This window comes from Cynocephalus volans, chromosome 1 (genome assembly GCF_027409185.1).
Source record: "Cynocephalus volans isolate mCynVol1 chromosome 1, mCynVol1.pri, whole genome shotgun sequence".
NCBI classification, from domain to species: domain Eukaryota; kingdom Metazoa; phylum Chordata; class Mammalia; order Dermoptera; family Cynocephalidae; genus Cynocephalus; species Cynocephalus volans.
This window is the reverse complement of record NC_084460.1, coordinates 84,365,173-84,509,351: the sequence shown is the minus strand read 5'-3', so window position 1 is coordinate 84,509,351 and position 144,179 is coordinate 84,365,173. Positions and strand designations below refer to the sequence as shown.

The window sequence follows — 144,179 nt, the reverse complement described above, 5'->3', positions numbered from 1 at the left end:
ATCCACACTCCCTCTCAGCGGCCATGCTGCCACCAGCCCCAGCCCTGCCCTGAGCTCTCCCACCCTCCCACAGACCCCTCTCCCTGGCCTATCTTCAGTTTCCTGGGTTCCTCCCGTGCAGCTCCTGCAGACCTGCACACAGGCCCACCCGGGTTGTGTGGGAAAATCCCCAGGCCCTTCCTGATACCACCCCGAGGGTCTTGGGCAGGTGGGGCGCTGTGTGCTACAGTCCAGTCATGCCCCCACCTTTCGTCCTCACTCACTTCTCTCCTTTTTCCTTCAGTCCCCACATGCACCGCCACGAAATTACCAGATATGGAAGACTCTCACGCAGGTTTTGGGGTATCACAGAGGGAAGAGAGCAAAACCCCAACGAGAGGACAACCTGAAACTGAAAACCGTAATAATTGTTCTTAAAAGGTCCTCGGCCACTCCTGCCCTGGGACTTCCCGCTGGCAGGGCAGTCCTCCCCCCCTGGGCTGGGTCCTCCCCATCTCTGCCCACATGACCACTGTCTCTCCTTTCACAGGCTCCTCACCCTTCTCCAGAGTGGCCCTGAAATTCTGAATTCATCTTACCTGCTGTGTGGAGTAATTCAGCAGTCTGGGTGTCCCGGTCTCCCACTCACCCTCACCTTTCGCCAAAAACAACAACAACAAAAGATGATTTAGGCCCTTCAAGATAGTCCCCAAACTTAAGAAAAACATTTTAAAAGCTATATCATATACCCACAGATAAATTATGCCCATCTCCTAAAAGACAAAAGCAGGAATTCTGATTTTAAATAGCGGTGTTCTCTTCCACGATGTGCATCAGGGAGAGGAGAGCTCCCCCTGGAAAAGGCGCTGTCTGGTCTGTCGCGCTGCTGTGCTCCTTGACCTGCCTCACTCAGAGTTACCAGCTGCTCGTTCCCGGGGACCCTGACTACTCCTCATTCATACAGTTCCAGAGCCATGTGAGAGACGCCCTTGGATGGGCAGAACTGGGATTTGTTTATGAGCGTGGAGCATTTCTGAGAAATGAACACATCGATGTTGAGATCTGACTTATTTCCTTGATGATTACAGGAAGAAATCTTGTTATAAACAAGAATATTCTTTGGCATATGCATGGGTATCTCAACTCAGACAATAAAAACCAAAGGATTTTGAGCATTTTGGAAAAAAATAATTTGTGCAATTAATTGACAGATTTCATGGTGATCTAGAAAACGAAAAGGAAAAGCAAATACACCAGAAAAACGGAAAGGGGGGGCGCGTCACATTATTGCTTTACAGTTAATTAGGAGAACTTTTACCGAAACACATAACTGCGTAATAAATATCATGTAATTTTCTTTGAATAAAGGAAAATATTTTCCTGTGAAGTGAAAAAATAATTTTTAAAAACAGGGAATAACATTTTATGAGTATGAGTATTCTCTTCAAAGGGTCTGGGTCAGCAGCTCATTTTCAGTGCCTAGAGGATACTTGTGATTTATCACCCTCTGGTGGTTTAAGAGCAAGAGTATGTGTGTTAAAAATCATGTTCTGCTTGAATCCAACAAGCACGTGTCACACCTTTTAAAAAAGAGCATGGTAAAAATCAATGGATAATAGACAGAGCACAAAGAGGACAAAGAGCTCACATGGCATGTCCTAATGCTTGTGAATAATAACATTAAGTAACAAAGCATCGTTTCTGTTAAAGCTGACCTTCAGCCACTCCCTTACGAGGTAGAAAGAAATCATTTTAATTTCCCTTAATTCTGTTGCTTCCGGGAGGGTAAACTGACGGGTAAGCTGACTTCACCCAGCGTCAATGCAAAGAGCATGACACGGCGTTCATGCCCACAGTATTGCAGCCAGGAAAATGTTCAATCCAAAGGTTCCATTCTCAAGCTCCCGGTGACTCAGCCTTACATTCTCGCCTTGTGGGGCTCATCTCCACTCAGGCAGTGTATGAGTATGTGAGTGTATAGCATGAGAGGCCAGGATCGTCCCTGCCCCCACTGCCAACCTGTAGAAACAGCACCTGCCAGGCTGGAACAGAATGCTACAAAGATCACCTTGAAAAGATCAATGGTTCTCAAGCTATGAAAACTTGAATGCATTTGTATTAGTCCATTTTCTGTTGTCTATAACAGGACACCTAAAACTAGGTAATTTATAAGAAAATGAAATTTACTTTTTACATTTTGGGAGGTTGGTAAGTCTGCGGTTCAGGGGGTGCATCTGGTAAGGGCCTTCTTCTGGGTGGGAACTGTACAGGGTTCTGTGGCGACCAGGGTATCACATGGCGAGAATGGCAAGAGTTCTCTCATGCGCTCCTTATAAAGCCATCAGTCCACACCCATGACAACTCATTACTCCATGAATGGATTAACCCATCCGCAAGGACACAATCCTCACAATCCAATCACCTCTTGAAGGTCCCACCTTCCAAATATCATGATCAGATTTCCCACTCTCTTAACACTGCTACAGTAGGGATCAAGTTTCCAACACATGAACACTGGGTCCATAGCAGCATTGAACCCCCTAGAAAGAATGTGTCACCTAGGAGAGCAGTTGGACAGTCATTGAAACATGGAAAGAAGGAAAAGGAAGACAACAGGGGACAGTGTCCATGAGAAAGAGACCTAGGATGCTTTTTAGGAAAATTGGGTATGAAAGGAAAACACAGACAATATCTAGAAAGGAACTTTGGGTTAATGGATAGAAGTGGGTTAAAATAGCAGTGGTTTGCTCTTAATTCTATTCTAAGGGGAAGGAACCAAAAGAGAGAGAGCAGTTGACATTGTAAGGAAAAGAGGGAAGAACGGCTGTGGGAGGGGGTGCATGGCTAGAGCAAGGCTGGGAAGGGTCTGCTGTTGGGGTCACAGCACTAACAAACAGGCAAGGACTCAGGGCTTTAGGATCTGGGTCCAAATCTTGGTCTTTCCACTTTCTTTTTTTTTTCTGAGGGACCGATGGTTAAAAACAAGCATATAATGGAAGAAAGGAAAACTAGAATTAGGAGGTTGTGATAGGAGAGCTACATATATCAGCAGTGAGCAAATCCAGGTGCTGACATGGCTCATGCTGGCAGAGAGCAGAGGAAAATGTCTTCAGCCTCTGAAACATCAGGGTTTCTTCCCTGGGCAGCTAGATGATGCAGGGGCCAGAATGGCCACCGCTGGCCTTTGGCGGGGGAGAATGTTATATGTGGTCCCAGAGCCTTATGAATGACTGTTCATTCTTTCATCTATCCACAAACATCACTGAGGCCTCTCACTTTGTTGGACACTTAGGGAACGGAGATCAAAATTACAGGCCCTACTCTCAAGGAGCTCATGGCCCAGTACAAGAGATGGACAAGGGACCAGACTATTACAATTTAGAACAATAGCCCAGTGAGAGAAGTGCATCCAGGACACTGCGGGACCCCTGAAGGGAGCACTTTATGCAAAAAGTAGAAGGGTGGAAATGAACGAGGGGCAGCAGATGACAGAAATGAACATGCAGAGAGACGGATGGGTCTCAGAAAAGAGAGCTTCCACGTGGGGGTGTGAGGCTTACTGTCCAGAAGTCAGTGAGGCCAAGATGGGAAATGCTGACGATGAGGGACGTGCAGTCTTTGTGTCAGGGCACTACACTGGGGTGTCTCCCTGGCCTGCTCTGCCCTCAAAATGTTTCCAATCCAGCATCTTCTAACCCTGTTCAAAAACCACCCCTTCCCTTCTGCTAGCCATTAGAATTGAAACTAATTCACACTACCATGTGAAAGTCTGATTGTCTTATTGTTCCCAAGGCACCAGCATTTAAAAGGATGATGCTTGCTGTCGTAGATTGCGTTTTCCAAAAATGGCTGCAAAATATTTCTGATTTCACATGCTCATTCAGAAACTTGATGCTCCCTCACTAAGAGGCAGAGTCTGTTTCCCTTCCTCTTGAAATTGGGCTGGCCTTTGCAACTTCAATAAAAAAAGCTGCTCAGGCCTCCCACCCACACCCTTCCCTCCTCCCATCCTCCCGGGCTGTCCCCTCTCCATTGCTTCCCTGACATGGGGCTTTGGCACTGGAGTCCACCTCCGACCCCAGAAAAATAACCCCACTCCTGCTCTTCTTTACTCGGTGTTCTGCCACCTCTGCTTCTGTGCTGCTGGTGGAGATCCTCATGATCTGCCTGCAGGGGTTCGGGGAGTAAACCCAGCTCTCCTGCTCAGGGCAGGGCTGGGCTGGAGGCAACAATGGGCAGGTTGTTGTTAATATGTGTGGCAAGATTTTATCTTGACCTATCCTGTAAGGTTTTTTTTTTTTTTGCTCATTTCCTTGTGCAGTGACCGAGTGGCCTCACGGAAGAGTAAGCTGAGAGAGAGGGATTGAAAAGAGCCAAAAACCATCGATGCTGAGATTTGTGACTCCAAAACAGCTTTTGAGAATCAGAAAGTGAGGCTTGGGGCACAAAGCACACAGAGAAACATGAACGGAGTATAGAAACTAGAGGAATTACCAGACAGCCCCACGCCAGTGCCTTCAGGGAGACCAGAGCAATGTCCTCTGGACTGGGCCAGAGGAGGAGCAGGTCCAGGTCTGCACTGGGAATATTCCCCCTCAGACTCCAGGAGGCCCTCAGCTGGCTGCATATTCCCAGCTGATCCCCCATCTGCGTGTCCATTCTCCCCACTTCAGCATCTCAGGACTCCCATGAGCCCCACAAATCTTTCAGGAATGCTTTCAGCTGCAAGCAACAAGAAATATGATTAACAACATCTCAAACATCACAGGTTTATTTTTCTCACATAACAAAAAGGTTAGAAATGGGTAGTTGCTTGGGACCCAACTCCTGAGACTAGGATTCAGTTAGTTCTGGAATGATTTTCAGGAATCTGTCATTCTGGAATCTTCCTAGGTGATCTTAATTTGCAACCAGATGTGGAAGCCACTGCCCCCAAGTTTACCTAGCCTGTTGTACTCTCCCCTCTTCTGAGGAGTTTTCTGAGTCCTTTAGCCTGCAGAGCGGTCAACAGCACTACTTGTGAACACCTGATTCATTTATTCATTCAAATGGTCAACAAACACCTTTTACATGGTGGGCACGAGCTTGGTGAGGGTTATGAGGTGGGCCTGCAGACATGAAGATTCAGCAACATTCCTAAATTGGGTTGGATTTCCACAGAATTTATTTCAAGTACTTTTTTTTCCATTGAGGAAAGATGAGGTAACCACCCAAGTCAATAAGGTGGATTGAACATCCTCTTTCCTGCCATTCCCACCCCAAGACTCACTGCTATATAGAAATTTTGTTGAAGATATTTAAAACGAAACAAAACCCTCAAGGACAAAGCTAAAAGAAAAAGCAACAAGTGTGGAGCCTCTCAGGAGGTGGGGTGTTGGTTAAAAGGCTGTACTAAATGCAGGGTGATCTCTAGATCACTTCATCCCACCAGCCAGGCACCTCCTTCATCCAACAGAAGACGTCCTGAAGACAGGCCGAGGGGCAGGTCATCATGCTGAATGGTGAGAGTCACCAGCACCCTGTGATTGCGGCATCTGAGAATCCTGGTGACCCAGCTGCGACTCCCGGGGTGTCAGGCTGGATGTTTTCTCTCTAGGGCAACTGAGCTCATCAAAGACTTACAACAACAGCTACTGGGGATTGTCATCAAACATAGAAATCCAGAGGAAATCAAGATGGCACAAAGAACAGAATAAACTTTCAGGAAAACCACAATTAATATCTTCAGAGAGAGAATATAACTGCACCTATGAAAAAGAACAGACCAAAGAACAAAAATGAGCTCTCAGCTTTAAAAAACATAAAAACAGGAAAAAAATCCAATAGAATCCAAGCATGCTTTATCGGGAAGGTATTGAAGGATATACTCCACCAAAATCATTGAGTAAACCAGGAAAAAGGAGGACATAGGATTTAAGAAACAGGGATCCAACAAAGAAGAGTTGAAGGGCACGACGGAGCAGGAGGCCAGTGGGCTTCAAAGGGGATGCACTAAAGTAAAAAATCACTAGATTAACTGATATGTTTGAACTGTGAAGAAGAGATCAACAGTTCTGGCAAAGAGTAGGAGGAGAATTAGGGGTACGTATAAATAAAATTTAAGATCATTTTGAACTCTAGGGAGAGAAAAAAGTCACAAGACCATGACAGAGAAAATATTATCAGTGTACACTGCATGCCTTAGCTGGGAAAAAACATTTACAGTAATTGCAACAGTGTTAACTTTGAATATTGGTTTAACAAAAAATTATGTCATAATTATATTGGAAGAATGGGGTAACAAAAACGCTGTATTCTCATCCTTCATAGGAGGAAGTCAACAGTTTATATCTAAATCCGAAAAATCAATACAGAAGGATATTATTTAGACACACAGAGGAAACATGCAGAAGAAACAGCTGAGCCTATTGAAAGTGAGATTTTCGTTTCTCTAAAGACGGCCGCGTGGGAAATGATCTGTCAGACCCCAGGGTATTTTTCTGGTCAACAAACCCCACATGTTGTGACTTTCCCCCTAGTTCACCGGGTTCAGCCAAAGTCCTCCCTTGAGGATTGGCAAATGTAAGTTCTAAGGAAACACACAAACACGATGAACTTCATTTGAACTCCGTTTCATCCTTATATCCCTAAGGGAAAGTGTCATAACAACTAGGAAGGAGACAGAGCAGACGCGGGCGGGCGGCGGCATCAGTGCCCAGGGTCCGCGCATCAGCCCCGAGAGCCGGGGCCACTTCCCCCCCGGCCCCGCGCAGGGCCGCGTGTGCGGGATGAACGAGAGACCCAACGCAGCGCAGAGCCGCCCGCTCGGCATGGCGCTTCTTTCCGATTCACTCGGAGATTTCACGACCTACTGTGCATTTTGTTATATATGAAGTGGGCACCTCTAATGCGCAAGGGACACTCTCTGCCCTCAAAGAAATTACGATCCGTTTGAGGAGGCGAAGTGGACGAAGGCACATGCAGACTCGCGGCCGCGGACGGGCGAGCCGGGGGGCGGCGCAGGGAGCTCTCGCGGGCCTCGAGCCCACCGCCCGGCGCGGAGGGGCGCGGCTTTCCCGGCTCTGGCTGCAAAGCCCTAGAGTCGTTCCCACGTGTTGTGTTCATCGTGTTCGCGCTGAGGATGGGAAGATGAGAAGACAGCGTCACTCTTGCTGACAAAAGTCAACAAAGCTCAAGTTTGGTTGGCTTCCTGCAGCGTTCTCATGGTGACCTCGGTGCTTTAACTCTAAGACGGAAAAATAGTCTTTCTCTTTCCTTCCCTGCCAGGGACGGGATGGGAGGGGCATCGGGGGCAGGGGCGGGCTTGTCGCCTGCCTGCCCTGCTCAATCACTCGGTGGCTGCGTATGTCGATTGATTCTGTCCTGTGGGTCCCACTGGATCGACGATTAGACCAGGATCCAGGAGTAGCTAAGAGAACCTGCCCTGGTCTGGGTCCCTGCTTTTGGTGTTTTCTGGTTCTGGAATTCTTTGTCTCCACTCCTGTATCCTCAGGAATCCACCAGATCCAGTGCTGACCCCACCAATTCACATCAGAGCAGCCCCTTCCTCGTTCTAGGAGGATACTCTATGGGAGAATTCTTGGTTTCACTCTGTGCTTGTTCAGACTTCAAAGTGTGGAGACTTCACTAAATGCATTTCTTTAGCTCTGACTACTTTGCTTTTATTTATTGTTGTAAAAAAATCAGGTGGTGCAATACTCTTCCAATTTGGTAAATATTCCTCTTTAGCAAAATGCACGTCCGTTTTAAACCTCCCTGACTTTGGGAAATAAGATAACTACAAGAGAAGCACAGACCTTAAAACGCTCTTGCACTCTACCAGATGGTAACTTCTGTGGACTCGGTTGCTTGTGTGCATGTTGGAGTGCTCAGTTCTAATTACCTGCATCCAGAATGAAGATCCTGTCACATAGTAGACCCTCAATAAATACTTTTAGATGAATAAAAAATAAAAATCTTGCATCTGATGGTTGTAAGCTTATCCTATCGCCATATGAGAGAGTTGGAGAATTCTGTGTTCAAATACACTTGTCCATCTCTAAATTTACATGGACTCTGCCCACTTTGTTTGAGGCTGTCCTGGGAACGCATGCTGATTATCCTTGTGGCTCCATGTCCCAGGTATAAGGGGAAAGGCCTCTCCTCCCGCTCTGTCCAAACAGTCTTTTTTGTGAGGACAGTACAAAGAGAACAAGGCTCCAGCTGCCATTTTCCACTGACCACACAGGCTCTCTGGCATGATTTGATATGTAGGAAAATCTCTGAGTGGGCAGAAGGCAACTGGAGAAGTCACGAGAAGAAGACCCCCATATCCCTGCCCCAGCCATGCTCCCTTTAAGGATTCTGTTGTGGGGGCTGAGCACCACTATGTGTCAGCAGTAAACAAGACAGACACAAGCTCTGCTTTCAGGGAACTTACAGTCTTATAGAGGAGATGGATGTTGCAGGGTCCTGTAGGGGCACATAGAAAGGCATGTGGCCCAGACAGCCACAGAGAAAGTGACCTCTAAAAGCTGACACTTGAAAGATGACTGAGGATCATCAAGCCAAAGCAGGTGGGCAAAGAGAGGGCTCCCAGCAGGGGAGCAGCAGATGTCAAATGGTGAGAGGTGCTGTGATACATTTGAGGTAATCCTGGAACAGAGAATGCAAGGAGAGGAAGCAGCTGCGGATAAGGAAGGATGAGGGAAGCAGGGGGCAGATCACAGAGGGGTCACGTTAACAGGTTTGAGCTTTATCCTGAGAGAAATGGGAAGTCACTGAAGTATTTCAGGCAGGGGAGGGACGTGATCAGATTTTCATTTAAGAAACATCAGAGCAGTTTGAACCAGCAGAGGGGCAGTGGGATGAGGAGAAGTAGCAGAAGTTATAGGTCATAGGAAATGAATGGATATGGTGGATGAAGAGGGGGAAGTCAAGATCAAGCCACAGGCTTACAGAATGAGCAAGTGAGAGAATGGAGGTGCCATTCCCTGAGCTAGAGCTCATGGAGGTTTGGAGAAGGTGGGAAGACTGATTCAGTCTGAACTTGTTGAATTTGACTTAAGCTGTAGGACATCCAACTATACATTAGATGGTTGTGTATGTGGGTCTGGAGCTCAACAGAGAATCTGGGCTGCAGAGGGGTATTTGGAAGGTGTCAGCAAAGAGATGGTCATGAAAGGGGAGAGTCAACAGAGGGTGGTGACTGGTTAGCTGGGGAATTAATTGGCTGGTTTAAAAGTTAATATCAGCTCTCTAGCTGAAGAATCAGAGCACATTTCAAGATCAATTTACCATTCTGAGACAAAACTAACTCTGGTCGAGGCCCTGGGGCAGCACTGTCCAATGCAGTAGCCAGTAGCTGCATGTGGTTATTTTATAAATTAATTTAAAACTTAAAATTCAGTTCCATAGTCACACTTGCCACCTCTCAGGTGCTCAATAGCCTCATACAGCTAGAGGCTGTATTGGGCAGCACAGATATTGTAGAACATTCCCATCATCACAGAAAAGTCAATGGGACAATGCTGCCCCAGCATTATGTATTTATGTTGTTGTCAAGTGAAGGGCTGGTGCAAACACCACAAGCATCACATGGTGTAGCCTAAATTAGCAGGCAAAGGTCAGCAAAACAATGCATGTGGTTCCCCATCACTTGTCTCCCAAGAAAGATACGCTTAGGCCAGCCAGTGCTGGATGCAGCCTGAACTGTGCTCCAGGACAGAGAGAGCCCCTGCAACCCCCCCTCACTGTGGACTTTGAGGTTCCAGAGCAGGCAGTAGAACCTGACCAAGGTGTGACTGGAGGTTTTCGTGACCAAGAAGCCTCTTAAAGGAGATGGACCTTCTGCCAACTGACCAGGAGTCCCTCTCCTGTGCTCTTAGAGGAAAGCTGAGCTGTGGAAGTCCCTTAGGCAGTGTAGTGGCCCTGTGCCCAGCAGCTCGTTGCCAGGATCCCAGAGAGATTTGGGTCATCTAGGGGACAGTACTACCTGGGTCTCCTCAATAATAAAGTACATTCTCTGCTTCTTTTCTAAATTAAGCTTTACTGAGAATGTTGTATTAATGATAAAACAGACTCACAGGACATCAGGAGCCATCTGGTTTAGTTAACGTTTTAAAGCAGGATTCTTCTGACACATCTGAGAGAGGTGACTCCCCTTCTGCTGCTGTTTATCCAGTGACCTCCCCAGTAGGACATTATATATACATACACACACACACACACACACACACACACACACACACATAAAATCTCCTTTTGGTTCTGTTTCTCTGAAGAACCCTGACTATATACACAGAGATAATATCCAGCTCAACCACATTCTATTTAACAGCTACATGGCAGTCCAATCCTATACTGATGGATGTTATCCAGTTTTTGTGCTGTTTGCTACAATGCCACAGTGAACATCCTTGTCTCTGTGTGCAAATGCACCTCTAGGATTCGTTCATAGAAGTGGATTTGCTGGGTCCAAGGACACGGACATTTAAATTCTCTTAGGTGTTCGCCCCCCCCGACACCCACAACCAGCCCAAAGACAACCACCAAGACACCACCAGAAACACCCCAGCCTCCGGAACTGGGGTGCTGGGGGCCAAGGGCTTCGGCCACAGCCCCCTGACATCTGCACCCAGCCCGGCAATGACTGAGCCACCGCTGGAAGCCCCTGGTCTCCCCTGCAGGAATGAGGGGGTGCCACAGGCCTCAGCCCCACCCCACCTCCTTCCTCCTTCTTCCCCCCCATTTCCCTCCCCTTTCTCCTCTTCCCCACCCCACAACTGCTCCACAACGACATCTTAGAATGTAAAAAAAAAAAAATTTTAATAAACAAACTTTATTAAATAAATAAATAAATAAAATTTGTTAGGTATTGCCAAGTTGCCTTCCAAAAAGCTGCCCCAGTTTACACTCCACTAAGAGGGAACGAGAATGCCTGTTTTCCTCACAAGAGGTGGCTGGTGGGTGGGTTGAAGACGGGCAACTTCAGCGTGCTGCAAATGACAGGCCCCCAGGATGGGGTGGGGGTGAGTGTATGAGAAACAAGACCGCAGAGAGGAAGAGACTAGGAATCCCGAGGAGAGAAGCTGCAGAGCCCATGCCCAGGGGCTGGCCCGGTGAGGAGGGATGCCTGCCCATCACGACAGCAGGAGGAGGAGAAGGTTGGGCTGGTCAACGGGGAAGTTTGGTGGCAGGGAGAGGTTTCTGTGTTTTTTCTGAAATGTAGAAGGAGAGAGTGGTTGCTCAAAATGAAGGCAGAGGAGTTAGGTTGGGAGGCTGATAAAGAATGAACATTTAGGTAACTACCTTGAGGAATAGAAGGGAGAGGTGACAAGGGAAACAAAGAAGGATTTCCAAGCAGCATTTAAGTCCAATAAATTATTTTTAGCCCAATACACAAGTTTTCAACAGCACTCGTCAGTCTTCACTAATGTGTCCCTCCTTCCAACAGAGAGCAGTAGAGGAGCCACTTTCGGGCAGACCACCATCTGAAAATCCCTTGAGAAAGGGGAGGCAGTTGGGGACCTTCTGAGGCTGGAAGTTAAGCTAAGCCCCAGCCCCAGGATTGCTTGTGTACCAGGGTCATCCACGTTCCCCAAACTCCATGAGGGTCACTTGATTACTGAGGTGCCAATGGTGTGATTTCAGGACGTTCCCGAAACACCTCCCCCATCACTCCTGATAATCACCTCTGAGAGCCGAGAGCTGGTTTTGTTGAGGTACACAGCAGGAGCTCACTGAAGTCTGTCTTCCTGGTGGGGACGACAGAGACTCCTTAGTGCAATCTGATCGCCCAGCCCTCTCCCCCTACAACTCTCCCATACTAATCCTTCCTAGGCCTAAAACAGATCAAGCCTACCTTTTCAGGGGAATAGATGATCCCTGTTCTTCTAATGATCCTTCACAGAACTCAGGACCTACTCTCACTGTCCTGATCTCAAGCTGCTCAGCATTTTCTTCTGATTTGTTTTCTTTCCAAGGATGGCTCTTACCTCTGCGGGAACATCACCTTAGAAAGGACACCCATGAGCCCTATGAAAGGTCCCATGGGGCATGCAGAGCAGCCCATCAGTGACCCTTGGGGCACTGGAGCAGGCAGCCAGTGGCAGGGCCTTCCAGACAGGTAGCCTACATGACTCCAAGGGCAGGTCAAAAAGGAGGACCTAACATGCTGTCCTCACCTCAAAACTCCACATTCCATTGTTAGGCCTTCCGACATATAGGAATTTGGTATCGGGGGGGGGGGGTTGTTTTTTTTTCCAAGGGAACAAATGCACAATTTTATTTATTTACATTCAATGAATTTAAATCCTTGAGGGGTACAGCATCACATAGATTCTGTGCCCAACGGCCTTAGAAGGAAGGTTGCTTTGGAATTTGGCACAAGCCATGCCACTCTTTCCAATGTAACTTTCCCAGATTACTCCGGTTTTGTTTGGTTTGCCTCCAGGAGTCACTGTGTTATTCTTTGTGCATATAAGTACGTCTTTCACCCAAAGATAATTCAGTTTCACCTTGGACATAAACACCTTCAGTTTCAAGAAGAGCTGTGTGCTCCACTCAGTTCCAGAGATCCCGCTAATAGTCTGTACACACAGCCTTCAACCACAGTCTTCCAGACATATTTGCCGTGTTAGGAGTCCTGCTCTCAGCAGAACTCTACAAGCTCTGAGATGGCAGAAAAAGTGGATTTGATATCTTTTGACAGGATAAGAATCTTTTTCTATTTAGAGAATAAAGGACTTCATACAATTTATTCCAAAATAAACTGTTTTGATTGCTGAATTCAAGATGTAGTAATACATGTAATCCTAAATCTTACTTAAATTCTTAAAACTAGTTTTAATTTCCATTTTTTGTGTGAAAAATTAACACTACAAAAAAAAATAGTTCCACTAATAATTCTTCCCAAGAAAAATCACTTCACTTCTCGCTATTAAGTTTTGAAAGATAGCATATCAATTTACCTGGACATCTCCCAAAATTCATAATTAATCCCCAAGTGATGTAAGTAAAAGTTCTGCTGGCCAGTAAAGAAGAAAATGGAAATGAATTTCATAATGTATTAAGATTGCTCAAGATATGGCCCAAAGCCATATCCCCTGGGCTCTGCAGGATCATGTTCTCAGGCAAAGTAGAGTTATTTGGAGAGAACTCGAGCTCTGCCAAGAAGCACATGGGGTATAACAGGATGTGGTAGCTGTGGTTTGACTTAGAAGGCAACATCCCCTTCAAATCAGTAATAATAACAATATTTAGCACCCCTGGGGCGCTTTTGAAACCTTAGAAGCCCTTCAAAGCCCTACCATGGGTTAAGCACACCAAGTTGCTGAGAAAGGTCATTTTACAAATATCGTGTACGCCCATGTCTTCTACACTGGTAGACAGCACGAGGGTGGAAGAAACCCATAGGACTGAGTGCCAAGTCGCAGGGTCATAGTCTCTTCACTGAGCTTCCAGTGCCCACTCGCCTGTTCTCATATATCCACAGAAGGGCACCCAGTGTGGACCTTTCAAGACACAGTCTCATCTCATCATGCCTCTGCTCAAACGTTTGAACAGTCTCACAACATTCTCATAAGACAGGCCAAATCCTTACAGGGTCTTTGGGACTTGCTATTCATCTTAGTCCATTTGGGCTGATATAACAAAATACCTTAGACTGGGTAACTACCACAGCAATTTATCACTCACAGTTCTGGAAGCTGGGAAGTCCAAGATCAAGGCACAGGCACATTCGGTGTCTAGTGAGGGCCCCTTGCTCATAGACGAAGTCTTTTCCCTGCAATTGCACATGGCAGAAGGGGCAAACAAGTTCCCTTGGGCCTCTTTTATAAGGGCACTAATTCCATTTATGAGGGCTCCACCCTCACGACCTAATCACTTCCTAAAAGTCCTACCTCTTAATACTATTGCATTGGGGGTTAAGTTTTGACATATGAATTTTGCGAAGACATACAAACACTCAGAACATAGTGGTGTCTGACTCCTGCTCATTTGCTCACTTCATTTTCCACTTTCTGCTGCTGCCACATTGGCCTATGAGCTCCTCAGACACTCCAGGCAGGCACCTTCCCACCACAGAGCTCCGTACAGACTGTTTCTTCCACCCAGAGTGCTGTCCCCCCTTTGTCTTATCTCACACTCTGGCTTCAGATGTCAGCTTAAAGGTCTATTCTTCAACAAATTTCCTGCCCCCTACTAGTTTACCTCTCCCAGAACTAAGGGTCTTTCCCTCAACAATTTATCACAATGTACAATAATGCAGTTATGTGGATGATTATTTGATTAACATCTCCCTCCCCCACTACGCTATGGTCTCCATAAAGGCAAGGCCCATGTCTGTTTTGCTCACCATTTTATTTCCTAATGCCTAGCGTAGGTGCATACTAGGCTCTCAATGAATGCTTGACACATGAACAAATAGTTAGCGCTTCACCATCCTTTAAAAACGTAATATTTGGGTTCACTCCCCACCACCCCAGCACAAGGTATAACTAGCATGCAAGTTTCTATCCCTAATACAGTTAAGGTTTACTCTTGCATCTTATTCTCTAGAGTGCCACAGTATTTTGATTACTTTAATTCATGCATTTTTGTCCTCCAGAAAGAAAGAAAATAGTCATAGACTCACAGTACTAAAGGGGACTCAGTGATCTCAACTGGACAGTTTAAATATGAGACGAATGTTAAGCAACCTGGTCAAGAAAACTGAGCTTCTTAAAGTTTTCTACTGTTAAAGATTCTCTCCCTGCTCCAGAAACTTAGTCAAATTCCACTTCAATCCTTATTCATTCTGATAAGCAAAGAAAACTCCTCCTCCTCACTTTCCTGTCATTTCTCTCTGCCTGTTGGGAAATGAAGATGAGCCAGCTGAGCTTGTAGGACTTCCTCATTCTTCACAAAGCTCTCTACATAGGTGATGCATGCTATGCCCCTTTTCTCTTCAATAAACCACCCCATTTCTCTTTCAATTGCTTTATTTGAGGTGTTTCTTCTTCTCAACTTCTGTGGAGTTGTCATGGAAAAGTAGGGACAAATTTGCTCTGCCAGACAGTAAACACATTATAAGGCTGTAATTGAGGCAGCTAGTGCCAGGACTTCCCTATCAGTAGCCTTGGTCCTTTGGGCTCCAGAGCCACTAAAAGAATGTGAAGTCCCTATAACATAAATCTTGGGCCTGCCTGGCCAGGGCTGTAATCCATCATAGCTGTTGGGAAGCAGTTCTCCACTGGACCCACTTGAGGCTGCCTCTAGGTCAAGGCCCCCATCCAAGGGTCATTCTTTCAGCCTGAGGATTCCTGCCTTCTCCTGGCCTCCCTGGCCTCTCTTGGCTTCTTCCCACTACACCTTTCGGATAAGAAAAATTAATTAATTAAATAATTCATTAATTCCTGACCATAACTCCTTTAATACATATATCTGCAACACGGACAAACACACACATGAAGGTGATTATATTTGTTATGTTTAAGGAACTCCCCATAGAAAAGAACACTCATTGCTGTTTGTATTTTATGTAATGCTGCATTTACTAAACCTACAAGCTTAATTTTAAAAACTTAAAAAATCAAATTTTTTTATACATTCAAGCAATGATCATAAACTTAAATTACTATAATAATTTAAACTACAATTTAAAATTTATTTTAAACTTTGAACACTCCAAACACAAACACAATGATTACAAAACCCTTAAAACTATTCTGAAATATCAACTGAATTCATTTCCTAACTCTTTCTTTACTCGTTATGCCTTCCTAAGGTTATGTTAAAATGTAGTGCTTATTTTGAAACCTTCCCAGGATGATATAAACATTCCAGGCCAAAAGGAGAGGGGGCAGTATCACTAGACGTCTAATCAGGAAAACCAAACCCACTTGGGGTATTCCAGACATAGGGAATTTAACACAGTGACTTGGTTTCCAAAATGCTGGAGGGAGGTGATTCTACCCAGAGATTGACAGTAGCAGGAAGACACCACCCCGTTCTGGCAGGAACAGCAAGTGTTACCAGAGAGCACAACCACTGTATAGGCAAGGCTGCCAGAGCACCTGCTGCTCTCCCCACCATCCTTGTGGAAAGCCCAAAGCCCACCCCCGTCAGTGCCAGAGCCAAACTCACTCATGCTCACCTCCATCTCTCCTCGCACAAACAGAAACAAGTGTTCATTCACATCCAATGTTTGTAAGTAGACACAACCTGACAGAAGAAATAAAAAGCCCACATGTATTACTGTTCTACTGTAGGAATGCTAGTCAGACCTCACTCCATCCCTGTGGTCCTCAGAGCACTGGCTTTAATAGTTACAATCTCTCCCCTGTACAGGTTGCTTAGCAACTGAGGAAGGGAAAGTAACAGAATGCTATGCTTGCATTAGATAAGGGAATGATGCCAGCAACGCCAAGAATAAGCAACAGGAGGCTGTGAGGTGCCTGGGAATCTTCCACTTCCACAGCTTTTCTATCTTTGGCATAGCTCTTTTGTCCTTAAGTCCCTTAAAAGCTTCAACTCCTCCCCCCAAGGTTGCAGAGAAAGCAGCTGTGCAGCACTGGGATCAATAGTCCTCCCCATCCATTCCTTTTAAGTCAACAATGATAATAATAATAATTTCCTCATAAACCATAAGGAGTTGCCTGCTTCTTTCTTTGGCCTCAGAAAACCTTCTCAGTTTGGTGGCCATTATACTGTTAGTTCATACTCAACATCTACCTGCTGCAATCAACACAAAATTAAACACCATCAGTGCATTAACTCTTATAACTTCCTTTTTGTTCCCTTTATATTAATGTTCATCTTTTAAATATCATTATGAACTTTTTACAACTTCAACTATTCTGGTGAACTATAGTGATCACTTTCCTTGTGATTTTCATACTGACAAAGGCAGGCAGGAACCTGTCTTAACTGCCTATGTCCTTTCATCACAGCTCCTCGAGTCCTTGAAGTCATTCTTGTTTTGCTCCAGATCAATCCTGAAGATTTCTCTGACCAAAACTTTCTTGGAGGGAATCATCTTTCCTCCAAGGGGTCCTGGTTCCTTATAGAGACAAAATTCTGGGCAGTGCGTGTGCAGAAGAGAGCAAGTGATGGGCAAAGCGCCCCTGCTACTCTTCTCTGTTGTTAGCAGTGAGAATGAAGGTACTGTCCTTGAAGACTTGGATTCTCAATAACACTCTGATTTAACACATGGTGTTGTTGGAACCCACATTTCTTATAGAACGAGATTTCATTGGCCACCTTAATTTTTTATTTTTCTTCTCTTTCTTTCCTCAGGAAAACTGAGGCAAAGAGAGCTTATGAAATGTGTCCAGGATGACATTGTCAGTAAGCAGCAGGATACTATTTTAAACCTGATCTAATCCCAAAGCTCACATTCTCTCCATTACACAGCATTTTGTGAAACAGCAGCTATAATCCTACTCATTTGTTCATTTATCCCATGAAACAGTTTTCCTTCATAGCTTAAGACTTGCTTTCTTTCCGTCTCCATCTCTGTCATGTGGTTATAAGGTGATCTAAGTATGTCCTTCCCTTTCTGGAAATGCTGCCGATGATGAGAAGAAAATCCTCCTGTAATTGCATCAAAATGAGAAAGAGTGCTTTTTAAAATTATTTGTATACCTGTGAGAACTTATCAAATACTCCTTCAAGGCAATCAAACTGGCTTACACTTCGAGTTCAAGATCGGGATGAGTACAGCAAAAGAAGTCATCTGCAGAGTGCAAGCCAGCAGAGCAACAGCTAATGAGGATTCAAGCCTTGCCGAGCTCCAAATTTTGCAATAAATGACCCCTCCCTCCTCATGGAACTGGCCTGAGAATCAAGTCAGAGCCCATTTAAAGCTCTTAACACAGCACCTGGCACAGATCAAATGCTTTTAAAATGTTAGCCACCCTTGGGAGGATTACTTCTTTCTGAAGCAGACGGTTTCCTGAGCACCTATTCTGTGCACACTATTATGACTGGAGGTGGGGTTTAGTATAAGCAGGCAATTCACCCTGTCAAATAATAAAAATAATAATTTCAAAAATTAATTTTAACCATGGAAACAATGTTTTAAAAAGTCACAAGGTGCTGTTTTGTGTTAGAGGAAGATGAGCTGGCAGAGGATGGGCGTGAGCCAGCTCGGGGGAATGGAGCATCCTCGGCCTGCTTTGTGGAGCTGCCAGACACCCTCTTTCAGGTCCTAAGAGAAAGAAATGAGTCAAAATAATTGAGCTCAGGCCTATGGTGGAGTAAAGTAAATTAAATCTATGTCTTTACTAAGGATTAAGTCAAAGTGTTTAAGCATTTAAGATGATTCACCTTCATCAAGAAGTCAAAGGGGGCCGAGCCCGTGGCGCACTCGGTAGAGTGCTGCGCTGGGAGCGCGGCGACGCTCCCGCCGCGGGTTCGGATCCTATATAAGAATGACCAGTGCACTCACTGGCTGAGTGCCGGTCACGAAAAAACGACAAACAAAATTAAAAAAAATAAAATAAAAATTAAAAAAAAAAAAAAAAAAAAAAAGAAGTCAAAGGGAGATCTTGTTTTTAGCACGTAAAACAAAAAGACTTTACTCCACCCCAATCCTACCTCTCCCATTACAGCATACTTTATTTACTCTGATTTCTTCATTCACAGTGATTATATTCCTAAACTGGAGCCTACTAAACTCTTCAGTGGCCTTCCATCTGTAATGATGGCAGATTAAATAAATTGCACTTGGCTTAGCAGGATGTGGTAATGCCTCTGGAGAGAAAAGTGGAGTCTTTGTCCCATGTATTATAAAAATCTACTTTTTTGATAAGGCATAAGGAAAACCCTTAAGCCACTCGTGTGTAGCCAAGGTGTCTCAGTCAAAGTTGATCTCAGTTTCTGTAGACAGTGGCACAAATTGACAACAAACAATTCCTGTCAGTTCCTAATTTCTCAGCATAGAATAAGTTAGCTAAGACAGCTCTTAGTAACCTAATTAGTGACTGCAGCCAATTGGATAGAATTTTAAAAATATAATTAATGTCTTTCTATCAAGTTCAAAAGAGGTGTTGTAAATAGGTTCTAGGTTACACACTGCAGTGAAAACCTAAGCTTATACCACGGCATATATACAGTATGTATTTCTTATAACTGGTATGTCTCTATCATCCAACCAAGTGTTCATGGAGGGATTAGCCTGTCAAATTTCTAATAAATGCAGCACAAGTTTTGGAACCCCCGTGAATACCCTCCATGAAAAGGAAGCTAGAAAAACTATACACATAAATGTACACATTTCCCCCAACACTGTGGGTGTCAAGGGAGTTTGTCACCTGACTGCTCCTGTGGATAAAGCAAGAGTAAGTTTTTCATGTGAAATCAAACCCCCAAGCCTACTCCACTTATGAAAATGGAATTCAGACAACCAACAGAGTGGGAGAAAATATTTGCAAAATATACATCTGACAAAGGATTAATATCCAGAATATATAAGGAACTCAAACAACTTTACAAGAAAAAAACAAGCAACCCAATTAAAAAATGGGCAAAAGAGCTAAGTAGGCATTTCTCTAAGGAAGATATACAAATGGCCAACAGACATATGAAAAAATGCTCAACATCACTCAGCATCCGGGAAATGCAAATCAAAACCACACTGAGATACCATCTAACCCCAGTTAGGTTGGCTAAAATCCAAAAGACTCTGAACGATAAATGCTGGCGAGGTTGCGGAGAAAGAGGAACTCTCATACATTGTTGGTGGGACTGCAAAATGGTGCAGCCTCTATGGAAAATGGTATGGAGGTTCCTCAAACAATTGCAGATAGATCTACCATACGACCTAGCTATCCCACTGCTGGGAACATACCCAGAGGAATGGAAATCATCAAGTCGAAGGTATACCTGTTCCCCAATGTTCATCGCAGCACTCTTTACAATAGCTAAGAGTTGGAACCAGCCCAAATGTCCATCATCAGATGAGTGGATACAGAAAATGTGGTACATCTACACAATGGAATACTACTCAGCTATAAAAACGAATGAAATACTGCCATTTGCAACAACATGGATGGACCTTGAGAGAATTATATTAAGTGAAACGAGTCAGGCACAGAAAGAGAAATACCACATGTTCTCACTTATTGGTAGGAGCTAAAAATTAATATACAAATTCACACACACACACACACACACACACACACAAAAAAAAAAAAAAACCGGGGGGGGGGAAGAAGATATGACAACCACAATTACTTGAAGCTGATAGGACAAGCAAACAGAAAGGACATTGTTGGGGGGGAGGGAGGAGAGGGAGGAGGGAGGGAGGTTTTGGTAAGGGGCAACAATAATCAACCACAATGTGTATTGACAAAATAAAATTTAAAAAATAAATAAATAAAAATAAAAGAAAATAGAATTCACATTACATTATCCTTGGAGCACAAAAATCCTGATCCAAAAAATTAAACTGAAAGCTAGTCTGGGACCCAAAAGGCCCTGTGATCTACTAAAAGAGAAACTACCCTGTAAGGACACCATGAAGGAATTAAGACCTCAAAAATTTGAGCTAATCGGACCATGTACCCAACATTAGGGACATTTTTTTTTCTGTCACACTTGAATATTGACAAAAATTGAACATTTACAAAACTTGACTACTGATGGAGCAACAAAAGGAATCTCGTAAATTCCAAAAACTTAGTATCATTCAGATCAAGTTCTAACCACAATAAAAAGCAATTAAAAAGTAAAAACAAATTAAAAATGAACCAATGTATTTGGAAAACAAGAAACACTTTCCTAAATATTTCATGAGTTAAAGAATAAGTCATTTTAAAAATCACAAAATATTAAGAAATGAATACCAAAGAAAATCTTGCAGGTCATATGGAATTCAGCTAATGTAAAACTTAGAGAGAAAAAATTAGATATGTTAGAAAAGAAGTAAAATTTTAAAAAACTAATAATCTAAGCATTCAGTTCAAGAAACTTTAAAACTAATAACCAAAATAAAGTAGAAGGAAGGAAACTATAAATGCAAGAATAGAAACAAATGAAATAAAGAAACAAAGATAACTAAATAGATTTAATAAAATCAAAAGCTGACTCTTTACAAAGACTTGTAAAAAAGATAAAACTCTCACAAAACTGGGCAGTAATAAATGAGAAAAAGCACAAATCAAAATAATAAACACGAAAGTTAAGTATAAATGGTGGTATAGAAAATTTTTAGAATTTCATGAAAGAATACTATGAAAATATTACAATAAATAATTAGATGAACTGAACAATTTTCTAGAAAAATATAAAAAATCAAACTTGAATCAAAAAGAAAACCTGAAAAGATCTGCAAGCATTTAAAAGCAATCAGTAATAAAAAAAAAATTGAATCATTAATTTTAAAAAAATCAGCCACTAACAAAAACAACCCTTCAAAATGGTACAGCCACTTTGGAACACAGTTTGGCAGTTTCTTGTAAAACTAAACATACTCTTATCATACGATTCAGTACTTGCCCTCCTTGGTGTTTACCCAAATGAGCTGAAAAATTATGTCCACACAAAAACCTGCACATGGATGTTTATACCAACTTTATTCGTCATAATTGCCAAACTTGGAAGCAACCAAGATGCCCTTCAACAGATGAATGAATAGATAAACTGTGGCACATCCAGACAGAGGAATGCTATTCGGCACTATATAGAAATGAGCTATCAAGCCATGAAAAGACATGGAGAAAACAAATGCATATTACTCAGTGAAAAAAGCCAGTCTGAAAGGGCTATGTACTGTATGAGTCCAACTTTATGACATTCTGGAAAAGACAAAACTATGGAGACAATAAAAGGATCAGTGTCACCAGGGTTTGTGGGGAAGAAGGGTTAAGTCAGTAAAACACAAGGAATTTTTAGGGCAGTGAAACTGCTCTATATGATACCACAATGGTGGATACATGTTGTTGTACATTTGTCCAAACCCATAGAATGTACAGCACCATGAGTGAACCCCAGTGTAAACTGCACACTTTGCTTGATAATGATGTGCCGGTGTAGGTTCATTAGTTGTAATAAGTGCACCACCAGGTGCAGAATGCTGACAGTGGGAGAGGCTGTACACATGTGGGGGCAGGGGAAACACAGGAACTCTCTGTCTTCTGCTCTTTTTTGCTGTGAACCTAAAACTGTCTAAAACTAAAGTCTATTTAAAAGGGGGCGGGGAAAGCAACAATCCCTGATGGTTTTACAATTGTAGTATCAAACCTTTGAAGAAAGATAAAAATCTTAAATAAAACATTAGTAAACTAAATCCAGCAATGAATGGAAATATTAAAAAAAAAAAAAGCAAGGTTTATTTCCAGAATGAAATGATGGTTTAACTTCAGAAAAATTTATCAATGTAGGAATCAGATTAAGATGTTAAAAAATATACACAAGGGTACTTTGAAAAATTTCTGAATTTATTGAAGTATCCTCATATATATAATTATTTCAATAGATCTAGAAAATGCATTTAACAACATTAAAGCCCATTCATAATTAGAAAATAAGCTCTTAGCAAAATAGTAAGAAAAGGTAAAGCTAATGACTTCATAAAATGTGTCCTCTAAAAGATTACAAAAACATTATAACTAATAATGAAACATTAAAAGCATTACCTCACAATCAAGAAAAACTCAGGGATTTTCAATATCATCTCTTCTATTTAGCCCAGTGTTTTAACCAGCAGGATAAGGTTACAAATAAATGTAATATGTTAGAAGGATTGGAAAGGAAGAAACAAGCTTGCCATTAATTGCAGGCAATATGACTGTTTACATATGTATTTGATTTCTGTTGTTGGGTAGCAAAGTCAGCAGCTTAAAACAACACATTTACTATCTCAGTGCTGGAGGTCAGAAGTCTGTTACCTATGTAGGGTCTCATGAGGCTGAAATCAAGGTGAGTCTGGGCTTCTGTTCACAGCAGAAACTCAGGGTCCTCTTCCAAGCTCATGGGATTGTTGGCAGAATTCAGTTCCTTGTCGTTTTGGAACTCAGATTTCCATTTTCTTGATGGCTGTGGCCTGGGGGCTGCTCTCACCCCCTGGAAGCTGCCTGCAGTCCCTTGCCACATGGCCATGCTGTGACAGCTTACCTATTCAAAGCCACCAAGAGAATTTCTCCCTTCAGCCGTCTAGGACTGAGTCTTATATAATATAATAACAGGAGTAATTACCCCATCATAGTCACAGGTCCTTTCTACACTCAAGGGAAGGGGATTATACAAGACATGTACAACAGGAGGTGAAAATACTGGGGGCCTTCTTAGAGTTTTGCCCACCACAACATAGAAAAACCAAGACAGTTTTAAAAACTATTAATAATTAATACGATAATTTAGCAAGGTTACCAAATATAAGATCAACAGACAAAAAGCAAAAGTATTTAGACCAGAATCAACTAATAAAAAGTGAAAAAGACGATGTTAATCTTAAAACAAAATAAAGCAAAACCACCAAGTACCTAACAAGGAAAGATTGACAAAAACAGTACAAGATCCATAAAACCGTAATTTAATGAAGAACATGAAAGAAAACCTAAACAAGTGGAGATAATTATTACGGTCACAACTGTTAAAACTTAATATCTTAAATATGTCAATTCCCTCCAAGTTAATCAATAAATGCGATTCCCATCAAAATCCCAACCGATTTTTTTCCCATGGAACTTGTCAAGTTCATCTTCAAATTAGTAACGAGGAATAAAAGGAAAAGAACAGCTAAGAAAAAGACTGAAGAAGGAGGGATAGGAGGAGGACGGGGTGGCAGGAGGAGACGGACTCATCCTTCCAGATAGCGTCACTCATGAAGGCTAGAGGTAGTGAAGGGACGCAGGACCACGGATGGGCCCAGACAGACCACAGACCAAGGAACACATCTAGATGCAGTTTCTCCTGCAGGCGGGAGCTCCATTACGGCAGAGGCGGCACCACAATGCAGACCGCTAAATGGTGCTGGGACAGCTGGCTACTGATTCGGGGCAAAAAAATAACTCTTCCCACAAACATACAAAATTATTGATGATCAAGACCTAGTGTGGAAAAGAACATTTTAACACCGTTAGAAGAAAATAAGAGGCTATTTTTATGACAATGGAGTAGGAAAGGAATTTTCTAAATAAGATATGAAAGTACAAACCATGAAAGAAAAGATACATTTGATTACATTAAAATTTGAAACATATGTAGAACAAAAGTCAGTACGAATGAAGTGAGAGAAACAAGCCAGCCACAGAGAAGAAATTCTCGAAGCATATGGTCGACTGCGTCAACAGGGCTCCCGTGCCTTCTTGCTTCCGCCAGGTTTATCAATGAGGAGCCCCAGTGGAGAGAGGCCTACTATGTGAGGTAAGGGCATCTAGTCCCCCACTTTCCACAGATGTCCCCACAGCCAGCCGTGACTTTCAACCACAGCTCCTGAAAGAGGCCCTCTCCACATAGCCTCACTGTCCCCAGGTTCTGCTTCTGCCCCATCCACCTAGGGGTGCCACGGCCCCCACTGTGATCGTCCCCCAGAGTTTTCCTAAACCCTGCCCACACCTTTATTACACCACCTCCAACTGCCCAACTTAAATATGCCATCTGTTTTCTCCTGGGACACTGACTGGTATAACTGGTACAAATTCTGCTTTTAACATGGTTTGCCCATTTTAGGCAAGTTACCTTACCCGTCTGACTTCAATTGCTTCACCTATAAATGGTGCTGCTGTGGGAATTAATTGTGATGATCTATAAAAGCTCCTCAGCCCAGCATCCAGCATGGTGGGCCATCAGTAAATGGATACTATTATCATCATGGTGGTTGTTATTATTTTTTTTACTACTACTATTTCTTCATTGCTACCCAGTGACCTGAGTAGCATCTAACCATATTTGGGCAAAACACTGTATTAGTCAGTGTTCTCCAGAAATAAAGGACCAGTAAGATATATAGAAAGAGATTTATTAGGGCTTGGCTTACAGATTACAGAGGCTGAGAAGTCCTAAAACCTACTGTCTGTAAGCTGGAGATCTAGAAAAGCCTGTGGTATATTTCTAGTCCAGGCCCAAAGGCCTGAGAACCAGGGGGGCTGATGATGTAAGTCTCAGTCCAAGACGAAAGGCTTGAAAATCAGGAGCACCAATATCTGAGAGCAGAAGATGGATGTCCTAGCTCAAGCAGAGAGCAAATTTGTCCTTCCTTTGCCTTTTTGTTCTATTTGGGCTCTCATCAGAGTGGATGATGACCACCCATGTTGGTGAGGACAGATCTTCTTTTCTCAGTCCAATTCAAATGCTCATCTCTTCCAGAAGCATCCTCACAGACACACCCAGAAGTAATGTTTTACCAGCAATCTGGGCATCCCTTAGCCCAGTCAAGTTGACACATAAAACTAACCTCACAAACACCAAAACTGAACTTAAGACACAGTAACTAAAACATAATTTGCTATCAAACTTAAAGAACTTCCCAGAGGTTTTTTTAAGGTTGCTATCATATTAAATGTTGAACACTCTTTAGAAAGTGGAAATGTAGAGTTGTCTTCTGTCTACCTATGATAAATGGGCCAGTCCAGTCTACCTCCTGAAACAGGAGAAGCCTTTATTATTTGCAAGGCCAGGCAACACTAATTACTTACATTCCACAGACACCTGCAGGTGTGTTTGCCACAGGGATGCTCTTGCAAATGCAGGTTTCCACAAACAGTAGCCAACACAAACCATCAGGTGAAGTGCCGCCAGAGCCCACTCCTGCACCTGTGTGCACCTTTGCAATCAACAATTAGGACAAGGGCACAGACGTGTTTACCAAATATTCAGAAGCACATGCCAGGACAAGACCCCCAATAAGATAGGCCCCAGGCTCACAGTTACATCATCTGAGCAGGGATGATGACTAGGCCCAAGCCAATAACGTTAAACTAAAATAAATCAAAAAATAAATGGCCATTAGGTCAAAAAGGCCAATTGTCAAATACAATTGTGAGGGTCATCAGGAAACCCAACTTGACAAAGTTTTGGGGGAAAAGTCCTGTGGTTTTAATTGATGACACATGCAATTATGAGCCAGTGGTGTGGTACAGTTGGTTAAAAATCGGATACACTGACAGGTCCACCAAACTTAACACTGAGTTTCTCCTTCAGTTCTAGATGCCACGTGATAAGAATGACAATGACAAACTGAGATGTGAGCTACAGAGGGATGTCAGGATGACAGGGTGTGGACACCTCATCCTACTACAAGCATTTTAGGAAACTGCGTTGTTTAGCCAGAGAAAGAGCAGACAGTTACAGGTCGGGTGACCAGCTATCTGGTTTGCCCAGGACTGAGGGGGCTGCCAGACCCAGAACTTTCAGTTTTAAAACCGGGATAGTCCCTGGCAAACCAGGACAAGCTGGTCACCCTAGGTTAAGGTGAGAATGGGTAAGAGATGCCAGAACACATTGAAACAGGACAGACTCTGATTTCCAAATGTCTGAGAGGCCTACTCCCAGTCACACTACAGTGGACCAGGGCAACTCCAGAAATTACCCAGAAGAAGAGCTGGACTTGGGGTGACGGTGGGTCTGAGTTCCCAGGGAGCTTTCTCAGGTGAATGAGCAGCACATGGTCAGTCTGCGTGAGGAGGAGCTCATGACTCCTTGGGTATGGAGACCCTTTAAACACCCCACCCCCCCAAATTCATCATGGTAAAACCATTTAAGTTCCATAAAGTGTTTAAAGGAATCCATATTATATTAATCACAACAGTGTCTTGATACATTTGGAAAAGGGCTGAGCATGTATGTGGGAGACATGTGACAATCTTTCTGTAGAGAATGCAAGCTCTGCAACCCCCAGCCCACCCTGAGTTTGCAGTCCTCATGGGAAAGGGGGAAAGGGGGAGTCTGGATGATGTCCAAGATTCCTTTCAGCTCCAAGGTTCTGTAACTTATAGATGCTGTACATATTCTTCCTTGTATATTGTTTCCCTCTGGTACTTAGGCTTGCATAAGAGTGTCTTAGGTGTCCTAGAAACTGACATCAAATAAAATGAGGAAGAAACAAAGTGAAGAGGAGATGTGTTTACAACTCTGAAAAGTCAGAACTCTAAGAAGAGGTGCCATGCCCACTCTTGTTCCCATGAGGAAGGCAGAGGAAGAGAAGGCAGGGACGAGAGCCAGTGAGCGCCACCCTGCAGGAGCGACCAGAGAGCAGAGGGTGGGGCATGGGACCAGACGAGGGGACGCCATCCCAGCCCAGCCCTGGAGGAGCAGCTGCATCTGCCAGGGAAGGGGTGGGGGAGGTTGGTAGGGAGAGGACCCGCCTCAGGACGGGGGATAGAAGCCGTGGGAGCCCAGGGCTATGAACTTGGACAGGAGCCTTGAGACTTAGGGACCAGAGCTGGAGAGGTCAGGAGTCCTGATGAGGGGTGGGGAGATGGGACAGACCCTGGTGTGAATCCCAGCTCTGCCCTTCCTGGCTGTGTGACCTGGGCATGTTACTCAAACCCCATCAACCTTAGATTCCTCATTTGTGAAAGGATGTGTGGAGGGCTTGGCATTGTGCCTGACCTGGAGTCAATCAATGCTCAGGATATGTTACTGTTGCTGCTCTTCTGCTGATTCTCACCACCATCAGCAGTGGCGGGGACACTCACCTGTCACTCCCCAATCACTTCTCTTCTTTCTCAGACTTCACGCTACCTGAGGCAGAGCCCCTGCAAGTAACAAACAATCTGACAAAGAGAGGCTGACTCACATAAGAGGGCGGCAGGAGCTCAGCCGCTGCTGGGGTGTCACCAGCGGGGCAGGCTCCTCCTTTCTGCTTCCTCAGCCGCAGCTCTCCTCGCAGCAGAGGGGCCACTGCCCTTCCAAGCCCAGCGTCTGCATTCCAGGGAGGAAGATGGGGAGGGCGAAGGGCAGGGGACGGTAAGAGCAGCCCGCTTGAGCCAGACCCCTCTGAAAAGCTGTTCCCCGAAGCCCCAGGCAGAAACTCTTGCATGTCTTAGCCAGTGTCAGGTCATGCAGCTGTCCCTAGCTACAAGGGTACTGGCACAATTTTTATCTGGACACATCAACACCATAACAGCACTGGGGTCTGGTCATTAATGTCTTAATCCATTCAGGTGGCTGTAACAAAATACCATAGACTGGGTGGCTTATAAGCAACAGAAATTTATTTCACACCGTTCTGGAGGTTGGAAGTCCAAGATCAAGATACCAATAGATTCAGTGTCTGGTGAGGACCTGCTTCCTGGTTCACAGGTGGTGCCTCCTGGCTGTGTCCTCACTCGTGGAAGGGACAGGATGTCACTCTTAGGTCTCTTGTTTAAGGGCACTAGTCTCATTCAAAAAGGCTCTAGCCTCATGACCTAATCACCTCCCAAAGGCCCCACCTTGTAGTACCATTGCCTTGGGGGTTAGGATTTCAACTTACGAATTTTGATGGAACACAGAATTTCAGAATGGATATTGGGTAAGCAGAGAGCAGTGTCTGCCTCAGCCACCTTCTCTAGTTATATCCACTTGCCACTTCCCGAGCTCTCACTGTTCTTTGGGGGATTAAAAACCTGCCAATCTTCACGGCATGGCTTGCATGCAGTCCCAAGCAGGAGGCCAAGGACGTCAGGAAGAGATGTGAGTGCAGGCTGTGGCGCTGTGCCCCAGCAAGGAGCTCCAGGACTCCTGCATCAGAAGTGGTCACAGTCAGCACCGGGCTCAGAAACTTCTGCTTATGAAAAGCAGCACAGTTGGAAATAGAAAAAGGATTGAGCGTATCTTTTCTCCTAAGACTTTGGTGGAATTGGTATAACTGTTAAGAATTCTGACAATGCCCTCTGTTCTAAAAACAAAAACAAAACAACTGAAGAGTCGGCCAAGAGGAAGCAGGCCTTGCACAGAGAGGGAAACATTATGTGCTTTGTGTAGGGCTTAACAAATACAAAAGAGCCAGTCCTGAAGAGACAATGTCTCATTGACAATTCTCACTCTCTTCCTTGCTTGCTGTCTCCCTGGGACTGGAAGGTGCTAATGATGTACCTACATTAACCTGGTTGCCTTCTGGCACCTTCCACACAGGCACCCAGAGATAAGGAAACACAGGAAGATGGCTTTCCCATTACCCTGCCTGCAACTTCCTAAACCAATGACTCTTGAAGTCTGATCCATGGACCGGCCCAGCAGGATCAGCAGCAGCTGGGAGCTTGTCAGAAATGCAGAATCTCATGCCCACAGATCTACTGAATCAGCATCTCTGGGGTGGAGCTCAGCAGTCTGTGTTAACAAGCCTTCCAGGGGATGCTGAGGCCTATTTGAGTCTGAGAGCCACTAACCTCGATCAATGTCTAATAGCAGGGAAACAATCAATAAAAGTAACAATTCTATCGTTTCCTCATACATATCACAGGAGAAATATTAAATCCAGTAAAAAGTTAAATCAGTCTTCTGGATTCTGTAGTATCTAATACGTTTAGAGAGAGTTGAGGGTATGAGATAAATTAGGAAAACCCTCTACAAGCCTGCAATTAAATTTTTAATTTTTTAAAATTCTAATCATATCATCTCTTCATATCTGTCCTGAAGTTTATAGCAAGAAATAACTTATTTGCAAAAAATAGATCTTGCTAGAGTTTTTGGCACAAAGTATAAGATGTATCAAAAAGTTTTGCTTATTAGTACCATTCTTATAGCTCCAATTAATGAGACAAGGCTCTATTTTTAACACGATATCCATTATGGGCTGAATTGTGTCCCTCCCACAATTCCTGTGTTGAAATCCTAACCCCCAGCTTCTTAGAATGTGACTGCATTTGATGATAGGATCTTCAAAGAAGTATTAGGGTAGGCCCTAATTTGATATGACTGGTTTCCTTATCAGGGGAAGATGTTAGGACATAGACACACACAGACAGAACACCACCTGAAGACGCGGGGAGAAGGTGGCCGTCTGCAAGCCGAGGAGAGAGGCAGCAGAAGGAACCAGCCCTGCCGCCACCTTGATATGGGACTTCTAGCCTCCAGAACTGTGAAAAACTAAATTTCTGCTTTTTGATCCACCCAGTCTGTTGTATTTTGTTATGGCAGCCCAGCAAATTAATACAATGCACAAAAGACTCTGCTCTTGACGAGGGAAGACTCTCCTGGCAATCCCCGTTGGGGCAGGCATTTGTGCTGTTCCAAATATTTCCAGCTCTCCACCTCCTGGAGAACGTAATGATATTGTACCTTCCCATCCCCTCAGGAAGTTAGGTATGGCCATATGACATGCTTTGGTCAATAAAAGGTGAGCAGAAGTGACATGTATCATTCTTGGATGGGAACTTTAAGAGCCTACCCATAATTTACCATGTTCTCTTTTTTCCGTGGTCATAGTGATGAGCAACATTCCAGAAAAGACTGTTCCATCAGCCTTCTCTGTGGGATAAGGACGATGAGAATACGGAGGAGCCCCAGCCAAGCCAGAAGGGACTTGTAGTGAGAGCAACACGTAAACCTTTGCTATTTTAAATCCTGAGATGTAGGCGGTGTTTAGGTACTGTAAGTAATACAGAGATGATTTAAGGTGTGCAGGAGGATGTGTGTAGGTTATACACAAATACTACACCCTTTTATTTAAGGGACTTGAGCATCGGCAGATTTTGATATGGGGGGGTCCAATCCCCCATGGATACAAAGGAACGACTGTATCTCCTTATCCCAAAGCCTGATTATAATTCTGTCATTTACCAATGAAGAGAAAACTATCTTTGCACTAGTATTTGTTCAAGAAATAATAATGTTCATACAGTCCAAGTCACCCTGTGCTCTGCAAGCTCTTTGCAGCCTAGGTGTTCGGAACTTTTGAGAAACCTCTAAGTACAAATGCTCATTACTGGGCTTCTTTCCTTTACCTTGGGTAGCCCCTGGTGCCATCCCAGCCAGCCAACTGCTGTCCTGTCTCCCCTTCAATCTGTTCACTTGGGCCACCCCTTATGCCTGCAACAGACTGCACCTTGCTGTCCTCACAGCTTGCTGCCTCTTCTGAAACCCCACAAATCCAGCTTTTCTTGAATAGCTTCCCATCTTGAAGATCCACTTACTGCATCATTACATTCCAAGGAACTCCACCAACCTCTGTCTATATTATGTATTCTAAGTCGTCTAGGTGATTATGTCGTCTCTTTATTAGTCAGGTTATTTAATCAGTACTCCTATTTGTTTTCACAATGATACACATGCCCTGTCATGCACCCCATGGAAAAATGGCAGGAGGGGGAAAAGCAGAATGTGGGCTTCTAACACACTGTCGTGTTATCTAGGCTTCCATACGTGGGCAGATGCCTTCCTCCCTGGTATGAGGAGCTGGTTTCGGTTTGCTCAGATAACACACTCTACGGAGGTTTGACTGATAAACACTGGTGTGATAAACATAGTTTCATAAATCAGTCACTCCAGGAAGTTTATAGCATGCAAATACTAACAACTGTTGTGAATTTTTCTTTGAAGAACATAAAATTCAAAGTATTATTGCCAGGGGGAAAAAAAGAACTTTAAAATCCCTTATTTCACTCTGTAACGAATATAGCATCTTCTCAAGCAGGAAAGAGTAAAGTTTATGATTTCAATCTTTATTAAACACCCGTTGCTTGGAAAATTAAGAGTCCTGATTTGTAATTTTTTTACTGCTCAGTTTATAGATCTCCAAGGAGATTATTAATTCATTCCTAGAATGTAAAACGTCCTGTCTTAAGTGACTGGTGAAAAAACAAAATGCCATGCCAAATGCACCAAAAATGTTTAATTGAGCTATAAAGACATCATATTTTTAACTAGTGTGGCATGCCAAAAATGAGGGTTTACTTTGGAAATTGCAAAGTCCAACACATGGGGTACCGACCATTTTCACCTCATTACATTTAAAAAACCATCTGTTGGCAATTATGGGACAAAAATGGGCTTGTCAAAACTCTGCAAGAGAAGAATTTTTTCTCCAATCCGTATAATCTAAATTACTTTTAGTTTTAAATGTGAACACATGGTGAATTTTAAAAGAATTGCCTGATGCCCACAGGTAAGTGGAGCAGAGAACCGAGGAACAGTCTCATTCATCTGCTCGAGCTTGTGACATTTCTGTATCAAGGTCATTTGAGCAAATAGGCTGGCTCCACTGCATGCTTTTGCCAACCTGATCACCAAATAATTCAAACATGGGAAACTTGATGCTTTTTATCTTCTTTAGAAGCCATCCATTTCTGGTGAGCCCAAATGCTACTTACACAGTGTCCAAAGGCCCAGGCCATGGAGTTCCTCCCGCACTACGGAGTCCCCTCGCGGGGGCCTAAAGTCCAGCCAGGCTCACTGGGATAGGAAGAGAACTGCCCCCAGAGTCAGAACCTAGGCTTTGTTACATTCTTCCATGTCCCCATGTTAACCAGAATAAAATGAAGCTTTCATTAAAAGTGCCAGCCATTCTCCTCCAAAAAATGATCTTTTAGTTTAGTGCTAAAGATGGAACGGCTCCTTCAGTATTCATCTCTTGAAATGAAATAACCCCAACTTCCCTAGCCACAAAGTCATATTTTCAGGCCCTTCATTTTTGTGCTGTCATCTAACCCCCTCAAGCCCATCTTGAGTCTCCCCAGTTGTGGAATGTACAAGACAGTACCAGTCTGGTGTCTGGGGGCACCAGACCTGAGTTTGAATCCCTTTGCTGTTCCCTTGCTAGTGATGCAAATTTGGGCAAGTTACCCAGCCTCCTTCTGCCTGCCCAGTTTATTCGTCTAAATTGTGGAGATTAAATGAGATCATGCTGTAAGAGAAAGTATCTAGCATCGTATCTGAAACAGCTCCCCCAAATATTACTTTCCCTTTCTTCCTCCAAATGAAATGCTGTAATGAAAGTCAGTTGTCTATAACTGTGCTGTCTAATATACTAATCGCCAGCCACACGTGATTATGTATATTTAAGTCAATCTAAATTAAGTAAAATTAGAAATTTAGTTCTTCAACTGCACTAGTCATATTGCAAGTACTTGGTAGCCACAGGTAGCTAGTGCAGATACAGAGCATTTCATCATAAAATGCTATTGTACAGATCTAGTTACCTATCCACTTGGATTTTGAGGCTTCCAAACATACCCATGTCAGTCTCTCCTACACTGCAGTGTATGAAATCTTTTCTTGGTGACAGGAATAAATACAACCATTCTGTTTCTTGTGGCATCTCTTTTAGAAAGAACCCATTCACTACTCTGCATCCCCAAAGAATTGTTTCACTGGATTCAAGCTGAAAAGGCTTGCTCCTGTACTTCATGTATTCAGAGAACCCTAGCTGACTGTTGCCCGGCAGCCTGCATCTTCAGATTCTGGCGTCTTTGCTCTGCAGCCTTCGCCCTCCCATTGAGAGTCTGGTGGGGTATGGGCATGATGCGGAAAGCTCCAAGCCCTGGGACTTGCTCCCAAAGCAAAATACCACCTCTGGGGACTTACTGCAGCCAGCATGAATCAGAGCTAGGTTTTGGGCACAGTATTTAGGACACTGTGAGTTCCCCCATGACCCCAAGCACATTCACGGGAGAGACCAGGAAGCCAAACACTCTAGTACAGCAGCTGCCTCCATTGAGTAGGGCCTCTGTTCTTTCTGTGGACAGCTAAATGTCTTCCTACAGGGGTTTCAGGACAGATATTATGGGCCTGGGAATGCAGCATGGAAGATGTGTAGGTTTACAAAAGCTGAGGTCACCTTAGAGCTGGCAAGACACAGGCTCAAGGAACTAGGGGAGCTGCATTTTCTCCATGAGTGTTCCTGGTTCCAAGGCTCTGAGATAAGGATCATCGCAGTCACACTCAAGCTTTGGTTAATCAGCTTTCAATATTCAAAGCTGGGTTATCCATATTCTGCCAGCCCCACCTATCTTCATCTCTGCCAAAGAGAAGAATCCAAAAAGGAATACAGATTCATAGTTTCTTGATTGCTAATAGTTCTGATAAAAAATTAGGTTAAGGGGACTAAAAGTAATAGCTCAGATTTTATTTAATGGCCCAGCAGTTTTTAGCCCTGCTAGTCCTTCTCATTTCTGAGAAAAAATCCACAACTGACTGCATTCTTTTCAAAATTATATCCAATTTTTTTGTTAATAGCGATAATAGTAGTAATAGCAATCACACACATAGCCATTATTTTGTCCCAGGAACTGTCCTAAATAATTTACATGTACATACACAACAGTGCCCTTGAACCTCACAAACACTACTACCATCAGGGGAGGCACCACAAAAGCACGGAGAGGTGAAATCACACACCTCAGTCACACAGGTGCAGCCTGGCTCCGGGTCCACGCTCCGAGCCTCTGTATTATCTGCAAATGATAATGTAACATAACCAACAGACTGACAGGTAGAGTAAGCCCCCTCCGACCTCCAAACTCCCTCTCTGTTTCCCTATCCAGAGACAACCACCGTTAGCTGTTTCTGATTTGTCCTTCCAGAAATGTTCTGTGTACAGAGAAAAAGGAGCTTGCAGTATTACACTGGGCGTCTCACTCAGGTATAAAGAGGAGATATTCTCATCTTTTCTAATAACTAATATTAACTTTGTTTTCTGAGCCCCCATGTGGGCGCTTAGACCAGTGAGGCCAGGGACAAAAAGAGATGAGAAAACTTATAGCTGTCAACTAAGGGTGCTTAGCCCCTTGCAAAACACTCCATCCAGCCCAGTGATTCTGTCATCTTCTCTGGATGTGACTCCCAGCTGTGGCCTAGGTTGAAGTGTCTGTCTTAGGGACTCCTCCCTTCCCCAGGGTTGTCTTTTCCCTTTCTCTCCCTCTGACCTTGCTCTTCTGCACAGCCTCAGAGAGGGCAGCAGAATCTGTGGAGCTGAGAGATGGTGCTCAAGTGGGATCAGAGAGTTGTCCAGGCTGGAATCGGTCACTTCTCATCTGGGGTCATGGCCTGGCCTGGCTGCTGTGGCTGTCATGACTAGAAGTCATTAGGGAGGGGAATGTCTCTTCTCTGGCTGGGTTAAACCCAAGTTGGTGGAAGCCAAGTTGGTGGTCCCAATGTAGGAGGCAGCCATGGTGTGCCCGAACTGTGTTTGGCTTCCCAGCCCCCGGCACAAGCAGCCCCCCGACAAGGCAGCCTCTATCTCTGTGGTTCCCACCAGTAATGACTGCCTAAGCAATCCATTAGGAATTTTCAATCAACATCACAAAATCACACTCTAGTTGACTTAAAACAACAAAATTGGTTCTTATAACTAAAAAGTCTAGAGACAGGGCAGGTTTCAGGTGAGTCCTGATCCAGTGGGCCAGTGATATCCCCAAGGACCTGGTGTCTTTCTGTGCCTCACCTCTTTCTTCCACAGGGTCACTTCTTCCTGAGGCCCACTTTCCTGAGAAAGGCGAGGTGGCACCAGCAGCTCCCGGGCTCACTCTCACAGGTGTGGCCGGAGAGGGGAGAGCACGTGCTCTCAGGAGAGCAAGGGGCTTCCTTCCAAGACCTCACCAATGACTCCTCGTGACTCACTCACCCAAACAGGGTCCTGAGCCTTTTCCTGAACTCACTGCAATGACCCAGGATGAGGGGAGCAAGGAGTGAAGTGAGATCCCAGGTAGGGCCCCCAAGCGAGGTGTGTTCCACCCCATTGGAGAGATGTGGGCAAAGGGAACAATCAGAGCAGCACCTAGGAGGAAGGGGGACAGCAGCTGGGAGACCCCAAATACCTGTGTCCAATACTCAACCTCACTTGTTCTTAGTGCATTCTCAATGCTTGGCTAAGGGAACGTGAGGCCTGAGGCTTGCAGGCACTGGCTCCTGGGTCCCTTTAGATACTCTCCATGAGCCGGGGGTAGCTGGGGGTAATCAGGATGGCAATGTCACCATACCCTTCTCTTTCTGCACACTGCTGCCAGGTCCCCCATGCCCAGTCCTCTCAGGTCCCCTGGAAAGGGTACTTAGCCGAATACCTAGGTATTCAGCTACCTGCCGGGAGGAGCATCCCAGCCCCTCTGGAGAGGAAGGCAGGTGCTATGAACTGAATTGTGCCCCCCACCCCCAGTTCATACATTGAAGCCCTAACCCCCAGTGTGATGGTATTTGTAGTTGGGGCCTTTGGGAGGTAGTTAGGGTGAGTGAGGCCACTGAGGAAGGGATTAGTGCCCCTGTAAGAAGAGACACCAGAGAGCTTGCTTCCTTGCTCTGCCATGTGAGGATACAGCACGAAGGCAAGCCAGGAGGAGGGGCCTCCCCGGAACCGGGTCAGCCTGTGCCTCGAGCTCGCACTTCCCAGCTTCCTATCTGTGAGAAGACAAATTTCTGTGGCTTAAGCCGTCCAGTCTGTGGGATTTTGTTATGGCAGCTTGAGCTGATAAGACAAGGTGAATAAACAGCTAGCACCTCTTAAAGTCTCCCTCTGGCCTTTCTTACACAAAGGGGTAGGAAGGGGCAGGTATGGACCCTCGGGGGCTGTTGATGATGCCACTACTTTGCACACGGCACAGGTGTCAGTGCCTGCAACCTGTTCAGTCAGAACGCAGGTCTCTTGGTTCAAGATCTTGTCCCTATTTAAATGACAATACTTCTGGGAGGAGCAGTGCAGTGAGCCCCAGCAACCATTTACACCACAGTATGAATTAGCTCATCAACTCCTTTCTTGGAAGTTTCAATGTGGGGTACACAACTGGGCGTGAGGCAAAAGAAGAGTGTGGAAAGGCGAGGCTCAGAGAGAGGAAGACATGCCTGAACTGTATGGCAAGTAAGTGAGGGCCGGCTTGCTCCGGCTACGCGGGATGAGAGAGATGACAAGCCCTGCAGACGTGGCGGGCCTTCCTGCCACAGCAGAAACTGATGGGAAGTGCATTTAAAAACAGCACTTCATCCACCTACTCATCTAGAATAGGAACACACGATACACAAGAAAATTAAAAACAGCATTTCATTTATTTATTTATTTAGAATAGGTAACACACATTACCAAAAAATAAAAACCACTGCAAAAAGGTATATGGAGAAAAGCTGCTCTCCCGCTCTTGTCCTCTGTCCTATGTTGCCAATTTCTTATAAGCATTTTCAGAGACAGTCTTTGCATATTTCCCTATTTATGCATGTGTGCATGTCTGCATATTGTTTCCTTTTAAACAAACAGCAACATACCATTTGCCCTATTCTACACCTTGCCGTATTCACATTATACCTTAGACCCGATTCAGTATCAACACACCTGGGTTTGCCTCCTTCTTAAATGGCTACACAACATTCCGCTAGATGGAGCTAACATATTTATTCAACTGTGGAACCTAGATTTTGTTCCAGTCCTTTGCTCTGCATTTCTTCAAAAAATAAGTGTTGGTGCTATTGTGTGCCAGGCACTGTTTCATGGCACCTAGGGCAGAGAACAAGGTATTCCGCGCCTCTGCCCTTGAGGAGTTTACAATCCATGTGCAGAGATGAACACTTTCCTACATACTTCTTTGTGTACATGTGTGAACTTAGCTACAATAAACTCTGAAGATGGGATTTCCGAGTCCAAGGGTATGAGCATTTCTGATTTTGATAGATATTGCAAATAGCCCACCAAACAGGTCATACTGATTTACCCTCTCACTCTGAGTGCTGAGTATCTTTTCGTACAATTAAAAGTCATTATAGCTTTATATACCACTACATTTCCTAAACACAAACCAAGTTCTCCAGGTAAAAATGCTCATGATTACTTGAGCAATGACTAAGGAACTAGGGAAACACAACTTATCAGGATGCTCTCGTGGGAGATACATCTATCTACTGCATGAAGGCTGTGGGCCAGAACCTGCTGGCTAAGACTTTCCTCCTCTCCCATAGGGGGCAGGCTTCAGACAACCCCATGGAAGAGAGACCAGGGTGGGAGGTGGTACATGGACCTAAGACAACATGCCTCTTGGAGAACATGGTACGCAGTTAGCAATACCCCCCACACACACATGGTATTTGGCAAGGAAGAACAATCTGTGTCCATGCAAATGCTGTAGATGAACAGAGAAAAAAATATCAGTGATACACGTGACAGACCATGGTCTGATTTCCCTAGGATTAAAAGAGCATCTACAAAGCAATCAGAAATCCAGCAGTCCAGCAGATAAACGGACAAAGAACGTGAACAGTTTTCAGCAAAGGAAATATTCTGTGTTTCAGATAATCCCTGTATATAACATGAATGCTACAATTAAAAAATTTAAAACCGTACATTCCTGATTAACATCAATCTGGCTCAACGGGAATATTGCTATTAAAAATAACTCAGCTTGGAAGAGTCCTCTGAGCTCAGGCAGCAGCACTTGCCCTCCTGGTCTTTTCTGTGTCTGTCTTCCCTCTTGTCTATGGCTTTCCAGGGCTCTCACCATCTCGTGAGCAGTAACTGAAGGCACACTGCACAGACACTGCTGTTGGCCACCATCGGCCATTCCCTCCTCTGTTCCCACTATCCATTATCCCCGCAGGGACTCCACTGGGGCTCTGCATAGATCCCTGGATCCCTTTCCCCAAGTCTGTCCCCACCATTTGGCATGCTTTTGCCTCCAACCTGAGGTTCCTGAAACTTTTCTCAGGGGGGCTGTTCTTGTGCTATTGCCCCTTTGTACCCACCTGAAGTACCTGGGCTGTATCACCCAGGGTGGCCCAGTGACTGACAGGCATGAAGTATGGAGGTCCAGATCCCCTGCCTGAAGTGGGGACAACCTAAGGGGTAATTTACGGTCTTGAGCTCTCCCGCGGAGCAGGCTGAAGCCACCCTTCGTGTAACTCTGTCTGAGATCCTTGCTTGGCTGCCATCCTTCTAAGTCTTTACTGGCTTCTCCTGGGAGCATTTCCTTCATAAATCACTTGCACACAATCCTTGTCTCAGAGCGTACTTCTAGGACACCCAACGTAAAGACACAATCTTCTTCCTTTGCAACAAAATCCTGATTTTTATTCTGGCACATGGCCACCAAAAATAAAGACTACATTTCCCAGCCTTCTTTGCCACTGTGAATCTGACTAAGTTCATGTCAATGAGATATAAGCTGAAGTGCCCTGTGGGGCTTCTAGGAAGTCCATAAAAGGGAGCTCTTGCCGATGGCTAGAGCTCATCTTGGACTCTGAGGACAAGGGGCACACCGTCAGGATGTGGGAGCAGAGATCTGGAAAGGCCTGTAACCCTAACAGCTTCCTGGACTTGCCAATACCAACCACAGATTGCCTACCACCGGCACCCCTACCCCCAACTTCTTTTATGCGAGCAATGAGTTTCTATCATGTTTAAGGCAATGTCATTTGGGTTTTTGTTCTATGACGTTAAACTTAATCCTAATTTATAGACAGCTAAAAGCAGTCTAATACACCCCCTGGGGAAAAAGCACTAAAGTAAAATAAGGAAAATTTAATCTTTATAAAACCTGGAGGTGATAAATTCTCAAGAAGCCTACTACTATGACCCCAGGTAGGGTGCTACGGTTTGAGAGTTTCTGTCCACCCCAAACTCATGTTGAAACTTAATCCCAATGCAACAGTGTCAGGAGGTGGGGCCGAATGGCAGGTGTTTATGTCATGAGGGCTCCACCCTCATGAATGGATTCATGCTGTTGTATAAAGGGCTTGAGGGAGCGGGATCTTCCGCACACCCGCCACGTGAGGAACAGCATTCCTCCCTCCTGAGGATGCAGCGACAGGGCTCGCACTAGACACCAAACCTACTTAGTGCCACCAAACCTTAGACTTCCGGCCTCCAGAACTTCAGAAACAAATCTTTGTTGTTTATAAATCCCCCAGTCTCAGGTGTTCTGTTCTAGCACAGAATGAACTAGGACAGAGGGGGAGTGGAACTGGGTTCTGGGAGACAATTATGTGTGTCAGGCTGCCTCTGAGAGCAAGTAGCAGAAACTCCAGCTTCAACAAAGTTAAAGGAGAAGAAATGAGCTCCAGGGTCAGCTGATTCAGGTGCTCAACAATGTCATCAGGAACTGAGGGTCCTCCCCTCTCTTAGCTCTGCCGTTCTTGAAATGGGCTTCATTCCCAGACTGCTAGCAAGATGTGGGTGCACTTCCTGTGGCGCGTCCAGTCGCTTAAGGCCTACACTCTCCCCCTTGTCTTCTCCCTCCAGCTGCGCTTTCTTGCTCTTCACAATGCTCCCAGCCCCTGCACTTGCTGCTTCCTCCACCTACAGCGCTCTTCCTGCCCGTGACCACCTGTGTCCCTTGCCTCCTTCAGGCCCTCACTCAAATATCACCTGCCCAGTGAGGCCTGCCCTGGCCACAACATTTACTTTGATGACCACCTCCCAACTCCCCATCCGCTTTCTGGCTGTAACTGCATCCAACGCAGGGCACATTCCCTTGGCCTCGTGGATTGTCTGGGACCCACCTGCCTAGGTGTGCTGCAGGAGGGCAGAACTGTCTATCTGAATGCTCACCTTCTTTTCCCCAGGGTGTAACAGAGTGGGTGTTCCACAAGTACCTGCAGAAGGAAGGAAAGCCAGACAAAGGATGGACAACGTCCAGGAGGAAGAGCGCGGGAAGGGAGGATGTTTCCAGAAGTGGCGCCCACCCGCCCATCGCCCCCCAGGCTTCACCCAGCATCTCGTCTAGAATCGGCGCACGACTGGCCTCAACCAGCCACTGGCAAGAAGGAGTTTCCTTTAGCCTTGGGTCCTGATTCGTGGGGTCCGCGGGGGTTGGGCAGGAGTGGACCCCTGGACAGAGTGAAGGGTGGAGACACGGATGCCCGGAGCGCCTGGCGGTACCGGTTCTCCCTTCCGATCCCTGGTGTTCCTGGGCTTTCTCTTGTCTGTGGTTTTAAAGCAATGGCGATCTTGTACCGTCACTGCCACGTGTCTAAAAAGAGCTGTCAACACTCGCCGCCTCCCTTCGCTAAGGACCATCCACGCCTCAGCCCGCTGGAACCCGCCTTCCACCCCGCCTCGCATCAGGGTTGTCATGACCTGCGTGTCCCTAAGTCCACGCCCGCTCGTCCCTGCTCAACGGCCCCCTCCCCCGGAGCCCTCCCCCACTTCCTCTGCTGTGCCCCAGTGTCCCCATCGACGCCCGCCGCGGCCCCCCCCTTCTCCACCGTGCCCCGTGCCCCTGCCTGAGGTCGCGGCCCTAAGCCTTGGAGACCCGAAGCGGGTTCGCTCTAAAGCCCGAGGGCTGCGGAACCGCAGCGACCGCAGGGACAAGTCCGGTCCCGGGCGGCGCTAGGGGCGCGGGGTGGCGCCGGGCGGCCTGCACTCCCTCGGGGAAGGTGTCCCTGCCGCTCCCCGCGTGGCCCGGGCCAGACACCCCCGGCCTCGGGCCGCGGAGGCGCCGTCGCGTCCCGGCACTGAGCCGGGGCCGCGGGGAGCGCGAAGAGGGCGCGGCCGAGCGGGGACCCCGGGGGCGGGGGGAGGAGCCCGCCGCCGCCTTATCTCCGCGGGGCCAGCACCGCCCGCTCCAAGCCTGGCCCGTCGAGCGAGCGCCGCGCCAGCCCGCCCGCGTCCATGCAGCCCCGCCGGCCACCGCCGCCCGCGCCCCGGCCCGGGGGCCCGTGCCCCGCCGCCTGGCCGCTCGCGCTGCTGCTCCTGCTCGCCCTGCAGGGGGCGGCGGCGGCGCCCACGGGTCCCCCGCACGGGCTGCTGCAGCAGGCGGCGCGCGCGGCGCTGCACTTCTTCAACTTCCGCGCCGCCTCGCCCAGCGCCCTGCGAGTGCTGGCCGCCGTGCAGGGAGGCCGCGCGCGGGTGAGTGCCGGGGACACGCGGGCGGCGACACCTGCGCGCCCGCCCAGCGGCGCATCCGCCCGGGAGGCTGCAGTGCGCCGGGACGCCGGGGGATGGGGCAGCCGCCGCGGCGCCACCGAGTGTCCCGAGCGTGGAACGGGCCCATTGGTGCGCAGTCTGCAGAACGCGGGCTCCTCTTTCCGGCATTTACGAGGCCCTAGATTTTCACGGCCCGGCGATATTGACAGCTCCCATACCCGGGAGAGAGATGCATGGGGAAATTAAGGAACAGGCTCAAAGGGCGACTCTTAATCTTGTCTGCGGGTACCCAGAGTTGGTTGCTACGCGGGATGCTCACTACAGGCCCGACCCACCAGTGGCCCCAGTAGAAGTCTTTTTTTTTTTTTTTTTTTTTATGACAGGTAAGGGGATCGCAACCCTTGGTGTGGTGTCGCCCGCACCGCGCTCAGCCAGTGAGCGCACCGGCCATCCCTATATAGGATCCGAACCCGCGGCCTCGGCGCTCCCAGCACCGCACTCTCCCGAGTGAGCCACAGGGTCGGCCCCCCAGTAGAAGTCTTGGGTGGTATTTCCAAAATCTAAGCTAGTTCCCACACAGGACCGCCGACAACTGTGTCTTGTTAATTGCAGGCCACCATGCAAGGGCTTTAGGATAATGTGGTTGGAATTTACACTTAGGCCTGGGCAGGAATAGATTGGCCTTATAATGCTGGCGTCTGCTTTACTTTATGGGAATGAGAGAATGGGACTCAATTTTTTATGTGGACTGAATGAATGAGAACTTTACAACCCGTTCTTTGGTTACTGATTCCAAGGCACTAGCTATAGGTATTTTTGTGTGTGTGTGAAGCTACATTGCTTTTACAGAACTACACTAAGTCAGTCCCAATAGCAACATTGCTCCTTCAAGCAACCCCCAAATATTCCACAAAGCCTGCAAACATATAGCCTCAAAGAATCTAGAACTGAGTACAGAATATAAAAAGGTGGAGTTTTAAAGAGTAGTAATAGTAGGATTTTCATTTAAGATTGTCCTAGGCCTGCCTGGTATCAGACACGAGTGCGAAAGGCCTTTTGGAAGCTCAGCCTTGGTTTTTCAAAGACTTATTCCTTTAACTAGTGTGGCTAAACTGATTGAATGATTAAATTAAATTGTTCCTAGAAAAAGCCAACCTATTCTTGTCACCTGTTTTAAAAATCCTTGCTGTCTCAGGGACAAAAAAGTTCAGTTTTACTAGTTCAACAGACAAATGAGGGAACAGAGCTTGATAGCTACTTTCTATCAAAGTAGGAGAGTAGCCACCTCCCAGAGCCTAAAAAGGGGGTCCCTGAAGGATTGCTCCCTGGTTATCATGGAGAGGATTCCCTACAGAAAACCAAGCTCAAATTTCTAAAGTACACCAGTTTTCAATCTCCAGGAATTTTTTTCTTCCTTCCAAGACCATAAAAAAAAAAAAAGGAATAATAAAATACTTTGCATTTTCATGCATTTAGTCACCCCCTTGAAAAAAATATACTTGGCATCTTTCACAAAATAATCAGTAACCTGAGTTAGGTAACATTTCCCTTTCTCCTTCACAAAGAGCTCCATTACTGTTTAGCATCTGTGATAGTATAATGTTCCTAAATTTAAAAAAGATCCTCCCTTTTAGCAAAAAAAAAGAAATCAATCAATCAATCAATCAATCAATCAATAAATTAGAGGCAGGTATGCATAAGAGGGAAGAAGAGTTAATAAGTAGAAGAACTCAGAGCATTGACCCAGAAACGATAACTTCCTATTGTCATCTGGTTTACCTTTGCATTTCCTCCCTGATTTTAAAACATTTATAATAAATATTTTGGTTATAAATGTTTTAAAATCGGGGAGCCAAGGAAAAGATCTCAGTGTCTTTTTCAGAGCCAAGAATCTTTGTGGACCATGAATTTTCTCCCAGGAATTCAGTGAAACTGTTTTTCTCTATTCCTCTGCCTCCTCCAAACATCACCACTAAAGGAAGGCCCACCTCCAAGGGTGATCGAGTCAGCCTGGTGCAGAGTGTGTCTTAAACTTGTGACAACAACATTCTAGGGTCCTTGGGGGTGGCAGAGGCAAGAGGGAGTGGGGTGGCTGGGAGCGCTGGTTCCTGCTGGGGATCTGTCCTGGGCTGCCTTTATGGAATGTGGGGGAACCATAAATGGTGGGGTGTTGTAGGGAGTCTCACCACCAGCCCCTGCTTTGCCTCTAGTGAGCCACACAACCTACAGAAGGTCATATAAGTCTTCTCTGACTATTTCCCCATTTGGAAAGAAAAGAATTTATGTTCTGCCCACAATGCCAGGTGGTTTTAAGAATCATGTAAGACGATATATGCACCAATTGTAAAATATAAAAATGTGTTACCATTATACCATCTAAGGGGCAGTCCATTCATCCATTAGCTATTTCGTGAGCACTTATTGTGTGCCAGGCACTGGGCTAGAAATTGTAGTCCTAATTCAGATTTGGGGTAGGGTCAGTTGGGAGGCCTCAGAGATTCATTCAGTTTTGAAGCTCTCGGCTACCTGAGAGAGCAGCTCAGATATGGCCAGCACGGAGCTTTCAGAGTAGTGACTTAAGGAATTTCTGCTTCAGTTATAAGAGCAGTCACAGCACTGGCCAGAAGTAAAAACTGGCAGATCCCCAAACTTGGGTTTGCATTCTTTATCCAATCACTGCATTGTCAGAGTGAGCACTCAATTGCTGCACCATGTCTATCACTCACCCAGGACCGACCCAGGGTGGGCGAGAGAAGTGTAGCTGTTGGGGATCCCTCCCCATTCTAGGGGTCAGCACCCTCCTTTGTAAGAAGAGAGGCTGGGACTAAATTAGGGTTCCTGCAAATTAAGTTCCCACTAATGGGTAATGAAATCAATTTAGTAGAGTCCATTTGTCTCATTATCTTTTAATGAAGTAGTTTGGAACACAAACTATTAGAGTGCATTGCAAAAGCAAGGATAAGTACTGTCTCAAAATGCATTTTGAATATATATGTATGAACTAAGGAATTCAATTCTTGTTGTGGTTGTAGCTAAAAAAGTTCTGAAAGCCAGTGGACCAATGATTTTTAAGAGCTCTTCCAGCGCTGAAATTCCTTGATTTCTGTGATTTCTAGGCTCTGCAAGAACCCCTCATTTTGAAACACTGTTGCCCTCTAGTGGTGCCATGCAGTAATGGCTGTGGTTAGAAAGTGCGAGTAAAGAAAGTGCTAGCTGGAGTGGAGTGTGGGGAGCATTCTGTTCTGTGTGTTTTCTAGTTTTAGGGAGAGATTACAGAGTATGGCTTGTGTTCCCTCACTGCCCCTCTTGATGCCATCTCTTTCCTGGCCTTACACTACCCTTCCATGACCAGCGAGGGTTCTACTTTTCTGATATCACATGGCACAGCCTCAGGACCCACAGTTGGAGTGGTGGGAGATTTTGGATGGTGTTGAGAGGTCTTATGCTACCCAGGGTATCCTGGATCAACCCCACAAAGATCAGACTACTTGAGGCTGCCCTTTCTGCTGAGCCAAATCTCCTCTTGCCACTCAGCAAGTTCTGGGACCACTGGTCCCTGCCTGGAGCAGTCGGTGAGAAGCCAGCCCTTTCCTGACGTTTGGAGAGACTGGCTGAAATCTAGTGTGCACACACTTCGTGAGAAAGTCCACTCATTTGGGAATCAGCTGTTGTTTGGGATTACTCACTTAAGGGGAATGCTCCCTGACCAGGCCAGGACCATAGCTGAAAACATAGTTGAAACAGTTGACCACAGTGTTTGTGTGAGGGGGAGGAAGGGAGGTTATGCCCATACCTTAGTTGTTTCAATTTAAATTAGAATCTATAAATGTAAATTTATCACCTATCTTTTGATAGAGGGCCAAGGCCATTTAACTGGAAGGTCCTTACAGTCTTTTAGCAAGAAAACACACTCATAGGGGATCATTTGCTGTTTCTGTTTTGGTTTGCTTACAGTGGAGTGAGCCGTTGCAAAGAATACAGTGCATAATCCTCTACTTGGACTTTTTTTTTTTCTTTTTCTTGCCCGATCTTGACTTATCCAAACCCAATTTAAAAGCAAGAGTTTTAGGGACTTGACGTTATCAATTCTTTCTGAAGAAAGAATTTAACTTGTATTTTGTGGACATGACATCTTTGTACCCCTCTTCATATAAGTCTTCTCTGGCTATTTCCCCATTTGGAAAGGAAAGAATTTATGTTCTGCCAACAATGCCAAGTGGTTTTAAGAATCATGTAAGATGATATATGTTTATATAACATTTAATTATGTAATTAAGTAATAAGTACAGCTGGTATAAGCAAATGTGGGAGCAAATCAGCTGACTTTTGGTAGCATCAGGCCACCCCTGGTGCAGGCCACTAGGCAGGAGCCTGGGCACTTCCAGGGTTCAGGCTGTCGTGGGTCCGACGGCAGGAACAGAGCCTGTCCCTGGGCCAAAGCCAGTGAGAGGGATACCTCCTCTACAAAGAAAAGCTTTATTCCTTTATCACTTTTCACTCTATACAGCACTTTAATACAATATAATTCATTTAATTACTGCTCTTCTTGAAGTCTTCTCTCCATTAACGTCAATTCTGAGGTGGTTGTTGAGAAGAATAGGAGAGCAATACTTAAGTAGGTCACAGAAACAGAAATTAGAGAATTTAAAAGGCTGCAATGGATACGAAGGGAGAAAGTAAGTGAAATGATCTTTATTTTTTTACGTAGGGAAAGTTCCTAAGTGCTTTTATAGCCATCGTGAAGGGGGGCGGGGTGGTATTTGAGAAATGAACACAGCTCTGCTCACACTGCCCTGGCGGTGAAACAGAACCATCCTGAAAGCACAGAAAGAGAGGCACGCACCCTCTTTCCCAGGCCCTGCTGGCGCTAGAGCACACAGGCACACCCACGATCTCCGTCCTGCCACCATCACAGCACTCACCTGCTCTGCAGGCTCTGATTGCAGAGTTGGGTCCAGCATGGGGTGGGAAAGGCCACCAGGTCTGGGGGGTAAAACTTGGCTTGGGCCTCCTTCGTACTTTGCCCCAATCACCCAAGCTAACTGAACCCGGATGAGCTAGCAAGTCAGAATGTTTTTTTTACCATCTTGTAATAAATTGTTTTTAAACCACAAACATTTTTTTTTTTTTTTTACCAGCCCACAATGTTTTCCACTTGACTTTCCTCATGTGGAGTCACAGCCAAGGATGCGTGTAATCACAGAGCATTAGTAGTGACCCAAATAAAGACCCCGGTGGGTCATGATTATTAACCACAAGGAGCCTGCCTTGGCTGCAGACTCTTTTAAGGACCTAGGTGGTTCTGCTGGAGCCTGAATGCAAATAATCAGCCCCCAAATGATTGATATCAATGAGGCACAGAATGTTATATATACACGCACACACGCTCGCTCAAATCCAGCCTGACCCTTGATCTCAATTGCCATCAGGCAGCGAATCCCCCCGGGGGTGTATTCACACTAATGCAGCGTTTATTTGCCTTTGCGTTCGTTCTTCAGTTGACGAGAGTCTTACAGAGCTAATCCTGCAGGGTTTGGGGATAGTAGCCATTACAAGTCTCCACTCTGAGTTACTTGTTATGGTTGTTTAGGATGTCTCTAGCCAATAAAGTCAAGTTGTGGGAGGGAGTCTTGTACCATAGCTGAGTGCAAGATGTATGTGAACCATGATCATCCCAAGGGCACATGGCCACACCGAACGTGACATTGAGGATCATGAGTTGTTCTATATCTGTATTGCGGCCTATCGTTGCTGTAATAAATTACCACAAACAGTGGGTTAAAAACAACACAAATTTATCCACTTACAGTTCTGGAGGTCAGAAGTCCGAAATGATGAGACTAAAATGAAGGCGTCAGCTGGGCTCTGCTCCTCCTGGAGGTTCCAGGGGGGAGCCCATTTCTTTGCCTTTTCCAGCTTCCAGAGGCCTCCTGCCCTCCTTGCCTCATGGCTGCACTCTCCATCTCCAAAGCCAGCAGTGTAGCATATTTTGATTATGACACTGCCATTTCCTTCTCATAAGGACACTTGTGATGACATCGGACCCACCAGGATAATCCAGGATAATCTCCCCATCTCAAGATCTTTAACTTAACCACATTGGCAAAATCCCTTTTGCCATGTAAGGTAAGATATTCACATATTCCAGGGATGAGGATGTGGACGTCTTTGGGGGGCTAGTATTCAGCCTCCCACGCCCAGCTTCCAGGGTGGCCGTGAGCTCATGCAAGTACTCCCCACACGCCTGACATGTGCCGGTCCCCAGGAAGTGGCAGCTCCTGCTCCCTCCTCTTGTCTCGCTGATCTCTGCAGCCTCGGCAGTCTCACATCTGAACCTACCTGTCCTCTACACCCGTCTTGGTACTTGACCATAGGCTGCTTTGTCCTAGCTCTCGAGCAGCCAACTTTAGTTCTGCTCTGCACGTGTGTCTGCCTGTCCCAGATTAGACAGTAAGCTTCCACAGGGCACAAGGCATCGTGTCTCTTTATCTCCTCCATTGCACTAGCATAGGGCTGGCTAGAGACAAATATTAAGTACTTGTAAATGAAATAAGATAGCTGGAAGGGTGCTGGTACCACTGGGGCATCGGGCACAGATGGCCGGGCACAGGTGGCCGGGCCCAGCCCCAACCCATTCCCAGCTCTTCTAGCAGGAGGAAGGGAGACCCGACACCTCACGCCCCTCTTACAACCAGCCTTTCCTGATTATCCCCACCCTGAGCCCAGAGGGGGACCAGAGGGGCAGCTGCCTCTGGCTAGTTCCATTCTGGCTTCCTACTCCAGGTCAAGAGCATGTACCCAGAATTGGCTGAACAGAGAATAACTCGCCGTATTTCATCTCTTTCTCTCCACTGCCACTTAGCCCGATAAAGCAAAGTGTCCACATGCAAAGATCTCCTTGAACCCCGCTGGATGGGGCCTGATCTGAAGGCAACTGACTTTCTTCCCGTAAAGAGTATTTGCTTTATCTGGCCTTGACCGAGAAAAGGAAAATGCAATAACTCCAGGGTATAATGTAATATACTGATGCTCTCTGGCCAGAACCTAAGAACATCACGGCAATTTTTATTCACAAATGAGTTGTTTACTTGTCTCCAACTAAGCCTGACTCATAAAAGTAACCTTATAAAATGAAGAAGTTCACTTTTACTAGAATAGCATGACATTTGGAGGAGACATTTAGAAGCCGAGTCTGTTAGACCAGTGAGTCTCAGTGTGCGCAGGAGGGAAGGTTAGACTCACGGGGAGCACTGGACAACGCAGACTTGTCAACAGCCTGCAAACATGAAGCTGAAAGTTGTCACACCTGGCTCTAAGGCACAGAAAGGGACCAGTGCTTAGCAACTGAGGAGGAAAAGCAAGGAGTGTCTTCTCCGGCACACAGGGTTTCCTTTCTGTAGCTTAGCTTTCAGCAGAATCGTGTCTTTGGAGACTCCCAGTGACAATGGCATTTTTGTGGCCTCCTGTGGCAGCCACAGCAAGACTTCTCTAGGTGCCAGCATCACGTGGAACTTGTTAAAATGCAAGTTCTCAGGCCCCACTCCAGATCTCCTGAATCGAATCTCTGGGGATGGGCTCAGCATGCTGTGTTTTAACAAGCCCTCTGGGGATTCTATTGCACGCTCAGGTTTGAGAACCACTGCTCTAGAATAAAGTCTCTGCAAGAAACCCTCTCCATTCTGGCCCCCATCCACCACTGTAACCTCAACCTCAAGTCTGCCCCCACGTTAGTCTGCTGATCTCCCCAAGCTGGGCTGTTCACCTCCATGTCCTGACTGTCACTCCACCTTTTCCTGAGGATCCTCTCCCTCTCTCTTGGCTTGTCTCAGTCCTCATCCTCCTGGGGGTTTCCCCATCTGCACTGGGTTGTCCTTCCACTTCTACTCTGCCCAAAAGGGTCTGAATCCAGGGGTCCTTCTACAGTCTAAGATCATCTTTACTTCCATGCTCTTATGGGTTGAGTTGTGTCATCCAAAAAGATACGTTGAAGTCCTAACTCTCAGTGCCTGTGAATGTGGCCTTATTTAGAAATAGTCCTTGCAGATGCAGTCAAGTTAAGAGAAGGTCATAGTTGGGGCTGGCCAGTTGGCTCACTCGGTTAGAACTTGGCACTGATAACACCAAGGTCAAGGGTTCAGATTCCTGTATCGGCCAGCTGCCAAATAAATAAATACTTTGAAAAAAAAATAAGGAGGTCATAGTGGCTTAGCATGGGCCCTAAATTCAATGACTGATATCATTAGAGGAAGGACCATCTAAAGACAGAGGCAGAGACTGGACTGATGCAGTTGCAAGCCAAGGAACTCCAAAAATTGTCAGGTGCCACCTGGAAAGAGGCGAGGAAGGATTCCACTCAGAGTCTCAGAGGATGGCCCTGCTGACACCTTGAAACTGGACCTCTAGCCTTTAGAACTGTGAGATAATAAATATCTGTTGTTTTAAGCCACCTAGTTTGTGGTACTTTTTTATGATAGTCTCAGCAAACTAATATGCATGCCCTTCCTAGCCGTCTCCCTCCCAGAAGAAGGCTTGGTGTGATTCTTGTCTGCAGGAGCCCTGGTTGCAAACACAGTGCAAGACCCATCCAGGCTAACAGTCTCTCTCTTGCACGCACCAGCAGCCAGCTTGCTTTCTGCCTTTTCTCATAGAGAGGCTGCTGGGCTCTGGTTTTGCAGCCTCTGCACAGCATCAGGGAAGAACGGCGGCTGTGGAGGCAGGCTTCGCTGCTTATGAGCTCCGTGACTTTGGGCAATTCCATAACTTTGGGCAAATGCCTCACTTTCTTTATCCTGAAAACGAGGATAACAATAATACCTACCTCAAGAGGCTTTTGTGATGTAATAAGTTAATACGTGGGCAATGGGTCGAGTCAGGTAAAGCATGCAGTGAGAGTGTTGTATATGTAACATAGCTTTTGTCATGATCCCCTCCCACAGGTAGCAGATCGCCTTTTACATAAGCACTGAATAAATGCTTGATATTGATTTGATAAGGATATGAGAAGCATTTCTCTTACCAAAAAAAAAGAAAAAAAAAATCTAGTGTGATGAGCTCAGTTCTTTGAAGGCATTCCTTTGCATATTTTTTAAGACAAGACTTGAAAGTGGCCTGTTTCCCTCCCAACTGATTGCAAGTCAGACCAAAAATCAAAGGGCTCGTCAGTCCCCTAAAAAGACAATTATGAGGTAGGGAATGTGGAAGGTGTATAGGGGCCAAAAATCCAGAAACCTGTGGGATAAACAAGATTAGAACATTTACCACGTCATTAGTTGTGCATGATTATAAAGCATTTAGTTCCAGGCTATACTGCATAAAAGCTTCTATACATAATTTAAAAGCAATCTGCAGCACAGAGCTACTAATTCATTCCTTCAGGTTTTGTAGTCACATGACCATTTGCTTTGTTTGCTGACTTTTTCTTTATTAAAGATCCTTAATCTGAAAAATATTAGAGCAGTGTGCTCTGCCTGTGGCCGTGTTTTAAGACAGACGTGTCAAGTTTCCTCATCTGTTTCTCAGGTGGATCATTTTGGCAGTGTTGGGAATAGGGAGCAAAGCGCTGTGATCTGCATTCGTGGGATCCGCCCTACCTCAGAAAAGCCAGACTGTTTGTCACCTGGCCCAGTGTCAGATTCAGCTCTTTCAAAACGTCTATTTAGCTTTTTTTTTTTTTTTTTTTTAATGGCTTTGAATTTAATGGATCAGCTTTGTGCCACGTGGCTGTAGCAACGTGTTGTGGGAGGACCACTGAGCAAGACAAGAGCAGGGTCCAGCTGACCTTGAGAGGTTGGCTCTGGAGTCTGGAGCTGAGCTTCTAGATTCAAAACCATCTGTAGTGAGCAGCTTGCCACACTCCTCGAACCTAACAGCACTAACAATGTGAAAAACAAATGCAGACTTTTGTCCGAGATGTGGGGCGGGGCATCCACAGTGAGTTATTCTGGGCTGGATCGACATTTCAAACATGACCTTATATCTTTCTACAAGCCTGTTTGTGTGCTTGTTAGCCTCAGCTGCCAGGGGCTCACGGAATTACACCCCTTGATTCAGGGCTCATCACTTCTTTGGTCTGGGCGAGGCTCCTCTCCTGTGTGTCTGTCTGTCTGTCTATTCCCTTTCATTCCCACCTAAGCCCACCCCTGCCGCTGGCAACCACTGTACAATGTGTGATGTGTGTTCTCCTGTTCATAAGGGTTCTTATGAAAGATAGTTGGTTTGTGTGCAAATTTTTAAAAATTTTTTCAAGAAAATTATCTTTTATTATTTATTTGTTCACAGGTTACTCTCTGCCATTTTTTTAATTTTTAAAATTCATTTCTGATGTATTTATTTTATTTTGATTTCTCTGTTTTACAGAGAAATGGAGCAGGAAGTGCAGCCAGTTCCCACGCCCTTCCCTTCTTGCGCACGGTTTCTCTTGTTCTTCCACCTCACATTAGTGTGCTGCATTTGTTACAGTCATGAGCCAATACTGATACGTTATCATTAGCTTAATTTTACATTAGCGTTCTTTCTTTGCATGTACAGTTCTATGGGTTTTGCCAAATGCATAATGTCATGTATTCACCATTACAGTGTCATACAGAACAGTTTTGCTGCCCTAAAAATCCTCTGTGCTCCACTATTCATCCCCCCTCCCTCTCTCCCTCACCCCCTGAGACTGTGGCAATCACTGATTTTTTTCCCATTACCTCAAACATTTGTCATTTCTTTGCATTGTACACATTCAAAATCCTCTCTTCTAGCTAATCGAAACTATACGATAAGTTGTTCATTATAGTCACCCTTCAGTGCTATGGAACACTAGAAATTATTCCTTCTATCTGCCTGTACTTTTGTACCCATTGAGCAACCTCTCACTGTCCCTCCTCCTCCCTACTCTTTCGAGCCTCTGATAACTTCCATTCTACTCTCTACTTCTATGAGATCAACTTTCTCAGCTTCCACAGGAGTGAGAACGTGGTATTTCTCTTTCTATTCCTGACTTACTTCACTTAACATAATATCCACCAAGCTCGTCCATGTTGCTGCAAATGACAGGATTTCATTCTTTTTTACGGCTGCATAGTATTCTATTATGTATATAAGCCACATTTTCTTTATCCATTCATCTGCTGATGGACACTTGGGTTGATTCCACATGTTGGCTATTGTGAATAGTGCTGCTGTAAATCTGGCAGTGCAAATATCTTCGATTTACTGATTTCCTTTCCTTTGGACATATACTTGGTAGTGGGATTGCTGGATCATATGGCAGTTCTATTTGTGGTGTTTTGAGAAACCTCCAGACTGTTTTCCACAATGGTTGTACTAATTTACATTCCCACCAACACTGCATAAGAATTTCCCTATCTCTGCATCCTCACCAGCATTTGCTATTTTCTGTGTTTTTGATAATAGCCAGTCTAACTGGAGTGAGATGATAGCTCACTGTGGTTTTGATTTGCATTTCCCTGATGATTAGTGATGTTGAGCATTTTTTCATATACCTATTGGCCATTTGTATGTCTTCTTTTGAGAAATGTCTACTCAGCTTATTTGCCCTTTTTTTGATTGGATTATTTGTTTTCTTGCTATTGAGTTGCTTGAGTTCCTTGTATATTCTGGATATTAATCCCTTGTCAGATGCATATTTCCTCCCACTTTACAGGTTGTCCCTTCACTCTGTTGATTGCTTTCTTTGCAGAAGCTTTTTAGTTTGATATAATCCTATTTTTCTATTCTTGCTTTTGTTCTCAGTGCTTTTGAGGTCCTCTTCCTAAAGTCTTTGCCTAGTCTGATGTCCTGAAGTGTTTCCCCTATGTTTTCTTCTAGTAGTTTCATGGTTTCAGGACATTTAAGTCTTTAATGAATACTCTTGGTGCCTTTATTGAAAATAAATTGGCTGTAAATACATGGATTTATTTCTGGGTTCTCTATTCTGTTCCATTGGTCTGTGTGTCTGTTTTTATGCCTGTACCATGCTGTTTTGGTTACTATAGCTTTTAATTTGAAGTCAGGTAGTGTAATGCCTCCAGCTTTGTTCTTTTTGCTCAGAATTGCTTTGGCCATTTGGGGTCTTTTGTGGTTCCATACAAATTTTAGGATTGTTTTTTCTTTTTCTGTGAAGAATGTCATTGGTATTTATATAGGGACTGCATTAAATCTGCAGATTGCTCTTGGTAGTATGATCATTTTCACAACATTAATTTTTCCAACCCATGAATTTGTAATATCTTTCCATTTCTTTGTGTCTTCTTTAATTTTCATCAACTTTCATCAGTGTTTCAGTTTTCCTTGTAGAGATCTTTCACCTCTTTGGTTAAATTAATTCCTAGGTGTTTTTTGTTTGTTTGTTTATTTGTTTTGCAGCTATTGTAAATGGGATCGCTTTCTTGGTTTCTTTTTCATCTGCTTGTTATTGGTGTATAGAAATACTACTGATTTTTGTAAGTTGATTTTATATCCTGCAACTTTGCTGAATTTATCAGTTCTAAGAGTTTTTTGGTAGAGCTTTTAGGTTTTTCTGTATATAAAATTATGTCATCTGCAAACAGGGACAATTTGACTTCCTCTTTTCTAATTTGGATGCCATTTATTTCTTTCTCTTGCCTAATTGCTCTGGCTAGAACTTCTAGTACTATGCTGAATAAGAGTAGAGAGAGTGGGCATCCTTGTCTTGCTCCAGTTCTTAGAAGAAGAGCTTTCAGCTTTTCCTCATTCGTATTAGCTGTCGGTTTGTCATATATGACCTATATTGTGTTGAGGTATGTTCCTTCTGTGCCTAATTTGTTGAGCGTTTTTATCATGAACGGAGGTTGAATTTTGTCAAATGCTTTTTCTGCATCAATTGAGATGGGATTTTGTCCTTCATTGTGTTGATGTGATATATCACATTTACTGATTTCCATATGTTGTACCAACCTTGTATCCCTGGGATAAATCCCACTTGATCATGGTGAATAATCTTTTTAATACACTGCTGGATTTGGTTTGCCAGTATTTTGTTAAAGATTTTTGCATGAATGTTCATCAGGGATATTGGACTATAGTTTTCTTTTTTTGTTGTGTCCTTGCCTTGTTTTGGTGTCACGGTAACGCTGGCCTCATCGAATGAGCTTGGAAGAGTGCACACCTCTTCAATTTTGGAAGAGTTTGAAAAGAATTGGTATTGATTCTTTTCTAAATGTTTGGTAGAATTCAAACAGTGAAGCCATCTGGTCCTGGGCTTTTCTTAATGGGAGACTTTTTAATATTGATTCAATCTCATTACTCATAATCAGTCTGCTCAGGTTCTCTGTTTCTTCTTGGTTGGCCTCAGCTGCCAAGGGCTGAGGGAATGACACCCCTCGGTTTGGGGTTCATTGTCATCTCCAGACTGGGCTAGGCTCCTTTCCTGCATGTGTTCGTGTGTCTCTTTATTCCCTTTCATGCTCATTCCTACCCCAACCCCCAACCCCACCACTGGCAACCACTGTAAAATGTGTGATGAGTATTCTCCTGTTTGTAAGTGTTCTTATAAAAGATAGTTGGTTTATGCGCAAATTTTTATTTTTAGAATTTTTGTAAATGGTATTGTCTATAAATTTTGTTGTTTCTGTTTTCACTCACAGTGGCTTTCAGATCTGTCCGTCTTGCTGTCGGTAGGCTAATTTGTTATTTCTGACTGCTGCATAGTACTCCATGGCATGCACACCGATTTTACCTGCCCCTTGTCAGGGATGAACACCCGACTGCCTCCAACACCCCATCACCACACACGATGGATGTCCTCATAGGAGTCAGTGCCTGGTAGACCTACATCACACTGCAGAGCGTTTTTAGCATACTCAATACATGTGAAGTGTTTAGAACAGTAGCAGGCATCAGCCCAGTAGGATTTCTGTTGTTGTTATGCTATAAATATGAGCATCTTTTAAATGACAGTTGCTGTTAATAAGGTTGTCTTAATACAGAGTGTTGAATTCCAGTGGTTATTTCTGATCTTGAATTACATAACTGTTCGTTTCTTCCCTTCTGACAGGACTTACATCTGTCCACCACAAACTTCTCTGTCCATTTCTGCTGTTGCCGCCTTGGCTCAATGCCCCAGCCATCCTTATCTGCCCTCTTCAGCTGGCCTCCTACCCTCTCTACACTCACTCTGGACTAAAAGTCCATTCACTCCAGCTAGAGGGATCTTTTCAACATCCTTCCTTCTAGCCCATGGCTTCCCACTTCTCTCATGGTAAAATCCTTACCGTAGCCTGCAGGTGCGGCCCTGCCTACCTGCTCAGCCTCTCCTGCCCTCTGGCTCCAGTCTTTCTGCCCTGTGGTCCCACTGGATGCTCCTCGGGGCCTTCAGCCCCCAGTTCCTTCTGTGTGGAATGAGTTGCCAGCTCCTCTCCCCACCTCCATAGTCAATTCTTTCTTAGTCTACAGAGTTCAGCTCAAATGTTACTTCCCTGATCCCTAGACCAGCTCAATTCTCCAGTTATCCTTTCATGGCTCTTAAGTCAACCATAATCAGATAATCAATTCCACAATGATCTATTTAAAGTCCTCTCCCCGAGCAGACTGCCCTGAGGGCTGAAGTTGCTGTTTTGCTGGCCGTATTTCCTGCAAAGTGCTTGGGATATCGTAGACGCTCACATTTAAATCAAGGACAACTTGAGTTACACACAATCCTAAAACCGCCAGAGCCTGAGCCACTGCGTGCAGCTGAGGCGGGCGCTGCCCGGTGCTGAGTCCCCCGCAGGCCCCGTGGCTGGGCTGCTTATCTCACAAGAGCACAGAGGAGCAGCTCAGAGGAGCCTGTGACTCATAGGAAGGGAGAAGGGAGCGAGGCCTTCGTGGGAGATGAAAGGGCTGGGGCTTGATCCGTGGTAAAGTCCAACAAAAATCTAAAGATCTTAAAATCTTGTTTTGGATGAAATGTTGATGCTTTTATGATTGCCTGTTTCAAACAAAACAAGGCAATCAGACCAGCAAAGGACATCAGTCTTCGGAAGGGCAGCCTCCATGCTGGCCGAGCCACAGCCTTTGTTTATCGAGTTCTGTTTCTTTTCGTACCTCCCGTGGCCTTCGTGCGCTTCAAAACACCTGCCGAGTCCAACCGTATCTTGAGTCGCAATTTCAACCATGCACCGTTGTATGACGGATGAGGTGGACGTGGTGGATCCGTCGGTGTCGCAGGACTCACGACTGACGCGAAGGCGGGTGTTGCTCGGGACCGTCCTCATTCTCCGGCCTTCCCTGCGGGGTGCACCTGCTTCCGTGGCGCCGCTGCCGGCCCTACTTATGTGACACTCGGCACCCCCCGGGCGTCTCGGGTACCTCCACGCACCGCAGATCGAGCCCGTCCCCTCTGGCTCCCTCCTCCCCGACCCCCGGCCCAGCTCCCCGCTGGAAACGCGGGGTTCGGCTGCCTCCTGTGCGGGAGGCTGCCCTGGGGGGCCCCCCGCGTGTGTGGGAAGCGCAGACCCCCGGGCGCGGCGCCTCTGACCTGGCAGGCGCTGAGGACACTGGACGTCGGGAGTCTCTGGGACAGAGGCGTGGGACTCTTGTTCAGCCTCTGTCAGGCATAGAGTCTCTGGGACAGAGGCGTGGGACTCTTGTTCAGCCTCTGTCACGCATAGAGTCTCTGGGACAGAGGCGTGGGACTCTTGTTCAGCCTCTGTCACGCATAGAGTCTCTGGGACAGAGGCGTGGGACTCTTGTTCAGCCTCTGTCACGCATAGAGTCTCTGGGACAGAGGCGTGGGACTCTTGTTCAGCCTCTGTCACGCATAGAGTCTCTGGGACAGAGGCGTGGGACTCTTGTTCAGCCTCTGTCACGCATAGAGTCTCTGGGACAGAGGCGTGGGACTCTTGTTCAGCCTCTGTCACGCATAGCTCACGTACGGCCTTTCACTGCTTGATGGCTGTCTCAGGAGCAAACCAAAGTGAAAGCAAACGTGGTGGGAGTCCACGTTGTCGTTCTTGCCTGTCCTCAGACTTGGGCCACACTGGTTTCCAGCACCGTTCTTCCTCTCCCTCATGTCTGCGGATTTTAATAACGGTGAAAACAGTGAACATGCGTTGAACTTTCACCCTGATCCCGGCACTGTTCTAAGCCCTTTTATCTTACTCTGAACAACAACCTGTGTACTGTAGATATGTTTGATGTGGCTCCCACAGACTTTGGGATCGAGTTCCAAGTCTTCTTCATAAAAAACGAGGCTCTCCATGACCTCACACCAGCCTTCCCAGGCCACCTTTTCTCCAGCTTTGCTTTCTCCTGGAGTGCCAGCCCCTACACTCCTTTCCTTTGCCTGGCTGTCACTGGCTCCCCGAAGAGCTAGTGCAGGCCTCACCCACTCTAGAAAGCATCCTACACAGGCAGCGTCCAGCTGTACCGTCAGCCACACTGCAAACCCGCTCACCTGCCTGTTTCTACACTAGACGTAGGTTTCTGGGAAGACTGGACTGGATGTCACATCTCTTTGTATCTCCCTAGTACCCGCCTTAGTAGTAGGTGGAGAACAGTGAATGAGTGAATAGACAGACTTGTGTGTGTCCCTTTTGTAAACTGAAATCAGTGCCTCCACTTACACCAGATTGTTTGCAGACTGAAAATGAGCCCAAAGCAAACTGCTGTGTGTGCAGTTCTCTTGGGTACTCGCCCTGCACCAGCGACATCCATACATATATATGTTTAAATACGAGTCTTCTCCACATAAATAACTGCCACAGAAGCCTATCCTTCCCTTCTCCAGTTTCACAGCATTTTAAAAGAATCTGTAATAGGAATAGATAATATCTGGTCTATTTAAAATAAGATAACCCTGTTTGGTGGTTGTGTTCCCAGGTGAAGATTCAAAGGAAATTGATGTTTCCAGAATCTAACTTAATCAAGATCATATGAAGTAACTTCATCTCCATACAGCAGAAAGTTCCTTTTCTTATCTAGAAAATATTCCTTCTACTAAATGATCATTTTGCTCTCTTTAAAAAAAATGATAGCAAACGATATAAAGTTTTTGTAAACAGTTTAAATTGCTTCAATGATATGGGTATACATACTTAAAAAATATGCATTGGAATCAATTCAACAGTTTAAAAAGGTTAAACATGCATTTCAAAGGTTTAGAAGTATGCCCGCCTGTGAAAACTGTAAAGGAAAGGAAGACCATAACTCTGAGGACTTCTTCAATGTTGGTAATTCATCCTGTCACAGACTAATGACCTGTCTGCAAATTCCACCTCATTCCTACAACCTGGGTCCCCTCGGCCTGTATGGCACGTCCCCAACCCCAGATCTGGGTGTGGCTGCTTCCTCACTGTCCCTTAGATCTCAGCTTAGAGAGGACTCTCTCTTCACTTATCACTGCGTGAAACCTCATGGTTTATGATCTATGACACGTTTGTTGCCCCTATCCCCTGTTGGACTGTGAGTGGCATTCTGCAGAGCCCTCGTCTGTCTTGCTCACTCATGTAGCCCCCGCACCCAGAGCAGGGCGTGCAGAAGGCCCTGAGTAGGCGGGGACTGAAGGAATTCGGTCCAGGTCCCGCCATACACGTGTCTGTTTTTCACTTAGCTGCTCTCACAAAGTCAGTGTCCAGCCATAATACAACCATTTCCCTTTTTCAACCTCCCTCTTTATGAGTAGGTGTCAAACTACCAAGCAAAATGACAAATTAGACCAAAATTTGAGATCTTTTCTCCTAAAAAATCACCAATGTTATTCAGGTACAAACATAACAGCTACCATTTGCATGTCATGTTATCCCAAGAGTATGATTCTTAGATATGAAGATGTTAATGCAGCTTCCACTATACCAAGATTCAGTTTCTGTATTTCAGATTAATCCAAAAAAGGGATGTGAAGTTGACCTGGTGTTTAGCACAGAGCGCTACCACCCAGAGGTAAGCCCCCACCACGAGTGAAGTATCCTAGTGGCAACTCCTACAAATATGGTTTAGAAAAGAAAAAAATGAGAATCTTAATATGTAGTGACCTGGAGGTTTTGTTTTCTCCTGCTTTGTTTTGTTTGTTCTCAAGATTGAGGAACAGAACTAGGCAGCTCAAGGTTTAACTACTTCAACTTCATGGCCTTATGCAGGGTTTCATTTAAAACAATCCACAAAGCCATCATCTCCCCCTTCCTCAGGCCTGGGAGAGAATTTCACAGCTCCCTTTGGTATCTGTCCTAGCACCTTAAAGTCCTTTGAATGAGTCACTCTCAAATGCCAACGCGTTCCTTTTCCTGTCAGCTGGTGACATTTCAGGTGGGCAGGCCGGCACAGCCTGAGGCCAGTTCTACGAGCTTGTAAACATAGAGGTTCTGTAAAACACAGAGCACTCCCAGTGTATGCTTCCGGCGTTGTTAGCCTCACCACAGTTATGACCAAGCAGACCACATTTTGCCAAGTTCCCTTTTCTCTGTTTTCAAGAAGAAAGCAAATAGAAAACATATAGGAATTAGAGCCAGATGAGCTTCCATTTGCTGGGCAAGCTGGGAGGTGGCAACCAGAACATGGGTGGAGAGACCAGCCCAAATTGTCTCTGTGTTGTGCTGAGTCAAAGCAGCCCGGGATGAACAGGAAGCCCCAACACTAATGTGTCTCTGGGTGGCAGAGCTTTGGGGGTGAAGGCAGGACTCCCCCAACCCGATGCTACTGAAAGAATGCTCTGATATTTAGAAACAAGATCTAACATGACAACAATATACTCTGACTTTGTTTATTTAACCAGAAAATTAAAATTTTCTTAAAGCCTAAGGAAGATGACTTTGATTTCTTGTGTTGCAAACTCAAAGGGTTAGATTAAAGCTAAAGCGAAAACAATTACTAGATTATTTTGACCAGCAGTATATTTCTCTGGATTTGATCCTGTAGATACATTAAGAGCACAGCTAGCCAATTGAAATTCCATTTTAGGGGGTGAAGGAGAGTTCTTTTACCTTCAGGCAACTGCTTTGATTCTGTGGAGGTGTTTAGGGGAGAAAAAGGAGTGAAAAACGTAAGGGAGCAACACCTGGTTCTTTTTCTCTTCCCTGGAAATGGCTTCAGCATCAAGAAGAACATGCACAAGTTGTCTCTGCCATTGGGTATGCCTCTCCCTGAATGCTCCCTTCATCTTTTTTCTATGTTGCACCAAAAATTAACATCTTAATGCACCACTAAAATCCACTCTCACTCACAACTAGCACCTGAGGAGGAAAAGTTACCCATGGGAAAGTTGTGAGCTACAAAACTATGCCAGTTGTCTGGCAAATTTACCTGCCAGTAATCCTGTACCGACTGGGCCAATTGTCAAGCTAGGGCTGGGTCTGGAGCTCACAGATCCCTCAAGCCCATTCATATACTGGGTCACAAACCCTTCACATGCCAGCCTGGGTTGCCAGACTCCTCACATGCCAGGCTGGGTCACCAGACCCTTTACACACAGGTCTATGAGCTAGGTAACCAGCAGACAGGCTCTTGGAAGCCATAAGTTGGAAAGCATGGCCACTTGTGCAGCAGCGGCTGCCCAAGGCAGTAAAATTCCAGCTGAGGTGGTGGCGCCGTGCAGGCACACTAACTCCACCCACACTCAACCTGTTCACAGCAAATGCTCGACAAGATTCTGAACATCTGAGGGGCCCTGACCATTTTCCTATATGTTCCCAACAATCCATTGCATCAGGGTTCCTCACCTAATAATCAACACATTCAGAATCTTCCATGACGTTCCCTCAGTTAGGATAAATTACCCTTATGTTCACACATTACACATTCCATCTCAGTCCCAAAAGTCTTTAGCTTGTTGCAGCACCAACTCAAAAGTCCAAAGTCCAAAGTCTCCTCTGAGACCAAAAGCAAAAGTCCTTTTAGCTGCGAACCTGTAAAGAGTCAAAAACAAGTTTATCTACTTCCAAGATACAGTGGGACAGACACTGTGTACACATTCCCATTCCAGGAGGGAGGAATAGAAAGGAAAAACAGGCCCCAAACAAATCCAAAACCCAAACAGGGCAAACGTTAAGCACACTGGGGCACCTGCACCCCTAAAGCATTGGGCAACCTTGCTCCTACAGCTCTGCCAAGTGCAGCCCATTGAGCTGCCCTGGTGCCTGTGGCTTTTCCAGGCTGGCACTGCACCCTGCCATCAGTTCCACGGTTCTGGGCTCCTGGTGGCTGTCCTGCCATCCTGGCTCCACTAGACATTTCCTCAGTGGGGGTTTCTGCTCCACGTTGCTCTGTAGATGACCTCTGCAGTGGCTCCACCCCTGCAGCAGGTCTCCGCCTGAGTCCCCCAGCTTTTTTCATACATCTTCTGAAATCTAGGTGGAGGCTGCTGTGCGTCCACTGCTCTCACATACTGCTCGCCTGAAAACTTAACACAACGTGAACAACACCAATGTTTTTGGCTTTTGCTCTTTGGAGGTGCTGAGGCAGGATAGCTCCAGCCAGAGCGGCTGGGATGAAGGGAGCGGGTTGCCAAGGGCAATGACACCTCAGGTCTGTCCTCTGGGACAACTCAGTCCTTCTAGGATGGGAGCGGTGCTCTCTGAAACTTCTCAAACACCCTGTGGGCCTGTGATGCACCCATCCAGACTTCTCAAATGCCTTTAGGGCATTTTCCCCATTGTCCTGGTTCTTAGCATCTGGCTGCCTCACTGCCAAGATAATGTCTTTAGCAAACAGTTTAACTGCTTCACCCTTGTTTTTCTCCAGCTTTTGAATTACTTCAATCAGCTTGGCTTTCACTGGCTACTCACTCAGTCTCAGGCAGTTTTTGCAGCATTCGCCCACAGTTCAAGCAGCTGCATTCACCCAGTCCATTGAGGAGCAGGAGCCCTGCCTCTGTGCATATCTGTGTCTTTTCTGTAACTGCTGCCTCCAAGACAGGCATGTAGTAATGGAGACTAACTTTTCCACCTTTTCACCAGGTGAAAACATACTTGAAATTCTGCAGGGGCACCCATCCTCAGGTCATCTGCCCATCTGCATGTGGCACTCTTTTCTAGGGTTTTTATAGCACCTGTCCAGCCATCAGGTTTAAGTGGCACCCTTTGAGCCATTTGCCTTCAGACAAACACAACATGCGTTTACTATATCATCTCTAGAGCACATTAGACCATCCACCCCTAGGCCCCATAGCTGTAGCAGCCAGGGGCTCTCCCTATTTCTGCTGCTTTACTGTCTCAATTTCTTGTGTGCAACAGGTCGTGTCTGGAGATGCATGGTTCCTCCCAACTCCCCACTGGGTTGGCCATCTTTCCTGGTGTGAGGGGCAGGAGTGGCCAGTCACTGCATATCATCCTCCAGGACATTTATCCATGCTTACAACAACTCTGCTTTCTGCTGCAAATCTTGATGAGTTTGCAGCCTAGTTAACAGTAGTCAGGCTCCAGTCAGCAGAAAAGTGGCCACCAGGCACCACATGCTCAAGGACAGCCACATTTCCTCCCCCTCCCAAGGGGTTTTGCATTGTAGTACCTGGTCTATGTTGCCTTGAAGTACAGTGTGCAGCAACCAGATTCCAGTCAACAGGAAAGTTGCCATAGGGCAGAGCATATTCAAAAGTAGCCACATTTCCTCCTTCTTCGAAGGGCTTTCTGCTCCTGTAACTGCTCAGAATCCTGTCACAGACTATGCCAATTGTGGCGCTCTGCTATGGCTAGGCTAATGTCGGAATCCTGCCAACTACACCAATTGTAGAGCTACACAACTACACCAGTTATCTGGCTCTTTTACCTGCCGGTAATCCTGCACCAACTGGGCCAATTGTCGAGCTAGGGCTGGGTCTGGAGCTCACAGACCCCTCAAGCTCATTCACATACTGGGTCACAAGTCTTTCACATGCCAGCTTGGGTCACCAGACCCTTTATATGCAGGAATATGAGCTAGGTAAACAGTAAACAGGTCCTTGGAAGCCATAAGTTGGAAAGCATGGCCACTTGTGCAGTGGCGGCTGCCCAAGGCAGTAAAATTCCAGCCACACAGGCGCACTAATTCTGCCCACACACAACCTATTCATAGCAAATGCATGGCAAGAGATTCTGAACATCTGAGGGGCCCTGACCATTTTCCTATATTTTCCCAACAAAAGTCAATTTCAGTTTTTTGAGTTAGTTCTGGAGATAGGCTTATTAAGCAGATCCCATTTTTGTTATGATTTGTTTCCTTGTGGGCTTTTTCTTTTTAAGTTTATTTTTGGTTGTTGTTTTAACTGGGATGCCCCTCAGGATGCAAAATGGAAAGATTATTGCCTCAATTGCTTGACCAGCCCTATTGTGACAGAAGTTCTTGACTAGGGGCCCTTGGATGGTTTTGGGTGGGTGGTATATAGTGGCCCATGAACTTCAAATTCAAATTCTAGGCCCATGCTGATAGTATGAGCATATGTACATTTTTCTTGGAATAGGTTCCCTGGCTTTTATGGTCAGGATAAGGAATCTGTGACCCCAAAGGGTGAAATGAGCCATACATCTAATGTCTAGTTGAAGTTCCAGATGTCTCTGGATTTGAGAATAAGTGAGGGTGATCTCAGAATACCCGTTACACCCACATTTAAATATGAATGCAAACAAAGGTGAGACGTGGGGTAGGTTTCTCTTTAAACTCCAGTATCTTAACCTTTAAAATTGGAATAAGAGGATCTAATTCATAAGGCAGCATGAAGATGTTGTTATTTTTGTTAACAGGAGCCGGTGTCATCTTTTTGTTCAAGTTAGTAACCTTGAGGTCTAGCTAAGCCCTATGTTGGTCCACAGTAGAGGGTGAAGGATCCACTGTCCTAGAGGTTTGAGCCAAGCAGTGCTCAATGAACATTGATGAAATTTTTTGGAACAGGCCCAGCATTATTTTATAAGGGCGCAGTCACAAAGCAAGAGTTAAAGTAGTAGCAAGGAGTGAAGGACTGTTATATTCAGCTGTGAGCACAAAACTTGCTTTCTAAAGCAAAGCCTGCGACATCTACTGATGCAGATCATACCTGCCGTGTACAACGAACTCTTCTCAATCTTGTGTGTTTATGTTCACTGCAATGGGTGGGGGGTGAAAAGGAATCATCCTTTTTAATTCCAAAATCTTTACTTCAGGAAGGTGAGGAACATTTGGGGAAATGTTCTGCTCAAGTGTTTTTCAAGAATCAGAAACCCAGACCAGCTGTTAATGTAACTTGTACACGGTTCCTCGAGAAAAAGAGAAGACTACAAGAGGATTACCTGCTTTTCAAGCAAATGAAGCGACTTAAAAACCCCTTGGATATAGTCAGCATACCTGGTATGAATTCATATGTGGAATTTCTATATTCAGAAGTATATGTAATCGCTAAAATTTAAAAAGAATGATCACTTAAATTTTACCCCTAAAGTGGCACTTTAATTCAACTATAGATGGCGGTGTGCCTAATTATTTAAACAAAACTCAGAGGTTTCATCTTCCTGTTCTTCATCTTTAGTGCAATAGAGTAACTCCACCAAAAGCTATGTATGCTCCGTTAATCTCCGCACGTCCCATCCTAGAACGAAGGGCACAGCAAGAGCTGAGCCTCCAAGTAAGAGGTCGAGAGTTCTTCGCAATGGAACATGCACACAGTCGTGCAGTTTTCAGGGTTCAGTCAGAAACCTGAGTGACATTTCTTGAGATTTGTGTGGTGGCTTTGGATATTTGACATGACCACTTCCAGTGCCTTCACTCTGCCCATCACAGCCTTTTGCGCCAGGGCTGAGTGAGCCAACCGTCTCAGGCCCTTTCTGGGATGCTGCGGTGGAGTCATGTTTATCTCATTTCGGGGCAGTGGCTAATGGGCAGTGGTGCCATCTCTAATACATGAGCTGCCCTCTGAAGTGACTCAGCGGAAGTGAAGCAGAGCTCCTTTGTGCTGGCACTCAGCAGAGTACGTGGGCAGCAGTTGAGACTCAGAACATTTACTGGCAAATCCAATTTTCAAACCCACAAAAGACATCTCTGGAGTTGCACTTGGGTATGAAGCTTGACCACTACAGCACTCCCCATCCCACACGCTCTCATACTTCACTCATTTGCCCTGATGCCACGACAAACCCATTTCAACACCAGGGGACCTGCAGTCTCCATTCCTGAGTGTACCTTGACCCCCATCAGCTTAATGAGACTAAGTGTTCTTAAAAACCTGGAAGTGGAATACTTCTCCTTGCAATGCTAAAATTCAAAGCCTTGGATTCTCACATAATAATTCTCTGACAACTCGGATCAAATCCTGTGTAAAGAATTATGAAGAGCAATTCAAAATTTTATGTTGTAGTAGAATTTGTTTATACTTAATACTGCTGGAAATAAATGAGCTAATGACTAATACTTAAAAATATATAGTTACTGAGGGATTTTTTTTTTTCCATATAGTTGGGAAAATAGGGTTTATTTATTCTCCTTAAGACACAAATTTTAGAAATTGTATAGGACCTTTTCTTTGAATATTTATCACAGGATCACTAGACTTTGGACACTTTTTAACAGCACAGGTTAACTAGATTATGTTCAGTTAAAAAGTCCTATATACCCATAAGGGTCATTCTATAACAATCTAACTTAATGTGGCTACTATGAAACTTCAAAAAAATTTCTTTTTACCAAGGGGCACCTTTTTGTTAACAAAACTTACAAATTCTGCTGTCACTGGAAATTCAGCAGAGACATTTAATGGTGCTACTTATAGCTTGTCTGTATATGTAAAATGATTTACTTAAAACCAAAAAGATTGGGTTTTAGATAAAGTTAATTTTAGCCAGTTCAAACCTCAGCAGGTTCTATACCGTATTTAATCGGTCCAAGGTATTGGACTATTGCATAATTAATAAGTGAGAAGATCTAATCCATTTCAGAATGTCCTTGTTCCACATTATTTTTCCCCTACAAAAGTAGTTGTCTGGTTTCTATTATGAGTAAAAGTTTTACTTTTTCTAATAAATTCATAAACTTTCTGTATATAAACTCAAGTGTACTACTTACAGAGGAAGAGACTGAGGACCCGTGAATAATCAGCTAAAATCCTGTCTGTCCAAGTGATTCTGCAGCAGTGCTGCTAACACCCATCTTTCAAATGTCCTCACTGTATTTAGTGTGACTCATTTGTCTTCTAGGGTAATGAGTTTTGACTTCCCAAATCTGAACGCTTAGAGGCACTGTAAGATGAAATACGTGAGGATGAGTTGGATAAAGAAAGTTTTCAATCAATGAAAACAGGCATGATGGGAAACCTCTTAACAGTAAAGCAAGGAAAAAATGTTCATATCAAGATACTGAATTCAGAGTCCTGCATCCATAATGTTCTGAAATCTTTATGGTTAAGCTGCTCATACCAGGGAGAAATGACAAATTCTTTCACAAAATGCTGTTATTCTTATCAGAAAGTAGGAGTCTGAAACATACTTCCTACAATAACATCTATAAAAATAGCATAAAATGACATTACCGAGTTAAAGAAATTACATAGAAAAGACAATGAAGTATTCTAAAAGTGCTCAATTCTAAGTTTGAAGGCACTTGGATATTGATTAACAGGAATTAATTAACAGGAAAGCATTAGGGAACTAGATGAACCATGCTACAGTGAATGGTGACAGTGCAGGAAAAGAGATGCATTTTTGCTTTATTCTCAGCCGCTTTTTCCTTCTAAAAAAGTTCTCCAAGTGCTGGGCCCTCAGTGCTGCTCGTTGTTTATTTCTGATTTCTTATTTTACTCTACATGATGGTTGTGTTGCAGCTTTGCCATTTCTTCAAAGCCCAGAGCACACCCTGGCCTCACCCACTTTCAGAAGACAGCCTTACCTTCTGCTTTACTGACATTGAGATATTTGATGCTGCAGCTTTTTTCTGCTTCAAAGTCTCTATACCTTCCCCATCTCTCTCTGTATTCTAAGGCTCCTTTTATTTATACCCTTGACTCTAGTTTCTCTGGCTTCTTCGATAATTTTGCCCCATTAGTATCTTTTCCATCTCTGAAATCTGTCATCTGGTTCCTTCTCTAGCCCTACAAAGATAGTCAAGATCTGTTGACCACTTCCTTCCTAGAACCATCAACCCATCTCCCTCCTTATTCTTCTGTTCTTGAAAACTTGATTCTGTACACACTGCCTTAGCCTCAACTTCTTCCCCGTTAGTTTCTACTCTATGTACAAGAAGTAAAACTTCTATATCTGGACCACCCGGATCACCAAACTTAATGGTCTCTCTTGCTCCTTATCCTTCTTGATTTGTCTGTAGCATTTTACATCACCTACTCCATGGCTTTCTTGACACTGTACTTAATGCACCTAATACAAAACTCAACTTGTTTTTCACTCAAAAGGCTTCCACATTCTGGCTTTCATTTATTTAATTGTGATACGATCCTCCCACAGTTTGGCTAGAAACTTTGATCAGTTTCAACTTGTCTCTTAACAGTTAATAATTTGCCTTTTCCTATGAAGCCTACCTCCACGAAGTATCTAGAACCCATCTTGTCTCTCCAAGCCCACTATCACCATCCTTCATACCTGTGCTACTTCCCCCTAAAACTACTTGAATAGCCTGCTATCAGGTCTGTCAGATTTAAGTCTCCTCCTTCCATCTGTCCCGAACTCCGCCTGCCAAGTCATCTCCCCATACGTACTCCTGAATCAAAGTCCACAGCCACCCTGGCACTGCGTACAAAGCCGTGCACAGTCTGGTGCCAATATATTTCATACTCTATCAAGAGCAGTCACTGAGCCTGAACCTGCCCAGTGTTTTCTTCCCTTAGTGCGTGTGCTGTCTCGCTAGTGCCCAACTCCCACCCCTACGTACACGACAGGAATTCAAGTCTCAGCAAAAATATCATCTCTGTGAAGCTTTCCCCAAGCACCTCCAGACCAAAGAAACCTCCCTCTTCCTTTTCTCCACCAGCTCTCTGATCCTCCCTCTCTTAAAGACTGTATCTGCTATATTTTTGTCATCATGCGGAGGGTAGGGACCCATCTTTATTATGTCTTCCACAGCTCCCAAGCAATGAATGAATGTCCTACTAGTATCAACCAGCCAAGTCAAGTGCTACCAATACAGAACAGAATTCTGTACAGAATACTAAAGATTATTTTACCAAAAAGGATTAGTTTCCTAATAAGCTTATTAGTATTCCTCATGTTCTATACTATTATCAGGCCTTAATATAGACAAAGAATATCTCTGCAAAGGTATATAAAATGATGGTCCATGAACAGTTATCTCATAAATTAATTACTTGCTAAAATTTGAGTTCCTAAAAGTCACAAAAGGTAATTTATTAATCAATGTATCCCTACCTCTAGCAGTGTCTGGTATTTATTAAGTAGGTTTTTAAAAAATGTTTGCTGAATTTTAAAGAGTTTATGTCCAAGAACAATGCCATAGGAAGAACCCACCTGATTTCTTCATGTGTTCAAAAAAAGTGACAGAGATGCTGTCAACACATTGACTAGCTTTAAAGCCAATGATAGAGGACAAAGACATTTTGGCAGATTAGGAAGCAAAGACCATCACATTGACTGTAGACGCAAGCCAGAAGGTAATTAGAAGTTCACTGATAGACTTTTCAACCTAGTTAAAAATGCTTCTCAACTGACAAGATTTTAGATTAACTTTGAGTGTCATTATAGCTCTTACTTTGCATGTGTACAGGATAGCAAGTAGCCATTAAATTGTTTTATAATAGATTTGCTCGGCATGGCTAATTGAAGAATATAAATCTCCACAGTAATGTAAAAACAGATGCAAACAAATCACCGTCCAGCTCAAGGTCTTGCTGTGAGAGATGACTAACATGACTAAGTTTAAATCCTATTTTATTACTGAAACTTCTGAAATTTTGTCTCAAAAAATGCCTTAATACAAATGTGCTTTTTTCCTCCCTCTCAGATAGTCATGGACATATTGATCCTTCTCTGAGACCCATCTGGGATTTGGCTTTTCTCGGCAGCTCTTATGTGATGTGGGAAAAGACAAGCCAGTTTTTACACTACTACTTGGCACAGCTCAGCAGTGTGAAGCAGTGGGTAAGAAAAACTGAAAACTAACTTGCACCACAAGAGGTAAACCAATGCAGTGTTCTTAGACTGAATTAATGCGAATTTCTAATTTAACGGGAAGAGTTTTAATTGCATTTCATTCATTCAACAAATATTTAAGTGCCTGCAATGGACCAGGTATTGTTTTAGGGACTGAGGACGTAGCAGTGAACAAAAACCACAATGTTGCTGCCCTCATTGAGATTAATTCTAGTGAGAGAAGATGAGAAAGATGGTGAACTCATAATGAATGAATACATATCAAGTGGTGGTAAGTGTTATGGAGAAAAATAAAGTGGGAAAAGGGCATGCAGGGTATTGACGGAATTACTACTCATCTAGTCTAAAGTAAAGCTAATGTGAGCAGAGGGGACATCGGAGCAGAGGCTGAAGGGAAGTGAGAGTGAACCTTCCTCCCATGAGGGAAGAGACCTTCAGGCAGAAGGGACTGAGGCAGCCGTGTGGCTGACGGGTTGGAGAAGCAGCAGCAGGAACAGTGTGGCTGGAACAGAGTGAGCAAGAGGAGTGTGTGCAGAGATGAGACCAACTGGAGGGCAAGTGGCGGGCGTCCCTTCATGTAAGGCTTGGAGACCACTAGAAGGTTCTTGTCCTTTACCCTCTTACCCATTAGAGAGTTTTTAGCAGAGGAGTGATATGATCTGACTTACAATAGGATCATTCTGGCTGCTGTGTTGAGTAGGGAGACAGGGAGGAAGCAGGAAGACCAGGAAAGTGCTGCAATAATCCAGGAGAGGCTGAGCCGTGGCTCGGACCGGAGTGGTAGCAGTGGCGGTGGTAGAAGTGTCTGGATGCTGGTGGACTGACGTATTTGCTCATGGGTTGGATATGGACGTCAGAGAATAAGAAGAGTTAAGAATGCTTCTTAGGATTTTGACCTGAGTAACTAGAAGGATAGAGTTTTCATTTACTGATTGGGGAAGAGTATAGGAGAAACAGATTTGAGAGAAAATTATCTTGATTTGGGGCATGCTAAATTTTGTAAGCAAACAGAGAATGTGTATAGTAATCTGGACATAACAGTCTGAAGTTCAGGGGAGAGGTCCGGGCTACAGTCATCAACATACAGATGGTATTTAATGCCTCAAGACTGAATGATTTCACAGGTAATGAGTGCAGACAAAGAAAATAAGTTATGTAAATATTGAATCTTGGAACACTTCTAACTTTAGAAGTTGGAGATATGGGGAAAGAAAGTGTTTCAAGGATCAGGATTGACTGATAGTATCAAATGATGCTGGGAAGACAAGTAAGAGGAGGACTGAGAATTGACCATTTGATTTAGGAATTGGCACAGAAGGAGCAAGAGCCTGACTGAAGGAGGTTCAGAAGAAGGTGGCAGGAGAGGAAGTGGACACTTCATCTCTTTCAAGAAATTTAGCTATAAAAAAGAGAAAAGAAAGGGAGGGGCCCGTAGCTGGGGGATGGGTGGGAATGGGGTTGAAAGAGCGTTTTTTCCTGTAGTATTCTTAATTTGGGCAATGTAACAGCACATTTATATGTTGATGAGAAAAATCCAGTAGAGAGGGGCAAAGTACAAATTGGAAAGAGAAGGAAAAGTTGTTGGAGTTACTATATTTGAGAAGGCAAGAGAGGTAAGATCAATCCAGATGATCTCGGACAGGAACATGGAGAGTTTGCCCGTAGGGAAAGCAGGGAACAGTGGCCCAGATGTTGGTAGGAGGGTAGATTTCAAGGTGGGAGCTTGTGGAAGTTCTTTTAACTGCTTCTGTCTTCTCAGTGAAGGAGGAAGCAAAGTCATCAGCAGAGAGCGAGGCTGAGCAGAGCTGTGGGGAGCGTGGGGGGCCCCGTGCAGCACTGCAGGCCCCTAGAAGGGTGTGGGTGGGCATAACTCAGAGGACCAGTCATGCTCTGCTGTGTTGGTGTGGGTGTGGGTGTGGGCACGCAGTAGGTGAACAGCTGGATTTAGCCAGGGTTGGGGTTTTTGTCAGGCAAGTGTGATGTACGGAGAGAGGGGCATTTTCAGAATAAACAAAATCATCTTCTCTGAGAGAGGCAAGCTGAACCAATCATAAGTACCAATTTTTAAAATTCATTTTCTTCAGGTATTCACCCATGGATGGATCATTGGTGAATATCTTCTGAGTACATGGATTTGCCCAGCATTAAGTCAGCATTTTTAATGCCTATAATATTTGGTGTGCCTTCCAAAGGCTACTTGTAAAATGGACATCAACTAGAAACCTAAGTTTTTTCTTTATTCATCAAAATGAACATATTTCTTTCCTCTTATGGAGTGCATTTTAATAAAAATTACCATCTAATTAAAAAGTTTCTTTCTCTCTTTCTGACTTTCTCTCTCATCTACCAATAAGAGGCTTTTAACTTAACTGAGAAGTTAGGGGGAAAAGGTTTGTTTAAAGTGTAGAAAATGGTGTCAAGACAATTTAGAACTGATTGTAATGAATGGGAGAGGAAAACTCAATAGGAATAGAGCAACACACTGAGATAACAGAAAAAAAATTAGGGTTGTTTTAATGTCAGTCTTTCCCTTTCTTTTGCAGTTTTATATGACACATTACCTAACTTACCACCAGGATATTCTAGGATACAAAAACAGCAGCTGTATTTCTCTCTCTAGTTCTAGCCAGTCTTTGATGTCCATCATGTGTGCATTAATAGCCCTCAACCAACCTGCAAGTGGGAAAGTGGGGACATACATGTAACTGTACAGCTAAAAAACTGCAGCTAAAAAACTGCAGAGGGAGAACAGTCCTTGAGTAAGAGTTTTAGATTTTTTATACCCTGTGGGATTTGGAATAATAATTGAATATGCAACTGACTTGCTGGGTCACCCTAGGCAAATCACTCATCGGCCTATTAAATGAAAACTAACAAACTGATTGAAATTAACATAAACTTAAATCACTGAGAAATTGGGAAGTTTGGTTTCAAGGCTGATATGTATTTCAGCTTAGAGTTCTCTTAAAGAAAAGTATGCACATATTCACATAGATTTTCAAATTCTGCTATTTGGTGGCCACTAAGGAATCCTGTAATCTTTCAGTAAAAGAAGTAACACAAGCAACAAGAAAAACAAACAATGATTTTTAAAAAGTCACTGAGAGCAGAAGGGAGACTAGCAACAGGGTGACAGGGCTGATAAGGCCAAGATAACACAGAGGCAGGAAGTGACTAGAGGTGCTCTGTGGCCCAGGGTAGCCCAGAAAAGTATGGGATTACAGTTTTTCAAAAAATTTTTGGGTGGGAATTATTATCTTTACATTCAGGGTTAAATTCACCTTTTAATGCAATTGTGGAAGGAAATGCAGGCTAATAAACTCACAGTCCCAGATGAACAAGGCCTGAGAGGAGTGGCAAAGAAAGGAAGGACTGAAATACAAATATAAAATAAGACCCATCTTACTGGCACAGTTATTTCTTTAGAACTGAAGAATAGACATCACTCACAATACCATTAGGACTATGCCAAGGACAGGAGATATGCTGGCTAGGAAAAAATAAAATGGATAAAGACTTTCTCTATACCTAGCCTTTAATATGAATTGAGAAAAGTAAAACAGTATTGTTCCAACTCTTATCAATCAGTACCAGATTTCATAAGCACCCCAAACCATCTAACCTGCAGCACATCACTATCAGTCAGCTCAAATCTTTAGTCTAAGTGGAGGTCTCCATTAGCCAAAAGAATGTTACAGAATACCATCTTATCCACCCTATTCTGCTAAGAAGTTGGCTTTCAATAGCTTATATTAATAACATAAGCCTACTTACTCTCAACAGCTGGAGATCATTCTCTTTTTGGGGGGGCGCCATGGTGTGAGGTGGGTCATGAGTAAGTAAAAGGGAGCAAACAAAACACTTCAAGTCTGTCTCCAGAAGAGTAAAGTGCTGAGTTATCAGAAAATGTAACAATAAATCATCATCAATTTGGACTACAAGAATTTGGTATTTGTGATGATTTGAATAGAAGCCAAAGGTATTATTTCTGAATAATATTAAAAATAATGACTTCTTGGTAGAGCTTGAGTAGGTGTGTTACAGAAACGGACTTGGCAAGGAAGCGACCAGCCCTCAGAGGGTTGGACAGTCATGTATTTATTATGCCAGCGGCCCAGATGAGCTAATGCTCCAAAAATCTGGACCCCAAGCTCAGGTTTTACAGGGCTAAACTATTAATAGGCAGACTATTCCAGGTTTCTATGTTTCAGTTTCTCAACACACATCTGAAACAGGCAGCCAGGCAGCTGCAAGTTTTGGCTTCTCAGTATTTACGTGGTCTAAGCAGATGAGCAAGCATGGTTACAGAGGTGAGGAATGCAAGTGGTTAACAGCTAGGCTGAATTCATGTGGCCTTGTAAATAACCAAACTTGGTTACAGAGGCATTACAAAGGCAAGGCAAATTTTTAATTTTGTGTTTTCCCAACAGGTGAAAGCAGTCCAATCCTGGAATACTTCACCAGGCTGGGATTTACAGTGTCTTCTTCTGCCATTCTTTAATAAGCCATGCTTCTTGGTTTGGTTTAAGGGTGCTTCCTCCTAGAGGAGGAAGAATCCATAAAAACAGAAATGTGAGGGTAAATTTCAATAACCTTATGAGGGAGATCTTAGTCAAATGTTTCAGGGTTTCCAAACATTATAACGATTCCAAGTTTTGTATTAAAAAATGGATAACACTTTCTTTGTGTTTTTAGCAGAATAGTTTGTCATGTAAAGTTGTTTGTTTCAAGCCCTGCCTTTTTTTTTTGCCTAAAATCTGGAGACTGCCATGATTTCCCTTGGAAATGCTGTTTTCAAAAGCAGAGTAAGAAGACACTGTCCTGAAAAAGATGCTTTAAGTTTATAAGTAAAACCAATTTTCTAATTATAAAAATACATGGTAAATAGGCCTTTGGAAATAGTGCAGACAGCACAAAAGTCTGAGACAATAATCACACAGCACAGCAGCCAGCTGCTGGTGTGGAATATCTTAGGATAGATAACCATTTCCTTCCAAGTTCAAGATAGTTACCAAATGAGCGTCAAACAAGGTTAAATACACTCCCAAAACCAATAATGCCAGACTGACCACTGGAACCTCCAGTAACTGTTCTCTTATGAAAGATATACTGATTTTTCTGATTTGCAGCTTGTACCTCAGAAGTGTACTTTGAACATTCATGGGTATAATGCCAGGAAAGAGAGAAATCTAATGCAAAGAAGACACCATAGGAGAAGCAGCCAATTTCTGATTTATCCAGGTCCTCTCTTGTATCTTCTCCCTCTAGCCCCCTCCTCACCTACTGAAAATTTTATGGCTTGTAAAATCTCCATCAAGGTAGGCAAAGGGAAGACAAAACTTAAGATCAAGCCTATTTTTTTGTTTTTCCTTTTTCATATTCTCTAGTAGTCTCAATGAAAACCTGGTAGGAGGCTAAAATTATAATCCAGATTAAACTAAAAAAAAAATTTCCTGTCTTCCATTTTTCACTAGTAAATAGATAAGCACCCTTGCCAAAAAAAAAAAAAAAAAAAAAAGGAAATGAAAAGAAAAACAGGGAATTGGTTTGGTCATGTATTATGGGAGCCCCAGATCCTAAAGGGCACTCGTGTAGTGTTTGCCTAGTTCAAAGAACTCACCTGGGCCAATAGGTAGAGACATCGGTTTATTAGACTCATGCGAGGTGCTGATGGCAGCTGATCAGCTGGAAATCTGCACCATCACAGGATACATACAAGTTATACAGTGAACAGATCAAAGTAGAGGTGTAAATCATTTGCATGCATATGCGTAGACCCTCAACCAGCTCATGCAACTCAGAACTTGGGAGATCTGGCTGAGTAGCTAAGTTAACCTACTTGCTACCCTCCTGGCACCAGAATAGTTTAACACTAGTGTGCTAACTCATTTACATGCTAATTCATTACTCAGGGCTCCTGCTTCCTCCAGTCTTCCAGTCTTCCATTTGTTTTAAAGGAGATGTTTGTCTTAAAGGAGAAGTGCCTTTCCTTGGGTAACTACTTTGGCCAGGGATAGTTTCCCAGCGAGGAGAGGTGGGGGGAAATCTGGTATGCATGGGGAGGGGGAATAGGTCTATGTGCAGCATTTACACTACAGGTCACTAGTAAAATTTATAGAAATCAAGTGAATAAAAGAGGTAAGGACAACTGCCTGTCTACAAAAAATATCCATTATGCTGGTTTTAGAAACAGTGTGATATAGCTTTATATAGCATATATGAAGAATGTGGGTGTTGGAGTCAGTAGATCTGGGTTTGAATCCCCATGTGTCACATACTAGCTGTAACTTCAAGTTACCTCTCACGTAAAACCAGTCTCATAATACATGCTATTGTAAGATAGAATTACAGGAGTATGTATAGACAGCCTAGTACAGAACCTGGCCCATGGTAGGCATTCTAGATATACCAGATGCCCTTCCCCTTTTCTTATCGCCTGGTATATCAGGGATAACATAGCAGCTTGAGGTGCACATGCAAGGTGTATTAGTCTATTTCTGTTGCTTATAACAGAAATATCTGAAACTGGGTAACTTATAAAGAAACAATATTTATTGCTTATAGTTTCAGAGGCTGGGAAGTCTAAAGCCCAGGGAACACATTTGTTGAGTTGACTCTACAGCAGTGCAGGGTGTCACATGGTGAGAATTACAGAGCAAAGAGAGACACTAACCTCACTCCTCTCCTTTGAAAGCCCTCAGAACCACGCCCACGACCACCATTAAGCCATCAACTTATTAATCCATTTACAAGGGCATGTTCCTCACAATCTAATCACCTCTTCAAGGCCTCCCCTTTCAAAGATAACAATAGGATTTCCCAACTTCTTAACACTGTCAGGTGGGGGTTAAGTTTCTAATACATGGACTTTGGGGGAACATGAGTCAATCCAAAGCACAAGGGTACTTCAAAAAGTCCATGGAAAGATTCATATTATCTTGTAATTCTGTTTTTCCATAAACTTTTTGAAGGACCCTCACACTGTATCTCGATCTCTAAGGTTGTTAAAATATTCACCCTATCCCCACAGACCTCAGCCTCCATCAAGAGCCATAAATATGACAGAAAAAGTGATAGGAAGATGTCCAACCAGGTTTTCATAAAACTCAGTGTCAAAACAAAAGTAAGAATCCATGACTTCTTGATTCAGGATACTACCAAAAAAATTGAGGCTAAAATCTAAACAGCAGCAGAAGATTCAAGGCACCCATCCAAAACAAGAATGTATATGACATAAACCTTCCAAATTCCAAGGGACTATAACTGTATTTATTACACTAATTCTTTTTTTCCCCCTCTAGAAAACTGATGATGATGCAATTGATTTTGATTATACTGTTCTACTTCATGAATTCTCAACGCAGGTAAAATATAAAATTGTATGTAGAATTGTTTTGGCCAGAAGTTTTTGCAGATTATAATATTTTATAACTCATTTCCTAGGAAATCATTCCCTGTCGTATTCACTTGGTCTGGTACCCTGGCAAACCACTAAAAGTGAAATACCACTGTCAAGAGCCACCAACACCAGAAGAAGCCTCTGGAACCGAAGAAGGATCAGCTGTGGCACCAACAGAGCTTAGTAATTTCTAAAGAGAAAAAAATAATCTGTTTATACCAAATTCTAGACAAAATGACTGTGCTAGCCTAAATCATTATTCTAGTAAAATAGTTAATGTATAGGCATTCTAATAATTTGGGAACGCCTGTGATTACAATACTCAAAAATTAAAAGATGTTAGGGTTTTTGTTTGTTTTGCAATTGGTCTACGTTAATTTTAACTCTGGAAGCATGTGCGTACTGAACTCTGCTTAGTGCTAAACAGTAACCAGCAGGTTCCTTAAAGTTTCAGCCCTAAAATGTAAAACCCGGTCAGTTACAATGTGCTGCAACTTGATCAATAAGTATTTAAAAAAATAAAATAGAGAAAACAATTATGGTCTCATCTCTGAATCTGCATTTCTTTTTATTTTGAACATATTGTAGCTAACTATTTTATGTGGCTAAATTGCTACTTCCTAGTATGTAAACAAAGATAATATATTTTCAACAAATGCAAATTGAAGGGAAAATATTAACTGGTTAAAAGAAATTTTACTATATTGTGTGATTTCAAGCAAGTATGCCTTTTTAACTAGATATCTACTTTTAAACACATTTATGTTTCTAAATAATAAAATGTGTTACATTTGTTCACAGAGATTTGTATATATAGGCAAAATTTGTGCCAAAATTTAGTATTGCTTAATTCAAACTTTACAAATGATATAGTGTTTCACCAGATAAAGCTGTCTGCAAACATAAATTAAAAGGAACACTCAATAAAATATATTAAATATTGTAATTTTCATTTATAAGGACAACCTGGAACCAGTGTTGGCCCAAGTAATGTATAAAAGCAAACACAATATGTATCATAATCAAATTCAACAGAATACCTCCTCAAGACAGAAAGAATTGATCCAGGAAATGTTGCCATCATTTCCCTTTCAAAATTAGTTTCATTTAATAGAATGCTTATTATCAGTCTCTAAAAACCTTGCCCCAGGTTTCTTGGCCAGTAACTGATTAGAAATCAGTAGCCTTAAAATAAGACAAAATATTACTTTTAAAGTCTGCCACATATGACCATTAACTCGATGGATTAAAGACATAAATGTAAGAGCTGAAACTATAAACTCCTAAAAGAAAACATAGGAGAAACACTTCAGGATGTAGGACTGGGCAAAGACTTTATGAATAAGACCCCAAAAGCACAGGCAACAAAAGAAAAACAAGTGGGATTACATCAAAGTAAAAAGCTTCTGCACAGCAAAAGAAACAATTAACAGAGAGAAAAGACAACCTACAGAATGGAAAAAATATTTGCAAACTATGGATCTGACAAGGGATTAGTATCCAAAATATAAAATGAACTCAACAGTAAGAAAACAAATAACCCAATTTAAAAATGGGCAAAGTTGCTGAATAGGCATTTCTCAAAGAAAGATGTACAAATAGTCAACAGACACATGAAAAAATGCTCAACATCACTAAGCATCAGGGAAATGCAAATCAAAACCACACTGAGATATTATCTCATCCCAGTTAGACTGGCTATTATGAAAAATAACAAATGTTGGTGAGTGTTTTAGTCCGTTTTGTGTTGCTATAACAGAATTACCTGAGACTGGGTAATTTATAAGGAAAAGAGGTTTATTTGGCTAACAATTCTGGGACAGCTGCATGTGGCACGGGCCTCAGGCTGCTTCTACTCATGGTGGAAAGTGGCAGGCAGCCGGCGGGTACAAGCAGATCACATGGTGAGAGGAGGCAAGAGAGACAGAGAGGAGGCGCCAGGGTCCTATAAACAAGCTCTCGCGGGAACTAATAGAGCAAGAACTCACTCATTAACTCCCGCTCCCCCAGGGACAGCATTAATCCATTCATGAGGGATCCACCCCCATGACTCAATCAGTTTCCAACACTGCCACATTGGGGATCAAATTTCCACATGAGTTTTGGAGGGGACAACACATCCAAACTCCATCAGCGAGGATGTGGAGAAAGGGGAGCCCTCCTACACTGTTGGTGGGACTGTAAACTACTGCAGCCACTATGGAAAATGGTATGGAGTTTCTTCAAATAACTACAGATAGAACTACTGTACAATCCAGCAATCCCATTGCTGAGGATATACCCAAAGGAGTGGAAATCATCATGTGAAAGGGATATCTGCACTCCCATGTTTATTGCAGCTCTATTTACAGTAGCCAAGAGTGGGAAACAACCTAAAGGCCCATTGACAGATCACTGGATAAAGAAAATGTGGTATATAATACTACTTGGCCTTCAAAAAGAATGAAATTCTACTATTTTTTGCAACATGGAAGAACTTAGAGAAAATCATGGTAAGTGAAATAAACCAGGCACAGAAAGAGAAATACCATATGTCCTCACTCATAAGTAGGAGCTAATAAATAAATAAACACATAAAAAAAGAAAAACCATCACAATAATACATTGAACTTAAAAAAAAAAAGAACTGTGGTTATTAGAGGTAGGAATCAGGGAGGGGAGTTAGCAAAAAATTGGTTAAGAATCACAAAAATTGATTACGTTTTGTAAACATGAGTATACTAATTATCCTGACCACCATGTATTGTATATAGGTATTGATATTCAATTCTGTACCCCCAAAATATGTACAATTGTTTCAATAAAAAAACTGTCAAAAAAATAAAAAGAAAAATTTCTGCACTGTTAGATAATTGAAAAAGTTTATACTAAAGAAAAAAAAGCATGAATTCTTTGAAAATAAAAATAAACAGATCCAGTTCATATATTTTTCTATTTAAAACTCCAACCCTTTGCATTTATCTTCCCAATATCCACTTGACTTAGAGTTCTAAGTATTCTGAAGCATTGCAAACAATCATTTAAAGGAAACATCAGCTCTCCCACCTATGCGATAACAAAAATATCAATGAAACAGTCTACAATGATTAAATCAGGCCAAAACCAAGTAATAATTTCCTCTGACTGAAGTTCCCTCAATGATCTCAAAACAAGATCCCAAGAGCATTATAATAGCATATTCTATGTCCTATGATTGTTAATCTTTTTGTATCACATTGGGGACCAGAAAGGGTCCTTTGCTTGGTGTTTTAGCTTTCTAGAGTCTCAGCTTTCTCGAAGTCCTTATCCTTGTGGACCGGAATTAAGGCTGTTGAGGAAGAAATAATTTTATGGTGTAGTAAGAGCCAAATGTGAGGATGGGCCCAGGAAACAAACCAACAAAGTTGCGAAGTACTTTGAATTCTACAAGAAGTTGAAAAATTTTATGGAATAGTTTGGAAAAGGGCAGGAGATTCCCCATACCACAGTTGTCCCGTTTTCACTGGTGAGTAAAATATGTAAGTTACAACTATCAGTACAGATTATAGCACATAAGCAGAAACAAACAAACAAAAAGCCTACAGGCGGGAGAGCATCTAAGCTAATCTTAAAGATAACTTGGAACTTACATGAATTCCTTAAACAGGATGTCTCACCCAAGTCATGAGGCTCCCCTTCAAGTCAACTGATATTTTTTAGAGAACTGCTTGTGTAGCTGAGTCAGCTAAAAGTCATCATCCTCATACCAGCATTTTTCATTAGTGAGATTAGGCTCGCATATGTGACCATAACTCACCCAGGAAAGGATTCTAAGGTAAGCCTTTAACGGATTTATTTCAGTATAATAGATTATGAAGGGAATTCTACACATACAACATGCAAACATTATCACCTAATTTATAAATTTGCAAAACCCACACATGTTAAACCGAATAAAAATTTCTCAGTATTACCATTAGAACATCTTTCTAATTTTTTATCGTATTTGTCAAGTTTATCTCTAATGTCTAATAAACTGCTAAATGTGTATATAAAAAAGAACATCTTTTCAAGCACAAGCTCTAAAATTGCTGACTTGGTTTTACTAACCTTGATTCCATTAGCTAACAGAGAAAAATTACTTCCTCTGCCTTGGCATAAAATGAAAAAAACTCTAAATTCCCTAAGCCCCCTTTTCATTCAGAGTCTAAATTCTTCTGAATCATTCTGAGCCCATGACAGTTACACACAGCATCACAGTCATTTTCCTAATCTCTTTAGAACTTTAAGACACAAAAAACAGTACCAGGATTTTGTTTGCATTCCATTTTGCTCTACTCATAGTTTCATTTTTTTTCCTACACGAATTATGAATTGTTAATAAGTTAAATAATTTCTTTTGAAAGTCAGGTGGAAGCTTCTATATTTGCACTTGAATGTTAGTCCTTCATGACATCTTAGTTTATTACACTGATTTCTCTCAGCTTAGAAAATTCTGACCCATTCTGTGACTTTTCCTAGCTTTCAAAGTACTACAATCACATAACATGCTGCCTGGCATTTATTTAAATGAATACTCACAATAAATTTTCTGTGAATACAATAAACTTGTTTTGATGATGCTTCATAATGTTATTTATCTAAAGAGACCCTTTAAGCTGCATTTAAAGCTCCAATTCAACAATTTATCATTTTAGCAATGAAAACAGTTATCTTCTATAAAGGGATGCCTTCCAACATGTCACAATTTTCTACTTGGTGACTGCCAATTTTAAGATTCATCCAGGTTTCAAAACATTAAAATATGAAAAATTCTAAACTTCAGAACTGATGAAATTTTAGTGATTTCACAAACTACCTGTCTAAATGAACAGAGAGGAAAGGAACTTTACAGGTAAAATTCTCAACCAAAAAACCAACAGTCCAAACTCTACTACCACACAAAACAATATTAAATGACACATCTAAATTCCACAAATCTTTCATTTCATGTCTCGGGCCTAAGTGCAGACCATATGCAGTGGTCTTTAACTTTGATTGCATATTATAATCACCTGAAAGAAAACTTTTTATATATACATATTTTTTAAAAAGGTGACCGGTAACGGGATCTTAACCCTTCACTTGGTGTTGTCAGCACCATGCTCTCCCAAGTGAGCCGTGGGCTGGCCCTAAACTTTTTATCTTGATACAGCCAAAGAATCTTGAGTATCTGGGGGTGTACCTGGGTATTTCTTTTTAAACTTCCACAGGTGATTTTTAAAGTGCAGCCAGGGCTGGGAATCAGTGCAATACTGCCTAGTGCTATTATCCAACATAAGTAATACTATCTTTCTTTAAATTAGCCAACAATTACCTTCACAATAGTAGTATGAAAAATCCTCATTTGTGAATATTCTCATTAATTTTTTCCATGCTACAGTCTTTGATTAGTATGTGGCACTTACCAACTATAACTAAACTAATGAGTTAGCAAGTAATGTGAGTTCTGGTCCTGGATCTCTCTATGTGATTGTAGTCTAGTTAATCCCACCAGCTAGGCCTCTGTCATTGACTATGAAATGCTGGTGTTGGATTAGGTATCTAGGATCTATCTTACATTATAACTTTATAACCAGAATGTTTAACAAGTTAAAAACACGTCCAAATTTATCCATCTTAATTCCAATATTTCTGACTATTTTCAATAGCCGGAGGAACTGTGCAAAATTCTGAGAAAGTATTTCCTCGCAAGGAAAAATATTCAAAGTTATTGTGAATGGCATGAGATGCAGATGAAATGCCAAAGCAACCATATTTTTCAGGCTTGATACTACTGTAGCAACAGACATATTCATGGGGCAAATGCAATTGGTGAGTAATCATAACTAAAGTATCAATTTGAAAACTTAATGAGCTGTGTGGTCTTTGAAAAGTTATTTATCTTCTCTGTGCCTTTGCTTCCTGTATTACGAAATGGACATAATAGTACTTACCCTCATAAGGTTGTGAGAACTAACTTAGATAATGCATTTAATGTATTTAGCAAATGTCTTTAAAATATGTGCTCAATACTTTTTAAAAGTCTTTTTCTTCCTAGAAACCTTAAATTATAAAGCCAAATCTATAAATCAGGAAAACCAAAAGAATTTAAAATCAGTTATTTCTATTATCCAGTAAGAGAAAGGACCAGGATATGTTTATAGCATCATATGATTTTTTGAATGAAGCAATTCTGAACAGTATGGCAGAACTGCCTGGGAAAGCACAATTTATTCTGGAAACAAAAGCTTAACATTTATTCTTTTGTAATCTCAATGAATACAATTTATGATAAATTCCAACAGATTCAAATTCAACTAGCATTTACTAGGTGAATGAAACTGGACAGCAATTTTATAAATTATATTTTATTATTTAGGGCTGCAGAAACATTAACACAAATAAAAGCATATGCAATGATCTGTTACTTACTTCATATAGGACCACAACAAAGTAACATTTATACTCCTAAAACAGAGGCAGTTACAAATTTGCAGAAACCACAAATTGAAGCAATCAGCCATATACAAAACAATTAGAAATTTAGCTAGTATTTTAATATCCCAATGAAGAATATGAAAAACATTCTCTATTAAAATCATACGAAATCCACTCTTAAACAGAAAAGCCTGCCCATTAATGATCCTCCAAGAAGTGTCATGATATATGCAATTCGCTTTCAAGTCTTCATCAAAACAATAACAAAAAAAACCAACAAAACCCTTTTAAATACAGAGACAATGGACAAACAGATAAGGCAAATAAGACAAAATAATTATATGATAAACAAATGTTAAAACTATTCATTACTGAATCTAGATGGAAGGTATGGCTGTTCTTTGTACTGTTTTTTCAGTTTTTCTGTATGTTGAAAATTCTTATGATAAAAAATTTGGAAAGGAAGTTTACTTACATTCTAAGCTTAAAAGTATAACTGAAATTAGTGTCTTCCCCCCTTAAATAAATATCAAATACATTTTAGTAATAATCATTTTATTTGCGGTTTTTCAATGAACTATAAAAGTAATCCACAGAGTTGAGATATACATATAATTATGTTTGAATATAATAGAAGTTCCTGAATGTGAAATAGGAAGGACTTCTAAAACTTCTTGTTTCAGCAGTGGGCATTCATTCCACTGGAATCCATCAAAGTATCTAAACCCTGCAGACTCAGTTAAAGCTAATCAACTCAAAGTGAGGAAAACTAGTTCTTGGCTTTTCCTTTTTTTGCAGGAAGTTGACCTGTAGCTTCCAAATACTTATTAATGAGGTCTTCTTGTGTGGATGGTGAACATGGCTGATATCTGCAGTACTCCATTGTATATTCTCCCTTTCCCTAGGAGTTACAAAAAAAAGATAAATAAATAAAATAAAATTTTTATGACTATCAATAAAGTCATAAAGTGATGCAAAGTCAGGAATTCACAAATTTGACCATTTTGTAGGGTGGTCTTTTGAAAAGCACTGTAACAAAGTTTAAACACTTGCTTACCTCTGTGCATGACCTAAGTTCAGTGGAATAACCAAACATATCATTTAGAGGGACCTGAAAACAGACACAATAGATATTAGCATTGCTAACTGAAAAATATTTGAGAAAAATACAGAGATGCCTTAACCATTTAATTTCTTTAGACTCAGGTTCTGACTCGCTACTTCTTGGTTTAAAATAATTAAAAGCCAAAGAGAAAGATTTTTGTTTTATTCCAAGTGGAAACCCTATTTAAAAATTATTTCATTTGACAGTCACAACTAGAAACCAAATTTTTCAGTTTCACAGAGTGGACACCATTCATAGCCTTTCCTCCTTATCCCCACTCCACTCTCTGGCCCTGACTCTAGCATTTGCAAGTGTTTCTCTTGTGAAAATGTTAATATAACTCTCCTTTGGACACCTTAATGTAGTGTCTTCCAGGAGGCCTTACGTAAATAATGTGATGAACACTTTCTCCCATGGGATTTAAGTCAGGGAAGATACAGGAAATGGAATTAAATATTATCCCAATAAATTAGTGATAACAGAATAAAATAGCTATGCAAATAAAGCTAAAATGAGGAAGATAACTATACATCTAAGAAAATGACATATTCACAAAAGGCCAAAATGAAATGAATCTTATTTCTAGCTTTTGTACTTAAGAGTTGCTCTAACAGCAAATTATAGAAATTGCCACATATGCAACTATATAAGCCACAAATTCAACAAGGAAACATCAATTTGCTCTACAGTCTCCAAAAAACAAAAGCTAACTCTGATTTCCTTCTGTGGTTAAGAAAAGCAAGACTGCCAATGACCAAAGGTACTCACATCTGCATACAGTGTGAAATAGTCCTCAATTCCATCTTGTCCTGTGATTACCCCATGGCGCCGGTTAATTCCTGCAATTACTGCTCCCTGAAATTCACTTGGGGCTGTAACTTCCACAGACATAATAGGTTCAAGAATACATAATGTTGCATTTGACAAGGCTAGGTTTAAAAAAAAAGTTGATTAGTCTTTAAAAAACTTGAATCTTTTCTATTTAGATTTAGGAAAGGGAGACAGACAGTGATCCCCCAAAGGTACACATGCAGATGATGAGGTTAAAACATTTGATCTAGACTCACTTTTCTAGTAGCAGTAATAGTCACGCTTCTGAATGGAAATTTCAGTAAGACTACATTTAATTCTAGCATTAGGAATTCCATAACCATATTTTTATCCTTACAACTCATTAAACTGTAGAAAATATATAACACAAAGTGGTCTTAAAATAACATTCGATCAAATTCTTTTTTTTTTTTTTTTTAAAGATGACCGGTTAAGGAGACCTTAACCCTTGATTTGGTGTTGTCAGCACCACACTTTCCAAGTGAGCCAACCGACCATCCCTATATAGGGATCCGAACCCGAGGCCTTGGTGTTATCAGCACCACACTCTCCCAAGTGAGTCATGGGCCAGTCCTTCAATCAAATTCTTTACCATCTGAATTATCCAGCTAAGTTATTTATTCCCTCTGAAAATCTTCAGGGGTAAAGACACTAACAGCTAAGTCTTTGACCAAAGTAAACTCATTTTTTCCTGTTGGTTCCTGGCAGACAGGTATGTTTAACTATAAGAAAATACCTTTTACCAAACGGCAGGAGTGAGGGCACCCTTTGTACACTTGGAGACAAGAATCGAGTCATGCCTGAACTAGGCTGAACAATTTCCACACCTGATGAGAATTAGAAGACCAAGTTTCTAGTTTCTGTTCTATCTCTAACAAGTTACATGCCTTTTGGAAAAATACAGTCTGTCAGGTCTCAAATTTCTTCACCTACAAAATAAAGATGTTGGACTAGATGCTGAAGGCCATTTAAACATTAAAACTCAATGTGCATATCTGCATTTATTTTTTATCCTACTTTACACATAATCAGAACACTTCTTACTGTTACAAATGCTGACTGTTTACATGTGACAATATGAAGAGAGTATAATAAAACTCCAAATGTTCATACTTAATTTGCAAGTTGTGATAGTGCAGAATACCCCAACCTTAGATTGGCTGAATTTTCTCAAAATAAAGGCTTTAAGCAAAACACATCAAAAATGAGAGAGAAAATATATTTTCTTAAAATAATCATAACATCAATCTGTTTATAATAAACTAATTAGCAATCATTCTTGTACATTCACTAAGGTACTTCTTCTAAAGACACTATTAATTTAAGTGCAATAATTATAAGAATAGCAATGTAATATACTCTCATTTCTTAGAAATATTTTTAATTCAAATCATATCCTAGCTTACACCTATCTTTGACTAATAAATCCTAAATAATAAATTCTGTTCCGAACAGAGGAATAATTGAATTTACAGAAATCTGCAGACTCCTAAGCTTCACTGGCTAAGCCCTGCAGAATCCTATAGACATCTGAATCAGACTAACAATTCTAGTGTAGAAAGTCTTACTTCTTGTAACTTCTTGAGTTACCACAACTACAGAGCCTTCCTGGCTCTAAAAACATGTAATTAATACAGAAAAAGGCCTCCAGAATAGACATATCCAGATTTGGTTACACATTACCTAATGTTTTCAATAGGTTAGTAATGCAAAAGAGAGAGATTGTGAAAGGGTCATATTTAAATGGAAGGAAAGGGCCAAGTGTATAGTGCCCATCACTTAATTGTTGAGGATAGGCTGTCTAGTTCTGTTTCACATTCCTTCACCCTGCTCCATTCTTTTTAACTTCCTCTTTCTGCCTAAATCCACCTCCTGATTCATTTCCAAATGAACCCTGCCCTTATACATGCCTTCCTCTAACCCTATCCCATGTGATAAGACTCCAGAGCTAACACACCCTGCCATTTTTCAACAGCCACATGGCAGCCAAGTCCTAAAAGCAATTTTTCCCTCAAGGAGATCCATGTGGTCTGTAGCTCCTGAAGGAAGGATGTGAAAATACTATTATCATCATAGGATCTTTTAGGCCAAAGTAGTGGGTAGAGATAGTAACGTTTCTATTTCAGCCCACTAGGAATAACACTGATATCACCAGGTCAGATGCTAAAGTGGCTATGTGAAGTGGTCAAGGGCTGTGACTCTGGTCTGTGTTTAACTCTCAGCTCCATCACTATCATTTAACCCTGTGTCATTCAATTAACTGCTCTGACCCTCAACTTACTTAACTGTAAGGTCACTGTGAAGATAATTCAAGTAATTAATATAATACACAGCACATAAGCAATCAACAAATGTTATGACCACTCGGCAATAAACTAGCTAGTGAAAGGATGGCATGACACAGTGAAGGGTCAAAGGTAATACAACAGGAAGAGGGATTAGCACTCACTATGCCCCAAAATGTATGTGCAAGTGTTTTCAAGTACACTGTCATTTAATATTTGTGGAATTACTATTATTTTTTTTTTGGTGGCTGGCCAAAACAGAGACCCGAACTTGTGAACTTGGTGTTATAAAGCTGTATAAGGCTGTGCTCTAACTAACTGAGCTAACCAGCCAGCCTAATTGTGGAATTATTATCACCAGCTGCCTGAAGAAAGTTCAGATGACTTGTCCATTTCTACACAGTAAATAAGGAACAGAGCCAGGTTTCAAACTCAAAGCCCAGCACATAATATAACAGGAGATTTTAAAAAGCATACTGTTAAGTTAAATGAGCTAACAATATAACTGTGGCTAGGCCTTTATTTAACCTGCAGAGTTGCTACAAGTTTAGTGTTTCTGGGGAGACCAAGCATGGCACTCTCTCTAAAAACTATTGACAGAAAATGATGGCAATGGTCACATCCACAGGGTGAAAATACGCCCAAACAGAATATTCAATTTCACATTTCAATTTTGGGGTGCATCACTGATTAATCTCATGGACAAAGTTTAAAATTGGTTCAAAATGGCTCGAGTTTTCATTTTTTTAATGAAGAATACATGAAAATGTGAACTATTTTTCTTCCAATTTTTATAATACATAACATATAATGATAATATATTATAACTATGATAGCTTATAAGCTATCTTATACTAAGCTCATTTACCAACATTTTCACCCTGAAACTCTCATATGACATTCAATGGAGATATATGTATAAAAGTTGATTTCTCACTGAGTTTGGCAAGAATTTCCTTTCACCTGACTTTTACGTTTTTGTCTTTTTCTTCTCATTGTTTTTTAGGACTGCAAAAGCTGATTTTTATTTTTACTCCAAATCTTATGATTTTCAAAATTTTTACCTTATGTTTAATTGACAAATAATAACTGTATATATTTATGGGGTACACTGTGATTTTAAACATTTTTGTATTTCAATCATGGAGAAATAAGAATCAGATGAAGAAATAGCAAAGTAATTAATTTTTCATACTAACACTCTGCTTGTCAGCACATATATATCTGGCAAAAAATAAAACTTCTCAATTCAATTATAATCTAGTATTTTTCTTTTGCACAGCTACCAGGCAATTAATCACATTTAATGTTTATATACCTAAATAATAAAAAACTAAATGGTACATATTCAACTATTTAGTTAATATTCATAGATACACTGACATTTTTTCGTGGATATATATGCATACTAGCGGCATATACATCTATATTTATTTATATTTAAATATAGGAACAGTTTTTTTTTTTTTTTTTTTTTTTAAAAGATGACCGGTAAGGGGATCTTAACCCTTGACTTGGTGTGGTCAGCACCACGCTCACCCAGTGAGCGAACCGGCCATCCGTATATGGGATCCGAACCCGGGGCCGTGGTGTTATTAGCACCGCACTCTCCCGAGTGAGCCACGGGCCGGCCCAGTATAGGAACAGTTTAAAAGGATGAGGCTTTTAGTTAATTGATAACCATATCAATTATCTGGGTTTATGTAACTTCTATTTCCAGGAAAGCTACCAGTATCCAGCAAAGAACAACTGGTGCTTTCTAATTTGTTTTAACTATACTTCTAAAAAGTATATAAAATGATTATAAGTACTGTGTCAGTTTAAGATTTAAGATCAAGATGCCGAATAAAGTCTTATTTTCTTTGTGGTTTTATTTTCCTGTTTCCTATCAATACAATCTTCAGACTGTGATAAGATTTCTGCGTCATACTGCATTTTTAATATAATAGAGAGCTGATATAAAAGAAAGAAAATGGAGGATTCCCTATCCTTTTCACAGCTGAGAAACTGAAACATAAGTTGCTAAAGGCTCCAAATAGTTTGAGTAAAATAAGGAATTAGCAACCTGGTCAAGAAAACTTCTCCAGCCATTGACCCACATCTGATCACAAATGCAAACTGAGACCAAAAGCAACATAAAGTCCAAAATTCATAGAGAATCAATAAAATCCTAATCTACCGAATGCTTTGGAAATATTACAATTAACTTTCTATTGTTGATTTTAAGCCTCTTTGATGAAAATATTTCTGAAATGTTTTATGAATCATAATATAATTCTCCTGTGTAAAGACACTTATGGACATTACTAGTGAATTATCACATAATGACTATGGAAGAGATGGCAAAAAGAATAAATTTTCTGGCTTCAGGACACAACTTTGAGGCTCCTTTGTTAAAAAACACTGATCTCAAACTGCTTCAAAATACTTTGCCATCCTCAAAATGCCTAAAAACTTACAATGTCATACACTTACAAAAAAATTACAAATTTATGGATTTCTTGACATTTGAAAAAGTCACTAAAAACAGCATGACTGTAGTTAACATATCTTTAAAATATTTCTTAGAATTCTGAGCATTTCAGTTTTCTCTATGAAAAACAGAACTTACAGATTATCTATGAATTTAAACATACAAAAAAAAAATCAGATAATTCAGGAGAATAGGACAGGCTTTAATTTTGTGAGAGAGAACAGTAATCTATCTTCACTTCAATTCTATAAATATTTGCCCACTACCTACCATATTTCCTGGTGTGGTGTCTAGTGATGTGGGTGGAGAAGACTAATAACAGTGCTGCCTTCTGAGATTCTTATGGTCTATCGGGAAAAATAGACACACCAAGGCAGAGGTGCTAGGACATAGCATACCTTGTTTAAGAGCACCTTCTCCTGCTCTGATGAAAGAGATTTCATTGGAATCAACCATGTGGTGTGCTCCATCTTGCAAAACAAATCGGAGCCCAGAGATCTTGTGACCAGAAAGAGGGCCCTTCTCGCAGGCATCCAAAAACCCCTGTTAACGAATTAACACAAATTATGGAGTGAGTGGATTTTACTCGCAGATGCATTACCAAGAACTCCTAAACTTTATGTTCAGAAGTATAATGTTTTCATGTATGCTATATATCACCCCTTAAAAAAGAATTTTTTAAAAAGTTTAACATATTTACTATTTAAGTTTTATAACTGTGGCATCTAGAGCAATCCCTTGGAAAAGCACACTACTCAGGTGAGCTGGTTTGAAAGCAGTGCTAAGAGTGCTAACAATCACTTTCTCATAAACTCATCTTCAGGAAGTAATACATAATAGAGACAGCATGACCTTAATTTTACAATGAGGAAACAGAGGAAACACAAAACTAAGGAACTCCTTAAAAGAAAACCCCCATTAAAATTGCTGTTTATTCACTATCTGTGTCTTGAGCCCCTACTACATGCCTATCACTGCTTTGCCTCATTAGCAGAACACCACATTATAGCTTCAGTATTATACTACCAGTAAGAATTAGAATTAAATTCTTTTTTAAAAAAACAGCTTCACTGAGGTATAACTGATATCAAATTTTATACTTTAAATATGGGCACTTTACTGTATAAGTCTGTAATCCTTTTTCATTCAGTTATTTAACAAATATTTGTAGAGCACCTACAATTCAGGTTAGTTTTTCCTGGCAGCACAGTCACATGGCTTCAGACAGTTCAATGTATTTCTGACATTTCAAAAACTGCAAGTTATGCATGCTGAAGCTCTCCTTCACCTACATTAATCTTGGAGAATATAACATATTTAAATGTGTGTGAATGATAAAATATTGTCTTGAAATAAGAGTATAAATGAATGAAATATATTTATCACAAAAAAATGCTATGGCCACTGAAACAAAAATTAATATTAATAATTACTACTATTATTCATATTATTAATACTAATATTAATATTAATAAGTATTTCTAAAGTTAAAAGGTTAAAAAAAACCCAAAACCTGATATATAAGAATAAATAATTGCTAAAGGTTAACAGGAGCCTTATAACAAGTGACCCAGAAAGCAAACAAAACACTTATTCCTTATATGTGCAAAGCACTTCACAATTCCCAAAGAAATGTAACACAGTCTTATCTGATCCTCAATTTTGTAAGGGGTGGAGGTTTAAGTACTTTATTGTCAGTTCACAAATGAAGAAATTGGTTCTGAACACTGGTTTTCCAAGGAGTACATTAATCAGTAGCAGAGAGGACAGTAGCACCAAGTGTTGGGAATCTTAATGAATGATCATTCTACCATGATAGTATACATAAAACTTTCATAAATCCCTAAGTACTACTACAAATTTTAATTGCTGATTACAATCAATGCAGTAGTTTCAATTTATCAATATTTCTCTGTGATTTTTCTATGATAACTATGATTAAGAAACAGAATGACTTCCCATCATTGTCATAGTATTCATTTATAGTTCTTAAACTTAATGAACTGAAGAGTCTATACCAGATGGAAAGCTTAACAATCAGATAAAGAAGCAGGACTGTAACTAAAAAAGATCCATAGTAGACAATGTGGTAAAAGATAAAGTATGACTGTGTTTAATAAGTAAAAATGCAAAAAAGCTTTTAATACATTTACCTTTTCTACAGCAGGCACAAACGACTTTGGAACATTGGCTCCATATGTTTCATCTGAAAACTCCAGCTTAGTGTAGTTCTCTGGGTCCAGAGGTTCCAGTACACCTACCACTTTTCCAAACTGGCCTGCGCCACCTGACTGTTTTTTATGTGTAAAATCAAACCTGAAAGTATTTAAGAGGGAAAAAAAATCCCCCCAAAACATTGCATTATGTAATTACCAAAATGAAATAGCCTCTACTAATTTAATGCAAAAACCACATTTAACAATTTTTCTTTGAATATGATGGCCCTGCTATAAAATTTTATTGTAGAATTTACTTAAAAAAGAATCCTCTTTCCTGTTGTTACTTGGGGGTGAGGATGTGGTACACCACCAAGGTAATCTACAGTTTTTAATTCTGCCAATTCTGAATTTCACAAATAAAAAAGAAAAAGTCAAGTAATTAAAATATGAAGGTCAGTTTAAGGTTCTTGTTCTAATAACCTATATTCCAAAGAGCTTACCCACTTCTTTGGGAATGCTTCCTTTCCCTGGAACATAATGTTCTCTCCTTAAATCTCTGTAACCAAGGACAGTTACTTGAAAAATAGGAACTCTGATAGCTAATTTATTCAGATAGCTCCTATTTGATTTTACTACTTGGACATTATAGACTCAGGCAATACAAGAAAAGGGAGTTCCAATAATTAACACTTGAAAATGATTGGCAAAATGATAGTGACTAAGTAAGCCACTCAAAAAGACATATATAGACACAAGTCGGTTTACTTCAAGGCACCTCTGCACCTCGCCCTATGCAGGATACTGTGCGCTGCGTATGAGGAAAGTGTCCTCCAGTTTGCAAATGAAGCAACTGATTTATCTTTCTCTGGGGAGGAAACTGGAGGTCTCAAAGGAGACGCCCAGAGAACACTCAAAGGCCAGAAAGGCCCTCCCTGCATTTCCGTGAAGGTTAATAAAAGGAAAGATAAAATTCCTGCCAACCTAGCCCACCAACACCCTCCCCACAGTACCCCTGGCGCCTGCCAAGGCCCAGCCTCTCCGCCAGCGGGAACCGCCTGGTAAGGCAGGCGGTGGTGGGCGGGGCCGCAGAGCACCCGCCCAGAGCGCCTGGACGCAGCCTGCCAGAGCCCCAAACAGCAGTTCCTGAGTAGGGAGGAGCTCCTGATCCCACCCAGGCCCAGCCCGAGGCAGCCGTGCCGACTTTTCCGTCTTGGCGACCCGGCCGCAAGCCGGACGGGCAGCCCCGCGGTCACCGCTCGCCAAGAATGGAAATCCCGCCGACCCACTACCCAGCCTCCAGGGCAGCCTCGGTGGCGGAAAACTGCATCAACTACCAGCAGGGGACCCCCCACAAGGTGTTCCTGGTGCAGACGGTCAAACAAGCCAGCATGGAGGTGAGTCCGGCAGGGGCTGAGCACGGGTCCCAGCCTTGCTCTGCGTGCAACCTCCCCCACCCCCCGCCTGTTTTGGGACACACCGCTGTCGTCTGGTCTAGAGAAATTAAGATTTCTGGGGGATAGTCTACACTCCAATCTCTGGAGACAGCCCAGGACGGTTTTTTGTTTTCACCGTAAGGCACAAACATGGATAGTTTTTATGTGCACTATTACAAGGAAGTGGGAAAATGCTCTAAGTAAGGGGTGGCATTTTTCAAAAGAATCTTAAAACTGTTTCTTTTTCTCACTTGTGACTCTATTCTGGACCAACAAAAGTTCCTGTCTTCCAAACGACTCTCCGTTGCCTAAATTTTAAGATCAATCCCCTTGACAAATTGATAGGGGAGACAAACAGCAAGAAAAACTGTCACCTGGGCCGGCCCGTGGCTCACTCGGGACAGTGGCTCACTCGGGACAGTAGGGTGCTGATAACACCAAGGCCATGGGTTTGGATCCCATATAGGGATGGCCGGTTAGCTCACTGGGTGAGCATGGTGCTAACAACACCAAGTCAAGGGTTAAGATCCCCTTACCTGTCATCTTAAAAAAAAAAAAAAAAAGAGAGAGAGAGAGAAACTGACAACCAGAGAACGAAAGCATTATGGGCTGACATTTCACTCTAACCACACAAACCCCACTGCCACATGACTGCTTTGAAGGATGCACTCCCTCTGGCTAAAGAGTTGAATTAAATGTTTAAGGCCTCAGCAATCACTAACTTGTTTCCATTTACCAAAGTCTACTGGATTTGAGATTGTCCTTTATTTATTTCATAGTTTTAACTGCTAACAGTTAACAGGAGCTGACGGAGCAGATTTCAAAACTGTACCAGACAACTTAATTAGGTATAAATTTTCAATCTGTATCTTGACTTATAACTGAAATACCTAAACATTTCCCTTACTCTTATAAAATGTGTTAAAGTATTTTGCAGGTCTACTAATATACAAGTAAAAACAGTACTTAGGTACATTAAGTCTCCAACCACTTTGCAGTAATCTGCCTTAAAATGGAATTCACATTCATTGAACACTGTTTGGAGGATACACTGGACTTTTATGAAAAATCTTGTCAAAGGTGTATCCTATTTGTCATCTTTAGAATTAAGAGCTGTTTCATAATACCTTATGTAGAGAATTTAGGATCGCACATCCAGAGGCTGATGTCTTCTGATGACTGAAAGTGAGTTGTGCCCATTTTATCTGTATGCTTTCATCCCACCCTTTTGTCTGCATCCAAAATAAACTTGATAGAGGACTTGCTAAATTAGATGTTACATACATGGTGACATGCCTTTTTTAAGATCTAAAGACTTTAATCATTTTCCCCCATCTGCCAGCACCCCCAAACCAAATGAGAATGGATTCATCTAAAAATGCAAATATTTGATTTACTGCTATAATATTTTCTTCTCTTCACCACATTTTCTTAATTTCAGGATATTTCAGGAAGAGGACATAAGTATCACCTTAAATTTTCTGTGGAAGAAATTATCCAAAGAGTAAGTGAAATGTCCTTTATTATTAAACAAAATTTAATACTAAATATTCCAGATCATCTTTGTTGTTCAAATCTATAGAATTTTTTTTTTTTTTTTAAGAAATCCCTGCCTCTAAAAAATACTAACCATATGGGCAAAACTTACAAGGGTCAGTTTTTACTATCTTTGTATATTCTGAGATATATGTCTTATTTCTGTTGAACTGTACAGAAAACACACTATACTTCAGTTCAAATAACTTCCCTTAAAAGGTTAGATACTCATACGGCAGTCTGAATTTATGCCTAATAAGAAGAAGTGAAGTAATTTACTCTCCAGTCATGATCACTTTCCTATGCCTGCCTTTCTAATTCTGTTTTTGATTGGGTATTTAAAGAAAGCAAGTCCTTTTAGATATTCATGAGCAATAGAATAACCAACTGATACCCCTTCAGATAAGGATCTTCCAGTAATGGGGCAGGGAAATTTTAAAAAAATTATACACCTGTCCAATTACTAATAAGACAAACTTAAAAAGAACTGCAATCTGCACTATAACCATCTTGAAATTTTTAAAAAGTTTACCCTTTTGTTGAACTTAAATTATGATATAGGTTAACATAGGGAGATTTCATAAAAAGGCATTTGAGCTGCTAGACAGTCATCTTTACAAAGCATAACCCAATGCTACAGTCTTCTAATTTTACATCTAGATACAGACTGCTGTATCTGCATTTCAAAAAATTTGTTATTTCAGGAACAGTAAGGGTAATAGAAAAACTTAAAAAATAACCAGAGTCTTGAGTTGGTATGTAAAACCAGACTAAAATCTGGCCTTGCAAATGGACACTCCATTAATATTGAAATATATTCAAAGTTTTAAGATTAGAATTTACAGATTATGAGAGTTTATAATTATAAGGTAAGTTATCTATTTTTGAGGTACTCACATGATACTACTAGAAAATGAATAGACTGGCCCCAATTAGATACCTATGAAAATAAGCACTCTGAAACAACACCATTAGAGGCCAATGCTCTAAATTATACCTCAAAGAATAATTAGTAACAGATGGCCATCTATAGGTAAGGATCTTTTGCAAAAATGTTTAAACAGCAAATTACGGTGAACTGCACAGCTGAAGTGCTTTACCCTCCATTGGGACAAGATGGTGCACCAGAAGTCAATTTCACATTTGAAGGAGAATTTGGAAAGAACCCAGATGAAGAAGACAACACATTTTATCAAAGACTTAAGTCCATGAAGGAACCACTAGAAGCTCAAAACATTCCAGGTATATGAATATGGCATGGAAAAATATATTTTTTTCAACTTTAAGATCAATCTCAATTATCTATACTCAAAATTACTAGATGTTAATATTGTTGGAAATACACTAGTTTTTGCAAAAATATTCATTTCTAATCTAATCCAACAAAAAAGAGGCCTTGGAACTTTATAGATCCATGGTCTAATTATTTTCTGCATGCATTTGAAGGAAACTAAAACATAACTTAGAATTTGAATTTTTTAAAAGGTTAATATTGTATGTATAAAATAATTACATTTATCATATAAATGTTTCCCCCAGACAGTTTTGGAAATGTATCTCCAGAAATGAAGCCAGTTCGACATTTAGCTTGGGTTGCCTGTGGTTATATAATATGGCAAAATTCTACTGAAAACACATGGTATAAAATGGTAAAAATTCAAACTGTCAAGCAAGTGGTAAGTAATTTCTATAAAATGCGCTATTAACAGGGTTAATATTTTACTGAAAGTGTCAAAATTCATAATTGGATAAATAGGGTCCCTACAGTTATTTTGTATTTAAAACAGTGGACCTGGTATTTTGAAGGAGAGGTCAGTTACAATAAAAACTAGAGAAGGTGAAGAGTTGTAGGAAGAGTCCAAAGCAACAGCAACTGGTCCAAAAAGTCTCTTGGTTTGGTTAAGAGATGTAAACCACAGGCCTCCTTTGTCTCAAAACTTGCCTTCCTAATAGTAGTGTTGGGTTAGTTTGCATTCCTTAGGAACATACTTCCTGACAAAGAAGCATAATAGTAGCAAGGCAAAGCCAAAAATTTCAATGAAACACTCTGTATTAATAAGTAATATCTAGACTGCACTTTCAAAAGACACCATGGTAAATGGTTCTTAACCTTTCATATTAGGCAAGTCAGATTTAACTATGATGCTTTACTCAAACTGTCTCCTAGAGCAAAAAGGTTTGGAGAATTTTATTAGTAGAGAGGCAAGACGGAATCCCAGGTAAACTACTTGTAGTATAAGGATTCTCCCCATCTTTAATCTGCTCTACAAAGGTCCTCAGGGCCACTTTTTATGGCAGTCACAAGCAAAACTGCACTTTCAAGAAAGTACAATCTTGAGTTAAAATCTGGCATTCATTTTTTGTGCTTGGTTTAATACAGATTATTTCCTTTGCTAACCTAAGTTTTGTGTTCAAATGACCATAATCATGCTATACTGAAACTCTCTCTTCTTTTTTCCTCTACTGAAATGGAGGTGCCACAGCTACTAAGAAACATGGCTGGCATTTTTTTCCTTGGGGATCAGCCTGGAGGAAAAATAGTAGCATCTCAGTCTTTGTGAAGCTTGCTGTATTGTCTCTGAAACAGTTCTACTATTCATTCCTTAGCATGCTGTACATAGTTTCTTTTGTAACCCATTTAGTCATAATTTACAACCTCATATCTTACTTGTTGCCAGCCTTATGTTTTAAGTCTCATGATATAACTAGAAGTGCGTTTTTCTAGAACTTTTTAAAAGATGAGAATAAATTCTTTGATTTTAGCTTTACTAAGAGTTTTTTTAAAATTTCAACTGGTATCTAATGGAAATAAAAAAATAGAGTGCAAAGAAACCATTTAGTCAGCTCCACGAGAGAAAAGCACTTTCCAATTGACTTGTTTCAGCTTGTTGGTAACAAACTGCAGGGCAGCTAGAGCACCTTTTCTCCACGTGCTTTTGTAACCGCTCATTAGATACCTATGGGCACTGGAGGGCAGGATACCCAATTATAGTACTCAGAGTGTGATGCCAAAAACCTAACATAAATATTACGACAACATATAGAGAAACTGATCCTTTTTTCTAATGTATTTTTGTAGACATCAACCTTGGTTACAACATCCCTATAGGGGTGTAGAGGCCTCGAATAATTGAATCCAGGTACAGAGGTCATAAAATGATAATCATGATTTTTCAAGCCATGTTTTTAGCAAAATATGTACAAGACATTGCTAGTAGTTTTGTGAAAGGAAACTCCTGTAACCCTTCACCAAATTGCAGTTTTAAAGCATTAATGAACATCAACAGAAGGGTTTAACCACTGCTTCAGGCCATATATATTATATATGTTTATCAAGATCCAGTGTGTAAAAACTCTTACTGATTTTTATATTATCTTTAAAGGACATCCTTTATTAACACATGCAAAGACAAGATTAGTTCAAGATACTATAATGAGGGAATAGTAGTATGCTTTTACTTGACCCAGGGGCCATATTTATAATAACTGTTAACCAAAGGAGCCACAGGAGCTTGTGCTGCCCCTTAGTGTCTAGGGCTCCTCTCAACACATTGATTATAAGCTTTAAAAAACCTTATAGAAGCACAACTAATTTCTGACGATGACGGTTTTAAAGTATGTGGATGCAGTGTTTCTGCATATCTAATGGTATAAGTTACTTTTTATTCCCAAAGCCGTAAACATTACAGATCAAATCTTTAATTACAAAATGAGATAACACTTATTTATATTTTACTATCTTCAGTTTTCTAGAAGAATTTTCTATTATAAAATTGGTTTCTTCTAATGTAAACAGTGCTACAGTTTATCCCTTAATTGATGCTTAAAAAAAAAAAAAAAAAAAAAAAGACGGGTAAGGGGATCGTAAACCTTGACTTGGTGTTGTCAGCACCACACTCTCCCGAGTGAACCAACCAGCCATCCACCCCTATATGGGATCTGAACCCATGGCCTTGGTGTTTTCAGCACCACACTCTTCTGAGTGAGCCACGGGCCGGCCCTAAGTGATGCTTTTCTGAACAATGGAAACATTAAGGATTCTTAGTAACAAGCTTATATACTGTAATGCTCTTAAGTAGCTACCATACTTGGAAACTAAAAACAGGAAAATGATTTTTAGAGTAACAAATATAAAATCATGATTTTAAATTGTAGTTTGACTTACTTTATAAGAGAATAGTTTTTCTGTTAGACTAAATTGAAATAAATTATAACGCTAAATTTTTATTTTTACCTAAATGGAAGTATTATAATCATTTACTAATCAAAGCTGATTTTTTAAATTAAAATATTATTTTTGCCAATGATTATTAAGTTTTAAACACCAGGTTTTTATTCTTTGTCATAGCAAAGAAATGATGACTTTATTGAATTAGACTACACTATTCTACTGCATGACATTGCATCTCAGGTACAGTATCATTTATTTTTATTTGATGCCACTTTGAAAACTGAGACTCCTTTTATAGCTACAGTATGCTTTATTAATTCTGACTCTAAATCAGAATTCATGCAAATTCAGATAGGCACCAGGTTGAAGTATATTATACTTGTAGCAATTTAACATGTTTTGTGCTATTCTTTGTGAGGACTGTTTTGTTTCTAACAAAATATAAACCCAACTATGTTTTCTTAATTTTATCATTGCATTTTTACTTGTAGGAGATTATTCCCTGGCAAATGCAAGTTCTCTGGCATCCACAATATGGTACTAAAGTAAAACATAATAGCCGTCTGCCAAAGGAAGTACTAATGGAGTAAATGACCCTAACACTGGGATGAAGTATAAACATGCCTATTAATGATATGTATGCCAGTTTTCATTGGTATCTAGCTGAAGGGGCCAAACAAATCCCGAAGCGTCGCTTGTATACATGTCTTGATTACAGTATAGAACTATACAGTTTCCACAATAAAGTGTCAACTATCTAAAAACATCTTTATAACAATAATAGTGCTATGTTTAACCCATAATAAAAAGCTTTAATTTCAGTCTCTTAATGTTTAATTATGTTGCATACTTACGGGACAGGGGTAGTAATGGTCTCTCTAAAAGCAACTTTTGGCTTTCCTGTGATACAAGGACAGCCATACTCTCTTTCCATCCTCTAAAAAGAGTGGGGGAGACAATTTTTTGGTATATTTAAAGTAAAAAAATAAACTGAAAGAAGAAAATCCTAAGCAGCTTAAATACCTTAGTAGCATTCATTTAAATATAATAGGTAAGCAAACAATAAATCTTAAATCATTTTAGTATCTTACAAGGATTACATATGTGAAACAATACAAACCACTATTACAGATTTTATATAAATAAACGCTAATTTAGACTGCTTAATTTACACCTGCCTCCAATTAATCTATCCACTAAAACTTTACCATAATATTATTACATATTCACTGGAATAATTTATAAATCTGTTGTCAGGATTTTCTATCTCAACTTTAAAGATATGATCATAGCACAGTTTCTCATCATATATCTTTTGTTTTCCTTCACACACACACACACACACACACACACACACACACACACACACACACACACACACACACACACACACACACACACACACACACACACACACACACACACACACACACACACACACACACAGACACAGAAACCTTTCCTAGGAAAGTATAGGCCCCACCCACACTTTTATCTATGAGGGGTCTTCAGAAACTTCATGTAAAGATTCATGTTATCTTTCAATTCTATTTTTCCACAAATTTTTGAAATAGCCTCATATTATAATGATCTTCAAGTACTGACTTGAGAAGAAATGGCCTGAAGAATGGGTACAACTGCAGGTCGTCTCCCTAAGGCTGGAACCAGGATTTAGTTGACCCCATTAACCATGCCCTGGGGATGGAGAATGCTTTTGTTGAAAATCCTCTGAGCCTTGATTCTAGGAGTCCACGATGTTTTACAAATTAAAAAAAAAAAACTTAGAAATCAAAAATAATTAATTTGTAACACATAGTGGAGGAAGCAGTATATACCACATCTGGATACAAAACAGAGTGAAGGCTGAAGAACCCCTATTAGTTTATAGTCATTAGATTGAGAATTATTGCCTTATACTCTCAACAAAACAAAGACAGAAATCAATTCAGTTTAACTTCCTTGTTATTCCTTACCTGAGCATAGATTTCCAGGTGTAATTCTCCCATTCCAGATACAATTGTCTCTTTACTCTCAGTGTCAAAGTGGACTTTAAATGTGGGATCTTCTCTTGTAAACCTGCTAATACCTTTTGAAAATTTGTCCAGATCATTCTTTAAAAGAAGAAAATCATTATACGAAGCATACTAAGCATGATGAACAATGGGACTTTTAAAAGAACTTTACTGAATGAAATCAAATATATTGGTAATTAAGAAATAAAAATGATCCACATGTAGTTCTACTCCATACTTCTTTTTAAAAAATGTGTTTGTATACTACACAGCCAAGAGAGCAAGGAATAGCTAGCTAACAGAATTTTCTTTCCATACCAAGACAGAATTCAAGTACCCTTTCCTATTACATTGACAAAAACCGTCCGTTTGTGGAAAACTGCCCATAAGGTAGAAAGTAGAATCTCTGTTACATTTTAGAAATCCTATACATAAACATAATCAAAAGAATCAGCATGTTTGCCAAGACCCTATTGTAGATTCAAGCAGGACAGTTAAGACCAACAGTAAGACAAATACTACACAGACTTCTCCCTTTCAAAACAATCTGCTTGGATGTGGTATGATACACCTTTATTTTCCTTAGATGTAGTTTCATGTAGTAAGCAGAATAACAATCCTCCGAAGGTGCCCTAATCTCCCCAAACCTGTGAATATGGTAGCTTACATGGTAAAGGGGACTTTGTAGATGTGATCAAGGTTACACAATTTGAGATGGTGAGATTGTCAGGAGTTATCTTGGTGGGCAAAACGTAATCACATGGGCCTTTACAAACGAAAGAGGGTGTCCTCTTCCTGGCTGGTCTTGGTGGCTTCTGTCTTAGAAGCTTCTTTGTTGGAACTGCTGATAGCAAGATTTCTTCAGGAAATGCCAGAATTGGGCACCCTGCCCCCAACTTCAAAGCCACAGCTGTTATGCCAGATTGTCAGTACAAGGAGATCAGCCTATCTGACTATAAAGGAAAATGTGTTCTTCTTTTACCCATTTAACTTCACCTTTGTGTGCCCTGCAGAAATCATTGCTTTCAGTGATAGGACCGAAGAATTTAAGAAACTCAACTGCCAAGTGACTGGTGCTTCTGTGGATTCTCAATTCTGTCACCTGGCATGGATTGACACACCTAAGAAACAAGGAGGACAGGGACCCATGAACATTCCATTGGTATCAGACCCCAGAGGCACCAATGCTCAGGATTATGGGGTCTTAAAGGCATCTCTTCAGGGACCTCTTTACCATTGATGATAGGGGTATCCTTCAGCAGATCACTGTAAATAACCTACCTGCTGGCTGCTCAGTGGGTGAGACTCTTGAGACTAGTTCGGGCCTTCCAGATCACTGACAAACATGAGGAAGTATGCCTGGTTAGCTGGAAGCCTGGCTGTGAGCCATCAAGCCTGATGTGCAAAACAGCAAAGAATATTTCTCCAAGCAGAAGTGAACACTAGGTTATTTTAGTGCTGGGCTGCAGTAGGCAGCCATGAGAACAAAACCTCTTTTGTACTTTTTTCATGCTTAAAACAGGAGACTTTAGATTCAGCCAGTATGTGGTGTGGTACAAGACAGGCCTTTCTTACAGGGGTTGGAGAGGCCAGGCTTTCTTCTCTTGGGTGGAAATGGCCTGAGCTGTGTTGTAGGGCAGGCCATCTGATGTGTATTATGTACCAGTAGTGGGGTGTTTGAGTCTGTTTTGTTTTGCTATGACAGGAATACCTGAGACTGGGTAATTTATAAAGAACAGAGGTTTATTTTGCTTACAATTCTGGGACAGCTGCCATCTGGCATGGGCCTCAGGCTGCTTCTACTCATGGAGGAAAGCGGCAGGGAGCCGGCGACAGGTACAAGCAGATCACATGGCGAGAGGAAGCAAGAGAGAAGGTGCCAGGGTCCTATAAACAACCAGATCTCATGGGAACTAATGGAGCGAGATCTCACTCAGGACCCCTTCTCCCCCAGGGAGAGCATTAATCCATTCATAACGGATCTGCCCCTATGACTCAAACAGCTTCCAACACTGTCACATTGGGGATCAGATTTCCACATGAGTTTTGGGGGGCACAATGCATCCAAACTCTATCATGGGGTATCAGCCCATTGTTCTTTCGTAGTTTCTACTAAACTTGAACTGAGACCTTGAAAAAAACAAAACAAAAAAGGGACGAGGAAGGCAGAAGGGTAGCTCGGAGAGATGCAGGAGATATCTGAAGCATGAGAAGGACTCAACCCTTGGTTGCTGACACTTCAGATGGGAGAAAGGGCCCCACAAGCCAACACAGGTGGGCAACCTCTAGAAATTAAGAACAACTCCCAGGTGACAGTCAGCAAGGAAATGGGGACCCCAGTCCTACAACCACAAGGAACTGAATTCTGCCAACAACCCGAGTAAGCAAGGAAAGAAATTCTCTCTTAGAGACTCCAGAAAAGAACACAACCCTGCTGATATCTTGATTAATTTAGCCCACTGAGGACCATGTCCCCATCTCAGAGTCTGTAACCTTGACCACATCTGCAAAGTCCTCTTTACCAAGTTAGGTAACATATTCACAGGAGGTTTGGGGAGATTAAGGCATCTTTGGAGGACCATTACTCTACAAAACTGTAAAATAATACATTTATGTTGTTTTAAGACACTACATTTGTGGTAAATTCTTATGGCTAACACATCCTGTACCACCAGTATTAACTAATACACCCTGTATATCAGTATAAACAGCTATGATTGAAAACATGCCTGGAGATATGGTGTGTGTTTTTTATGTTATCTCAAATTCTAACCACAATGCAACAAGATAGAATTATCCTCATTTTGCAGGTAAGGAAACTACATTCAGAGAGGTTAAGCGACTTGCTCAGGGCCACACAGCTGTGTACAGCAAAGCTGGGATTGAATCCTACGTTAGTCTTTTGCCTTTTCCCTGCACTAGCCAGATACTCTCAACATAGTAGAAGCATCATCCCTGTCCCTACTATTGAACTCCCTGCTTTATGCAGTGGCTTTATTATTTGATTTAAATTAATTTACTCCAGCAAGCAGACACTTAAAAAATTTTTAATGTATAAACAATCCAGACACACCAAAAAACCTTTTGGATTATTGATGCATTATTTATCCACCATTTTTGTAAATTATAAACAGTTAAATCTCTTAAACAAATTGTGGATTTAGGAATGAAGAAACATAACATTTTTAATTTCTAACCCTGAATATTTCAGAAGGAAAAGTTTGCAATCTTAGCAAAGCACCTGGAACAAACTATGGCATCTCACTGAGGTAAGATGTAAGGTTCGCCTTTCCTCAAGTTTTTGAGAAGATGGAATGATTTAATGTTTCTTGACACCTTAACTTTCTCTTTTCTATATTGAAAAAAAGTCTGGAAAAAATATCAAGGTTCCTCAAAATAGATGAAGTAGTAGCTGTTAATAATGTATCCCACTCAACAGTTCATCAGAATATGTTCTGTAAATTATAGTTTGCAGATGAGAAGAGGTCATTAAATGTTCACTCAACACATGAATAAGTGAATTTCAATGAACTACATTAACATGATAGTTATAAATGTCAAGGCAACTTAGGAACTAAACAATTATAGTTCAAGATCAGATAATTCTGATGGCAAGCTTTGTAAAAAGCTAAATGACATCAAAACCAATTATAAGACTATAAAAATAAAAAATTATAAACAAAAACCCAAATATAAAATTATATTTGAAAGTGAGAAAAACAGTCTTGTTTCCATGTTATACTCAAAAATTTACTTCATAAGTACCACAAAATCTAGAGATATAATTCATGAGACAATTAATTTAGCCAACATTCTAAAGTACTTTACAGTAGAGATTTACTACAGCTTAGAACAAAGGCCCCTGTTTTTCCTTTTCCAATCCGTTATGATCTCAATTGAGGAAATTACACTTACCCCTGTGGAGCCAATAACATAGTAAGGAGGTACATTATAAAGTACAGTCTGGTGAATAATACAATTTATTTCTTCAAATATACTGAGGAGTTATTAGAAACAGACTGGTAATTTGAACAGGTGATCTCAATTCCAAAAGAGGGAAATAGAGACTACAAGACTGATGGTTATCACAAGATACCATGTGCACTGCAGAGAGATGAAAAAGAGCTTGTTTTTATTGTGATATACTGAGCTTTAAATCAAACTCCTACCTTGTTAGAAGGTTTCATTGCTATTGAAATGACAGGATCAGGAACATGAATTGACTCCTAAAATATTTTTTAAAAGAACAGAAAAGAATTCAAAAGCAGCACTGCACAGGTCAGGAATAAATTAATTTTAATATGCTACTTTATAACAGAACAAAGGGCAAATACTAGCCAACATCTTTAGTATTAACAATATGAATCTTGATCTATTTTGCATTAAATAAATATATTAATATATTAATAAATACATAAAGCTGTCTACTTATATAATCTCCTCTCTCTCAAAATATAATTTACTTAACTGTTTAACATTAATCACTACTATGAATCCAAATACTGACATGTGAAATTCTTGTTGCCTAGTGGCTACATATGTTATTGCAATCTTCTGATAAGTTAGTTCATTTAATCAAAGTATACTACAATCTCTGAAAGGGAAACAGAGAAAGGGTACTATATTCTTTATACATATGGTATCTCATTTAATCAGTCACAACTCAGAGAGGCTGGTATTATTATCCTCATTTTACAAATAAAGTCATTAAAGGCTTGGAAAAAACAAAATAACTTGGCCAAGGGCCAGCAGTAGTATAGGGCAGAGGTGAGACTCTAACCAAGATCTATTTGCTTCAAAGCCTGAGTGAGCCCCTCTCACAACTACCAATTACTTCATATTGCTAATGACAAGTATTTAGAGAAGGCCTTATCAATAATACTTATAAAATATTCCTCTTATCTAGATCCCAAACAAAAATTATATACATTTCTTTATGATTTTTTTTGTAGTATCTTAAATCAATATGTAAAACCATAGACATCAGAGAATACTGTATAACAAAAAAATTATTAAATTATGAATTCATCATATTATAGATACAGGGAATTACTACAGTGCTCATCTATTAGAGATGGAGCAGTTCTTATGTAAATGACCCACTGCGTATTACCTGTCCCCCTAAGTACTTATACTCTTTCTTTATTGAATTCTGGAGAGAAAAATGGTCATAGTGTAGGAAAGCCTGCTCTGCTATAGAGGCAAAAAGAGAAGTGACTGAGGGGTATTCAAAGGCACGAATTGCCTGATCATGCTCTTCCCTCAGAAACCATCAATGATGAAAAGGGACCTCTGAGTTCCAAAGGGCAGGCTATATGCAGTAAGCCAGACTGTCTAAGTTGCACCTTGCCTTCTGAGCATGGTTATGTTCTGTTATCTCCAAGTCTAGTCTAAATGTTATAGTCTGGTTTTACAGTTCCCTAGAGGATTGAGGGAACATTCCACTCTCTGGCTGCTGAGTTTATAAGGAAGTAGCCCTCTGTTGGGACTAGCCTGTTGGCAGTGGTAACCATTAGAGAGGTACCCACAGTGGGCAGGCAGATCTCAGGGTGGAGTGGTCAGAGCTACACAGTCCAGGTGTTATCTACTGAAGATTTTTCCTCTGCATTAAACCCTGGACAATCATGAAATGATTTTACATGAAAAATCATGTAAGTTAGCTTACACAGAACACTTGTCTAATTGATATTCAAAGAGCTACAACCAACATTAAGAGAGCCACAATGAACTGGATGTCTGTGACACTTAAGTGACTATTTTTCTGAAGTACTAAATGTAGTATACAAAAACACAGACTTTTGAAATTCAAGTGATAAACAGCTCTGAAATCAAATGGCTTACCATAGAAAGGCCACTGCTATCTTTGTTTGTAAATGTGTCTCCACTAGCACAGTCAATGCCAAACAATGCACAGATGTCACCAGCATATACATCCTCAACATCCTAAATAAAGAAATAACACTAAATAATACTTGCAATAATACAAACCAAGACACAGAAACTAAAAAGTAATGCACAATAAACACATGTACATAAACAAATATGGCAGAATCTCTTACCATGAATTCTACAGAGAATGAATTTGCTAAAACCAATGCAACACCAACAACTAACCATGCCAAAGCATATCTCAAACAGGGCCTTTATTTAAACCACATCTCAACGGCAAGATTTTACTTTAAATGGAAAACTCAGAGCTATGGTTACTTGAAGGATTTGCAGTACTGACAAAACATAATGACTTACAGTTCTAAAGTTATTTCTATGGAATTAGAAATAGCTGCCCAGTTAGACAATGAGAGTTATGTATGACAAAGGTGTACAAGGAAAAACTACAAAGGAAGTTTTGAAAACAAAGGCAGAACAGAGCCCACTATACTAAAAATAATTTCAATTTCTCGCAGATGCAAGCAGTTAAGAAAACACAGGAAAGCTAAGAACAAAGGATTGCTGCCTCCAACCTCCCTAGTTTTTGTCCTTTTATATTGACAGTTCATTCACAACAGCTGTGGCTGTGAGTCAGTGTGCGTGTCTTTCTATAATACAGAGGTTACACATACCTCCTTGCTTCTGGTCCAGGAACCAGCTGTGACAACCACTAATCCCTTTAGCATGCCCCTGCTGCCTATCTCACAAGACAGCAATGCTGTCCAATTCTGAGAATGCCGATTCATCTTCCAGGAGAGACAAAAGTTATAGCTACCAAAAAAAATCCATAAGATTTTGCTTACACTTATAGACTTCTCCAGAAATATACAGCTGGATTGGGAAAGGGTGGGAGTAAGGTACAACCACATGCACTTGGTATTCCTGCCAAGGCCTAACTATAAGGACTCCAGAAGGCTAAGGCAGATTCAGAGCCAATTCAAGAATTCAAGGCATAAGCCAAAGTTTGCCTCCCAGACCAGACCTTGAGAGGTTTTAAATCTTCACGTGGATTCTGGCACCAATACGGCCCTTCAGGGAGTTCTACAGTAGGAATAAAAGCTCTAGGGTTAAACAGGGCTTTTACAACTTCCATATTTCAGAAAGTAAATTCACTGAACAATGTGGGAAATTGTAAGTGAATTTAAGAACCACAGTTCCACTGTCCTAAATGCCTACTACACGCTTTGTAATGATAGCTCTTGAGAAAAGAGCTGAATCTAGTGTTCTGAGTCTTAGGGAACTGTCTCTCTTCCTTTACCTTGGCCATCAAAGAAATACAGCTAACTTATAATTGGTACTATAAAATGAGTTTTTAACATCTGTTAATTTAGCCTATAGCAAAGTGCTAGATCAGAGGTGTAACACACCAAAGTAAAAAGGAAGAAGCTAGGAAAACACATATGCTCAACCAGAAGTGATTTTCTTGGGGGGTTCAGAATACCAAGAAGGTAGATACGCTCGACCCCCACGAAAGAAACTGATGATCTCCGAGTGACTCTGTACTTGCCTCCATCTTGTCAGCATGCATGCGAACCAGCCGTTGCACCCGAACTTTCTTCATTGTCCTCGTGTTACAGATGGTGTCACCCTTTTTCAGCTCTCCCTGATAATTGCGGACATAAGTTAACTGTCCAAATCGACCTGCCTGGAAGTCAAGATTGGGTAAGGGCAAAGAGAATAAAAAGAAACATAACAATCAAAATTAAGAGGAAAACTTCACAACTACTTCCAAATATTCTCTCCCAATTTTATTAGTCCATCTTCTATAGATGTTTCAGTTTACTGTCATGTACTATTTTAATACTAGCTTTGAACATAGATAAGATAAATTAAGTGGTTGTTATTGATCTATCTTTTTGGTATCACAATCCAAGATACTTCTTCAGCTTCCTCTGAAATAAGTTATCAGAAAAAATTTAAAAACTGTTTACACAGTAAGGAAGTATGCTTTTGCCTTCTAGTATTTTTTCATAATTTCAGTTTCATACATAAAACATGAAACAAAAATAAGGTATAATTATTAAAAAGATAACAAGAATACCATCAGGCATGGTAGGAGTGTACTATACATCTAAAACTCTTGATAATCATGTGGAAAGCTACACAAACAAGAGTCCTATGAAGTGACTGAATATACTGACACTGGCCAATTAGATATACATTCAAATGTTGCCAATTCTTTTTATAGGTTTAACACAATAGCAATCAAAATTACAACAGAAACATTTTTTAACATTTCATTAGTGATTTTAAAAATTTACTCAGAGGAATAAATGTGTCAAAATAGAAAATTTTCAAAAACTACAATAATGAGAAGAAACTAACCCTGAATGATATAAAAATATATTAAATGCTCAAAACTTAAATAGTACAAAACCAGCACAAATTAGATTGAACAGTCCATAGAGTATAGTATAAATATGTAAAGTGTAAAATATTTTGTCAATAGATGATAAAGAAGACTTGACATGTCAGTGGAAAAGTAAAAATAGTATTGCTCATAAACTAATAACTGGACAACTGGTTTTCTGTTTGGAGGCAGAGGAGATCCTACATTTAGATCCTACCTCACAGCATACACCAAAACAAATCTCAGTTGGATTAGCAATGACTATAAAAAGATAAAAAAGTAGAAGAAACAAAAGTAAATGTTGACAAAATATATTAAAAAAGAGGGTTTCTAAGATTTAAAATGAAAGAATGACTAAAGAAAAAGAACGACTGAAAAAAGACATACCTGACTACATAAGTATTAAAGAGCTAATTAAGAAAATCAACTTTATTAGAGAAAGCTGGCACAAAGAAGTAAAAAACACTTTGACCCTAATAAAAAAAAAAGAACAAAAGAAATAAAAAGATAGACATGTTTTCTATCTTTTCCCTTTTCTAATTTTAGTTATTTGGCGGGGAGTGGGGGGGTAGAGCATTCCAATTAGTTACTGTGAGAACTGTAACATTTATACTTTATTGAGCAATCTGAGATGTTTTAAATTAATATTGTATCTAAGTACAGAAATCTACCGAATATGTTTCAAAATAAAAGATGAACTCCCCAAAAAAGAAAGAAAAAGAAAATTACAACTGCATAATAAATATGAGAAAATGTTCTGTCATTAGGAATTAATGCAAGTCAAAGTATTATAATATCATTTTTCATTTATTCAATCAGTAATGATTTTTATATAATACTCAATGCTGACTTAGAGTCATCAAAATAACCTAATACATTAATACTGAGAGTGTGAAAGCAATCTGGCAATTTGAACCATTAAATATTATAACATTCTATACCTGAAACTCAATAATCACTATTCTGGGAATCCTAAGAAAATATTCTTAAATACATATTTTTAAAAGCTTTATGCATAAAAATTTTCTTTTCTTTTTTTTTTAAAAAAGATGACCGGTAAGGGGATCTTAACCCTTGACTTGGTGTTGTCAGCACCATGCTCACCCAATGAGCTAACCGGCCATCCCTATATGGGATCCGAACCCGGGGCCTTGGTGTTATCAGCACCGCACTCTCCCGAGTGAGCCACAGGCCGGCCCATGCATAAAAATTTTCACTGCAATGTTTTTTCTTTCTTTCTTTCTTTTTTTTTTTTGACTGGTAAGGGGGTCGTAACCCTCGGCACGGTGTCGTCCGCACCATGCTCAGCCAGTGAATGCACAGCCATCCCTATATAGAATCCGAACCCACGGCCTCGGCGCTACCAGTGCCACACTCTCCCGAGTGAGCCACAAGGCTGGCCCACTGCAATGTTTTTTCTAATTTTTAATTAAAATGATTTTTTTCTCATTTAGTAGGAAAAAGCCCCAAAACTGTAATCCCACTCCAGAAATAACCACTCTTAACACTTCCAACTTATCCACCACTTTTCCCACTTTAAATATTACGGACAGAAGCAACAACACCCTAACAAAAAGGACACCCAGTGCCCAAATCTTGGTTTCTATTGTGCCCATTCTCCATAAAAAAGAACCAGTCTCCTTGGAGAAATCACTGAGTCTCGGGCTGGGACATGGAATAACCAAGATAAGCCTGGAGCATCTTCTAGTACCAGAATGTAAGGTAGTACTCAATAAAACAAAACACTGAAAGACATCAAAGAGACACAGGAGCCAACTGAAAGAGATCCCAATGGCCACACCTAGCCAATTCAAGCAACGAAATAATATACTAATGGATTATAACTCAAAGTGCAAAATAAAAATCCATAAGTCCATACTGATATAAATGATTGACTGAATAAATAAATAAGTGGGGGACAAAAGACAAACCTATCATACAGAAGAATTCCAAATAACTTATGTAGATAATGCTTCCTCAAGGAGATGGAGCATAATTCCCCACCCTTTAAGTGTGGGCCAAGCACAGTGACTTCTTTTTAAACAGTGCAGTGTAGAAGGGGGAAAAAAAACAGACACTACCTCAGCCAGGTGATCAAGGTTAACATTAACAGTGACAAGTCATGTTGACAATCTGCACCCTCGATATGATGTGACAAGAATGACACTTTACTCTGTGGTTGTCTTCCTAAAAACACATAACCCCAATCTAATCATGAGAGAACATCAGATAAACTCAAACTGAGGGGCATTCTACAAAACACCTGACCAGTACTTCTTAAAAATATAAGGTTATGAGAAGGAAGGAAAGTCTGAGAAACTGTTACAGTCTGCAGGAGCCTAAGAACACATGATGACTAAATATAATGTGGTACCCTGGACAGGATACTGAGACAGAAAGAGAATATAGGCAAAAACTAAGGGAATTCAAATAAATAAGGAATTTAGTTAATAATATATCAATATTGGTCCATTAGTTGTGACGATGTATATTAACAACAGAGGAAACTGAGTGCAGGATACATAGGAATTCTCTGTACTGTCTTCACAACTTTTCTGTAAATCTAAAACTATTCTAAAATAATAAGTTTATTTTTAAAAAAATCACAAACATCTTTCCATGTCAAAAAATAGGCATCTCAACATAATTTTCAAATTCTAAATAACATTCTCTTGTAAGGATGTACCTCAATTTATTTAATCAAACTGTAATTCCTGGGCATTTTGAATTGTTTGTAAGATTTCAGTTTTAGAAGATATGATGACCGAACTGAAGCTAACATGAATATACTACCCTTCATTAGTGACCTAGGACAACTTTCTAGAAGTGGACCCAATGTTATTTACAATGGTAAAAACTGGAAACAATATAAATATCCACCAATTAGGAAATTTTAAGCAAATTATGGTATATCTACTTGATAGAATATTATGCTACCATTTAAAATGTTTAATCTATTTATGTAAAAATTTCTACTTTGAAACTGCTGAAGAAACTTGAAGGAAATGCACCTAATGATGATGCACTATCACCTGAGTGTTAAGACGTAGGAAATTCTTATTTGTTCTTTCTACTTTTTCTATCTTACAAATGTTTCATAATGGCATAGAGTCATTTTGTAATAGGAATAAAAGCCTAAAAGTAAAGAAATTTTCTACAGATAGCAGTTAAATATATTACAAAGCAACTTACCTCCAGCTTAAAAGCCAGGCCTACAAATGGATGGGAATTGTCTCTTGTGGAATTCATTAAGATTTTGGTTTTCTCTTTTGAGTCACTTAAAAATAAAAGAAATACAAATCTATGAGATGTAATATTTGCTATTTCTTTTATATCAATTTGTTTCATCAAAGAGTATTATCTGAGAAAAAGCACATGCGCGCTAAACATTTCTGACCTAACATGTAAGTGAAAAAAATTTTTTTTTCCCTTTTGTAGCTCTCTGATAATGGGATTCGAACCCTTGACCTTGGTTTTATAACACCGCTCTCTAACCAACTGAGCTAACCAGCCAACACTCATAAGTGAAATTTTACTGGAAGAGAGCAGTTAAGTTATTAGGGCTTAGTTACTACATAGTGACAAGACCAGAGCAGACTAAAAAACACAGATATGGTCTGGTAGAGAAGGACAAGAAAAAACTTAAAAAAGTTTGTTTCTTAAAGCTTTTTTAAAAATATGACTGAAAACCGCTGGTCCCAAATGAGAAAATTCTCTAATGATGTAAACCTTGAGAGACAGTAAAACAAATCATACTTCTAACTCACAAACAGAATATGATACAGGAACTGGTATAATAAATATTTTTTTATATGCCAAAATTATTACCCAAATAAAAACAGTGATTGATTTTTATGAAAAGAAAAAAAAAAATGATCACAAACATAACTAGAAGAACTATCCTTAAACTCCTTCACAGTGCATTAAGTATTAAAGTATTTCTGTATAAAATAAGATTCAATTTCCGAAACTTACTCCTCCTGATTGAGAATAGCATAATTCTGGACTTCAGATGGATTTGGGAGATATTCTAAAACAGCATCTAAAAGAGGCTGAACTCCTTTGTTCTTCAAGGCACTTCCCAAAAAAACAGGAGTAAATGATCTATTTAGAGTAGCTCTTCGGATTGCAAGCTACAAAAGAAAAAAATTTAACAATCAGTTATTGTTAAAATTACATTTTGTGCTTCAAGTCAACTACAAACCAATAAATGAATAAAATGAACTGATACTCTGGAGTACTGGCTCTAGAAGAGACTAAAATCAGGTCACTGTAACTTAAAGTCAAAAAAAGAAAATCAGGGCTAGGAAGTGATTTACTGTACAACTGCTTTTGACACTCTTGGAATCATTAATACTCACTAATATTCAATTTGGCAAAAAAATATACATATACACACACAAAAATAGACACATTCATAAAACAGCACAGTGTGCTAACAAGTGTGTAAAATAGAGGAAAAAGTAATATATGTGCAAAAAACCAAAAACAACTCTGGAAAAATACACCAGAAACCATTAACTGGTAACCTGTTTTAGGGATAGTACAGATAACTGGGCAGATGGGAGAAAATGGAAGGAGTTTTTACCATATACCTTTGTATACTTTTTAAATGTTTAAAACATATGAAAGTATCCTCTATGACAAAACATACAATTAACTTATATTTTTCGTTTTTTAAAGAACATATACCTGGGAAACCAAATAGTACAAATCATTTATAAATTAGGGGTCCTGATAGTAGCAGACTCTAAAATAACCTGTAGGTCCTGCCCCAGTCTTCAGTGTGAGCACTATCAATGTGTCCTTCTGGCTGAGCAGGCTACAGAGAGTACGTAGTAGAGCTTTAGCTCTAGCAGCTGGAAGAGGCCAACAAGAGTGCTGTGGCCACAACCTGCCACTGCAGAAATATGGAGATGGCATACAAGTATTTCTCAGTCCTCATGAAAAAAACACAATAAAAAGTAGGATACAGCTCAGCACAACAGAAGGGGGTTTATGAATGCATGGGAAATAAGCAAATACTGTTTGAAGCTATCTTAAAAAGTTGCTCTTGCTAGGAACAAGAAATGGCCAGGTCACTAAACACTTAGGCTACCATAAGCCACTTGGTCACATCTTTGACTTTCCAATTCTCCCTAATATGTAAGTAGGGACATATAGTAATCTTACCACACTTTATATCTATAGAACAGAGGAACACATGAGGGTGGTAAATAGAAACAAAGGAGAAATTAAAACTATCCCTTACACCAACCTAACAAAAGCTTTAGTTTTCCAGTATTTTCCCTTGTTTTCGTAAGGGATAGGTTCAATCACTTTCACACTTGAAAGCTGTTGCCTTTCCAATGTTCCTAATAATCTGTCAAACCATGATACAGAAACTAAAGTACACCCATGTACCCTATGCAGAAAGGAATAAAAACAGCAGAACTATAACTTTCCTCGGAAAATCCTACTTGCAAGGTTGGCTCTGATCTCTGCTATGTGTACCAAGTGGGTTGAAAGAATGAATATCAGTCTTTTTTTCTATTATGGTGCTAAAATATACATAAGATAAAATTTACCATTTTAATCATATTTCTGTGTACAGTTCAGTGGCATTAAGTACATTCGGTGTTGTGCTACCATCACCACTATCCATCTCCAAAATGTTTTCATGATCCCAAAGTCTATACTCATTAAACAATAACTCCCCATTAAGCCCTCCCCACAACTCTTGGTAACCACTATTCTACTTTCTGCTTCTATGAATTTGACTATTCTAGGTAACTCATGTAAGTGGAATCATACAATATTTGTCCTTTTGTGTCTGGCTTATTTCACTTAGAACGTCTTCAAGTTTCATCCATGTTGTAGCATGTATCAGAATTTCATTCCTTTTTGAGTCAGAATAAATAGTCCATTGTATGTATATACCACATTTTGTTCATCCATTCATCCACTGATGAACATCTGGGTTGATTTCACCTTTTGGCTATTGCTCATAGCTACTGCTGCTATGAACACTGGTGTACATTATTTGAGGTCCTTCTTCCTTTTGCGTATATCCCCAGAAAGAGAACTGCTGTATCATATCATAATTCTATGTTCAATTTTTTTGAGGAATGGGCATACTGTTTTCCACAGTGGCTGCACCATTTTAAATTCCCGTCAGCAGAGCTCAATGGTTCTAATTTCCCCACATCCTTGTCAACACTTGCTATTTTCTGGTTTCTGTGTTTGTTTGTTTTTAATAATAGCCAGCCTAGGGCCGAGCTGTGGCGCACTCGGTAGCATGCTGTGCTAGCAGCGCGGCGACGCTCCCGCCGCGGGTTCGGATCCTATATAGGAATGGCCGGTGCACTCACTGGCTGAGTGCCGGTCACGAAAAAGACAAAAAAAAAAATAATAATAATAATAATAATAGCCAGCCTAATGGGTGTGAAGTGGTATCTCATCGTGGTTTTGATTTGCATTTACTTAATGATTAGCAATGTTGAGCAATGTTTTATGGCTAATTGGCCACTTGTATATCTCCTTTGGAGAAATGTCTATTCAAAAAATGAATATCAGTCTTAAGCAGGGATCTTCTCTTTATTTTTAAAACAGCTGATTCCTTACTTAAGGAACCTATAAGGCTTTATGCAATGTTCCCAAACATTGCAACATTACATTATATTAGTCTGTAAACATTTAGCAGCCTCATGTCTTAACCTGCCTTATTGCTGTAACTTCTCTATATTTATCTTCTTTAACTTCTTTCTTTTTAATAAGGATATACCCAAGAAGCTGGCTGTTTAAGTATCTGAATTACGACTCTTTTCTCATTTTAAGATAATACACAACTCACTACTTTTAAAAAAAGTAATACGCCATGTCAAGTATTTTTCGAGGAAACCAATTATATTAAATAAATTACTCATACTTCATTAATAAAGCCCATGCATAATAGCATCATGTCCCCTCCTCACAAAAACAAACAAACTTTTTCTTGTTAATATAAGACTAATTTTGAGAGCAACTGCCTTTATTTTATTGATTGATTGATTGACTGGTTGGTGGCTGGCTGATAGGGGATCTGAACCCTTGACCTTGGTGTTATAATACCGCACTCTAACTAACGGAGCTAACTGGCTGGCTGCCTTGCCCCCTTTTCAAATTTATTTTATTTACTTATTTTTTAACACTTGCCTTTAAATCAGAAATTGAGGGGATTTTTTCTTCCAGGAATAGCTCACCAAGGTGCTCATCTGAATTGGCAACACATTCAATTAGCTCCTGCCGGTGGTCAGCTGCCTCTGTCCTGAATTCGGCTGGAATTTCACCATATCGAACAATCTGACTAAGAAAAGAAACGTTTTATTTTTGTACTTAACGATATTCAATTAAACATACAAAGCACCAATGAAAAAGATATGACTAATGGCTAAAAAATTTTGGGGGGGTAATAAAGAACTCTGATATATTTGCAATCAATGGCAAATAAGACTAATAACATATATCTTTAACATTCAGACAGAACAGTTGGCAAAAATACTTAAATAGGCAAAGTAACTTGCTCCAGGTTGTACTACTAGTAAATGGAAGAGCCAAGATTCAAACAGTCCACTATAACGAGAAAAAAATACAAGGGTACTTCAAAAAGTTCATGGAAAGATTCATATTATCTTTCAATTATATTTTTTCAAGAAATTTTTGAAGTACCCTCATAAATATCCCCAGCTTTTACAATAAAAATGACATTCTATTTTTCTGTATGTCAAGTTTTACAGAAGATAATGATAAAACATATAATACAAAATCCTTCCCAGTTGAACACAAACTGTTTTATCTTTATTCTGTTTCCGTACACAGTAAAACGACTTCACAAAGTGTCAACTAAATCAAAGATTAAAATTGTTTTCAGTATATAAAATTATTTTTACTGTACTTATATTCTAATTATTCAAAAATTGGCAAGCATACAAAGTAATGAGCATCCATTTATTGAATACCTATAAAGCAGCAAGCACTAAACTAAGTATTTGACAAGTTACTTACTTAATCTTCACATCATATGAATGAAGTAGCTTCTATTATCTACGTTTTCAAATGCGGAAACCAACTTAAACAGGCAAAGTAACTCGACCAATGTTGTACTACTAGTTAATAGAAGTGCTAAGATTCAAAGCCAACATGTCTGAAGCCCATCCAAGCTTTTGAAAATTCTATTAACTGTAATTTAGAACATCATAATCTCTAAAAAGCAGGTTTAGAGAACTTACTCTATTTCTTTCCATTAATAACAAACCCAATCCCACAGTTTTAAAGACAGAATGTCCCAATTTGTAGTAAAAAAGGTGACTAAATCTGACAGACTCTTCACATCTTGACACCAGCTGTCCATTCCTCTAGGGACTGAACAGGTAAGAGTCACAAATAAAATACACACAACTGAAAAATGGATATACTTGATATTTAAAAATATCAAAGTTTTTTGAGGTATTTCTTTCAAAATGGAAATTATTGTCAAAAAATAATAAGCTTTTCAGGAAACACACTCCTAAGTAAAAAAAGACAGAATATGCCAGTTCCAAAAAGTCAGAAAATAATTCTTAATATCCTAAAGTATGCTGTTAACAGTCTTCAGATCTTAATTTCATCCTTTCTGGTAAGCTCCTTGGCTCTTAGCCTTTCATGTGTCAGAATCATCTGTGCAGTCCTTTCCAAACATACATACCCACTGCTCTAGGGCTGTGGAAAGGAGGGCATGTATATTAAGAAGCAACAGAGTTTAAGAACCTCTACTTTAGACAACAGAAATATACACCCTGGTAATTCTGGGAAAGGGGATTTATCCACTTATTTACAAGTACTTTTTGAGTCCCTAGTATGTACCAGGTAGTTCTAGGGGCTGGGGACATAGCAGTTAATAAAGCAGGGAAAAAAACTGCCTTCTTGGGCCTTACCTTCTAAGATAGATAAACTTTGTTATCATTACTTAGTTGTCACACAAAAAGTGAGAGAAACACCTTATCCACTGGATAGCTTCCATCCTTTTCCTGCCTACAAGATGGCTGATGAGGATTAATTCTATAGTTCACTGATCACAATGCCATTCACCCACCTGCCAGACTTGTAACCCCAATTCCGCAGAAGAAGAAGGAAACCCCTCAGCAAGTGCCTTTGGAAAACTACAAGGCTACTGGGGTCACTCTTCAGAACAAAGGGTCATTTACTACTCCTTACATTGTCTAGATCAGAATCACTCAAAGTATGGTCTGCAGACTTGCAACGTCAGCATCACCTGGGAACTTTCCAGAAAAGTAAACTCCAGGCATCAGCCCGTATCTACAAAATCAAAATCTCTAGAGGAGGACCAGGAATATGTGTTTTCACAAGCTCTCCAAGTGATTTTTATGAATGCTAAAGTTTGATAACCAGTGGACAATTACAGTACTTTTTTACGCAAAGGTCACTCAAAATTTGATTGACCAAATTCCATGTCAAAAAGTTACCAATTTGTTTCTTGCAGTTCCCAAACCAAATCTGTACAATTTTAACCGTTTTTACATATCAGTCCTTTTTATCTTTGTAATCCCACGAAATAGGTAGAACAAATATTTATGACACCTATTTTCTTTCCCAATTTTTATCACAATACCCAGGACACAGCAGCTGCTCTATAAGTCTGCAGAATGAATGAATAAACAAACAAGTAGAAAAAGAGATATTATACTACTAGTCCAAATTGAAGGCCTCCTTTTACTACACCATGCATGCCATGTGATGAGTATATTACCCCAAAATAATATATTTTGAATACTGAGCAAAATATGTTAGTAACCAGTATTAAAGGCATTAAAACAAGGTCATCTTAGATAATATTCTTCCACCCACATTTCAAAAAGACACATACTCTATGTTTAAAGAACTCATCCTTTCCTTTACTTTGATGTTTTTTGAAATACAGAATTTTTAATAGCATAATGTTAACACTTACCCAAACTCTCCATCAAAATAGATGGCTCGTTCCTCAAGGAGATCTATAATACCTTTAAAATTACCCTCCAAACCAATGGGTATCTGCACAAATGCTGCATTATGATTTAGTTTAGACCTGAAAAATAAAAATGTACCTGTTTATCTCTTTTCTTTTCCCCAAATCCCTTTGAAATGACAAAATAAATATAAATCAATGGCAGACGTTGTAGAACTGAGAAGGGTGTTAGCAGCAGGTCCAAACACAAGATACAAAGCAGCTGGGAACAGACTGACAACCAAACCCTAGGAGCTGAGGAAGCCACAACCCCATCTGGGCAATAGAAAGAACTCCAAAATAAGTGTTTTCCCATCAGATCCCCAGAATACATAAGATCAGAAGTAGAAGGGGGAAGAACAGGTCAATGGGTGGCTGCCCAGGAAATTAAAGGACAGTGGGATAGCCGAGCCCATGTCCCATAATTAGATCAACTGACTAGCAGAGCTGAGTACAGCTATATGAAGAGGGAGTTCTTAGAAAACTCTCAGAGTGGGTGTTAAAGCCAGACACTCATCATCAGCCTGCACCCCCAACCAGGCACAACCACTGAACTGACTGTGATTCCCACTGGAGAAGAAATATGCTGTAGCTATCACTATTTCAGTCTACACTCTAGACACTCATCTATAACTATGGATAAAAATCTGAGAATCACCAAGTATTTGAAGGAAACCAATAGCTTGGAAGAGAAGTGTGAACTCAAAAAATAGTACTAACCTCCAAGAAGAGGGTCACTAAAGGAAAGAAAATAAAATTTAAAGATTTGAGAAGTAATTACCTCTATTAATAAAGATGTCACAATAAAAGAGAAAGTTTATGGAACTTAACTACATAATTGAGAGAAAACAGTGTAATCAATGCTAAAAGAGAATATTCTTGGAATTCAGAAAAAGACTTGGTGAAAAGAGTCCATATATGCCAAGCACAAATAAAATAAAAACAAATAGTGTAAATGTTTAGTTTTACTAAGAAAATATTATAAACATTCCCAAAAGAAAAATTTCACTTTCACATTCTTAAACACATCACTTCCATCAAATTTTGTCATCAGACACATCTCTCTTAGCCCATAAACTACCACAAACTTTACCACCTACATCTATCAGCTCTGTCATGTGAAACTTGAGTAGGAATTCTACAACTACAACTGCACATCTACAAAATGTGAAAAGTGAAATGCTGACCACAGTACTGGGCAAAATGTGAAATGCTATAAATACCCCTGGGTTATGTGTGGTACAAAATGGAAATGTTACTATTGTCCTAGCAAATATGTTACCTTCTGAAAGGAAAGGAATTTCTTCTCTATGGATACTACTGAAGGGCATTAATTAAAATCCCTCAAGTAAAGATTAAAACTGAAGATGATCCTTTAGATTTGTCTAAATAAAACACAGTATTTTTAGAATCTACTCCAGATTATAACTTCTCTAATTATAGCAAAACAATATAAATTGCCAGATTATTTTCTGAATTCATCTTCAACTATACTTTTCCCCATTTTACAGAGAAGGAAGTTGAGTTTGCACCACAAATCAAACTATTGAACTCAGTGTTCCACTTACTAAGATAAGTCACTCACATAAATAAATTTAAAAAAAGAAAAAAATTTAAGAAAAATGTTTAGTAACACTGAATTAATCATCCTTCTGGATACAAGGTTTGCTGTCCGTATCATCACACCCTCTCGGTTCATCCTAAGGCTCAGTACCTCATTTGCTGCAAGGCCCTGGCTGGGTTGGAGCCCATTCGGTCCAGTTTGTTAATAAAAGTTAGAAATGGAACATTGTAGCGCTTCATCTGACGATTAACAGTCATGGTCTGGCACTGCACCCCTCCAACAGCACAGAGAACAAGGATTGCCCCATCCAACACTCTCAAGGCCCTTTCAACTTCTATGGTGAAGTCCACATGCCCTAAATGAGACAAAGAAGTATATGAGGGCCTTAACCATAACTACAAAACAATTAAAATCAAGCTCTAATTAATCTGGAATCAACCTTGAACCATATACGAGTCTGAAGGTTTAATATATGCACTATTAAAAGTCTTTGTATCTCTGTTCATTACATAAGTCTTCTAATTAGAATGTAGATTCCTGAGCTCACCAATACCATTTACCCATCAGAAGGTTCAGGGACCAATAAGATGACTTCAAGAAGGAACTAGGGCACAGGCATCTTTGGAATCAGCGGGAATACATAAAAGGCAAGAACCTTCCTACTCATAGTTTATTTGCACTGTTTTTCAAGGAAACCAGGTGAGGATGAAGTGCTTTAGGTTCTAAGTCAGTCTTCTCTAATAGAAATTCAGTGTCACATTTCTGAGTATTTATTTGCTACTCAAACTTAATTGGGTCACAGTAGAGGAAAGAACCAAATATGCTTTTGCCAAAAGAAGCTGCAATAAAACCAAAAATCCAACCCACCAGGAGTATCTATAATGTTGATATTAACATCTTTCCACATGGTATAGGTGGCTGCTGACTGAATAGTGATGCCTCTTTGTCTCTCTAGTTCCATAGAATCCATGACAGCACCAACTCCATCTTTACCTTTCACCTAAACACAAGCACAGCAGTTCAGATTTCTGTCCCTGCATTCCAAGAAGGAAAGCAATCTCACTGAAATGGAATCAGAACACAGATAGTTGATTTATGCACTTTTCAGATAAACCCAATTGTCAAACTGTATCACCTCATAAAATAGAAAACTGATTACAGGTTTTGCCCTGTATTAACTGCCAAACCCTTTTTTCATTGCTACCCTCAACAACTGCTAAGGCAGAACAATCACCCTGGTTTTAGAACTATCCTCACTCCTTCTGAACTGCTGTGAACCAGCCTTGCATTAGTCCGTGAGGAGGTATTCAGAGAACAGAGCTTTCCCAACTCTGTTCCACATCGATTCTGAGGCCTAAGTGGGAAGGATTCAGCTTTTAAAGTATATGATTTAACAAAACGACCTTCATTTGAAGAAAATATTTTAAACTGGAGAATTAAGTTACTCAATGATATGGTAATGTCTTCAGGAGACTTTCAAAAAATTTTTAAATACTTTTATTATGATTTACGTGTTTTTTAACCATTAAGTTTATATATCATTTTAAGCCCATTTTTCCATTTAACATTATAAATATTTTGCCATATTATTAAAAACTATGTAAAAACATTTAATGGCTGTTTAAGGGTACAACACATTGATTTTTTTTTTTTTTTTTGCAGCCGGCTGGTACAGGGATTGAGTCCTAGACCTTCGTGATATCAGCACCATGTTCTAACTATCTGAGCTAACTGGCCAGTCCCATCATATTGATTTAACATGCTTAAAAGACAGTCTGCTCAGAATACTCATGGTGATAGTCTCTAAATAATTTCTCAGAACAATGTATTTCAAGACAACTTGATCTATTCTCTTTGCACATGTGACTTTGTTTAAAGATCCCCTATTACCATTATTTTAATCTTTCAGGTTTTGTGTAATTTATTAAATCATAACTACAAAACAATTAAAATCAAGCTTTACTTAATCTGGAATCAACCATGAACCATATACCTCATGCATCTTTGCAATTCTGCCAGTGTAGTAAAGCACTCGTTCTGTTAATGTAGTTTTCCCAGAATCAATGTGAGCTGAGATTCCAATATTTCGTATTTTTTCATTAGGAATTACCCCTGATGAACACCATCGACAGGGCTTCCAATTAATCTGAAAAAAAAGAGAGCTCAATTCAGTGCACTTTTTATAAGAGACGTCTTTCCTCCAAAGAACCTCAATGCGCATGAGGTAGCTTGGAAAAGCAGAAGGGGAAATGTTTAAACCTACAACTCCTGTAACCAAAGGAAAGACCACAAAAAACAGAAAAGACATATTCTTAAAAGTAAATTAAATTAAAATGGGACAGACACCTTTGCCAAACGTTACAGGTTTGAAAATACACACTTGGGCCCATAAAATCAGAAAGACAACGCCTAACAACTACTTTAACAGGAAATACAAGTTTTAGCTTAAATTTTACTTTAATTTTTCCCTCTTTCCTCTTACCTTAATTCACAGCTAGCTAAGATGTTTGAGGACTTATGTGCTCTATGCAGTGGTGCCAAGAGCTCCAAGACATCCCCCATAAGTTTCCAATTTCCTCTAACTAAAAACAACTAATAAAGTGTCTTTTTTTTAAAACTTTACTCTTGGAAGGAAAATCATGTATTTCATGGAATCAATACACAATATAAACCTGTCCCTATAGGTCTGCACTTCCAAAATGCACTGCAACCACTTCTGTGAAGAAGGAGGCAAAACACCTTGGAAAAGGTGGATAAAATATCAAAAGAAATCTGGGTGACAGGAGCTTAGTTGGTCAAATCCCAGGGATACCACAGAGCAAAACGAGGTTTGCATGACAGGAAAGGCTCAACATCAACCTAACTCTACCCTACTCTCCGACCCCTCCCCCACCCAAAAGGCTTTTATTCACAAACTTGAGTCCTCTATAGGCCTAATAAGAAACATAACCAAAGAAAAATACCGGGAAGTTGAGCGCCAAATCAAATGACCCAGGGGGCCGGCTGAGACAAGGGGGCAGTCACGGAGTCAGAAATCCTGGGTTCGAGCCCCGGAAACACTTTTCCCCTGACTGACCTTCACTCAAGTCACTTCTCTTTAAAGTATACCATAAAGAAGAGACTTAACCATAAATCAGGGGCCCGTCCAACCTCCCAGGGCACTGAGAGGCTGCTCACACGAACGAAGGGCTGCCGCGCAGGCACCGAGAAGCTTTTCGGCACCGAGGCATGACCGCTCGTATTCGGAGCTGTCAGTCAGGAGGCCTCAGAGAGGAAAGGGGTGTCACTGCTTCCCCGGCCCTGGAGGGGACGAATGGTCCGGGCACCGGTCTCTGGCTCGGGCTTGCCGGGCAGCAGTACCTGCCTTCCCTGCCAGCCCAGGGCGGCAGGGACCCGCGGAAGCGGCCCGCGCCCCACAGCCGCGGCGCCGGCGACGGCGGCTCCCAGCAGCCTCATGGCAAGTGCAGTACACACGCGAAAGCCCTGCTGCCCCGAGACTGCTCAGACGCCGGCACCACAACCGGAAACAGAGTCACGCCGGCAGCCAGTACTTCCGGGGCGAAGGACGCTAGGGAGGTGAGAGGGAGGGCGAGAGTTTAAGGAGATTCTGAACCCAAGCGCGGAGCAGCGTCTCTGTTGCCTCGGCTCCCTCTGCCGACGTGGAAGAGAAAGTGCAGTCGCTTTGCGCAGCTAATCAAGCGTTTGCTCCTTTACTAGGTTTACTAGTTGGTACTGCTGTATGGCGGGTGGGGGTGGGGGGGGGGGGAGGATCCTTCTTTGCTCTGCGTCTTATTTTTTTTAATACTACCGCTATATAAAGATGCAGGCTTTAAAATTACTTGTTTTGCCTATATAAAATGTGGAGAAATGTTTATAATAGAATTTAAGTGACAAAAAAAGAATGTTACAGTGTTGTATATGACAGTATTAAAAAAAATCTGTAGGACAAGAGAACGCGGAAAAATAATAGTGAATGAATTATCAATCATAGATACTTTTCCTCATTTCAAAATGTTCTTTGTTATTCGATGTCAGACGTTGTATATTCAGTCCATTTGGAAGACTTCATTCTTGAGGATTCCACTTGGGTGTCATAGAGGCATCTCGAACTTAACATGTTCAAAACTGAGCTTCTGAGCTCCTTTCCAAAACCTTCTCCTAGTCTTCATCTCATAAATAGAATCTTTGGCTAGTTACCCTACCCCAAAATTTAAGTCACTTTGACACCACTCTCTGACATCCCTGGCCTAATCTGTCAACATATCCTACCTTCAAAAATACACCCTGAGCCGATACACACTCCTCTCCCCACCTTTCAGCACTGCCATTTCTCGATAGAATTATTGTAATAGATTTTTAACTGATCTCACTGCTTCTGCCAACCTTGCAGTCTATTTTCAACATAGCGAGAGAGATTCTAAGTCAGACTATGTCGTCTCTCTGCTGAAAACACTCCATCCAGTGAGCTCATTGTCGCTGTTATCTGTATTTTAGTGTAAGTTTGAAGTTTTCATAATAACTAAATTAAAAAAAAAAAATCCGAAATGGCTTCCTCTCCCACTCAGAGTAAGAGCCTACAAGGTCCCGCTTGAGCAGCTCCACCACGGTTTTCCTAGTTCCCTCTGGTTTTGCTCCAGCCAGCCTGGCCTCCTTGCCAATCCTCACATGACTAGAGCCTTTACTCTTCCCCAGATACCAGCATGGCTTTCCCTCTCTCTCTTCCCTCTGTTCAGCCCTTCTAAAATGGCAAGCCCCTCCCTCCCCTTCTACTCACTCTGCTTCGTTTTCTACAGAGCAGTTCTGAAATTCAGACATTTTACAGATCTGTTTTTGTCTGACGCTCTCAATGAGAATGTAAGTTCCATAAGGACGGCGATTTTGTTTATTCATTGCTGTATCCCCTTTACATGTACTAGGTGTTCAGTAAATATTTGTTAAATAAATGAATAAATGAGACCAAATAAATAGAAATCAGAGTAAATTACAAGGGACAAAAAAAAAATCAGAAGTTCGATGAATTTCAAATTTACTTTTTGTGTATCAGCCATGTAGAAATTTGCAATAAAGAATTTGTAAGCCACTTTGATTAATAAATCCATTAACATTGAATATGCTCTTAAATAAACTTTTTCATTTATAGACTGTTAAAAATTTGGTCTTTATATGCATTTATTTATTTATTTTTTGGCTTTTTGTGACCGGCCGCACGGCGTTCAGCCAGTGAGCGCACCGGCCATCCTTACATAGGATCCGAACCAGCGGCGGGAGCACTGCTGCGCTCCCAGCGCTGCACTCTCCCGAGTGCGCCACGGGGTCAGCCCTTATATGTATTTATTTAAAAATACATAATTACATACATAATTTTAAAATAGATAATAAAATTAAAATTTAATTTAAAAATTTATATTTAGGTAATATACTGATAAATCCGATCAGTATATTAAATAAAACAGTATATTACATTGAAATTACCATTTTAACAAACTGAGTTACATGAAGTAAAAATTCATATTATCTTGTGTGTATATATATGTATATATTCATGTTTTTCTACAGTTATTATACCAAGTACATTCTTTTTTTAATTTTTTACTTTTGTCAATTTTATTTATATTTATTTTTGTGGGTTACAGTGTGTCGTTTCAATATATGCATACACTGCACAGTTATATATAATATATGCATATAGTTCACTTAGGGTAGATAGCATAGTTCTGTACGTGTTAGTCCACCACTTCTCCTCCCCTACAACCTCCCCGCCTCCTGACCTCTGGTAACCATTACTCTACTCTCTACTTCTATGAGAACTGCTTTTTTTTAAAGATTCTGTGTATGAGTGAAACAATGCGGTATTTGTCTTTCTGTGCCTGATTTATCTCACTTAACATGATGGTTTCCAGTTCCATCCATGCTGCTGCAAATGGTAGCATATCGTTTCTTTTTATAGCTGAATAGTATTCTATTGTGAATACATACCACAGTGGTGTTTTTTTTTTTTAAATCCATTCATCTGTTGATGGGCATTCAGGTTGATTCCATCTCTGGCTATTGTGAATAGGGCTGTGATGAACATGGGAGTGCAGGTGTCTTTTTGACATACTGATTTTATTTCCTTTGGGAATATACCCAGCAGTGGGATAGCTGGGTCATAAGTTGATCTATTTTTTAGTTCTCTGAGGAACCTCCACACTGTTTTCAGCAATGGCTGTACCAATTTACATTTCCATTTATTTTTTATTTTGGGGGTGTTAAGATGTTGATCATGCTCCATCAAGACATTTATAATTCTGCAACTTATACTACAGATAACCGGGGACATTGTATGATGCTTTGACTACAGGGACACGGGGTGGTCCCACGCGTGCAGAGGCTGAGTTAGTAGAAGAGGTGAGCTGGTGACGCGGGCAAGTGTCACAGCCGAGGCCCCAGAGGGCGCTCTCAGTACCTGCTGCACTTGGGAGGAAGGGGAGCCGAGACCAAAGAGTGACCTGTGCCCACACCCTGTCACTGCCAGTCCAAGGTGAAGGGGCCCGCCTTGGGGTCCAGTCCAAGCCGCATCCGACACCCTCTGGCCTACCCGCGCCCGGGGCTCCTGGGCCGGTGTCGGAGCGCACTACGTTCTCTTCAGGTCCGTGTCCAGGTGCAGAGGCTGCAAGTCTGTCGCTGTCCGGTCACCCCAGATGGGGTGGTGCGGCGCTCTTCTGCAGGTGGGGGCGCCGGCAGCTGGTCTGAGGGCTCATCCCGTCGTCGCTGAACTCCTTAATCACTGGTCGTGCGACTTCGTGTCTTTACTTTGGATTTCCAAGTCTCTCTTTGTTTCCTTTTTAAATATGTCTGTGAAAGGCGTCTCTACCTTCTTTCAGGTGTCTTTAGAGACTACGGATATGTTTTAAAGGGTGTCTGTGGACGCATGTCCCAGCACGGGGAGCGATGGGTCGTTCAGGGTCTCTGTCGTCATGTCACTCGAGCTCGAGATGGCCTCAGTCTTCGGAAAGCATGTTTTCTTATCCTGGTCTTCCAAAGATTGGCCTATAACATCCACATCTTCCAAGTCAGGTAGGTCATCGACGAATAACGTCTCCTTTGTCTCCAGTTTAATGATTTCTAGATCTCCAGTTTCATTCCATCAAGTTCTGTAACTAACACACCCTCCGTGCATCAGCGCCAGGGGCGGCGGTTTGGGGGGCCGCGGCTCGGAGGGTCTCCTCTGGCTGCTCCTTGGTCCTCAGTCCCCGCGTTAACCTGCGCACGCAGCGCCTCTTCTCCACCTGACTTGGCCTGGAATAGCTCATCCGTGGCCTGGAAGCTTCCCTTAACAAACAAGTCCATTTTCTGCAGGGCTTCTCCGTCCACGGGAGGCTTTTCCTTGCCATCCAAGCTGGCATGCACGTTCTCGCCGTTGTTTGGCGGTGATATTCTTATTTTTATTAATTTTCACTTTTAACCAAAGTAATCAACTTTTGCTTTCTCCAAAGAGGAAACTAGAAGACAGAATGTTACCAGACTCAGGTCCGGCTGCCCGCCCCTTTGAAAAGGAAAGAAGAAAAACTCAGAAGGCAAATGGTTGGTGTTAGAAAAGCAGATGTATTCAGCTGAAGGAGATGGCAGGCTACCCCATCTCAAAGATTTACATTTGCTGAAGGATTTTTAAAGGAAGGGTTGAGGGAATAGAATGTGGGAGGTGAAAAGCAGAAGAACAGGTGATGTGAGTTAGGAGGAGCCTGTTTCTTTGGGTCAGGTACAAGGTCTTGCCAAGGTCTTGTCTAGTTTCTGTTTTCATCTTTGCTGTTATCTCAGGACCCCGCAAGATTCTGATTTGTGCCGGTGTACTTGGCTGGTGCCCAAGGTCAGCTTCAGTCATTTGGCCTTGATCATTTCTCAAAACTCTACAAGTCTCAAAGAAAGAACTGTTAGCTTTGCAAAGTACTAATTAGCTTCTCGACCTTGTTTTCCTACTTAGCAAGCGAGATAAAGTCAGGGGATGGGAAGCAAGAGTGGAGAGAAAAAACTGTCCCTTTTAAAATCCTCCCTCCCCTCTGCAGCCCAGGCAGCTTTAGGTCCCAACATGGCTTCAGTCCTACTCGCTCCAACAATTTCACTTCAACAAGAAGACCAAGACATACCTAACTAAATTTTTGAGTACACATTTTAGATTACCTCTGTAAGTTTTAGGGTGACACAGTAACACATACATGTTATCATCCAAATTATTTACATTCTATTAATTCATAGTCATTTTACAATGTATAAGAATAAAGACAAATTGAAATGATCTTTAATAACCAAAGCATTTGTATTACAATTTTATTTAAACACCATTTTATATTTTGTAATCTTCCACAGTTGGTGGAGTCATTAATAACTGTTTTGACCCATAAGATCAATATAGGAAATTTAGAAAGTTTAAAATCATGAAAAGTTCGCCCTTAGATTTATATAAACTAGAATACTTTACTAGCATTAATTTTGTATAATAAAACCTAGAAGACGTATAACTGACTTTAAATAAATATTAATTCATTAGTTTGCCCAAATTCATCTATTTATCAGAAATATTTCATAAACCTTTTCCAAAAATACAATGTACAAACCTTATATTCATAATCATTAAATCATATTTAAAATTCCTTTTTTATTTCAAAAACTTGCTTCTTATAAGCACAATAACAAAAGCTATTGTTTAAAATCATTTGTCCACATTTTTTAAAACAAAAGAAGCACAGTTTATTCACTTTTTTCTCTTAGTCATTTTTTGACTGTTTACTTGGACTGATGTAAGGAAACTAGGAAAAGTTTAATCAAGCTCTCTCACCTCACATCTGTTACAAATGGACAAGATTCAGCACATTTGCTAGAAACAAGTTATAAGTGTAGTGTAACTGTGCATGTGTGCCCATTTACTGATTCAGCATGATTGTTGTAATTACGTAATGCTTGGCTTGTGGCTGCTATTGTGTACTTGTGATATTGTGTACTTTTTCCACTGGTCGGCAGAACACAGAGGGATGCCAGAGCATGGAGGGTCAGTGGGGTAGAGACAGAGCTCATATCTGAGAGTAAAGCATGTCTGTGAAGCTCACACCTGAAGAATAAAGTGTGTCTACCTTGCATAAGGCTGCGTGGGTCTTCTTTCAATTAGCTGATGCGTGACCTGCACAGGAAGGGGCAGAAGTATCTGAGATTCCCACACCACAATTGGTGTAGTCAGTAGGATGAGCAGGTAAGGGAGCCACGAGCCCCTTGGGAGGGCTAGGAGATGTGGCTGCCCTCAAGCATGTGGCACCTGGTGGCAGCATTCCTGTAGACTTGGGCTCCACTGGAAATATGGGACCAAGTGGATGGGTCCCCAAGAGCATAGAGAAAGCTCTCATGGTATTGGGCTCCATGGTGAAAGATGAGTCCCAGAGAGCAACTGGCAGAATGGGATGGCTACTGCTCACTGCACTGTGAGCCAACATGGACCAGGCACTCCATGACACAGCATGGCTTTGAGAATCAACACAACAGGCAGACCTGTTGGAGACTGAAGTACAACAACAGGCCACCCCCGTTCCTGAAGCTAAGGATGATGACGACTCTGAGGGTGAGTTGGGAGAACCTGTGCATCTCCTTGCACAACCTGCTGGGCATCAGAAAATGAACCTCTAGGGCCGGCCCGTGGCTCACTCGGGAGAGTGTGGTGCTGATAACACCAAGGCCAAGGGTTCGGATCCCATATACGGATGGCCGGTTAGCTCACTGGCTGAGCATGGTGCTGACAACACCAAGTCAAGGGTTAAGATCCCCTTACCGGTCATCTTTAAAAAAAAAGAAAATGAACCCCTAGTGGGGTTCCATGTGGGATGTAGGGGTGGATGATAAATGTACAGTGTGTGTTAGCATTCATGGACGCAAGCACAGAATGCAACGTGATGCATGGCAACCCTGAATGTTGATGGCTATGGAGGACAGACTATTAAAGTCAAAGCTGTCTTTGCCACTGGGCATTGGGTGATTGCCCCTCGTGTATGTGCTGTGTATGTGTGGCTAAGTGCATCTTGGGTGTAGATGAGCTTTACAGTTTGCAGCTGCACACAAGAGTTGGAGAATTCCAGCTGCAGATCTGGACTGTAAAGCCTGTGTTGCAGGGACATGTGAAACAGTATTGCTTGCTGGGAGGACATGTGGAGATAAGTGCCTCTATCTGGGAGTTAGAAAAGTTTGGCATCATTTATCCCACGCATAGCCCTTTAATGCCCTGGTGTGGCCAGTGAAAAAACCTGATGGTACTTGGAGAATGACTGTGGACAACTGGGAACTGAACAAAGTAGTGCCTCCTTTGCACACGGTTGTGCCTTCAGTTCATGACCTGATGGATCAGCTGAAGACTCAACTGGGAACTTGTCGTTGTGTAGTGGACCTTGCAAGTGCTTTTTCCTCCCCTCTATCTCAGTCTTGGCTGATAACCAAGAGCAGTTTGCCTTTGCCTGGGAAGGAAGACAATGAACTTTTCAAGTGTTGTTCCAAGGTTATCTGCATAGCCCAACTATCTATCATGGTTTGGTGGCTGAGGACCTAGCCAAGTGGACTAGGCCCAGCACAGTTACAATGTTTCATTATATTGGTGATGTCTTACTAACCTCTGATTCTCTTGCAGGTTTAACCCAAGCAGTTCCAATGCTGCTAGGCCACTTGAAACAATGTGGGTGGGCCGCGAACGCAACCAAAGTACAAGGACCTGGGCTGTCTGTCAAATTCTTGGGAGTTGTTTGGTCGGGTAAGACACGAGTCATCCCAGAAGCTGTTATAGATAAGATAGGCATACCCCTTGCCCACAACAGTAGCTCAACTACAGGCTTATTTGGGACTTTTGGGGAATTGGAGAGTTTTTGTACCCCATGTGGCCCAAATGGCATGCCCACTGTATGCATTAATAAAGAAAAGAACTCCTTGGGATTGGACTGAAGAGGTAGAACAAGCTTACCATGCTACTAAGAGGGCAATACAGCAAGTGCAGTCTTTGCAAGTGGCTGACACCACTAAGCCTTTTGAATTAGATGTGCATATAACCCAAGAAGTGTCAGGATGGGGTTTGTGGCAGAGACAAGACCAACTCCAAATGCCTGTAGGATTCTGGTCTCAGCTCTGGAAGGGCACTGAAGTGAGTTACTCTCTGATAGAGAAACAGTTAGCAGCTGTTTATTCTGCCCTGATGGCCACTGAAGCTATTACAGGAACTGCCAAGGTCCTAGTAAGGAAAACGTAGACAACCATCCCTAAAACTGGTGTAGCTCAGACTCCCACTCTGTCTAAATGGGGAGCATATATAGAACAGAGAAGTACTGTGTCTACAAGTCCTTTGTCTAATGAATTGCAAACTATGTTAGAACCAGTAGAGGTTGTGGAGGAAACTTTGACACAACCTGTACCCATGGAGGTGGAGACCACACCTTTTTCCCTGAGGGAAAAGGACCTATTGTGGAGCAAGCTTGGTACAGATGGCTCCAGCATGGAACTCTCAGCATCGTGGATGGCTATTGCTGTCCAGCCGTTAACCAATACGTTGTGGTATGAGAATAGTATAGGGCAAAGCAGCCAGTGGGCTTAACTAAGAGCAGTATGGATGGTGATAAAAAATGAGCCAAGGCCATTAACCATCTGTACTGACAGCTGGGCTGTATTCAAGGGTTTGACCTTTGGATCTCTACTTGGAAGTATCAGTGGTGGCTGATAGGTCACCGGCCCTTGCTGGGGCAAGCCATGTAGCAAGAGTTATGGGAATTAGGACAGGAAAAGGAAGTAACTCTTTTCCATGTCACAGGACATTCCCCCTTAGCCAGTCTGGGCAATGATGAAACTGATGCACTGGCTAAGGTAAGATAGCTGGAGAGAGCTCTGGCAGCTGATGTAGCTGGGTGGCTACCTAAAAGAATGCAGCATTCTGGCTGCAAGACTGTGGTTGATGGACCTCTGGGTGCTGCATAAACCCAAGAAAGAATGCCCCTGATGGGCAGATAACCCATGTGAGAATGCCTCTGACACAGTGGCAGGTGGATCTTGTGGGACCACTGCCAATGTCAGAGAATTACAGGTTTTCTGTTTGTATGGCCTTGTGGGGCCCCAGACCAGGTAAGCACTGTGAAGGCATTGAGTAGCCTTATGGACATGTTATGGTCTTTTGGAAAGGGGATTAAGGCTGTCTGCCAGCCTCCCATCTTTGAAGAGATGGACATGTCGGTTGTGTCCAACAGAATCCTAAATGAGAGACCCCGCAAGGTCAGGTCCTCTCCGGTGGAGGCTCTGTTGCACAGAGCTACAGCACCTATTCAATTACAGGTTACTACTAAAGATGATCTCCTGAAACCTGGATATGGTAAGAATGAAAATATTCTCTTACCAGCCCCAACCTGTTTACAGCAGGGGCAGACAGTGCAGTGGGAATGGCCTTCGAAAGTAGAAGCCTCCCACGTATGCTGGTTAGGCCTAATTGGACCTTGGGGGAGAGGATTAGAAGAAGACTTACAAGTCTCACCTTGGGTAACAAGTACCTGGCCTCCCTAAGTAAAGGTAACATGGCCTGGAACAGACAAATGCTCTATTTTAAAAGGTATGTTTGTATTGTCATTGTGGCCAATTATGAGTTCCCCTATAATGTTATATGTAGAACCTGCAGATCCAACAGTGTTAGCTGATAATGTGTGGTATCATAAACCAGGTAAAACACCTATTCCTACAAACATTCTTTCTCAAGATGGTAAATCAGCTGTTCTGGGAGGGAGCACCTGTGTTTTAGTAGCATGTTGCTACAGTCTATATTGCTGCTGTGACCTTTTGGATGCAAGGGTCATTGACCCTCACTAAGGGAATATGCCGAATATCAAATGCATAGATTGTACGGCGAGTGACCGTGAAGGGGTGGACTACAAGGAAAGTAGGAAAAGTTTAGTCAGGCTCTCTCGCCTCACATCTGTTACAAATGGACAAGATTCAGCACATTTGCTAGAAACTAGTTATAATAAGAGTAGTATAACTGCACATATGCACTCATTTACTGATTGAGCATGATTGTTGAAATTATGTAATGCTTGGCTTGTGACCATTATTGTGTACTTGTGATATAAAGGTAACTGCTCTAAACCACTGGTCAGCAGAGCACAGAGGGACAGCAGAGCATGGAGGGTCAGTGGAGTAGAGGCAGAGCTCATGTCTGAGAATAAAACATGTCTGTGAAGCTCACACCTGAAGAAAAAAGTATGTCTACCTTGCATAAAGATGCCAGTGTCTTCTTTCAGTTACCTAATGCATGACCTGCACAGGAAAGGGCAGAAGGATCTGCGATCTCAGCCCGACAACTGGATATTCTTGAATTGCACATACAATGACAGAATGATTTTTTTCCAGTGAATTCATCTTTAAAACTTGTCAAGTGGAGGAAAAAGACAGGGAGAGGAACAGCCTCGTGTGACACATAGAGTAAGATTAAACTCCTTACCATGAGTTACCTATGTCCACCTGAGCTCTCTGGCCTCACCGTGTACCACTCATCCCCTCGTACACCATGGCCTCTTTCCTGTTCCTCAGACCCATCAAGCCCCCGTTTCCTGCTTTTTGTTGCTGCTGCTTGGCACACTCTTCTCTTTGCTTGTCACATGGCTGATTCCTTCTTATTTAGGTCTCCAACTAAATAGTCATCTCTCCACAAAGGCCTTCTCTCACCATCCACCCTAATGTCACAACCCCCCAAACGCACAAACATACTGTTTAATTTTTTCAACAGAAATTTTCCCTACATGAAATGTTTACTTGTTATTGCCTCTTTTTCCTCCATGGACTACAAAACCAAGGGCCAGTGTTTTTGTCCCTCATACTTGCCATACTATTCCCAGCATCTGTAACAGTGCCTGGTACAGAGCGTAATCAATAAGCAGTTATTTAATGCATGAATGAATACTGCTGCACATCCACATGAATAGAGGGTATTCTTCATCTCTTTGGGCCTCAATTTCCTCAGTTCAAGCTGAGGATTGAATTTAAGATTATCCGTGTTGTCCAATTGCTTGGGTAATGTATCCAAGCAACTTCAACTAGTAGAAAAAAAAAAATGGAAATCCTCTCTGAAGGAAAAATACTTTAGCAGAGGCCTCAAATAATTCCCACAGATAAAATTCCAAGGAAAACAATCAGCTCATAGAAGTCACAAAACACAGGGAAACAAGCAACATGAGTAAGAATCAGTAGAAACAACAAACATAAAAGTAGTCTTTGGATATTAGAATCATCTGACACAGAAAATTTGATCAATATTTTAAAAGAAATAAAAGAGCAACATGAAAATTTAAGTGGGAAATGAGACTAGAAAGAAAAACTAAGCAAAACTGAAAAAGAATCATATAAATTTTAGAAATGAAAAATAAAAAAACTGACATTAACAACTTAGTGGGTGGATTAAAAATCAGAAGAAACAGAGTTGGAGAGAGAATAAGTAAATCATAAGATAGAGCCAAAGAAACTATCCAGAATGCAATCCAAAAAGACAAAGAGGTGGGAAATGTGAAAGGATTAAAAGACATGGAGGATGTTATGGACTGAATGTTTGCCTCCCACCCAAATTCATATGTTGAAATTCTAACCCCCAAGATGATGGTATTAGGAGGTGGGGGCTTTGGAAGAGAATTAGGTCATGAGAGTGTAGCCCGCATGAATGGGATTAGTGCTATTAAAGAGGGACCCCAGAGAGCTCTCTTGCACTCTTTCCACCATGATGATACGAGAAGTCAGCAGTCTGCAGCCTAGAAGAGGGCCCTCACCAGAACCCAACCATGCTGGAACCTTCATCTCAGACTTCCAGCTTCCAGAACTATGAGAAATAAGTCCGTAATTTAAGCTAATCCAGACTATGAAATTTGTCATAGCAGCCTGGACAAAGAGGATAATGTGAAAGATCTAATATAACTTTTGGGAGTTCCAGAAATAGAACGAGGAAGAAGCACTGTTCAAAGCAATAATGATTGAATATTTTCCAGAATTGGTACAAGATATCAATGCTCAAACCAGGAATCCTAATGAATCCCAAGCATGATAAATAAAAAGAAATACACACTTACATACATCCCAGTAAAACTGAAAAGCATCAAAGTAAAAACATCTTCAAAGCACCCAGAAAGAAAAGATAAATCACCTAAAGAGAAACACTATCATACTGGTTGCATATTTTTTTCATCAGCAACAGTGAAATCCAGAAGCCAAGGAAATACTATATTTAGTATTATTTGGAAGAAAATAGTAATCAAATTACAAATCTATAACCAGTACTATTGTTCAATTAGTGGATTAAATAAAAACAATTTCAGACAATAACCCCTACCTCAAAACTGGTTCAGTTTAATTTCCAAAACAGCCTCTCTAAATGAACTTCCAAAGAATATAGTGCAGGCAGGGGGAAAAAAATGATTCCAAATGGAAAGTCTGAAGTACAAGAAGGGATGGTGAGCAAAAATATGACAGGTAATTTTTTTTTTTTAATTACATATCAAATTTGTCTGGATACTGTGGGTAAATCTTTAAAAAAATGATAATATGAGAGAATATTTAAAATAATGAATTTGAATACAAATAACCAATTCAAGTATTCCAGGGCATTAGAAGCTTGCTCCTGTAGTCTCTGCCCTGCTCACTTCCATGCTGAGTTTTGATCTGGTTTCTTTCTTGCTCACTTTTCCCTGTAGTCTGACCACAGCCTTAGGGCCAGCCTCCATGTACATGACAGAGATCCTCCTCTGTCTGCTGTCTACATGGCCTCAGCATGACCCTGAATTGGAATAATTGATAGAATGGGCCTGAATGATCCAGAAAATTTAGGGAAAGAACTGAAAAATATGTGGCTTCTCCATGTGTCAAGCATCCAGTTGATTGTGTCCTTCTTGCAAGGTGTGGGAGGCAGAATGCCATCTTGTTTTCACAAGCCAACTACCAATTTGCATTGGCCTGGGTCCTCTGAGAAGCAGATGCCAAGACAAAATTAAATGGTCAAGGATTTTGTTACGAGAAACACCTGTAAGGGAGAATGGAGGTAGCTGGGTAAGGTTGAGAGGGCCATTTAAATATGATCCATAGTGAAAGAGAGAGGGAAGGAAGGTTTAGTGGAAGCATCCTAAACTGCCATTCAGTATCCAGAAGTTGGGGAGTTCTTGAGCCAAAGTTGGCCATCAGAGGCGTCCCATGAGTCTTAGGAACAGGCCTATCTCTGCAGGACTAAGTCATTGGCTGGGAGCAGAGCAAATGCAGAGATGAATGACAGCACAGTAGCCAAGCCCTTCATCAGTTAAATCTCCTGTAGTTGGTCAGCCAGGAGCAGTCTCATGGCTATCACCCAGGCAAACACCTGGGCTTTGAAGAAGACTTCTTTACATATTATAATTGCTATGGCTTGTAGTACCTCAAGAGAAGAAATCTCAGCTGGTGATAATGTCATTATTGATCAGTTCATTCACAGGACCTTCATGAGGCCTCAGAAGTTCTATGACGACAGTCATTCTTGTGCAAGAAGGATGTGCCACATCCCAATGGCTAAGCCAAACTGTCCCCAAACTAAAGAAGTTCTCTGCAACTACTAAGAAGCTAGGATTCTGATGTCACTCAAAGGAGACAATGGTCACAAATGAAAGGCTGTTTTAGCTCCTGAACAGAAATATTCTTGTTTCACACTGAAGGGGTGGATTTTATCTACGTAGGAATGCAATTCCAGAGGTAGAATTCTAGAGGCGCTAAGGAGGCTGGAATTTACTACACTAGCATAGCCACAGCAATGGGTAATGACTGCTAAAGCATGAGGATGTAGTTCTGGTGGATAGTTTTTTAAAGACTCTGATAGAAAATGCAAATGAGACCAAAAGTTTACTCTTCGTCATTATTATTACAGAGTACATGGAATGGTCAGAAACTTTATCCTGTAGAATAAGGGTTAGCTTTCTGTTTGATTAAAATAACATGGCCACCCAGGAGAAAAGACTAATTCCCGTCACTTTGGGGACACCTGCTTAACTTAAAACAATATGAAGTATGCATGCAGTTTCATGCCTTTGCCCATTTAGGAAGAACTAATAATACGACAAGAATTTGCATGTTAGAGACTCATAAATACTGTATTTCTGCTTCAAAAATACAGAAAAGCAAATGAGCAGTAAACAAATGAAAAAAGGTTATACTTCACTAGTTATCAAAGAAAACATGCAAAATTAAGACAGGGAGTCCTTTAACACAGGGAGATTTTTTTTCCCGAGAACTATAATTTTTCTTTTAACTGTGGTCTGTTACAGAGAGTTTTAAAGTGATTTACCTTTTGTCTATTTAAAGAGTCTAAAAAATTCATGCATTCAGATTTATGGAACTACTTTCAACATATTTTGCTCACTGAAAAAAATTATACATCTTTATAAAAATATAAATGGCTAATCTTTTGGAAAACTAGCTAGAATTAAAATAAGGGACAACAGATATAAATTGAAAGGGGATGATCAGAATTAAAATCTTCTAAGGTCCTTGTATTCTTAGAGCTCAAGGTAAAGATAAATGATTAACTAATGACGGTACTAAGAATGCATATCAAATAGTGTAGCCACTAAAAGCACAGATGTAGAGCATCCAACTTGGAAGCAGGTAAGTGAAAAAGAAAATGAAATAAAGAAAAGAAAAAAATCAATCTAAAATAAGGCAAGAAGGGAGAGAAAAGGTAAATAGAAAACATAATAAATTGATGAGAAATAATTGCAAATATGTATATAAGTAATCACAAAAAAGATTCATGAATTAAACTTTCCAGTTAAAAGACAAAAATTGTCAGTTCAGATTTTTTTAAAAATCCAACTCTACGCGGTTTTCAAAAATTATCCAAAAGTACATGAAAATGTTGCCACTTTGGTACGTGAAGATTTTTTTTCCTGGGTTTTTTCTTTTTGCATTCTATATATCCGGGATTGGACACTAAAGAAGGCTTTAATCCAGAAATGCCAACAGGTATAGACAAAAACAAAAAAAGCATACTTAGTGGGAGATATAGGAAGAAATGTATCTCCTTCACCCCCTGGCTAGCAGGAACCAGGCGATTTTCCCCTTTCCATCAGTGAGGTGTTCTTAATATTCTGTAGTCTGTGACAAGTTACCAGTCATTCCTTGTGTTTCATGAGATAGGATTTTGAAGGCTAAAGGAACAATAAAAATTAATATAATTCTATATCTATCACTATAGGAAGAAGAAAGTCTCTATTCATTTCACTAAAACAGAGGGAACAATTAAACAGGTGAAGGGTAACTACTTCTTTGCACCGTATTTCCATTTATACAACTTAAGGGGAAGTCATCATATACCACAAATCAAGGAAACAATGGCTTTAGTTAATACCTATTTCTGGGAAATGAGGCAATGGCTTTATTTTTACAGCAAACTTCTACCTCACTTACTTTCAGCAATTGAAGCTGTCATTCAAAGCATGTAATCTAAGTAAATATAGTGAACAAAAGTTAATTTGAACAGAATTTTACTAAAGTAACTTTTATGGCTTTTCTGAAACATTTTACATTTAGTATATGATTTACATTAGACAAAAGCGAATGTTAAAAAGGGAAAGACAAAGGTCAAAAATGATTTCTGAATTCATCTGTCATATGTTAAAAAGTTATTTCTGTAAAAAACAAAATAATAATTATGCTCTTGTGGCATAGTAATAAATATGTTTTTATTATTAGCAGACCTTAAGTCTATTATTTAAAAAATGTGTGAATGTGTTGGACTACCAGAATTTGTTGTCTTTATTTATTACTTTCAGTTATGAGATGAAATGTTCTCTTTAAAAAAAATTCCTTTGGAGCAGATCCTAAGATGGCGGTGGCTGTGGCGGTTGGCGCGGAGTAGCTGAGGTGGAAAAGGTGGCCACTGGGCCTTAGGCAGCGGGAAACTTGTGGACCTTCCTCTTGCCGTCTCTTAAGGGAGGACCACTGCTGGTGGCCGGTCGTGGGGGCTGACCCCCACTTTGCCCTTGGCAGGAAAGGCTGCCTCGTTTACAGGCAACAGCTTTGAAGTATGGAGCAGGAAAAGAACTGTTTCTTAGCTGCAAAAGCGAGTCTCTAAACAGGGAACACGGCGCCGGGGCTGCTGTTGACGCTGCCAGGATCCCGGAGGCCAGGGCCGTGCTGAAGGCAGCCAGCTGCCCTATTCAGGATACAAGGTTTCAGGCCGGCGTAAAAGAAGATTCCTGGGAGCGCCCGAGCCGTGCCCCAGGACCAAGTGAGCAGCCCAAGGCGGCAGCGGCCGAGGACAGGGAGGGCGACAAAGCAGAGGCAGAGAGGGAGCTGCCTGGCCAGGCACAGCCCCGTAAGTGACCCACGGCCCGGCCCTGCTTGAGGGGTGGATGCCCGCTCGGCTTCCGCCTGCCCCACCGGGCCACTCACCGGCCCCGGGGCTGCCTCCATTTTCTCAGGTGGTGGCGACTCCGGCCCGGCTCGGCCAAGCCTGTCCTCCTCGCCCGGCTCGGCTCCTCACTGAGCCTTCCCACTTGCTTGCCCCAGCGCGGGGCTTCCCGGGGCCTGCAGGCCGGCCTCCCCTCCCACTCCCTCCGTGGTTCTCTGGCAGGGCTGGTGGCGTGGGGCGTCCCCGGCCAGCGTCGGGAGGGCAAGGAAGTACGGGCTGGGCCGACTGTCACTCCACTGCACCTTGGGCTCTGGCCCACGGTAAACTTCCTGTTACCAGGAGGCAGATACCATCACTGCGGCCAGGAATAGTGTGGTCGGAGAGTTCCCGAGTTCACTTGAACCTGCCGGAGAGCTGACTGCGGGCGGGGACCGGAGTCGGTCCGCGCTGGGGGGATTCAAAGGTGAACCGTGTGCTGCGGGCTCCTCCCCCAAGGAGCTCACGCTCTGGTGTGGGAGATAAGACAAGTACACAAATAACCGTGATACTAGGAGGAAGGTGATAAGTCCCGAGAAAGATCTACACAGTGCTACAAAGGCACCCAGAGTGACCGGTCGTCTGCGCCTGGCAGAAACCTGGTAGACTTCCTGGGCGAGGCGGTGCCGAGCAGGGTCTTGAAGGTCCAGCTGATAGATGAGGGTTGCAGAAGACACGTCCCAGCCCAGCCCAGTGCGCACAGAGCGGGGAGACGTCTGGCTAGGGAGGTGGAGACTCGACAGAAACCACACACCCTGTGGGGACGCTGCTGCGTGATCCAGCAGCCCGGGCCAGAGCGCATGGAACAGGGAGAAGTCCTGCATGGGAAGTGGAAGCTCAGCAGAGACCACACACCCTGCGGTACCGCCCCGTGATCCAGCAGCCCAGCAGAGTCCAAGCTGACCAGAGAGGTGGCTCCCCGGAGAGGCCCAAGAACCAAGGCAACCACACACACAAGGCACTAGAGGCCAATTGAGCAGTCACGGAGGTAGCCATACCAAATTGGCAACCACAGCAACATCTCAGTTAGTCAATAGTCTCAAACTGGTGGACTGTGAAACCCCCTGCCACAATGAATAAACATCAAAAAAAAGATACCAGAAATACAAAAAATCAAGAAAGTACACCACTAAAAGTTAATAAATCTCAAACTCTAGATCCTATAGAACAAGAAGCCCTTGAAATGACTGACAAGGAATTTCGAGTGATAATTCTAAGGAAACTGAATGAGATACAAGAAAACTCAGCTAGACATCATGATGAAATGAGGAAAAGAGTACAGGACTTGAAAGAGGAATTGTACAAGGAAATCAATGCCCTGAAAAAAAATGTAGCAGAACTTGCTGAACTGAAGAAGTTATTCAGTGAAATAAAAAACACAACGGAGAGTTTAACCAGCAGGCTTGTCGAAGTTGAAGAGAGAACCTCTGAACTTGAAGATGGGCTGCTTGAAATAACACAAGCAGACAAAAAGAAAGAAAAAAGAATCAAGGACATTGAAGAAAATCTGAGCGAGATATCAGACAACCTTAGCGCTCAAATATCCGAGTCATGGGTATTCCAGAAGAGGAGGAAAACGGAGATTGCATTGAAAACATATTCAACAAAACAGTGGCAGTAAATTTCCCAGGTATAGGAAAAATCACAGATCTTCAGATCCAGGAAGCTCAACAATCTCCAAACGTATTCAACCCAAAAAGGCCTTCTCCAAGACATGTTATAGTCAAATTGACAAAACTCAGAGACAAAGAGAGAATCTTAAAAGCTGCAAGAGAGAAGCGTCAAATCACCTATAAGGGAGCCCCAATCAGGTTAACATCAGACTTTTCATCACAAACCCTAAAAGCTAGAAAGGAATGGGATGATATATTCAAAATACTAAAAGACAAAGATTGCCGGCCAAGAATATTCTACCCTGCAAGGCAATCCTTCCAAAATGAAGGGCAAATAGTATATTTCTCAGACAAACAAAAACTGCAGGAGTTCACTACCACACGACCACCCTTACAGGAAATTCTCAAGGGAGTACTGGGTTTGGTTCCTGAAAAATAACTACCACTGCCATAAAAACCCAAGAAAAATCTAAACCCACTAGTATAATAAAAATGGCATTCATGAAGAGAAAACAAACAAACAAAAATGCTATCTACAACCTAAGGAACCAACAAACACAGAAACCAAATAGTAAATCAGAAAGCAAGGAACAAAAGACACCTAAGACAACCAAACAACCAATAAAATGCTAGGAATAAATCAACACCTTTCAATAACAACTCTTAATGTAAAAGGCTTAAATTCCCCAATCAAAAGACACAGACTGGCTGACTGGATTAAAAAGGAGGACCCAACTATATGCTGCCTACAAGAGACCCACCTCACCCATAAAGATTCACATAGACTAAGAGTGAAAGGATGGAAAAAGATTTACCATGCAAACAGAAAAGAAAAACGAGCTGGAGTAGCTATTCTTATATCTGACAAAATAGACTTTAAACTAAAAACCATAAAAGGAGACAATGAGGGACACTACTTAATGATAAAAGGACTGATGCATCAAGAAGACATAACAATCATAAATATGTACGCACCCAATGTTGTAGCAGCTAGATTTATAAAACAAACACTATTAGACCTAAAGAAGGAAATAGACACTAATACCATAATAGCAGGGGACCTGAACACCCCACTGTCAATATTAGACAGATCATCTAGGCAAAGAATCTGTAGAGAAACACAAGATCTAAACAAGACTCTAGACCAACTGGACTTGGCAGATATCTACAGAACATTCCACCCAACAACCTCAGAATATTCATTCTTCTCATCAGCACATGGATCATTCTCCAGGATAGATCACATATTAGGTCACAAATCAAGTCTCAATAAATTCAAAAAAATTGGAATTATCCCATGTATTTTCTCAGACCACAATGGATTAAGGCTAGAAATTAATAACAAACAAAACTCTGGAAACTATACAAACACATGGAAATTAAACAGCATTCTACTTAATGACATATGGGTCCAAGAAGAAATCAAGCAGGAAATCAAAAAATTTATTGAAACTAATGAAAATAATGATACATCATACCAAAACCTGTGGGATACTGCAAAAGCAGTACTGAGGGGAAAATTTATTGCATTAAATGCTCACCTCAGAAGAATGGAAAGATGGCAAGTGAACAACCTAACACTTCACCTTAAAGAACTAGAAAAACAAGAACAATCCAAACCTAAAGTTAGCAGATGGAAAGAAATCATTAAGATCAGAGCAGAACTTAATGAAATTGAAACCAAAAAAACAATACAAAAGATCAATGAATCAAAAAGTTGGTTTTTTGAAAAGATAAATAAAATTGAGAAACCATTAGCATGGCTAACAAAAAAAAAGAAGAGAGAAGATTCAAATAACAAAAATTAGAAATGAAAAAGGCGATATTACAACTGATACATCTGAAATACAAGGAATCATTCGAGACTGCTATAAACAACT

General features: G+C 41.3%; 3 protein-coding genes and 3 pseudogenes across 3 annotated transcripts; 4 read left to right on the top strand and 2 right to left on the bottom strand.

Moving 5' to 3' along the window:
• Positions 1-12,266: 12,266 nt before the first annotated feature.
• Positions 12,267-12,585, bottom strand: LOC134361977 (large ribosomal subunit protein eL33-like; annotated as a pseudogene).
• Positions 12,586-41,383: 28,798 nt separating this feature from the next.
• Positions 41,384-77,518, top strand: RARRES1 (retinoic acid receptor responder 1). The gene is made up of 6 exons (XM_063102532.1): positions 41,384-41,620; positions 59,441-59,503; positions 64,666-64,849; positions 69,458-69,594; positions 76,908-76,970; positions 77,050-77,518. The coding sequence occupies exons 1-6, from the start codon at positions 41,384-41,386 to the stop codon at positions 77,197-77,199; spliced, it is 834 nt and encodes a 277-aa protein (XP_062958602.1). The 3' UTR covers positions 77,200-77,518.
• Positions 77,519-83,332: 5,814 nt separating this feature from the next.
• GFM1 (G elongation factor mitochondrial 1) lies at positions 83,333-124,793 on the bottom strand. Its single transcript, XM_063100525.1, has 18 exons — positions 124,630-124,793; positions 123,263-123,415; positions 122,137-122,269; positions 121,420-121,624; positions 119,670-119,786; positions 116,879-117,029; positions 113,681-113,838; positions 112,898-112,982; positions 108,863-109,000; positions 107,269-107,370; positions 105,597-105,653; positions 101,389-101,526; positions 100,270-100,352; positions 92,270-92,432; positions 90,515-90,659; positions 85,296-85,456; positions 84,480-84,533; positions 83,333-84,323 (listed from the first exon to the last, which is right to left on the bottom strand). Exons 1-18 carry the CDS (start codon positions 124,723-124,725, stop codon positions 84,192-84,194), a joined length of 2,271 nt encoding a protein of 756 aa, XP_062956595.1. The 5' UTR covers positions 124,726-124,793; the 3' UTR covers positions 83,333-84,191.
• On the top strand, positions 93,416-100,236 carry LXN (latexin). Its single transcript, XM_063100537.1, has 6 exons — positions 93,416-93,669; positions 95,150-95,212; positions 96,309-96,486; positions 96,784-96,920; positions 99,593-99,655; positions 99,907-100,236. Exons 1-6 carry the CDS (start codon positions 93,541-93,543, stop codon positions 100,003-100,005), a joined length of 669 nt encoding a protein of 222 aa, XP_062956607.1. The 5' UTR covers positions 93,416-93,540; the 3' UTR covers positions 100,006-100,236.
• Positions 101,883-102,866, top strand: LOC134385792 (peroxiredoxin-1-like; annotated as a pseudogene).
• Positions 124,794-130,663: 5,870 nt separating the features above from the next.
• On the top strand, positions 130,664-138,228 carry LOC134382119 (S-methyl-5'-thioadenosine phosphorylase-like; annotated as a pseudogene).
• The last annotated feature ends 5,951 nt before the right edge of the window (positions 138,229-144,179 follow it).

What these genes read in the sequence shown, in the direction of transcription:
- GFM1 (XM_063100525.1), bottom strand. Translation starts at nt 124,725, where the DNA reads ATGAGGCTGCTGGGAGCCGCCGTCGCCGGCGCCGCGGCTGTGGGGCGC. An exon ending in GAATTGCAAAGATGCATGAG is followed by an intron (nt 122,270 to 123,262) that starts GTATATGGTTCA and finishes GCTTGTGTTTAG; the next exon opens with GTGAAAGGTAAAGATGGAGT. An exon ending in ACCATTACTACCCCTGTCCC is followed by an intron (nt 92,433 to 100,269) that starts GTAAGTATGCAA and finishes AAATACTTTCAG; the next exon opens with GTTTGATTTTACACATAAAA.
- RARRES1 (XM_063102532.1), top strand. Translation starts at nt 41,384, where the DNA reads ATGCAGCCCCGCCGGCCACCGCCGCCCGCGCCCCGGCCCGGGGGCCCG. An exon ending in TCAGCAGTGTGAAGCAGTGG is followed by an intron (nt 69,595 to 76,907) that starts GTAAGAAAAACT and finishes TTCCCCCTCTAG; the next exon opens with AAAACTGATGATGATGCAAT. An exon ending in TTCATGAATTCTCAACGCAG is followed by an intron (nt 76,971 to 77,049) that starts GTAAAATATAAA and finishes CTCATTTCCTAG; the next exon opens with GAAATCATTCCCTGTCGTAT.
- LXN (XM_063100537.1), top strand. Translation starts at nt 93,541, where the DNA reads ATGGAAATCCCGCCGACCCACTACCCAGCCTCCAGGGCAGCCTCGGTG. An exon ending in TCAAACAAGCCAGCATGGAG is followed by an intron (nt 93,670 to 95,149) that starts GTGAGTCCGGCA and finishes TCTTAATTTCAG; the next exon opens with GATATTTCAGGAAGAGGACA. An exon ending in AGAAGCTCAAAACATTCCAG is followed by an intron (nt 96,487 to 96,783) that starts GTATATGAATAT and finishes TGTTTCCCCCAG; the next exon opens with ACAGTTTTGGAAATGTATCT.